This window comes from Phoca vitulina, unplaced genomic scaffold (assembly GCF_004348235.1).
Source record: "Phoca vitulina isolate PV1807 unplaced genomic scaffold, GSC_HSeal_1.0 scaffold1, whole genome shotgun sequence".
NCBI classification, from domain to species: Eukaryota; Metazoa; Chordata; class Mammalia; order Carnivora; family Phocidae; genus Phoca; species Phoca vitulina.
Genome location: NW_022589704.1, coordinates 32404322 through 32519485, shown reverse-complemented (window position 1 = coordinate 32519485; position 115164 = coordinate 32404322). Strand labels below are relative to the sequence as shown.

Here is a 115164-nt window from a genome sequence, read left to right as displayed (position 1 = left end):
CAGATCTTTCCTCACTCATGATAGGTTTGGCACCCCTCCTAAGGACATATTTCTACTCAACAAATGTAATTATTTTTCTGCCTGCCTTCCTCACTGGATGCTGAGCTCCTCCCAAGTAAACATTTATTCATTTCAGTAGCTTTATCTCTTGAACACAGTGCCTAATACATACTGCATTCTGAATGAGTTTATTCAATCAATAAGTGAACAGAAGCAAAGACAGCTAATTGACAACTGAAGGATACTGTATAAAATATCTAAAAAGAACTGAACACCTTTCTTCCCAAAGAATAAATGATTCTAATATGGTAAGAAAATGACTTTCAGAATGTTACCATGCACACGTTAAGTTTCTTGGGGTATTTTAGAAAATGCTTCTTCCAACAGGATGAAGTTTTTTTTTTTTCAAAGATTTTATTTGTCCATTTGACAGAGCACAAGCAGGGTGAGCTGCAGAGGGAGAGAGAGAGAGAGAAGCAGGCTCCCTAGTGAGCAGGGAGCCCGATGAGGGGCTCCATGCGGGGCTTGATCCCAGGACCATGGGATCACGACGCAAGCCAAAGGCAGAGGCCCAACCGAGCCACCCAGGTGCCCCCCAACACGATGAAGTTTAACTCAAGAGGATATTAAACATCAGCTCAATCTGAAGCAGAGAAAGGTCCTCCAAGAAATATACCAGAAAGTCGGAGTGACTGTGGGCAAGGCCTGTTGGTTTTGTTCACTTAACTGGGGAAAATTACTGGAGATACACAATGTCTCCAAGCCACCATAAAATGTAGCATTTATACATAACCACATTTCCTTCACAGGTGACTAAGAAAGGTGGGCAAATGGTGGCAAGGTATAAAAATGGTTTCAGCAAACAAGGTCGAGCTACTGACACTCCTGGGCAGGAATCAGGTTTTCTTAATCAGGTATTTGATATATGTTTGTAGAATGAATCAATGACCTTGTTAGCTGTTGGATTGATAAGAAAATACTTCAATGCCTTGTACTAGTCCCTTAACAGATAAATGAGGCACCCAGAGTAGTTAAAATGTCGTGTTTCATAAATAAGCTTTTTTTAGGAAACAAGAATTTAACACTATTAAAATGCTTTTATATGGGAGGATATAATTTCATCTAGAAGTGCAAATATTTATAGAAGTGTTATTTAATTTTCTATCAACAGGTTTATCCTAATATAAAGTGTTTTCCTCCACTGTAAGCTTCTACAAGTGAACTAGAAAAGACAATTAGATGACTTGGAATGTGGGGCTCCACAAATCTGGGACCCAGAGCAATAAACAGCAATGATCTTTTGTACTATCAAGCAAACCTCTTGTTAATCTAAATAAAACTTCAATTGATATTAAAAAACATACTAAGAATTCTACACTTTTTGTGTTATTTTACTCTTATTAAAGATTAGGGATCTACTGAACCTGATGTCATGGAAATAGCTCCATTTCTTCAAGGTGTTCCACCTTCCTTGTAATCTGTTTGATCTTACCAAGGAAGTCAGAAGGAACAGGTCAGTGGCAGTTAGTAAGGGTATGGAGAGCTATCTTCCCAGATGCCTACACTAGGACTTACATATGGCAAGCCAAACATGCTCTCTACCATACTGCATTTTTGTTGATTCTAGTAAGGCTAGAATTAGAGACGGTATTATTAGGATGATTCTTTTAAAACGAAATGTTATAGACCTATAAAAAAAATACTTCCTCCCCCTGAAACCACTGAACTGAATTTGGTATTAATAGTTCCCCAGCATGTGTCTGTACTCTTACTGTCCATACAGACTATTTGGCACAGATTGGACCTAACAAGATCATTTCTCTGTATCTCTAATCACTGATGAATGTATCCTATCTCCATCATTAATTGGCTGTACACCTTCACACAAGGTACTTAAGCTGTCTGGGTTGTGGTTTCCTTTAATAACATGAATAATGTGATAATTCAAATGATATGAATGGGTAACAGGATAATTTCTAAAGTCACCTTTTGCTCATATACAATTCCTATATGAAAAGAAATGGGTCTTTAAAAAAGAAGACTATATATTATTATGCTAATACACTTAGTATACTAAAATTGAAATTAATTTTAAGGCAAAAACATGCAAAGCTGAACGTAACATTATGGTAATTTGGTAACAATGAATGCCACTTAAATTTATATACAACCTTTCTTTTATGTAGGTGAAGACATCTTCAAACTTACTCTTCACATTTATAAAAATATCATTCTTATGAATGACTTAAGAATTGGCAGAATATATATGTAGTAAAGAGCTTGAGCTCTAGACTCAGATACATCCAAATTCAAATCCTGACCCTGCTATTTACTGGCTACATGAAATCTAGTCAAATAACTTGACTCCTCTAACACATATATTCCTCCTTTAAAATAAAGGTCATTAGGCATCTGCCTTGGGCTCAGGGTCATGATCCCAGGGTCTTGGGATTGAGCCCCACATCAGGCTCTCTGCTCCACAGGAAGCCTGCTTCTCCCTCTCCCACTCCCCCTGCTTGTGTTCCCTCTCTCGCTGTGTCTCTGAAAAAATAAGTAAATAATAAAATAAAGATCACTTAGTCATTTTATTTATTTATTTATTTATTTTTAAAGATTTATTTATTTAATTTATTTATTTGAGAGAGAGAGAATGAGAGACAGAGAGCATGAGAGGGAGGAGGGTCAGAGGGAGAAGCAGACTCCCCGCTGAGCAGGGAGCCCGATGTGGGACTCGATCCCGGGACTCCAGGATCATGACCTGAGCCAAAGGCAGTCGCCCAACCAACTGAGCCACCCAGGCGCCCTCACTTAGTCATTTTAATGTCAAAGGATTGCTACGGCAGCATACCAGGTGGATTTTTTTTTTTCTTTTTTGCCATTTAAGTAAACACTGCCAGAAAATAATTTACTTTGGGGAGCCTGGGTTGCTCAGTCGTTGGGCGTCTGCCTTTGGCTCAGGTCATGATCCCAGTGTCCTGGGATTGAGCCCCGTGTCGGGCTCCCTGCTCCGCAGGAAGCCTGCTTCTCCCTCTCCCACTCCCCCTGCTTGTTCCCTCTCTCGCTGTATTTCTGTCAAATAAATAAATAAAATCTTAAAAAAAAAAAATTTACTTCTTCAGATCTGTGAATATCAGTGGATACTGTAACAAAGATAGCCTATCTAACCCTATGAACTCCCCCCAAAATTCTAAGTTACGTTAAAGACATTATCTAGTTTAAAATCAGGACCACAAGAAACTGGGACTCCTGGGTGGCTCAGTTGGTTAAGTGTCTGCCTTCGACTCAGGTCGTATCACGACCTGCATCGGGCTCCCTGCTCAGTGGGGAGCCTGCTTCACCCTCTGCCTGCCGCTCTCCCTGCTTGTGCTCTCTCTCTCTCTCTCTCTGACAAATAAATAAAATCTTAAAAAAACCCACAAGAAACAGCAAGTGTTGGCGAGGATGCGGAGAAAAAGGAACCCTCTTGCACTGTTGGTGGGAATGCAAACTTGTGCAGTCACTGTGGAAAATGGTATGGAGGTCCCTCAAAAAGTTAAAAAGAGAACTACCCTAAAATTCAGTAATTGCACTACTGGCATTTACCCCTAAAATACAAAAACCCTAATTCAAAGGGATACATGCAACCCCTATGTTTGTTGCAGCATTATTTACAATATCCAAACTATGGAAACAGCCCAAGTGTCCATCAATAAATGAATGGATAAAGAAGATATGGTATATATATATACACAATGGAATATTATTCGGCCATAAAAAAATGAAATCTTGCCATTTGCAATGACATGGATGGAACTAGAGAATAATGCTTAGTGAAGTAAGTCAGAGAAAGACAAACACCATATGATTTCACTCATGTGGAATTTAAGAAACAAAACAAAGGAAAAAGACAAACCAAGAAACAGCCTCTTAACTAGACAGAACAAACTGATGGTTACCAGAGGGGAGGTGGATGGGGGGAATGAGTGAAATAGGTGAGATGGGGATTAAGGGGTGCACTTGCTGTGATGAGCACTGGGTGATGTATGGAATTGCTGAATCACTATATTGTATAACTGAAACTAATATCACACATCATGTTAACTCTATCAGCAATTAAAATGAAAATCTTAAAAAAAAAAAGGTAAATTTAGCTTATATAACAAAATATTAATTAACATAGTGGTTTTTTTTTTTTTTTTTTACAGCTCACACCCCCATCCTCTACCTCTTATTAGTATGTTTGATACTAGAAGTCTATGATAGTCTAAAACTCTCAGTATTAAAGTAAATAAAAATTCCTTTTATTAGCAGTTTCTCATTAGCAAAATTTGGATTTCACTTGCCTTTTGAAACCTGATTCCAATTAGTGGCTTTTTAAATAGAAGAAATAACTGAATATTGCTTACATATGCAGAGTCTCAAATGTCATTTTTTTCCTTTTAGAAGTTACAGTAGTATAAAGATTATTTCTCCTTATATTTGCTTTATATAAGCAAATGACTTTTCAAGATTAGAATACAGAAGAATTTTTGTGAAAAGATTTCAATGTTATTATCAGAAATTCCCAGATAGTATTTGGTTTGCTGGGTTGTTTGTTCAATTATGCAATTATGTGTATTTTATATCAATTTAAACTTTCATTTGTTCTTTTCCCCAATAATGCTAGGAAGCATTTTGATATATTATTATGCATCGATGACAATAGTTCCAAAATGGCCAATCGAAATTCAAAGGACAAAGCAAAGTCATCTATTCATAGAAAATCTATTATGTTTTTCTGCATTCTATGCAGAATTAAAAATCTTACGTAACTCAAGTTTCTACCCTAATAATCTCTAGGTAATTGTCACAGCCAGGTTTTGTTTTCATGGTTTCCAATATAAAAAGATCATCATGTCTTAGATAAGACCCGGAGGCAGCTTTATCTAAGAGGAAAACAAAACTGAGCTACTTAGCGTATGAAGAAATATGCTTTCTTCCTTCCTCATGGTATTTCTGAACTATCATTTCTGCCAGAGGTAACAGCTCCACCTTTCCCAATCTGTATCTGTCCAGATCTGGCTAAAGTATCACTCTACTACAACGCTTTTCTTGACATCCAACTTGCTTCCCACAAAGCTAATTGGTTCCTTCTCTATGCCACCTTTCTATCTTACATTTACATCTTTTATGCATTTAAGTCACTGTTATAACTAATTCTTAAATGAGTGTTTCTATGCAAGCTTATCTTTTTGGAGGTAGTGTCCATGTCATACATTTTTCTGCATTTTTTCCCCTTTCCTTCCATCTCCAAAGAGACGCTGGTACATGGTAGAAGTTCAGCCTTTGTTCTTGAACTGACAATTAGGTATACTTTGAGTCTAATTTTTAATATTAGCAAGATTATCGTTAAACGGTAAAAAAGGAATTTCTTAAAACTTTGTTTGATGAGGTAAAAGCAAGTATCAACATGGTTAGGAACGTCATAATTTGTATCTTCTAGGCTTTGGTTGGCCTCTCATATTTTTCCTGTTTGAGGAGTAATCTAACCACCTGAGTTACACAGAGAGAAATTTGGCAGAGATTGATTCCAGAAACTTGATCACTAATGTTACACCCATCCCAAAGGAGAATGCCTGAAGCATGAATGTATCCTCCTTGGAACCAGGGTTGAGAATAAGTGAGGGACCAATACTTGATGCTACTTCCTTCTTTGTCCACTACATCTAATAAATAAGCCTCTTTACCTTTGCTTCAACTACCTAGTGTATGCATACTACAACTGAGCCCAGACTGGGTGAGTTAAGAAAAACATTTAGATAACTCTGACAAAGGCTCATTCAGAGAACATTTAAAACAAGAAATTCTTCTTTGTCCTATAAAAGTTAGACTTCCAGACACTACAGATATGATGAAATTTATACCAGTCTACACTAAATGGTAAAAACAGACTGGTATATTTTCTAGCTAACTTGATATTCACTTTTTTTTAAAAGATTTTATTTACTGGAAAGAGAGCAAGAGAGGGAGAGAAAGCACCAAGGGAGAGGGAGAAGCAGACTCTGCTGAGCAGAGCCGGATGCGAGGCTTTATCCCAGGACCCCTAGATCATGACCTGACACTTAACTGACTGAGCTATCCAGGCACCCCTGTTTTTTTGGCATTAAAATACACTTTCTTTTAAGAAATTATATAATAACTGTAGCTCTAGCTCTTTGTGAAGATGAGGACCATATCCTAGGGATAGACGAAGCCTGGGTCCCTAAGAGTGTGGAACAAAACCACTCTCTTAGCCCTGGACTGCCTCGATTTCAACTTGTAAGAGAACTAAACTCCTAACTGGCTTAATCCACTGTTAACTTGGCTCTCAATTGCAGCCAGGTATACATATTACTTCCTAGACCTCTGTGATAGGAACATTTTTTGACATATACTGCATTACAGTCTAGTGATGAGACCAATCTTATTTTCCATATATTAGAGGCTGAAGTGCTCTGCTTGAGGAATACCAATCCATTAAAGATGGAAGTCACACTTTAAGAAGACATTTACTTTAAATATTTGGTATATAACATATGCAGTAAGATAAATGCTAATGATATAAAATTTATAGAATGTTTACTATCTAATACTGACTGAAAGGTTTTGTCTAAAGATTCTATTCTATACAAGGATAGGATGGGGAAAAAGATTCCTGGTTACCATGAAATCTGTATGCAATTTCTAAAGGATTCTAACATAGCTTTAATACAAAGTACTTCACTTAAAATATTTCAACAAACTCTTAATTGGCAGCATCTACATGTTTTAATGTTCTGAATACCCACAAAGTCTTATTATAGTTAGACATCACTATTTTACCTAAAGCAAATTGTATTTCTAATTTTTTCTCTATTAGAATTTATTACTTTCCTTAAGATACTTTTTTTAAACAGCTAACATTGGAAAAATTAAGTTTCCCCATCAGAAATAAAAATCTGGACAATTACTATATTTTTAATATATGCTTTTACAGCATTTCAAAAGCAAATCTTAATTCAAACCAATACCTATAAAAGGAAATAAAAAAACTCAGTACTTTCAAGAGTTTGCATATGGCAGAGAGAGCAGGTCACATTTAAATTTTAACAACATAAACTATTGTATAATAAATATAAAATAAAGAAATAGACAGTGATAACTATTATCAAGGGTGAAAACATTATATAAACTTAAAGAGGCTGCTTTCTGAACCGTCACTGATGTAATCTGAGGCTTCTTTATCAATTTCATTTACAGAAAATCTCTGGAGTCAAATTTATCATTCACTTTCATGCCCCCACATGAGAAGTAGTAGGTGAGTATCTGTAGGAATACAATTTATTGTCTGCTCCTCCACTCAGAAGTAACTGTGTAAAGGGAGAGGAAAAAAAAAACATTTAAGTAAACATAATTATAAACATAAATACTGACTGATTACAGAAGGAATTATGGATGAGCCGTTAACTCGCATTTAGAGCTAATACTTAAATGGACCAATTACATCAATTTTCACTACCATATTATAATACACTATATTAATACTTTAAAAGTGATCATTTAAATTTGGTTGAGCCATGATATGCTATTGTACTTTCTATGAAGTATTTGTTAAGAAATATAATAAAATTTAAAAGTCTAAGGGGTGATATAGTTTTACCTATTTAAGAAAATTAAGTTTTACAGGAGAGTATCTTAACTGTTTGCAGGTAAATGTATATTACAAATTATTCAAGTAGCCCTAGGACCTGTATTTGGAAAGAATTCTTTAGCAATAACAGCTAATATACACAAAAATAAGTAAATTGTAATTCTTTAAGCACATTTATAGTCTAGACTTATTCTGCAAGATTTTTTTAAGGGGGAAATACTTAGAACTAACTGGACTAGTGGAGCAAATTTATGGATTTAAAACATTTCATTAAAATACTTGAGGAAAAAACCGCTTCAAAATTTTCAAATTTTACTACTCCTAAAGAACAAATTTGTTTCTTCTTTGAAAGCAATGTGAGATTTTTATGACTAATATTAAGGGAAACTTAGAATACAGAATTATAATTATCAGCCACATTGAAACTAGTAACTCCCTAACTACACACACATTTATTCTCTATTTTTCCTCTTTACCAAATAACTAATAAATTCTTACCCCTGTGTCTGTCCAGTCTACACTCAGAACTTTGTCTTCATGAGCAGCCAGATCATAGAGAGGAGCTTTACAACTAAAAGATCAAAGTATTACCATGTTATATGCATTTCACAATATTAAAAAAACATTTATGACTAATCATATTTTTCTGAAAACTTTACAGACTTTTACCATCCTTGCCCCAATAACCAGTTAATCTTAAGATTCTGAGTATTTACTTAACCATCTCTCCTGATATTCCCCTATCATTAGCAGAATACAGAGATTTACTACAACAAATATTCAGGAAAAATGCTATTTATTTATAAATATTTATTCATAATTAGGCCCATTTTCACTCTTCCTTGACCCTCAAATCATAGCTTTATATATCCTTTGTCCATCCATGTATATGCTGATAACTCTCAAGTTTATATCTTTAGTCCAAACTTCTTCCCTGATTTTGATATGCATATTCAATTGCCCATCATCTGGATGTCTCATGGCCCTACAAATTTAAAACAACCCAAACAAAACTCTTGATGTTCCCTCATAAATCTGTTTCTCTACTCTTTTCCATCATAGTAAATTGTACCAGTAATGGTGCAATTGCTCAGGCAGAAAATAATGGGCATTATCCTTTGATTTCTATCTCCATATTCTGTCCATGAGCTAATAGAGCTGTCTTCAAAATATACCTAGAATCCAACCTAGAACCTCCCTGCTTCCATTCTTCCTACCCTCTTTAGAGCCTGCACAAAGCCTTCCCCATTATACTTAGAATGGAACCCAAATTCCTTACCATGGTCCATAGGGCCCTACTCAATATAACTACTACCTGCTTCATCTCCAGCCACTCTTTTCCTTGCTTACTCCATTCCATCAACACGGGCCCTCTTGCCATTTTGCCAAGATTTTCGCCACCTTATCTGTTGTTCCCTCTAACCATGATTTGTGCATGGCTAATACCTTCCCATTGTTCAATTCACTGGGAAATCACTTTCAAAGAAGAGCCCATTCCTAAAGAAGTATCCCTTTTACTCTGCTTTACTTTCTTCACATCACTTACTACTATTAGCAGAAACTATACGCTAATTGCTACATAAAGTATCCAACTAAAATGTAAACAAACTTCTAGATATTAACAAATCATGCATCATAAGGATGTCAGAATACAGATTTAGGTAAACAACAAACAGGTATTTGGTTAATGCTTCTCCATTCTACTTGTAAAAATATTTAAGTAAGTTGTGTATGAAATTCATTGGGGGTACTCTGTATATACTAGTAACAAAAAAGAAAACTTTAATATCTAGTTAGCTTTTAAAATACGTATTTTATTTATTTATTTATTTTTCTATTAACATATAATTTATTATTTGATTACAGTTCCATTTATTTAGAGACCATTGGCCTTCTATATCATATTTATATTAAGGTTCAAGATAATAAGATAATTTTTTTCAGAATGCAAAAAATAACCTATTAACATGAAGAAAATCCCTTTGACCCTGGCTTTTCTTTCTGACACCAATATTTATCATCTCAGGTCATATAACCAAAAACTTTTCTTTTACCCTTCTGCTTCTGGATAATCTTTTTAGCATTCATTTCATTTTCTCTGTATATGATAAGTAATCGATGTATTTTCTTTGTAGATTATAAATAGGATATACCTTCTTGTATCCCACAGTTTGACGATATTATCTAAAGAACCTGAAATCAGCTGCTGCTCATGGGTAGGAGACCACTTTAATGATGTGACCCAGCCTGTATGTGAGGTTAGGGACAGCGACACCAAAGAACCATCTGAACAAAATAAAAAAGATAATTAATTGAATTTTAGAAGAGAAGTAGGCAGAACCCAAAACAATGTTTGTAGAAAATTGTCTTTTTATACACATCTCTAGTGAGAGGAGAAACTGATGTTATTTACACATATTTCTCCTCCAGTGATTTACACAACTCACCTTTAGTTCGGGGATCCCACAGTCTGATATGCCTATCTGTGCTGCCAGATGCTAAACGTTTACAAAGTGGAGAATAGGAGATACAATTAAACACCTTATTTCCTGTCTGAAAAACAAACAGGAAAGAACATTTAACCATGGTGGGCAGGAAATAACCATCTTTAGATGGCTCAAAGTTAAACAGAGAATCACTGAATTTATGTCTTACCAAAGTTGACTTAAGACTGCCAGACTCTACATCCCACATCCTAATTGTGTGGTCCCAAGACGCACTGCAGATTTCTTCAGCATCTGACCATAGAACTGAAGAAATTGCTTCCTTGTGGCCAGAGAGGGTCACTATGGGAGTCTAGAAATGAAAGATACCCAAAAGGAAAAGCGAAAAGCATTTTCAGTTTAGAATAACTGAAACAATAACAGTAGTTATTTACTTCTGAAGCCCACATGCCAGATGCTTTAGCTTTCATATCCTGCCTTATTTCTTCTTTACAACAATCCTCCAAAACAGATATGTATTTTTATTTTATAGATGAAGACTTAAGAGAACTTGCTCAAGGTCATACAGCTTACACATGACAGATTTAAGTTTGAACACAAATATTACTCCAAAGTTTGTAGTCTTTCCTCTATAGCCTGCTGCTTTCCCATTTGTTCTACTTTTTATTTTTAAAAGTATTAATATTAACCCTAACTTGGGGCGCCTGAATGGCTCAGTCGTTAGGCGTCTGCCTTCGGCTCAGGTCATGATCTCAGGGTCCTGGGATCAAGCCCCGCATCGGGCTCCCTGCTCAGCGGGAAGCCTGCTTCTCCCTCTCCCACTCCCCCTGCTTGTGTTCCCTCTCTCGTTGTGTCTCTCTCTGTCAAATAAATAAATAAAAATCTTTTAAAAAAAAATATTAACCCTAACTTAACTCTCTCATAAGTACATGTTATATGCAGAAGTTAGCTGAAAAAGTGCTGGGGTCAGGGAGATCTAGGTTTGAGTCAAGGTGCTGCCTTTTTCTTCCTCTTTTTTTTTAAAGATTTTATTTATTTATTTGAGAGAGAGAGAATGAGAGACAGAGAGCATGAGAAGGAGGAGGGTCAGAGGGAGAAGCAGACTCCCTGCCGAGCAGGGAGCCCGATGCGGGACTCGATCCCGGGACACCAGGATCATGACCTGAGCCGAAGGCAGTCGCTTAACCAACTGAGCCACCCAGGCGCCCTTCTTCCTAACTCTTCCGGGTAAATGAATCTCAACAGGTTACTCTCACCCTTTCTTCAACATCTTTTAAGTTCTATTATCCAGTCTTTAAATAATGCCCATGGTTCATTTATTAGTACTCCAAAATCTCTAATGTTTTTCTCAAAATTAAAATCCCCAAATTAGGTGTAATGTCTATCTTAAATATAAAGAACACATGAAAGAGAGAGGAAAAGAGTCCTGAAATGGGAGACATTAATCTACTTTTATTAACTTTGTTATATTTAACCTCCTTAAATATTATCACCTCATCTGTAACGTGAGGGGCTTATATCAGATCGTAGATCAGCAAAGGTTCTCATAAAGGTCCAGAAAGTATTTTAGCCTCTCTAGTCTCTGTTGTTCATCGTTTTTTAAACCCCTTAAAAATCATGCTCTCTGTAGTACAAAAATATTTACCCTTGTTAGTCCCAACTGCTCTGTTTTCTGTTTCTTTCTTGGTCGATTTGTGGATTCCTCCATTTCATCTTCTTCATCTGTAGGAACTGTATCACAAAAAATTAGATTTGATATGTTAAAAATTTATGATAAATATTAATTGCAAACGATTATTTATTTATTCATTTAAAGTAATCCCTACACTCAACATGGGGCTTGAACTCATGACCCCAAGATCAGGAGTTAGATGCACTACCAAGCCAGCCAGGCGCCCCCTGATTGCAAATAGTCTTAAAAGAATTCTTATTTTTCTGGGTGTATGTTTTCTCCATGTTATCTCAACTGGTTAGGGAATGGATATTCTTCCTTATTCTGGTTAACAGAAATTTATATATAAAAACTATACCTGGGTTAGCAATCTTCCAAAAGGAGAAAGCAAAAACCAGAGTACACTAAAATCCTAAAGTCTAACCAGTTTGATATTTTGCTATATCTTTAAGAGCATCATTATGAATATTCATCACCTTACCATATCTATGAAAAACTGCTTACTCTTAGTTGTAGGAGAGTTCGCCCACATTGCATTTGTATTATAAAGGAATGACAAGGTTAAACAAACACATTAAAAGAAGATACAATCCAGTCATGTTTATTTTTCTTGACTACTTCACTTTTCTGACAATGAATTAAAAGTATTTCATACAATAAAATATTCCACAAAAGGAAAATTATCCAAATAAACCAGAAACTTTCTGCCTCAAAACTGTTTGCTTTAAGGGGCGCCTGCATGGCTCAGTCAGTTAAGTGTCCAACTCCTGATTTCGGCTCAGGTCATGATCTCAGGGTCATGAGGTCAAGCCCCGAGCTTCAGGCTCCACACGTGGCAGGAAGTCTGCCTGAGATTCTTTCTCTCTCCCCCTCTGCCTTGCACTCTCTCTCTCTAAAATAAACCTTAAAAAACAAAACAAAACAAAACTATTTGCTTTAAGCATTACTGGGAAATCTACTGGGTTGACTTCTATATTTCTCGCCATCTGACACTGCTCAGGCTTTTCTTGATCTCCCCAACTCTACTTTGTGAACTGTATTTAGGGTATTATACTGTAATACAGCAATTCCCTCAAGTAACAGGGATTCTGCTCTGTTTACCTGTTTAAATAATTCTAGACTACCAGTTCTTTTTAATTTAAATATCTGTGGGTCTTCCCCCTCTTTTCTCCTATTATCAAGGCACCTTCCTCTAAGAGTCCTCCCTCCTCCAACTCTTTCTCTTCTAATTGTTCCTTCTATGTTTTCAAAGTAAAAAAATTAAGTTTGGTAAAACTGCATTAAAAAATTTTTTTTAAGTAAATCAACTTAAGAAATTTCTCTAACAGTGGAGTATATCAAAATGACTCAGAAAGTATTTTTATTTCCAGGTTCCGGAATAAGAGAACTCCGAGAACTAAGGCAGTTATGTCCTATTACATCAATCATGTTATTGGTTACTTGCAGCAATTCAGTGACATGGTTCAATAAATAAGAAGGTGGTAGATAGAAACACATTTTTAAACACAAAGAAGTATATTAATTTTTCTCTATATGCTCCTTTGTTTGTGTCCTCAAAAGCTCTGGTTCATTTTTATGGAAAAATGTGTGTTAAATAGTCTTTCAATGAAATTCTTGAAACACCACTAATAAGTCAAAGTACAACAAATATTTAATTTACCTGTAGACCAGATCTTTAGCATCTTATCCCAGGAGCCACTGCAAAACTAAAAAGATATACATAAAGAGAAAAAGAGTATGTAATATAACCTACCATATTATTTGCCTTGTTTTTTCTATTATAACTTTTAAAACCTTTACTTTGTTCTGAAATCCTTTACTACTATGGTATCTGCATGGCTTCCTAGTTTCCTAGAAGTTTTATCCTCAATCTCAAGGCAACTAAAGGAGCTTCCATTCTTATATGGCCCCGTGCCCTGGCTATGGTTGCTTAGATCGAGGTGGACAACGGTCTACACTGTGCACACAGGTCCCTTCCTCCTTCAGGACCTTTTTTTGAAAACTTGTGTTCCAGAGAGTTGAAGTTAGTCTTTTTCAGGGACTGATGGTATAGGATGTAAAACCTAGGAATACTGAAAGCCAGACTGCTTTTTTTACTGCCATGTGGAAAAAGCCAGTTTGAGGTAAAAGAGAATAAAGTCAATTTAGGGAGATGAGTGGCGGAGGGGGGGTGTTGGCCACATTCAAGCTCAATTCCTTTGGTTCCTGAGACCCAAATGCTGGTGATGTGATTGTTCACTCCTTCCTGGATCTCACAATCTTTTAAGCTGAAAAAAGTTCAAGATGAGTTTCTGTCTCTTACGGCCAAAGGACAGGGTATGATTAATTCATTTAAGTTTTGACTTGACAATAGGAAAACCTTATTTATGGCTCAATATGAATAATTATAAATCTTTACCTCTGAATGCATGAAATATTCTCTGTTATGCTAACTGGCAAAGAAATGCTGAAGAAACACTCTTAAATCCAGAATTTTCAATGTGCTTTTAGGGAACTTTCAAATGGCAAGAGAATTTGTAATCCCTCATAAATCAACAAAGTATTGTACTCAGGTTTGTTTCCTTTTAACTAACTTGGACCATTTTGTCATGATAGAGTAAATCAGCAATACTAGTAAAACAACCTCTATTAACACTAACCATAGTGTATGCTAAGGCTTAGATGATCAACTAGACATTTTCAATTGATGACAGCACTGAGAAGCTCGAAGATTGACAATGTCAATCACGATGATTAAAGAATGTTACACTGCTTGTTTACCTGATTTCATAAAATTTCTGCAGTTTAATATAAAGTCTAAACCAGAGAAACCCAGACTGAGGAGGTGAATCTTTCTCTTATTTTAAGACTATTTACTTTGGGTTCAAAATCATATTCTTTAATTATCAACTGTTATGAAAGTAGGACAATCACAATGAATAAATGAAGAAAAAATTGTTTGCATAAGAAGCTCAAACTCTAATTCAACAGTACTAGTACTAGTACAACTAGTACAACACACCAGCTACTTACTTTAGTTCCCGTGCTATCAACAGCTATAGAATCCACACTTCCGGCATGGCCTCTGCAGCAGTGCAGGGCTTTCACTTTGTTTCTCTCCACATTCCACTCCCATAAGAGAATCGTCTGATCCATAGAAGCACTCAGTAGTAGGCAAGACAAACTATCTGAAGAAAGGAGAACAGAAGAATAAGAACAAATTAGTATAAAAATTTAAAATACATTGTGTTCTGAAACTGAAGAATTGAATTTTTTGTTGTTGAGAAAGACATTAGCCAGCTTTGAAAAAGAAGTAACTTATGGTATAAAAGGATGATTCTTCAAAAATACTGTAAAATAGGAGTTTGACCCAGTATTAACTTGAAAGTATATTTTATCTGTTATAACTTAGTAAGGATTTAACTCTACCACTTACAGATTTTCTTACTTAGTCTTTTTCTTCTTGAACACTATATGTTTGAAAGACCTCACAAAAACTGAGGTATGAGGCCCTTCCTACACTGTCCCCATTCTGCCCCAGCAGTGAAAATGGCTTATTTCCAATTGCCTATGCAGGATTCCTTTCAGTTTAGGCAAAGAGTCCTAACCTTTTTTCACCCAGGCCACATCTTTTACAACGTCTGTATGTCCCACAATTGTCATTATTGACTTTCCTTCCAAGGACCAGATCCGAGAAGTCTTATCATAAGAACCAGTCAAGATCCTATGAAGAGAAAAAAAAACCGTATGAAATAGAAAAAGCAGCTTTTTCAAAACCTGAAATCAATTATATTTCTAAAGCAATGACAAAGTAAACCTTCAGGATTATACTTAAAAAAATTTTTTTAACATGAAGACTAAGATTTCAAAACACACTAGAATAGATCAGAAGAGGTTATATTTGACTTTTCCTGACCTCCTAAAAATGAAAATGTACTGAAAAACCCTAGATTTCATTTTTACTACTGTTGTAAACATTACAACTCTCAGGGAATTTGCTTGTAAGGCTTAATAGTCCTTTGTACTGAACTAGTTAAAACCTTTTAATAGAAAAACAGTAAAATCATCTAAAGTAAAAGTAAAACAAGTAAAAACATCACTTGGGTAACAACTCCAGGAAGATATTCTTTGAAAGAAGTAAGCCTGTACTATGATCCACTCTCAAAGGGCTTTTCTACAAGTAAGGCCAGTGAGGGTTTGCTCTGGACCATCCATACCTGCTCGAATCTAGTCTGCCCTTTTTAGTCCTAAAATAGCATGATCTGCATCTTCATGGTAGTAGGCTAGGAGATCTGTGGCTATAAAAGGTTTTTTTTCCCCTCTATGAAACAAATTTATCTTTGGTCTTATAAGCAACACACAAATGCCCTAAGACACTTATCTTATCCAACAGACAAATGCCACTACAACATCTTGAGACAGAAAAGAAAACCTATTAATAGATATGTTTCTTCTTAAATAAACTGAAGAGAAAGATCTTTGGTATGGTCACCGATACATACAAAATTACTTTTACAAAGAACACAGTCAATCAGAAAAATATTCACATAGTACACTTAAAAAAGACTGTAATACAATGGATAGAAGAACATTCATATGGCAATACCATTCCTCTGCCCCTCGGACAGAACTGATCCAGTCATCATGGAACATGCATTGCTCTGGCTGAGGGGCAGTGTACTTCTCCACATATTCCAATTCCACAACCTCTTCCTAGTCAAAGAGAAAAACCAGAAATCAATCAGGCGGGACAGTTTTAAAATAGTACACTATGAAAATAAAGGACTCCCAGTTTAATAGGTCTCCTTCATGTCAGTCCCCTCCATAACTCAGAAAATTTGGAGCCATGCAAAAGGTGAAAAACTTTATCTGACCTAAAAGTAGTATTAAGAAACACTAATGACCTTGGAAAATTTATGCCAAAAGTGGGGGAGAGGGGAGAAAATAAAAGAAACTTTAAAAAATAAAATCATAAAAGCATTCTGTTTAATGAGGATGATGAAAAAGTTCTGGATATGGACAGTAGTGATGCATGCATAATATTGTGAATGTACTTATTGCCACTGAATTATACACTTAAAGATGGTTAAAGTGATAAATTGCAGTACATTTTATCACAGTTCTAAAACCTGCCTAAAAGTATAAAAGCAATTATAAATTTTATTTTAAATTATAAAAGCAATATTAAAGAAATTAAATATTAGAGGAAAGGGGAACCACTATAAATCACAATAATCTAACCCATAAGTTTTTTATGTGCATAATCCTTTTGTACACCTTTATTAGTAAACATATATTTGTTATTCCCTTTCTTGACAATTCTTCCACAAATACGAAAATTCCTTCCCATATCCTTCATCTGCATTTCTTAATACACCTTCAGAAGAGGGGATTTCAAAATTTAATACACAAAAACTGAAGTTCAAATTTCTAGAAAAAAAAACAATAATAAAAAAAATCTTGGTTGCTAAAGATTCAGGTGATTCTAAAAGTTTTCCACATTATCTGAGAACACTGGACATAAAACAGAACAGGTAAACATTTGAACTTACTGATGAGATGTTTTCCAGTTCCATGTGTTTGAGCAAGGGCATTCGCAGAAACTGGCCCTTGATAAGGAAATCGAACTCCACATGTTTGTGGAACTCTAAAGAAAATGCATAATAAAATAATCACAATAGCAAAGGTATATGAGAAACCCCCAAACCTATTTTCCCTATTATTCCCAGTGTGGCCTCTGAGTTTCTCCAGAATTTCTTCGTGGTATAATCAGGCCATGTATTCCAATACACTATGTGATTTTTAAGAACAGAGTACTTTCTTCTGTTGGTATAATTTTTTATTGGTGGTACTGGTATTTAAACAAACTTTTTATTCAATGGATAATTCCAAATATATATAAAAGTAGAAATAACATTATGAATCCCCACCTCCATCACATATTATGACAATTACCAACTTATGGGCAATCATCTATACACCTCACTCCACGCCTCTGCTGGTTTATTTTATTTTATTTTATTATTTTTTTTTTTTAAAGAATTTTTTTTTTTTTTTTAAAGATTTTATTTATTTGACAGAGAGAGAGAGAGCACAAGTAGGCAGAACAGCAGGGAGAGGGAGAGGAAGAAGCAGGCTCCCCACCGAGCAGGGAGCCTGACGTGGGGCTCGATCCCAGGACCCGGGGATCATGACCTGAGCCGAAGGCAGACGCTTAACCGACTGAGCCACCCAGGCGCCCTCTGCTGGTTTATTTTAAATCAAACCCTAGAAATGCTATCATTTTATCTGTAAATGCTTTAGTAAGTATTTCTAAAATATAAAGACTTAAAAAAATAGTGGCGATGATAAAAAATTTAATCATTATTCCTTTTAATATCGAATAGCCAATGTTCATATTTCCTTGTTTTATAAATGTCTTTTCACAGTGAGTTTTTTAGAATTAGCATCCAAAGTCCATACATATTTGATTAATATGTCTTATTTAATCTTTAACAGTTCCCCCTCCTCCTTTTTCTCCCTTGCCATTTATTTGTAAAAGACACTGGGTCATCTGTCTTCTAAATATTTCTTACATTCTGGATTTGATTACATCTCCAAGGTGTCCCTTAACATGTTTCCTCTACCACCTACATGTCCTGTATACTAGGCAGACCTAAACACTTGATTAGAGTTCAGGTTTGCTTTTTTTTTTTTTTTGGTAAGAATATTTACACACAGTATTATGTGTTTCCTATTGCATCACATCAGGAAGTGCATTATCTTGTTGTATCTCTTTCTGTGACGTGAAAATCTGTATCTGGGCTCTGATGATGTCAGTCTTATCCCATCCATCATAATATTCTGTCAGCCTTTTAACTAATTAATAGTTTTATCAGCTATTGATAATTACTACTTAACCCCATTATTTCACTTGGAGTTACAAAACGCTAAAAATTCTTCATTCTTTCTGCATTTATTAGCCAGGATATTTCTGACAGAACTCTCATTGGATTATTTGGATTGTTAATTTTTAAAAATCTGAATCATTTCTATCTTTAACTCAAGAGCAATGACTTTATTATTTAATTTATAAAAAAGAAACCAATGTTCATTCTACAAATTTAGAAAACTATGCAACTGTTTGGGCAACAACAAACATCCATATACTGGTAATGCAAAACATCTATTTCAAGAATAATTATTTTTTTTTAAGAGCGAAAGAGTGCAATTGGGGGTGGGGGAGAGGCAGAGGGAGAGAGAATCCCAAGCAGGTTCCACACCCAGCAAGGAGCCCAACGCGGGGCTCAATCTCACGACCCCTGAGATCATGACCCTAGCTGAAATCAAGAATTGGAGGCTTAATGGACTGAGTCACCCAGGCGCCCCTATTATGTATTTGAATAATTCTTATTCCAGTTCAGAGACTTTTTTTTTCTTTTTTAAAAGATTTTATTTATTTATTTCTGAGAGAGAGAGAGAGAGCCCAAGCAGAGGGAGCGGCAGGCAGACCAGGCAGAACAGGCAGAGGGAGAAGCAGGCTCCCCGCTGAGCACAGAGCCCAATGTGGGACTTGATCCCAGGACTCTGGGATCATTACCTGAGCCGAAGGAGTCGCTTAACCAACTGAGCCACCCAGGGGTCCCTCCCAGAGACTTTTTCAATAAGAAGAATATATGATAGTCTGGTAATTTAGAAGTAACTATGTATCAAAATCTCTATACATCAACAGATGAAGTAAAGATAAGGACCTATGAGAAATGCTTTGTGAATATCTCTGAATGAAGAACAATAGCTTGTTAGTAATGAAAAAATTGCAAACCCTGCCACCCACCCCACCAAAAAAAAAAAAAAAAAATTGTTCAAAAATATCTCAGGGGCGCCTAGCTCGTTCAGGTGGAAAACCATGAGACTCTTGTTCTTGGGGTCATGAATTCAAGTCCCACAATGGGTGTACAGATTACTAAAAAAAAAAACAAAAAACAAAACAAAACATCATCTCAAACTTAACAAAAAAAATTATGCAATTATTTGAAGATGGAGAAGGGGAAAATATTAGGCATTAGTTTATAACTCTCACCTCTCCATTCCTCCAACTAGGGTAGAATCAAAAGAACTCTGAAGCATCAGAAACATCTGTTTAAAAATATGCTTGCTTTGGGGTGCCTGGGTGGCTCAGTAGGTTAAGTGTCTGCCTTCGGCTCAGGACAATCCTGGAGTTCCCAGGATCGAGCCCCGCATCAGGTCCCCCCCTTCATCGGGGAGTCTGGTTCTCCCTCTCCCTCCCTCTCTCTCCCTCAAATAAATAAAATCTTTTAAAAAATAAAATAAAATAAAAACAAAACTTGTCAATGACATCACCATTTGGAAGCAAGCATATTTTAATTTTTTTAAAATTTATTTTATCTTTTTAAAAGATTTTATTTACTTATTTGACAGAGAGAGATTGAGAGAGAGGGAGAGAGCGAGCATGCACAAGCAGGGGGAGTGGGAGAGGGAGAAGCAGGGTCCCTGCTGAGCAGGGTGCCTGAGGCGGAGCTCGATCCTAGGACCCTGGGATCATGACCCGAGCCGAGGCAGACATTCAACCAACTAAGCCACCCAGGTGTCCCAACAAGTTTTGTTTTTAGAGATCATGCTTTATGTTATTCTCAATGTTTCTGTTTAAATCTTCTATTTTTTGTATGGTTTCATTAATTTTTAAAAAAAGTCTTATTACAGAAAATGTCAAACATAAGCAAAAGTGGAGAATAACATAATAAACCTTCATATACCTCTCACCCAATTTCAACAACTATCAACTCATGGGCAATCTTGTTTCAGTATTTTTGCATACTCTGTTCATATTAATTTTAGGGGCTAATAACTTATTTTCATACAACAGCATATGTTTTAATATTTATATCTTTTAAGTGTTTTACTTGATACCCTTTATAAACCTTTATCCATTAATTTTTCAATGAATTCTAAATACTTAAAAAAATACCAGTAATAATACTGGCATCTGTTATTACACAAAATAAATACTCAAATAGTGACACTGTCATTTTGCTTTGTAGAAGTGTAGCAAGTAAGACCCAAGCACCTAGATGCCTGTTCTATGCCTACCCATCCCAGCCCTCCCTAGCACAATCACAATGTCATAACTATTACACTAAAATATTATTCCTAAATCTCAACCACCTTACCTCCATATTGCCTTAAAAGCAGATTAAACTGAAATAATTTTTTCTGAAAACTTCTATTTCAAAGCACTTAAAAAAGTATCATGCAGCAGGGAAACCCATGTTACAGTTTATAAATTTTACTATTACAAAATGCATACCGTATCATTAAAATAAGGCCAAAAGATGGGGAAATTAAATACAAATGTGATGTATTTTAGTGTAGTTAGTGGCACTGCACCCTCTCCTAACTTCTCAAAGCCTTTATACCCACCATTTTTGGCCTCCAGCAATTTATTGATGATGTTACTAAGGTCAGCAATTTCAGAGGCTGCAGGAATTGAGAAGGGAACATCATCTACCGCGTATCTGTAAAAAGGAAATGATACGTCAAAGTCAAGTCTACAGATATTTTAACAAATGTGCATTTATTCATTCAACAAGTATTTACTGGGTATTTAATATATGCCAGACATTTTGCTATGTCGGGTTAACAAAAATCAATTAGCACACGATCTCTGTTCTCAGAAAGGGTCAGATGATCAAAATACAATAAAAGTATATAAGAACAATCTTTTTTTTTTATTATGTTATGTTAATCCCCATACATTACATCATTAGTTTTTGATGTAGTGTTCCATGATTCATTGTTTGCGTATAACCCCCAGTGCTCCATTCAATACGTGCCCTCTTTAATACCCATCACCAGGCTAACCCATCCCCCCACCCCTCTCCCCTCTAGAACCCTCAGTTTGTTTCACAGAGTCCATAGTCTCTCATGGTTCGTCTCCCACCTCCGATTTCCCCGCCTTCATTTTTCCCTTCCTGCTATCTTCTTCTTTTTTTCTTTTTTTGACATATAATGTATTATTTGTTTCAGAGGTACAGGTCTGTGATTCAACAGTCTTACACAATTCATAGCAATGTCTTAAGTGATATATAGAATGGGAGAACAAAGAAGCTGTAGATCATTTCAACCAAAGGATAGAAAAACGGGGTGTAAAAGAATGCACAAGAAAGATCATTCTTAAGTTTTATCTGGAAAGTGACTTTGTCAGGTAACGGGGGTAGACAGAAGGGGGGCAGAAAAGCAAGAAGAGCAGCAACCAATAGCTCAGAATTATTAAACTGCCCACTCAGCCTATTCCACAAAGTGTGATTTTGCTCTAGACAGTGACCAAAGGTAAGGTTAAGGAGATGTGCACAGAGTGGTTAATCTACTACGTGAAGTAATTTTTACTTCTTTCCCTAGGCAATGAGGTACCACTGTAGTAGTCCTAATTAAAGAATAATATCATCGGAATTTTGTTTCATTAGATCTTCTTGGCAGCACTGTTGAGATCGGATTAGAGGAACACACAAGGGTCAAATTAGAAAACTCTTGTAAGAGAGAATGGGAGAAAATATGTGCAAATCACATTTCTGATAAAGAACTTGTATCTAGAATATACAAAGTACACTTACAACTCAATAATAAAAAGACAACTTAATTTAAAAAATGGGCAAAGAATTAAAAGACATTTCTCCAAAGAAGATATACAAATGACCAACAGGCACATGAAAAAGATGCTCCAAATCATTATTTACTGAGGAAACGTAAATCAAACCACACAAGATCAGCTTGCAGTCACTATAACGACTATAATAAAAAAGAACGAAATGTTGGTGAGGAAGTAGAGAAATTCGAACCCTTATTCATTACTGATGGGAATGTAAAATGGTGCAGTTGCTTTGGGAAAACCTGGCAGTTTTTCAAAAAGTTAAACATGGAACTACCATTTGACCCAGCAACTCCACTTCTAAGTATATACCCAAGAGAAATGAAAATACATGTCCACACAAAACCTTGTACACAGGGGCGCCTGGGTGGCTCAGATGGTTAAGCTACAGACTCTTGGTTTCAGCTCAGGTCATGATCTCAGGGTCATGAGATCGAGCCCCACGTCAGGTTCCAGGCTTAGCTCGGAGTCTGCTAGGGACTCTCTCCCCTCCTTCTGCCCCTCTCCCCTGCTCACTCTCTGTCTCCCCCCTCTAAAATAAATAAATCTTTAAAACAAGAACAACAATAAAACCTTGTAAAAAGTTCACATCACCACAACTCATAATAGCCAAAGTGGAAACAATCCAAATATCCATCAACTTAAAAATTGGAAACAAAATTTGGTATCCCATATATCCATATAATGGAATATTATTTAGCCATAAAAAAGAATGAGTACTGATATGTATTACAATATGGATGAACATTGTAAACATCATCCTAAGTGAAAGAAGCCAGTCACAAAAGACTACATATTATATAATTACATTTATTTTTTTAAGATTTTATTTATTTGAGAGAGAGTGAAAGCTAGAGAGAGAGAGAGAGAGAGAAGCAGACTCCCCACTGAACAGGGAGCCCGACGTGGGGCTCCATCCCAGGACTCCAGGACCCTGACCTGAGCTGAAGGCAGTTGCTTAACCAGCTGAGCCACCCAGGCGCCCCTATATAATTACACTTATACGAAATGTCCATAACAGACAAATCCACAGAGACAGAAAGTAGATTAGTGGTTGTCAAGGGCTGGGGTTGGAAGGATTAGGGGGTAATAGCTAAACGGTGGTGGAAAATGTTCTAAAACTATAGTGATGGTTGTACAATTTTGCAAAAACTGGACACTTTATTTCTATTTTATTTTATTTTATTTATTTATTTATCTTAAAGATTTTATTTATTTATTCATGAGAGACAGAGAGAGAGAGGCAGAGGGAGAAGCAGGCTCCCAAGGAGCAGGGAGCCCGATGTGGGACTCGATCCCAGGACCCTGAGTTCATGACCTGAGCCGAAGGCAGACGCTTAACCATCTGAGCCACCCAGGCGCCCTCTATTTTATTTTTTTAATTAAAAGATTTTATTTATTTATTTGACAAAGAGACAGACAGCACAAGCTCAGGGAGCAGGAGAGGGAGAGGGAGAAGGACCCTGGGATCATGACCTGAGCCAAAGGCAGATGCTTAACTGACTGAGCCACTCAGGTACCCCAATATTGCACACTTTAATGTGTGAATTCTGTTGTATGTGAATTATATTTCAAGAAAGTTGTTACTACAAAAAAAAAAAGTCTAAAGCCTGATTTAAAGCCCTAGCTGTGGGGAATGGAAAAGTTTCAAAAGATGTTAAGGCAGAATCCAGGGGCTCTAAGGTAGAATCCAGGGGCTCATCAAGACATGATACAATAAATCTCTCTTTGCCACAATGAGGGAGGGGGCTTCAGATCTTGTTAAAATGTAGATTTTCAGGGCGCCTGGGTGGCTCAGTTGTTGAGCAACTGCCTTCAGCTCAGGTCATGGTCCCAGGGTCCTGGGATCGAGTCCCATATCAGGCTCTCTGCTCCGCGGGAGGCCTGCTTCTCCCTCTCCCACTCCCCCTGCTTGTGTTCCCTCTCTCACTGTGTCTCTCTCTGTCAAATAAATAAATAAAATCTTAAAAAAAAAAAAAAAATGTATATTTTCAATCAGTAGGTCTGAGGTGGAGTCTGAGATTCTGCTTTTTCTAATAAGCTCCCAAGTGATGCTGATTCTGCTGATCTTCAAACTACACTTTTAGTAAGGCTATAGTTATATTTATATGTGTCAAACCTAAAAAAAAAAAAAAAGCAATAATTTAGGTTCTCCAAAAGGTAACAAAACCTAGGTTTTTCTGGGGGCGCCTGGGTGGCTCATTTGGTTGAGTGTTCAACTCTTGGTTTTGGCTTAAGTCCTGATATCATGGGTGGTGAGATCGAACCCTGTGTTGGGCTCAACACTCAGTGGGGAGTCCACTTGGAATTCTCTCTCTCTCTCTCTTGCTCCCCCTGCCCCTCCCCCCACTTGCACATAGGTGCTCTCTCTCTCCAAAATAAATAAATAAATCTTACAAAAACCCAAAACACTCCCCAAAAGTTTTTGGCTTTTCCTTTCGCTTACTATTTGGTCAGTAAAATGAGGGGGAGACAGCATAATTCATATACATGTATATGTAATTTATATACATATATGTGAAAAAAACTAGTCACCCCCCATTTTACTCACCAGAACATATTATGTATAAGAAGCAAAAACTTAATTTTTAGGTTTTGTTACCTTTTTGAAGAATTTAAACACACACACACACACATATATAATGTTTATCCATTTATCTCAGGGGTTAAAACATAGTGGTCTATTATTTCTTAAAAATTCATGTGAATCAACAATTATCTCAATAAAAATTTCAATTAGAAAAAATACAGTGGTCATGTTATTGTACCACATTCCTTGAAAAGTATCTAGACCAAGTATAAATACTCATGTGCACTGATAATACAATTTATGTATCCTGTAAGCAACAAGAGGAGTGAATATGATTTACCCCGTCAACTCATAAAACTACAGAGAATCAAAGACATCATCTTAATTGAGGTGGGAGTTTTCTAGTTTACCACTGACATTAGCTTGTTAATACAACAAATATTCATTATATATTATCAGTACAGGAAGAACTTGACAAACATTTGTTGACTCAGTCAACCCAAGAACTGTAATACACAGTCCCCTACCATCAAAAGACTTACACTATACCTGAAGAGACACTAAGAAAAATTAATAGTGTAATATACACCGCAAGACTGAATACAATTAGGTTTCAAATGAATGCTACTGACCTAGGGACCATTAGTAAAAGTGCTTATATATACATATACACACGCATATATATACACATACATGTGTAAGCTGAATTGACTTTATCAAAATAGTCCTAAATACTCTTTATCAAAAACCAGTTCTACCAACCCCCTATTCAGAGTTCCACTATCTAGCCTGGTTTAGAAAAACATCGCCTATCACCTACTTAAAAAGAAAGTAAACCTGTGTTTTCAGAAACTGTTAAACACCACTAGCAGGCAGCCTGCAACGACTAGGTCCATTGTTCACTTTTTAAAATTACGTATGTGCTTCATTCAGGAAGCAAACTTGAAGCCCTTCAGATCCCTCTACACTCGCAATTCAAATTATACACAGCCTAGGAAGCTAGGCAAATAGGATCTGTGATCTCAGAGGTCGATCCCGGAGAAATCCTGGCAAGGTATAGCTTCCGATTGAGCGGAAAACTCGCTCAAGCCAGGAGTACGGGGGGTGGGGGGTGGGGGGTGGGGGGTGGGGAAGAGGGGAGAAATTGAGAGCAAAGACAACCGAGGCTCCACAAAGTCATACGGAAGGAGTTCTTGGGAAGGATCCTAGGGAGGCGAGAGGAAAGGAAAGAAAAAGACGCTTACTTACTTCTTGTTGTCAGTGAAGAAGCGTGTCTGGAGCTGAGCCATGGCTAGGAGTACACACAAAGCTTGTCTACAGAAACGTTAAGGGGTAATAGTCAGACAACAGGCTCTCTGGTCTCTTAAGACTACAAAAAGAGGCAGCTCAAAATTAGCTTGCACAGATACGCGAGAAGATGCAGTCTTCTGGGCTTCCGCTTTCCTTCCTCCGGCCTCCACAGCAACGAGACAACCACGAGGCTGGTCTTACACAGAGACCCAGCCCACAAACATCAACTACCTATTCCTAGATTTAGGAATCATCGATTAGTGAAGCATAGTTTTAAAGGCGGAGTGTCCCTAATTTTTTAAATTTCTTTTAATATATTTAGGCCTGTGGTCGATTATGAAGATACGGAAAGGCCCAATTCAAACTGTTTCTATCTCTTTTTAATTTTAAGAGGTTGTCTTCCGAACCGATACTTCAAACACAGTTCCTAGACACTACCACTCCCAGAAAGCAGCGCTTCTCAGACGCTGTAACCACTGGGAATCGTAGTCTTTTTTGCCATGCTGCCCTCAGGATATCTTATTTGCTCCAGTCAGATATCTATTATATTTCCTCTGCCTTCACCTTTAATTTACTAAAGGCTTTTCGGCTTTATTTTCTTACGCATACTCCCAATCATAACCTCACTCTACCGAGACTTTCGGAGGGCTCCCACCTCTAGCTTCAGGCTTTAGATCCAAGTGAGAGTCAGGGATACGAAAAAAAAAAAAAAAAAAACGAATCAAAAAGGAAACGGACGACGGTGGCCGATAGTGGTCTAGTCTCACAGTACTGCGCTGCGCGCTCTCAGAAGGATGCGCCTGCGCAATGTGCTGGTCTCCATGGCAGGGCCTCGGAGCCAAGACGAGGTTGAGTAGACTCGTTTTGAATTTTCTCCCCTCTGCTCCGGCACCTTGTGAACTTCCCTCCTCGCCCTGTAGGGCTCTCGGAAGCGGCGGGACTAGGGGAGTTGGGGGTATGACCGAGTTGTCGGCGCCCACGAACGGGACACTACCTCCCAACCCCCATTTCTTTCCTCCTGCCTCCTCCTCCCGTCACCTCCTGACCAGCCTGCTCCCTGAGCAACCGCTGGCCCCCGCCCCCATCTGCAGTCGGGTCCGGGTGGTGCCTTCCGCGCCCAGCCTCGGGGCCTTTTCGGGGCCCCACACGATGAGGCCCGCTACTCCCCTCCCGGGGCCGCGCTGGGGCCGGGGGGGGGGGCGGCGGGGAGGCGCTCGGGAAGGCAGGCTGGAGAAGGTGGAGATTAAGTGTCTGGAGGAGGGTTACTGAGCTTCAGGACGCGCCACCGCCGCGGAGAAGGACCCGGACCCCCTTGGGCGGGAGCGCCTAGTGTGTGGTCCTTCGCGCAGCCAAGAGCCCCGCTTTTTAGATTTTGTGTTTTTTGTTTTGTTTTCTCCTTATGAGCCCATTTATATCTTCTGGTTAGAAGGGGAAAGGCGTCTTCCCCCACATTCTCCTACAATTTTTGACTTTTTTTTTGTTTGTTTGGTCTTGAAGTTACCTAAAGGCCTATGCCTTAATCTGAATGGTCCGGAGAGTTATTCTAGTTGAATTTAGTTATTTCTCTGTGGGAGGATGGATGGAGAGATACTATCTAGATCTCAAAGTCACATTTTAAGTCGTTCGCCAAAACTGCAAGAGGAGGACTTCAAGAGACAGCAGTTTAGAATCAGGCTAAACTGGATTGCAGAATTTGTGGGCAGAGCGGTATGTGTGCAGGTGAAAACAACTAAAGCTTTCCTTTACGTTGTTTAAAGATGCGCTGCAATTAAGTGGGCACCTGGTATTTAAATAAACCATAGCCTATGAGAAAGTATTTAAACAATTGTAAGCGGAAAAATAATCTTTTATTGGAAAGCAATGATAATGAAAGTAGGACTATTTTAAATTCACTCACCTTTCTAGAATGCGGGCTCTTGAACTTGAATGCCTCAACTACTTATTAACCGCTCTGTGCCACACTTGGGTCACTGAGAATTAAATGCCACAAGTAAATGTTAAATTTATCACCATCATTATCATTTAGATGTCTGTTGGCTAGAACCTTTGCCAACCTGAACAAATAAGAGAGAATAGCTTCATGGATAGAGGAATAAAAAGAAAATCTCTCTGCTGAAGTCCTAGGAAAGGAAGGACTGGGCTTGCAAATAGAACCTGTGGTCATTTAACCATGTGACTCATTGTAATGGTCAGAATTGTATGCCTTAGACCACCTGAAGCTTGAAACACTTTCTTAACTGAAGTCTTGCTATTTAATCCATATTTTCTGAATTTGGTAGTCGTGGAAAGAAATTTAACAGTTTTAAACATTTTCCTTTAATCATAAGTGATTTTTTAGTTACAGCAGTAAAATTGCCTGAATTAACATTCATAGAGCTGGAAATAATCTTCAAATAATTAGGTTCTTTTTCAGATTATTTTTTTACTATTGATAAAATATTATTGGTTAAAATATCTTTTAAAAATTTATAGTTAGAGGGGTGCCTGGCTGGCTCAGTCAGTGGACCATGCATCTCTTGATCTCTGGGTAAATTCAAGACCAAAACTGGGGGGGTGGGGTGGAGATTACTTAAAAATAAAATCTTAAAAATAACAAAAAAGGTATGGTTAGTTTAATAAGTTTTAGCGATCATTAATTTGACATTTAAGAAAGTACAATACCTGATAGTCACTATAGGTTGATCTTAATTTGAATTGAGAAGTATGACCAGTAAGATACAGAACCTAAATATATACTTAATAAGATAAAACTTCAATTTGCAAAGCAGAAATGTTGAATTCACTAAAGTACATTTTTCATTTGAGACCTTTTATTTTTTTTATTTTTTTTTTAAGATTTTATTTATTTATTTGAGACAGAGAGAATGAGAGAGAGAGAGCACATGAGAGGGGGGAGGGTCAGAGGGAGAAGCAGGCTCCCTGCCGAGCAGGGAGCCCGATGCAGGACTCGATCCAGGGACTCCAGGATCATGACCTGAGCCGAAGGCAGTCGCTTAACCAACTGAGCCACCCAGGCGCCCCATTTGAGACCTTTTAGTTAAGGAAAATTGTAAGTGTTCTAGAGTAACTGAACACCCACTATGATGGCTTTGGTGTTTTTTTAGTAGTGACTCGTGTCATATTTGGTGTTCCCTCCATGCAGTACTTAGGGTAGTACTTTTGAGTGTTTTTCTTAGAACATTAACTTCAAGCTTTTTGTTCTTGATTTCGTACGTGATTCATTTACTGTGGTCTTCATGAAGACACATTGTTATCTGGAAAATCACAGCTTGGAAGATATGTGTCTCTATTAAAGGTTTCTTTTTTTCTGCATGTAATGGCATGGTATGGTATGATCTGAAGACTATGCATGGGCTTCAGAGTTCTGTTGTTTTGGGTTTTTTTTTTTCCAGCTTAGTTTTGAATCTGAGCTCTAATGCTCTCTCTGATCTTAGGCAAGTTACTTGACAGCTTTGGTTTTCTTATCTACAGAGATAAGATCCAACTCAGTGAATGTGAGGATTAAATGAAATAATCTGTATAGCTCTCAAAGAGCAAAGAGGTAAAATGAGGTATGTATTTACAGGGTAAGAAATGGATAGAAACCAAGATTATAGGGAAGTTTATAGAGAGGGCAAACCTTAGATTAAAGAGACATTGTGAACACCAGCCTTAAATTTTTTTCAATGAAAAGTTAAAATAAGTTATTATTTATATATATTTGCATACATTTAAAATTTTGATGTTGACTTAACACATAACTTTCCAAACCCGTCTTTAAAAAAAAATAGTTTTGTTTTTTTTTTAAAGATTTTATTTATTTATTTGACAGAGAGAGACACAGCGAGAGAGGGAACACAAGCAGGGGGGAGAGGGAGAGGGAGAAGCAGGCCTCCCACCGAGCAGGGAGCCTGATGTAGGGCTCGATCCCAGGACCCCGGGACCATGACCTGAGCCGAAGGCAGACCCTTAACGACTGAGCCACCCAGGCGCCCCAAAAAATAAATTGTTCTATCGAATACTTGTGAACTAGGAGTCTTGATTTAATTTTTGACACCACTGATTGATAGTAATTTTGTATACATCATAAAAGGAATATTGTGTCATTTACCTACCCTAAAAGATGAGAGAAATTTTATTTTCTAAAGTACTTTTGAGCAACATTTTTTTAATGTTAATAAGTTAAAATATCTGGCCCTGATATTTAATATATTTCAAGATCCTTTAAATCTTAGGACACTAACAAGGACCTAGAATTAGGAGAAATCTCTAAGACTAAACTGAAAGTGGCTTCATCATTCAGTTACCCTGTTTGGGGATTTATTCTCAGGTAATTGGTTTTAACAGATACATTTTACCACACAAAAGTCTGTAGAGGAAATTCAACAAAATAATCAGATGTTAAGAGAATTACATGTAAAGTTTTGAACAAATAAAATTTGCTATTGAACAAAAGCAAAACAGCAGTAGCCCAAATATGGTCCACAGAGATATGAGTGAATACAGCCTGAATAGTCAGTCTTTTCCTTTCTGCCATGCATTAAATATGTATAAACAATAAAAAGCCCTTTTTCCCTATAAAACATGAAACTTCTATTTTAACAGTTTCTTCCTAATCTTTGCTTTTGATATAAGGTAAAATCCACTTTTTTAAGTGATGTGAAATATTCTAGAAAGCAATTTGACAGCAAAATGTAATGCTTTAGTGTGTGTTGTGAACTCTAATCATTAGCTGTCTATACATGTAATATATTCTTCTTTCTTTCTGTTTTCTTTATGTAATCCCAATATGATTTGCTTAAAAACTAACCTTGTCAAACCAGTTCCAGGATTTTTTACAGGGTGTACAGGTTTAGGGAGGGCAGTCTTTGTTCTCAAGCTTCTATGGTTCCAAAAAAAATGCCCTGTTAGTAAATATTTCATGAGAGATGCAATTTACTGGGGAGGTCTTTGTTTCAGTAGTAGTTAAAGAATGTGAGTTGCAACAAAACCATAGTCCAAACACCTAATTTTAGATAAGGAAACTGACACAGAGAGATTAAGTCACCTACTCCTGGACACATGCAGTTATCTATAAAGTCAGTCCTAATCTTTAGTTTTCTTCAGCTGAGTTAGTTGATGGTTCTACTGTACCGGGATGGTAATGGCTATTTTATAATAAAACCTGGGTAACAAAATCTAGTAGTTTTCTTTATGTGTAGGAAAAGAAAATATACATTGAATACCTTCTCATTACAGAAAAAATGCTGCTGTGAAGACATAATTATAGCTCTCACACAAATGAAGCCACAACTATCATGATTTAGTGCCCCCCAAAGGAACAACTTAAGTGGACAAGAGAGGGCATTTCTGGGAATGATAGAATGCTTGAGGCCTGAATTGAAATTTGAGCTACTACCTGAAGGTAATACTTTTATTTTTAACTAATTGAAAGTAACAGCTCTATAAAAGTTAACTATTACCTATTATATATTAATGAAAAACCAAATTACACTTTGTATATAGGTACTTTGTTCTGTTTATGTTTACCAGTTGGAAGAAAATACCTAGATACTTAATATCTTCATTCTTAAAAATTTCACTTTGACATAGTTAATTGAAAGTTAGGGGGCGCCTGGGTGGCTCAGTGATTAAGCATCTGCCTTCGGCTCAGGTCATGATCCGAGGGTCCTGGGGTTGAGTCCCGCATCATGCTCCTTGCTCAGCGGGGAGCCTGCTTCTCCCTCTGCCTGCCACTCTCCCTGTTTGTGCTTTCTCTCTCTCTCTCTCAATCTCTCTCTTTCTCTGACAAAAAAATAAAATCTTTAAAAAAAAAATGTTAGATATAATAATTTCTAGCATGTACTGACATTGAGGTTAGATGGGAAAATTGGATATTTTAAGTCACCCTGCATTTGTCAGGATTGAAAAGCATAATGCAAATTGATGGGGGAATTAAGGGAGGAAGGAGTAATGCTTTTCTTTTCGCTTCATTCAAATTTTTTTTTTAAAGGATGTCTGTAACATAGGAATGTACTTTGAACTTCCAGTTAAACAATGGGTTAGTCAATAGATATCGAAACCCATTTTTCCATATAGAAACTAAGTAGTATTTACCCAGTGTAACCATAAAAAACTTCTTTAACCTGTAGTATAGATGTACATACTGAAAAGAAAATTTTGAGTTTTCAGTTCCCAAAAGACAGCAGAAAAAGAAATTATCTTTGAGTGGTGAAATCCCAGTCTGAACAAAGTCCTGAAGTAGGTGTTTTTCTGTAAACAGCATCCTCACCATCTTTGCTGGTACAATTCCCTGGGGCATCCATCCTGTCCTCTTCATTGCAACATAGCTCAGGCCTCTGCTGAAGCCCTTTTAAGTGTTCTGAGCTTCAAGTGTACTTGCTTTCTCACCTCCAAATTAAACTTCCCAGGGTAGCTATTCTGAACTCTTCTTAAATGAAGAAAGTGATTTAAATTTACACAAATTTGTTAATGACTGATACTCTGTCCAGAGTTTTTTCTTTTTTAAGAGAAAATGCTTATTATCTCCAATGAAAATTTCAGCTAGGGTAAGAGAAAGTAAATAAAATGAAAAAGATTTAGGCCAGTAGGGATAATTTGTAATGGGATCAGGGCAGCTATTAGGAAACTGGGAGTAAGATTTTAGAATTCTTTCCCCTAAGCTATTTGCACTTTTCACTTCTCCTTCTCAAGCTCCACTTTTGAATCTATTTGCAGAATGTTTTCTCAATGACTACAGTGCCTGCAAGATTAGAACTCTAGCTTTTTCAAGAGATCAGAGATGTTTAGATTGTTTGCAGGAGGGCTTTGGTGCTTTAGGGACTGCCTCTAACTGAATTTGAACTAGGAGAAGTGGAGAACAAAAATGAACGAAGAATTTTCTTTTAGCATCTATAATTTGTTAACCTATCAAAAAAAAAAAAAATTAAAGCCATGACTAATGAAGGAAGGAGGGAGTTTTTTTCTGTTACTTTGAAAGAGTTCCTATTGTAATAATAAAGAGTAGGCTTTGGGATCAGTACATGTACCTTGCTCAGCCACTTAGTATATTTGTAATCTTGAGAAAGTTACTTAATTGCCTGAGTCTTATTTCCTTACACGTAAATTGGAGCAAGTAACTGAATCACAGGGTTGTTGAAAGGATTATATAAAATGACATATATAAAACACTTTTAGGGGCACCTGGGTGGCTCAGTTGGTTAAACCTCCGACTCCTGATTTCAGCTTTCATCATGATCTCAGGGTTGTGAGATCCAGCCCTGTGCTGTGCTCCATATTCACTGGGGAGTCTGTTTCTCTCCCTCTCCCTCTGCCCTAACCCCCACTCACACTCTCTTTCTCTCTCAAATAAACAAATAAATCTTAAAAAAAAAAAAAAACCTTTTAGCATAGTGCTTTACCGTAGTACTCAATAATTGATAACCTTATAACCTTGAGCAATGAGCCTCAGTTTCCTTTTCTGTAAAATGGTGGTAATAGGTTCTATATCACAGAATATAGAGTGATTATTAATAATTCTAGCTAATATTAAGTATAATAAATATTAAATTATATAGCTATGACAAATTCATAATCTTCATCTATTTTGTCATAATAGTGTTTATATTTAAAACTCAAAGGGCTCTCAAAAATATATATATATATTTTTAGAGATTTATTCATTTTAGAGAGAGGGAGAGTGAGGGGGGGGCAGGGAGGAGCAGAGGGAGAGAGAGTCCTAAGCAGACCTCACACTGAGCATGGAGCTGGACGTGGGACTTGATCTCACAATGCTGAGAACGCAACATGAGCCAAAACCAAGAATCGGAGGCTTAAACAACTGCCCTACCCAGGTGCCCCTCAAAAATATTTCTTAATCTTGGGGTGCCTGGGTGGCTCAGTTGGTTAAGCGGCTGCCTTCGGCTCAGGTCATGATCCTGGAGTCCCTGGATCGAGTCCCATATCGGGCTCCCTGCTTGGCGGGGAGTCTGCTTCTCCCTCTGACCCTCCCCCCTCTCATGTGCTCTCTCTCATCCTCTCTCTCTCAAATAAATAAATAAAATCTTAAAAAAAAAATTTCTTAATCTTGATGTCATCATGTTTAGACAGTGAACATTTCAGTATAATTAATTTACTTTAAAAAATTGAATTGTAGGGATGCCTGGGTGGTTCAGTTGGTTAAGCAACTGCCTTCGGCTCAGGTCATGATCCTGGAGTCCCGGGATCGAGTCCCACATTGGGCTCCCTGCTCGGCAGGAAGTCTGCTTCTCCCTCTGACCCTTCCCCCTCTCATGCTCTCTCTCTCTCATTCTCTCTCTCAAATAAATAAATAAAAATATTAAAAAAAAAAATTGAATTGTATTCTTGACAGCAATTATTTCAGTTTTAATACATCCCTCAGTAGTTGAATCTAACTTTGTAAGACTTTTCTTTTTGAATAGTGTTCTTTTATTTTTCTACTCTGGACATTGGAAGATTTACAGAAAAATCAATAGATTTACAGAAAAATCGAGCAGGGGCACCTAGGTGGTGCAGTCAATTAAGCGTCCCAACTTGGTTTCAGCTTGGGGTGTGGTCTGGGGGTGGTGGAATCAAGCTCTGCCTCCAGCTCCACACACAGCACGGAGTTGGCTTGAGATTCTCTCTCCTTCTTCCTGCCCCTCCCACTGTGCGCGCTCTCTCTCTAAAATAAATCTTAAAAAAAAGAAGAATCAAACAGGGAATACAAAGATTTCCATATTCCCCCACACACACATTTCTTCCTCTATCTGCTAGCACACAGTTTTCCCTTTATTAACATTTTGCATTAGTGTGGTATGTTTCTTTTTTTTTTTAAATATTTATTTATTTAGTAAGCTCTATGCCCAGCACAGGACTAGAACTCACAATCCTAAGATTAAGAGCTGCATGCTCCACAGACTGAGCCAGCCAGGTGTGGCATATTTCTTAAAGTTAATGAACCAATATTGATAGATTATTGTGAACAAAAGTCTATAGTTTGCATTAAGGTTCACTATTTGTGTTGTATAATTATATGGATTTTCACAAAACCCATATCAAAATGTCATGTATCCACCATTATGGTATCAGAAAGAATTGTTTCATCACAATAAAAATCTCTCAACCTGGGGCAACTATTGATCTTGTTACTGAGTCTATAGTTTTGCCTTTTTAAGAATGTCATATATTTGAAATTATATAGTATGTAGCCTTTTCAGAGTGACTTCTTTCACTTATCAGTACGCACTTAAGGTTTCCCTTGTCTTTTCTGGCTTAATAGCCTTTTTCTAAAAATTGAAGTTCACAGGGGTGCCTGGGTGGCTCAGTCGTTAAGTGTCTGCCTTCGGCTCAGGTCATGATCCCAGGGTCCTGGGATCGAGTCCCACATCAGGCTCCCTGCTCCGTGGGAAGCCTGCTTCTCCCTCTCCCACTCCCCCTGCTTGTGTTCCCTCTCTCGCTGTGTCTCTTTCTGTCAAATAAATAAATAAAATCTTTAAAAAAAATAAAAATAAAAAAAATAAAAATTGAAGTTCACATATAATAGCAATTTCAGGTGTACAACATAGTGATTTGACAATTATAAACATTATGAAATGCTTACCGTGATAAGTGTAGGTGCCATCTGTCGTCAAAAAGTTATTACCATACTATTGACTATATTCTATGTGCTGTGCTTTTTATCTTTGTGACTTATTATTTTTTTGAGAGAGAGCGAGCAAGCAGGGAGGAGGGGCAGGGGGAGAGAATCTTTTTTTTTTTTTAAAGATTTATTTATTTACTATTTTAGAGAGAGAGAGGGGGTAGAGGGATAGAGGAAGAGGGAGAGAATCTCAAATAGACTCTGCACTGAGCACAGAACCTGACATGGGGCTCAATCTCAAGACCCTGAGACCGTGTCCTGAACTGAAACCAAGAGTTGGACACTTAACTGATAGAGCCACCCAGGCACCACATGACTTGCTTATTTTATAACTGGAAGTTTGTATCTCAGTTCCACATGTAAGAGATCATGTGGTATTTACCTTTCTCTAGCTGGCTGCATATCTTCTTTAGTAAAGTGTTTGTTCAAGTATTTTGCCCACTTTTTGTTTGGTTGTTGTCTTATAATTGAGTTGAAACAGTTCTTTACAGAGCTGGGATACAAACTCCTTTATCAGGAATATGTTTTGCAAATATTTTCTCCCAAACTGTAATGAATAAAAGTTTTTAATTTTGATGATGTCCATTTTATAGACTTATATTTTCGTGCTTTTTGCGTCATGTTTAAGATATTTTTTGCCAAACCCACAGTCACAAAGATTTTCTCCTATGATTTCTTCTAGAAGTTTTATAGTTTTACAGGCCATGATCTGTTTCAAGTTAATTTTTTTTTATGGTTTGAGGTAAGGGTCATTTACTGTTTTGCATATAGCTATTGTTTCAGCTCCATTTGTTGAAAAGACTGTCCCTTTTTTCTTAATTGCCTTGGCACCTTTATCGAAAAGCAGTTGACAAGGGGTGCCTAATCTCGCTTGAGATTCTCTCTCTCCCTCTGCCCCTCCCCCTGCTCACTGTCTCTCTCTCTCTCTCTCTCAAATAAATAAATCTTTTTTTTGTTTGTTTTATTTTATTATGTTATGTTAATCACCATATATTACATCATTAGTTTTTGATGTAGTGTTCCATGATTCATTGTTTGCCTATAACACCCAGTGCTCCATTCAATACGTGCCTTCTTTTTGTGTGTGTGTGTGTGTGTTTTCATCTATTCATTTTTTATTATTATGTTATGTTAATCACCATACATACATCATTAGTTTTTGATGTAGTGTTCCATGATTTGTGCCTTCTTTAATACCCATCACCAGGTTAACCCATCCCCCTACCCCCCACCCCTCTAGAAGCCTCAGTTTGTTTCTCAGAGTCCATAGTCTCTCATGGTTCATCTCCCCCTCTGATTCCCCCCCTTCATTTTTCCCTTCCTACTTTTTTTTTTTTTTAACATATATAATGTATTATGTGTTTCAGAGGTACAGGTCTGTGATTCATCAGTCTTACACAATTCACAGCGCTCGCCATAGCACATACCCTCCCCAATGTCTATCACCTAGCCACCCCATTCCTCCCACCCCCCACCGCTCTAGCAACCCTCAGTTTGTTTCCTGAGATTAAGAATTCCTGGTATCAGTGAGATCATATGGTACATGTCTTTCTCTGATTGACTTATTTCACTTAGCATAATACCCTCTAGTTCCATCCACATCGTTGCAAATGGCAAGATTTCTTTTTTTTTTTTGATGACTGCATAATATTCCATTGTATATATATAAACCACAACTTCTTTATCCATTCATCTGTTGATGGACTCTTGGCTCTTTCCATAGTGTGGCTATTGTGGACGTTGCTGCTATAAACATTGGGGTGCACGTACCCCTTCGGATCACTATATTTGTATCTTTGGGATAAATATCCAGTAGTGCAATTGCTGGGTCGTACGGTAGCTCTATTTTCAACTTTTTGAGGAACCTCCATACTTCTTTCCAGAGTGGCTGCACCAGCTTGCATTCCCACCAACAGTGTAGGAGGGTTCCCCTTTCTCCGCATCCTCGCCAACATCTGTCGTTTCCTGACTTGTTAATTTTAGCCCTTCTGACTGGTGTGAGGTGGTATCTCATTGAGGTTTTGATTTGGATTTCCCTGATGCCAAGCAATGTTGAGCACTTTTTCATGTGTCTGTTCGCCATTTGGATGTCTTCTTTGGAAAAATGTCTGTTCATGTCTTCTGCCCATTTCTTGATTGGATTAGTTGTTCTTTGGGTGTTGAGTTTGATAAGTTCTTTATAGATTTTGGATACTAGCCCTTTATCTGATATGTCATTTGCAGATATCTTCTCCCATTCTGTCAGTTGTCTTTTGGTTTTGTTGACTGTTTCCTTTGCTGTGCAAAAGCTTTTTATCTTGATCAAGTCCCAGTAGTTCATTTTTGCCCTTGCTTCCCTTGCCTTTGGTGATGTTTCTAGGAAGAAGTTGCTATGGCTGAGGTCGAAGAGGTTGCTGCCTGTGTTCTCCTCTAGGATTTTGATGGACTCCTGTCTCACATTGAGGTCTTTCAACCATTTTGAGTCTATTTTTGTGTGTGGTGTAAGGAAATGATCCAGTTTCATTCTTTTGCAAGTGGCTGTCCAATTTTCCCAACACCATTTGTTGAAGAGACTGTCTCTTTTCCATTGAACATTCTTTACTGCTTTGTCGAAGATGAGTTGACCATAGAGTTGAGGGTCCATTTCTGGGCTCTCTATTCTGTTCCATTGATCTATGTGTCGGTTTTTGTGCCAGTACCATACTGTCTTGATGATTACAGCTTTGTAATAGAGCTTTTGAGTATTGTAGCTTTGTAGTAAGTTTTGAAATTGCAAAGAATGAGTCCTCCAACTTTGTTCTTTTTCAAGATTGTTTTGGCTATTCAGGTTCCTTGTAATTCGATATGAATTTGGCTTTTCCATGACTAAAAAAAAGGCATTGGGATTTTGATAAGGATTGCATTGAATCTATACATTGCTTTGGGTAGTATTACCATATTCATGTCTTCCAATTCCAGGAGCACAGTTTATCCATTTATTTAGATCTTTAATTTTATTCAGCAATATTTTGTAGTTTTAATGTACAAGTCTTATACTTCTTTGCTTAAATTTATTCATCAGTATTTTATTCCTGTTGATAAAATTGTAAATGAATCATTTTCTTAATTTCATTTTTGGTTTGTTCATTGCTAGTATATAGAAATACAATGGAATTTTGCATATTGATCTTATATCCTGTAACTTTGTTGAATTTATTAACTCTGATGGTGTTTTTGGGAATTCTTCAGGATTTTCTATATATAAGACCATATGCAAATAGAGATAGTTGTACCTTTGTTCTTAGTATTTTCTCATTATCCTTTTAGTTTCTGTAATATTTTATACTCATGTCCCACTTTGATTTCTGATTTTAGTTGTGTCTTTCTTCTTTTTTTATTGTCAGTCTAGATAAAGGTTTGTCAATTTTGTCAATCTTTTTGAAGAACCAACTTTTAGATTCATAAATTCTTTTGTTTTTCTATTCCTGATTTTGCTTATCTCTTCTCTAATCTGTATTATTTTCTTCCTTCCGCAAGATTTCAGTTTAGTTGGCTCTTAAATTTGTTTTTGAGGAATAAAGTCAAGTTATTGTTTTGAGATTTTTTTTTTTAATATAGGCATTTTTGCTCTATATTTCCCTCTGAGCACCACTTTCCCTGCATTCCATAAGTTTTGATATACTGTGTTCATCTGTCATTACCCCCTCCTGAGTTATGTGTATTTTTAGTTCTTCAGTATTTTACTTCTATTCTTAAAACACACATACACAAAATTATAATAGCATTATTGTTATTTATACAGACAGTGTTTATTTAGATTTTTCATAGAGTTATTAACTTACTAGCTTACCATTTTGCTAGTATCTCGGGACTTCCTTCTGGTATCATTTTTATTTGATGTATTCTTTAGAAATGTCTTTCATGTAGGATCTGTTCATTGTAAACTCTGAGTTTTTTATTTTTATTTTTATTTTTACTTTTTTTTAAAGATTTTATTTATTTGACAGAGAGACAGTGAGAGAGGAAACACAAGCAGGGGGAGTGGGAGAGGGAGAAGCAGGCTTCCCGCTGAGCAGGTAGCCTGATGCGGGCTCGATCCCAGGACGCTGGGATCATGACCTGAGCCGAAGGCAGATGCTTAACGACTGAGTCACCCAGGCGCCCCTAAACTCTGAGTTTTTTAACATCTTAAAGTATCTTTCTCTCACCCTGTTTTGTGAAAAAAATGGTCTTGAGCATATGTAATCATATACTGATAATTACTTTTTTTTTATTCCCATGACTTCTGCCATTGTTGCTATTGAGTAGACTGCTATGTATCTAATGTCAGTACCCCATGGGTGATCTTATCTCTCTGGCTACATTTTTAGATTTTCCTTTCTCTTTAGAATTTTGTACTTCTACTACACTGGGTATGGATTTCTTTTGATTTATTTTGGTATATTTTGTACTTTATCTGTGGATTCAGTTTTGAAAAATTGTTAGCCATTATCTCCTCAAATACTGTCTCTCATCCATTTTCTCTTTTCTTCTGAGATTCCAGTTATAAGTATGTTGTACTTACTGTATTTTTCCTACTTTTAAGTCTCCTTATATTTTTTTATCTTCTGTTTTTCATATGGTGCATTCTGAGTAATTTTTTAAAAATCTGACTTTTAATTTAGTAGTTCTTTCTTCTGCATTTATTGTATTTAATGCATCCATTGACTTACAGTTTTTATTTCTGAAAGTTCTGTTTGGTTTTCTTTCAGATTAAACTTTTCAGTCTTGTTGCTTGCTTATTCCTGTGATTCATTCATGTTTATTTCTTTGAGTTTTAAATGATTTTTATATTCACTGTTAGATGGTTCCAATATTTGAAGTCTGTAGGAGGTGTCTAAATTTGCTGGCTCTTTCTTTTGGTGGTTTATTTCCTTGTGTTTTTGACACTCTGATTATAAGCTTATATTTAATCTTACATGTAAGGTAACTAATGCCTTAATTGGGTTTGTGTTCCTCCAAATAATAGCTCCATTTTTTCTTACTAAACTATTGTCTCAGGATCTTTCAGGTTCCTAGTCTTGGGAACTTTAAGTTCCCCTCCCCTGAGAACTGCTTATCCAAGCCGTGGTTTCCCAGCCATAAAATTTGTGTATTAGTAATGCTCTTGCAGAAATTTTCCTCTTTGCTTGTGCTTATCACTTGGGTTTTGGCTCACATCTTTTGCTTTTCTTTTGTGGTGGGGAGGGGATATGGAGGGCAGGGAATGGCCTTTGATTTTTGTTACTTCCTGTAGCAACTCCCAGTCACAAAATATTTTTGTTTTAGATAAACTTTCTGGTTTTGTTTTGTTTTGTTTTGTTTTCTAGCAAGAGAGCCTTCTATATTATCTAATCTGCCATATTTCCATTAGTGGAACTTTCTTTTTATTTTTTAAACCATATATAAAACATTATTCCTAAGTTTTATATGTAAATTAATTTAGAATACAAGTGGTAATTTAAAATCTTAAAAGAGAAGCAATTTTAAGATATTTTAAAGCTATATATTAAAAATAAGATTGATTTTAACTTATTATAATTTATATTTGAGTAGAAGTATTTATAATATTTTGGAGATATGAAGTGGCAAACCTTGTAGATTTTCTGAAATGGTTAATTTTACAAATGTATGTGTGGATGCTATCACAGAAAAATAAGTTTTCAGTGTGTTCTTTTTTTTTTTTTTTATAGATTTTATTTATTTATTTGACAGAGAGATAGAGAGAGAGTACAAGTAGGCAGAGAGGCAGGCAGAAGGAGAGGGAGAAGCAGGCTCTCCGCTGAGCAGGGAGCCCCGTGCGGGGCTCGATCCCAGGACCCTGGGATCATGACCCGAGCTGAAGGCAGCCACTTAACCGACTGAGGCACCCAGGCACCCCCAGTGTGTTCAAATATATATAGCAACTGAGTACAAGGTATAAATTTAATTTAGGGCATAGGATGATTTCATTATTGTATATCCTGACTGTGATGTGGTTACATGTGTTAAAATCCATAGAACTATACAGCAAAAACAAAAAAAGGAAGTTCAATTTAATACATGTTAATTTAAAGATAAAATTTTCAGGATTTTTAAAAAACAATTATGCTGTCTTATGAAAAATAAAATGTGTGGGTTCTATGAAGTTTATATTATAAATTTTTCAGTGGTATTCTTCAACAGTTTTGTTTTGACTTTACTCCAATTTTGAGACTTAAATCATCATTCCTTTCAGATAATGCAGAATCCAGTATTCACTATAATATATTAGGCCAGGGTTTCTGAACCTCAGTACCACTGACATCTTTGTTTTGGGGGCTGCTGTGAGCATTCCAAAATACTTAGCAGCACCCCTAGCTTCTCCCCATTAGATTCTAGTAGCACTTCCCTCTCAGTTCTGACAACCAAAAATATTTCCAGACATTGCCAAATATCCCCAGGGGGCAGTGTGCGTGTGTGTGTGTGTGTGTGTGTGTGTGTGCATGCACGTGTGTGTGTAAAGACAAAATCACCACAAAAGCTAATCACTTTACTAGGCCTAAGTGGCTCAAACTTTTTGGAATACATATTTCTTCATTTTCAAAGTTTGTCAACCCAGTATGAGTGGTATGATGTGTATTATGATAAGAGCTATGTGTATATAATCTCTGTCTACACCAAAATATCTTTTCTTAAATTATCTAATGCTACAATAGTGCATGCCCAACTCATAAAATTAAGAACCTTTATTTGCATTAAATCTTTGTAAAATAAGAATTTTAGAAGTATTTGAAAGGGTGAAAAGTACCTGTCCCATAACAACAATCTTAATTAACCAGTACAGGAGTGTAATTAAGGGTAGGATGAGGGAACTACATAATGGTAATCTCTGTTTTGCTTTGAATGTATTCTGGTGCCTTGGCAAGTCATTTTAAAAAAATGTTTATTTTCTTAATCTGTAGAATGGAAATGATTTAACCTGAATTGTATTGGGTAACACAGTAGGGGAAATGTGAGATTTGTTTAAGACAAACATTCCATAAAAATGTTAAGTGCTTTAATCAGATACTTAAATTTTTTTTCAGCTATTAAATAATAGAAGAAAATGGAATTGAATATACCAGCATGGAACAATCTAATGATTCACTAAGAGTCAACCATAATGATTCTGAAGAATCAAAAACAGATTCTCAGGTATTTGAGGTAGGAATTCAACTGGGAACTTTTTTCCATTCCATTTAACAACTTTTTTTTTTTTTTTTAAGATTTTATTTATTTATTTGACAGAGAAAGAGCATAAGCAGGGGGAGTGGCAGGCAGAAGGAGAGGGAGAAATAAGCTCCCTGCTGAGCAGGGAGACCAATGTGGGGCTCAATCCTCGGACCCTGGGATCATGACCTGAGCCAAAGGCAGACGCTTAACCAACTGAGCCACCCAGGCACCCCCATTTAATAACTTTTTAACATATAAGAAATAGTATTATATTTAATGTATTTAAGACTATTACAATTTGTCCACAATTCTATCATATATTTAATTTTATAATATAGAGCTTTACTTTTAATTAATATAGAGCTTTATTTTTAATTAAAGCTCTATATTATAAAATTCTATATTCATAAAAATCTATATATAAAGAAAAATCTGTATTTTGAATTACATATCATGATTTCATGTTATGTTCCCATGGACAACTTTATTTCAATAAAATTGAAATAAAATATAAAAAATCAACAATTTCACTTAAGAACTGCTTTTTGTCTATATCAGTCTGTGTGAATTGACAACTCTTACAAAAAGTGAAGTGAATAATTAACTGAAAAATGAATCTTTCCCTTTTTATTATAGAATTCTATATATTTTATTTTAAATTCCAGTATAGTTAACAAATTATATTAGTTTCAGGTGTATAATATATGGATTCAACAGTTTCATACATCACCTGGTGTTCATCAAAAGTGCACTCCTGGGGCGCCTGGATGACTCAGTCTAAGGTTAGGCATCTGACTGTTGATCTCAGCTCAGGTCTTGATCTCAGAGTTGTTAGTTTGGGCCCTGGATTGGGCATGGAGCCTACTTTAAAAAATTGTAAAAACAAAACAAAAAAACAAAAACAAACCCAAAAACAAGTGCATTCCTTAATCCCCATCTCCTATTTAACCCATCTGCCCATGGTCCTCCCCTCCCCCAACCTCCCTCCTCACACTGCTCTGGTAACCATCAGTATATTCTCTATTATCAAGAGTCTATTTCTTGGTTTCTCTCTTTCCCTCTCTTTTTCCCTTTGCTCATTTGTTTTGTTTCTTCCATATATGAGTGAAATCATGGTATTTGTCTTTCTCTGACTGACTTCACTTAGTATTATACTCTCTAGCTCCATCCATGTTGTTGCAAATGGCAAGATTTCATTCTTTTTTTATGGCTGAGTAATATTCCATTGTGTCTTATACCACATCTTTATCCATTCATCAATCAATGGTCACTTGGGCTGTTTCCATAATTTGGCTATTGTAAATAATGCCGCTATAAACATAGAGGTTCGTGTATCCCTTTGAATTAGTGTTTTTGTATTTTTGGGTAAATACCCAGTAGCGTGATTACTGGATCATAGGGTAGTTCTATTTTTAATTTTTTGAGGAACCTCCATACTGTTTCCCACAGTGGCTGATAAACATTCTTTTTTTTTTTTTTAATTGTAACATTAAGGGCACCAGGCTGGTTTAGTTGGTAGAGCATGCTACTCTTGATCTTGAGGTTGTGAGTTCGAGCCCCATTGGGGTGTAGAGATTACTTAAAAATAAAATCTTTTGAGGGGGACAAGATGGCGGAGAAGTAGGGGACCCTGTTTCAACCGGTCCCCTGAATTTAGCTGGATACCTACCAAACCATTCTGAACACCCACGAAATCAGCCTGAGATGTAAGAATATATATCTGGATCTCTACAAGCAGAAAAATGCTGCCTCTCGCAAGGTAGGAAGGGCAGAGTCATGAATAGGCAGGCAAAAGTGTCTTGTGCCGGAGCCGGCAAAACCTCACAGAGTGGTAATGGCTGGGAAAGGGCTTTAGAGCAGCACTCAGACAGAATCCAGGCGCTGCGGGTGCACACGCATGGACCTGGGACCGCTTGTGGTTTTAGAAGCGCAAAGGGCAGAGACAAGCCCAGGCCCCTGGGTCGACCACTAAGAAGGTTGCTGTGGGTGCGCACCCCTTATGGGAAGCTGCAGTTTTCAGCAGCACCTACAGAAAGGAAGACTGTGTATTCGGAGGGTTCAGAGGAGAGCAGACTATGATTTCTCTGCTCTGGGACAGAGATCTGGGTGTGGCCATTTTTGCTCTGACCCTCAGAAGAGGCACAGAAAGCTGCCAGAGAACAAAAGCTTAAAAAACGAGTTTCTACGGAGCCTAGCTGCCCCCCCCCCCCGCCCTGACAAGGGGCAGGGCAACTCTGCCCAAGCAGGGTTCCTGAGAAACAGTGTCAGGCCCCTCCCCCAGAAGACAGGCTGGAAGAACAAGAGGAGACAACCCTAGGGCCCCCATAAAACTGTAAAACCCCCATAAAACTGTAAAACCCCAACATCAGGGGAAAATAGTATATTGAGCTCCAGGCGTTGCCTCACAGCTTGTGTATTTTTCAGATACAGCTCCCTTTTTCTTTTTATTCTTTCTCTTATGCTTCTTCTCTGTTTTTTCTTTTTACCTTTTTCTCATTTCAACCAGATTTTCAGTATATCAACTTATAATTCATAGTAGCTTTTTAGCTTATATTTTTTCACACCTATATATTTTAATACAGATATATGCTTTAATGTAGTCTTTTTTTCCCTATTCAATATTACCTTTATATATATACCAGTTTTACTTTCCCTGTAATTTTGGGAAGTAGTGCCCTTTAGCAAACAACAAAATACACCCAGGAAGAACTGAAACACCCTACTTTGTCCACACTGAGGGATTATATCCCCCTTTCCTTCACTCCCCCCTTTTTTAAATTTTTAATTAAAAAAAATTTTTTTTTTAATTCTATAAATTTTATTCTTCGGTTTCATTTTGGCTTTGTTTTTTCGGTGGTGGCTTCCGACTGCTCCAGATTTTCCTAGGCTGCATCTTGCTTGGGTTGTGGTTGATTTTTTGGACTCTGTACATTCCCTGAACCATCCCTCAACAGAATGACTAGGAGGAGGAACTCCCAACAAAGAAAAGAACCAGAGACAATGGCGTCTGCTGCAGACCTAATGGATATGGATATAAGCAAGGTGTCAGAGATAGACTTCAGGGTAGCAGTTTTGAAGGCAATAGCTAGTCTTGAGAAAACCATTAGCAACAATATAGAATCTCTTAGGGCAGAAATGAAATTTAATCAGGCCAAACTTAAAAATGCTATGAATGAGATGCAGTCTAAACTGGATATTCTAATGGCCAGGGTAAATGAGGCAGAAGGACAAATTAGTGATCTAGAAGATAAGCTGATAGAAAGGAAGGAAGCCAAGGAAGACTGGGATAAACAACTGGAAGCCCATGAGAACAGATTTAGAGAGATCAATGATGCCATGAAATGTTCCATTGTCAGAATTATTGGGATCCCTGAGGGGGTGGAGAGAGAGAGGACTAGAAGATATATTTGAGCAAATCATAGCTGAGAACTTCCCTAATCTGGGGAAGGAAACAAGCATTCATGTCCAAGAGGCAGAGAGGACCCCTCCCAAGATCAATAAAAATAGACCAACACCCCGGCACGTAATAGTAAAACTTGCTAATCTTAGAGCCAAGGAAGCTATCCTGAGAGCAGCTTGGGGGAAGAGATTTCTTACGTATGGAGGGAGGAACATCAGAATAATGTCACACCTATCCACAGAGACCTAGAAAACCAGAGAGGGCTGGCAAGAGATATTCAAGGTCCTAAATGAGAAGAACATGCAGCCAAGAATACGTTATCCAGCAAGGCTGTCATTCATTCAGAGCGGACGGAGAGACAAAGAACTTCCAGGACCAGCAGAAATTGAAAGAATATGTGACCACCAAGCCAGCCCTGCAAGAAATATTAAGGGGGATTCTATAAAAGAAGAAAGACCCCAAGAGTAATATAGACCAGACATCTACAGAGGCAATCTATAGAAACAGGGACTGTACAGGCAATATGATGGCACTAAATTCATACCTTTCAATAGTTACTCTCAACATGAGCAGCCTAAATACTCCCATGAAACGGCACAGGGTTGCAGATTGGATACAAAGACAGGACCCATCCACATGCTGTCTATAAGAGACTCATTTTGAACTTAAAGACACCTCCAGATTGAAAGTGAGGGGATGGAGAACCATTTATCATGCCAACGGACCTCAAAAGAAAGCTGGGGTAACAATTCTCATATCAGACAAAATAGATTTTAAACCAAAGACTATAGTAAGAGATGTAGAGGGGCACTATATCATACTTAAAGGATCTATCCAACAAGAAAATCTAACAATTGTAAATATCTATGCCCTCAACATAGGAGCAGCCAACTACATAATCCAGCTGTTAACCAAAATAAAGAATCATATTGATAATAATACATTAATAGTAGGAGACCTTAACACTCCACTCTGAGCAATGGACAGATCACCTAAGCAGAAAATCAACAAAGAAACAAGAGCTTTGAATGACACATTGGACCAGATGGACTTCGTAGATATATATAAAACATTCCACTCTAAAACAACAGAATACTCATTCTTCTCAAATGCACATGGAACTTTCTCCAGAATAGACAACATGCTGGGTCACAAATCAGGTCTCAACCAATACCAAAAGATTGAGATTATTCCCTGCATGTTATCAGACCACAGTGCTTTGAAACTGGAACTCAATCACAAGAAAAAATTTGGAAGGAATTCAAACACTTAGAAGTTAAAGAGCATCTTGCTAAAGAATGACTGGATCAATCAGGAAATTAAAGAAGAACTTAAACAATTCATGGAAACTAATGAGAACGAAAACACATCTCCAAAACCTGTGGGATACTACAAAGGTGGTCCTAAAGGGAAATACCTAGCCATCCAAGCCTCTCTCAAAAAAGTAGAAAAATCCCAATTGCACAAACTAACCTTATACCTAAAGGAGCTGAAGAGAGAACAGCAAATAAAACCTAAACCAAGTAGGAGAAGAGAAGTAATAAAGATTAGAGCAGAGATCAATGAAATAGAAAACAGAAAAACAGTAGAACAGATCAACGAAACTAGAAGCTGGCTCTTTGAAAGAATTAATAAGATCGATAAACTTCTCGCCAGACTTATCCAAAAGAAAAGAGAAAGGACCCAAATTAATAAAATCATGAATGAAAGGGGAGAGATCATGACTAACACCAAGGAAATAGAAACAATTATTAGAAATTATTACCAGCAACTATATGCCAAAAAATTAAGCAACATGGAAGAAATGGATGCCTTCCTGGAAACTTATAAACTACCAAGACTGAGGGGTGCCTGGGTGGCTCAGTCGTTAAGCGTCTGCCTTCGGCTCGGGTCATGATCCCAGGGTCCTGGGATCGAGCCCTGCATCAGGTCCCCTGCTCAGTGGGAAGCCTGCTTCTCCCTTTCCCACTCCTTCTCCTTGTGTTCCTGCTCTCGCTGTCTCTCTCTCTCTGTCAAATAAATAAAATCTTAAAAAAAAAAAAAACTACCAAGACTGAAACAGGAAGAAATAGACAATCTCAATAGACCAATAATCAGTAATGAAATTGAAGCAGTAATCTAAACCCTCCCAAAAAACAAGAGTCCAGGGCCAGATGGATTCCCAGGGGAATTCTACCAAACATTTAAAGAAGTAATAATACCTATTTTACTGATGCTGTCTCAAAAAATAAAAACAGAAGGAAAACTTCCAAATTCATTCTATGAAGCCAGCATTACCCTGATCCCAAAACACTCCACTCCCAAAACCAGGCAAAGACCCCATCAAAAAGGAGAATTATAGACCAATATCCCTGATGAACTTGGATGCCAAAATTCTCAACAGGATCCTAGCCAATAGGATCCAACAGTACATTAAAAGGATTATTCACCATGACCAAGTGGGATTTATTCCTAGTGGGATTTATACCTGGGATACAAAGGTGGCTCAACATTCGCAAATCAATCAATGTGATAGAGCACATTAATAAAAGAAAAGACAAGAACCATGTGATCCTCTCAATTTTTGCAGAAAAAGAATTTGACAAAATACAGCATCCTTTCCTGATTAAAACTCTTCAAAATATAGTGATAGAGGGAACATATCTCAATATCATAAAAGCCATCTATGAAAAGCCCACAGCGAATATCATTCTCAGTGGGGAAAAAACTAAGAGCTTTTCCCTTAAGGTCAGGAACACTACATCAAAAGCTAATGATGTACTATACAGTAGCTAACTGAACATAATGACAGGGATGCCCACTCTCACCACCTTTGTTCAACATAGTACTAGAAGGCTTGGCCTCAGCAATCAGACAACAAAAGGAAATAGAAGGCATTCAAATTGGCAAGGAAGAAATGAAACTCTCTTCGCAGATGACATGATACTTTATGTGGAAACCTAAAAGACTCCGCCCCCAAATTACTAGAACTCATACTGAAATTCAGCAACATGGCAGGATACAGAAATCAGTTGCATTTCTATACACTAACCGTGTGACTGAAGAAAGAGAAATTAAGGAATTGATTCCATTTACAATAGCACCAAACCCCATAAGATACTTAGGAATAAACCTAATCAAAGAGGTAAAGGATCTGTAGTCTAGAAATTACAGAACACTTATGAAAGAAATTGAGGAAGACACAAAGAGATGGAAAAACATTCCATGCTCATGGATTGGAAGAATAAACATTGTGAAAATGTCTATGCTGCCCAGAGTAATCTACATTTTCAATGCAATCCCTTTCAAAATACCATCGACATTTTTCACAGAGCTGGAACAAACAATTCTAAAATTTGTATGGAACCAGAAAAGACCCCGAATCACCAGGGGATTGTTGAAAAAGAAAGCCAAGCTGGGGGCATCACAATGCCTGACTTCAAGCTATATGATCATCAAGACAGCATGGTATAGGCACAAAAACAGACACATAGACCAGTAGAACAGAATAGAGACCCCAGAAATGGACCCTCAACTCTGTGGTCAACTAATCTTCGACAAATCAGGAAAGAATATCCAATGGAAAAAAGACAGTCTCTTCGATAAATGATGCTGGGAAAATCGGACAGCCACATGCAGAAGAATGAAACTCTTATACCTTACACAAAGATAAACTCAAAATGGATGAAAGACCTAAATGTGAGACAAGAATCCATCAAAATCCTAGAGGAGAACACAGACAGTAACCTCTTCGACACTGGCCACAGCAACTTCTTTCAAGACACGTCTCCAAAGGCAAGGGAAACAAAAGCAAAAATGAACTTTTGAGACTTCATCAAGATAAAAAGCTTCTGCACAGCAAAGGAAACAATCAACAAAACTAAGAGGCAACCCACGGAACGGGAGAAGATATTTGCAAATGACATTATGGATAAAGGGCTTGTATCCAAGATCTATAAAGAACTTCTCAAACTCAACATCCAAAAACCAAATAATCCAGTCAAAAAATGGGCAGAAGACATGAACAGACACTTCTCCAAAGAAGACATACAAATGGCTAACAAACACATGAGAAAATGTTCAACATCACTAGCCATCAGGGAAATATAAATCAAAACCACAATATGATACCACCTTACACCAATTAGAATGGCAAAAATTAACAAAACAAGCAACAACAAATGTTAGTGAGGATGTGGAGAAAGGGGAACCCTCCTACACTGTTGGTGGGCAAGCTGGTACAGCCACTCTGGAAAACAGTATGGAGGCTCCTCAAGATGTTAAAAATAGAGCTACCCTACGACCCAGCAATTGTACTACTAGGTATTTACCCCAAAGATACAGATGTAGTGAAAAGAAGGGGCACATGCACCCCAATGTTCATAGCAGCAATGTCCACAATAGCCAAACTGTGGAAGGAGCTGAGATGCCCTTCAACAGATGAATGGATAAAGAAGATATGGTACATATATACAATGGAATATTACTCAGCTATCAGAAAGGATGAATACCCACCATTTGCATCAACATGGATGGAACTGGAGGGGATTATATAAGTGAAATAAGTCAAGCAGAGAAAGACAATTATCATATGGTTTCACTCATATGTGCAATATAAGGAATAGCATGGAGGACCATAGGGGAAGGGAGGGAAAACTGCAGGGGAAGAAATCAGAGAGGGAGACGAACCATGAGAGACTATGGACTTGGGGAAACAATCTGAGGGTTTCAGAGAGGAGGGGGATAGGGGGATGAGGTAGCTGGGTGATGGGTATTAAGGAGGGCACCTGTTGTGATGAGCCCGGGTGTTATATGCAACTAATGAATCATTGAACACTACATCAAAAGCTAATGATGTACTATACAGTAGCTAACTGAACATAATAAAAATAAAAAATCTTTTAAAAAATTTTTTTAAAAATTTAAAAAATACAAATTGTGACATATTTTACAAACACCCAAGTGCTTTTTTTTTTTTTTCTTTGCAAAAGCATCTAACCTGTATGGACTCCAGGGATCCTTCCTTTGGACAGAATGGTTCTCCTAGAGTTTTACCCATCACCTCTCATGAAGCAGATAATTCACTCACATCACAGAATATACCAGGGGCCCTGACTCAGACACAGACTCTTTCTGCAGAACAGTTCCATCTAGTGGACCAAAATGAGCAGCCTATTCAATATGAACTCCAGTCATTGGGGGATTCTAATGCACAAATGGTGAGTGTATTTTATAAATAACCAGTTTTATGCTGTTTAGCAAAATATATTAACCTTACTAGACCTTAATTTCTTGAAACTGTTGACTTGCATTGCTTTGAAAATACTGTTTCCGTGACGTTCATTTTGTTATGTGAAGATTTCAAAAGATTTTCTTTCAGGACTACTAATAGAACGTTAAACCACTGCTTACCAGTCACTTCGTCTAGGTATACTGTCACTTCAAGATCAATTGGAAATGTATCATAATCCATACTAGTGCCAGAGTTTACATGTAACTTATGTTTATTTTTGTTTATACTTTTGACTGGACTCAAAGTTATTGCTTTATCTACCTCTCAGTCACTCGCTTGCTTGCCACAGGCTGGTACGCCTTCTTGAAGCAAAAGAAACCAGTGGAGTGCCAGAGGTACACTGGCAGTTAGACATACTTGCTGACGGGTGGATATGTATGTGTCACGTATGTGTCATGCATGTAAAGGTATATGCGTCTGTCACGTATGTGTCATGCATATAAAGGTATATGTATGTGTCACGTATGTGTCATGCATATAGAGGTATATGTATGTGTCACGTATGTGTCATGCATATAAAGGTATATGTATGTGTCATGCATATAAAGGTATATGTATGTGTCACGTATGTGTCGTGCATATAAAGGTATATGTGTATGTCACGTATGTGTCGTGCATATAAAGGTGAGAATGCTACTTTAAACTGTTAGCTGAAGTATTCATGGCCAAGTTTATAGTTTGAATAGAAGAAATGAAAGATGGTTTGGATTGAAATTAAAGAGAATTACTGAGAAAAACTTCTAAGTTTCTCTCTGGTTGATAAGAGTATCCTTACATTAATAATATGAAGAATAATGTATCTTTTGTTTACCTGTTTTCCAAATTTTCTACAATGGATATTCATTAACTACATAATAAAAATTATTTTAAAAATTATAATTTCAGTTATAAATTATAACACAAGTGAGCAATCATTTTACCTAAAATTAATCCCTCTTTTGTTTCTAGTCTAGAGCATTCTAGAGTTAATCTATATGCTATTGTATGAAGGATTATCATTTTACACATGGTAGCTTTCTTAAAAAGCACATTAAAGTCATTTATTTGTTTGAGTCTAAAAAATGTTTGAGTTCCCATTCTCTTTGCAATTTTATTAAACTTTCTTTACAAAGTGGTCATAACGGTGATTTTACATTGTCTGGGGTAAGAGATGATACAGAGGGTTATCTGAAGCTATGAAATAGAAAACCTATGGCATGAAGCATGGAATAAGTGTAAGAAACATAGAGTATAAGAAAGTATCTTCGGGGCACCTGGGTGGCTCAGTCGTTAAGCGGCAGCCTTTGGCTCAGGTCACGACCCCAGCGTCCTGGGATCAAGCCCGCATTGGGCTCCCTGCTCAGCAAGGAGCCTGCTTCTCCCTCTCCCACTCCCCCTGCTTGTGTTCCCTCTCTCGCTGTGTCTCTCTCTTTGAAATAAATAAATAAAATCTTAAAAAAAAAAAAACGAAAGTATTTTCTTCAAAGAACCAATGATCAGAAAGTGGTGATGTTTTGGGAAACTTAGTGGAACTTTTCAGGGTTTTTGTTTGTTTTAATAGACTTTATTTTATAGAGCAGTTTTAGGTTCAGAGCAAAACTGAATGGAAGATACAGAAATTTCTCATAAAACCCCTGCCCCTATATATGCATGGTCTTTCCCATTTTCAACATCTTCCACCAAATGGAGCTCTTTTTAAAGAAATGGTTTTTTTAATATGTTTTTTTAATGTAGAAGTTATCAAGGAAGTAGTAAAGATTCAGTACTGAGTGAATCTGCAACAGATGAAGAAGTTATAAAGCAAAGCAGGGATGGTATTTTGGATTTATTAGATATATTGTACAGTACACAAAGAGCCCAGTAAATATGACTACTTATTAGCCAAGGTTTTCTTTTTTTTTTTTTTTTTCAAGGTTTTCTGATAATGTTTATGGTCTGCCTCAAATAGAATGCATTGCAACAGATGACTTTTCAAAACTCTGTTTTCATAGCAAAGATTAAAGATAATTAACTTTTTTTAAATAGGAAAAGTAATATTATTGTCACCATTATCAAATTACATGAACTGAAAATGGTTTTTTAGGTATCAGGTAGAATTAGCTAAGAAAGAGAAAATGGAGGAAACTCTTCTCCACTATACATAGGAAACATTTTCAAAATTAAGAGGATATTCCACAGATCATTCTTAATTATGAAATTTTCATATGATTGAATAAATTGTAAATATATGTGTTTTATTTGCATTTAGTAGTAACCACAGCAGTCTTATTTTCTAAGAATGAATGGAATATTTTTCACAAACATTTAATCTTAAGGAGAAAAGAATTTAAAATCATGTTATTACTGTTGCCTTTTAAAGTCCAGCAGTATTTTTTGTCTTTTTTTTTTAGGTTAAATAACATCATCAGATAATGGGAAGCAGTACAGAGCAGTTGTTTGAATTTGGGTTTGAATTTCAACTCACCACTGTATAACTCTGTGTTATCTGCATGAGTTGTATAACCTCTTATGACAATATTCTCAAGTATAAAATGTATATGCTTCATATACATGTGATAAGGATTAAATACAGTAACGCATATAAAGTCTTGTCACTTAGTATGCACTCAACAAATGTAAAGCAATTATCATCATCAGAGTTTACAGTTGCTTTTTCATGATGAAGTGATAAGAGGTAGGCAAGATATTTTTATCTCAAGAAACTTGATAAGCATTGGGGGAGGGAAACAATTCCTACTCTTAATTTCTGGGAATGTTTACAGTTATACTTAAAGCATCTACTTTGTTGAAGTTTTTTTTCAAATTTAATTTTTTTTTTCAAATTAAAATTTTCTCAAATGACCCTCTTTTTTTTTTTTTTTTTAAAGATTTTATTTATTTATTTGACAGAGAGAGACACAGCGAGAACAGGAACACAAGCAGGGGGAGTGGGAGAGGGAGAAGCAGGCTTCTTGCCGAGCAGGGAGCCCGATGTGGGACTCGATCCCAGGACCCTGGGATCATGACCTGAGCTGAAGGCAGACGCTTAACGACTGAGCCACCCAGGCGCCCTCAAATGACCCTCTTAAAACTAGGACTGCAGTCTCTGTCAGGCATCAGTAATGTTTTCATGTTTCACATAGCAAAAAGGCGGTCTTGGAAAGTGGGTTGGAAGGATTGCAAAAAATTATTTGAGGGAGAACTGAGGCTAGCCGACTTTGGGTAAAACAGTAACACTGTGTCAATAGAAGAGTAGTATATTAGGTAATAAAGTTTACAGGGTGTCTGAAAAGTCTGGAAATTTAGGATAAATTTATTTTCAAATAATACATTAGTTTTATTTTTCAAATGATAGGCTTAAAATTGTTTTTCTTCAGCTTCAGACACCTTTTTAATTGACAGTTCTCTAAATTTAAGGTAATGGATTCAATTGTTAAACTGAAGGAAAAAAAGGAAATAATAAACAAATGATTTTTCTTATATTTTCAGACTCTTTGGGCATTCTGTGGTATTCCTTATGTACCAAGACAGGAAATATATAAATTCAGAGATATAAAAATAAATTCTGTTTAATTAGACATCTAACAAGGTACTGTTTTTAAACTAATGAAAGTGACTTAAAATATGGAACAAATGATTACCGCACAAATAATTCAAACACATAGGGATATAATATAGTAAGTAGAAGAAAGTAAATATATTAAGTCCAGTCAGAGCCTTGTTCACATTATTAAGTAATTAGACCTCATACATGTGTAATGATTAAGACCATAGGTGGTTAAGATCATAGGACATAGGGTCAAACTGCTTTTTTTGAATCCTAGCTTTACCACTTACCAGTTCCGAAACTTTGGAAAAAAATTTTTAAGTACCTCAGTGTTTTCATCTACAAAATGAGGGAAATGATAGTATCTACCGTACAGATAGGCATGTCTTTAATCATCTATTTAAGTAATAATTCTGTTAAATCATTGTTGGCTTATGCATTTGATTTCTTTTTTAATGCTTCCAAGATGATTGTTGCTAACCCGTCAGAAAATGGACAGGTGCTGCGTGTAATTCCATCTACCCAGACAGGAATGGCACAAGTGATTATACCTCAAGGGCAGCTTGTGGATGTGAATAGTCCTCGGGGTGAGTAATCATGGCATATAGGGGATTTGAGAATGTTTTAAAGAACAAATGTATATTTCAGAAAATCACCTCATGAAAGTCAGTGCTAAAATTGATCTCTTTGGGTAAGATTGTGAACTGAATAATTAGAAAAAGTTTCTTAGCCCAAATAAATTTCAAGTTCATTTTTCAACTCCTGTCTAGGTTAGCTGTCTATTTCATTTTGGAATTCTATGAAGCTGGTTGACTCTTGCTTCCTCCCAAATGACCAGTGAGCATAAAATAAATTCTTCTTTATTACAATAACAGTAATAATAACAGCAACAATAACAAGAATATATTGCTAATAGCTTTGGAGAAATTTTTACATTTATATTTTTATCAATATTGTTAGCCATGTGACTCATTACTCTTTTATTTAACTATTCTTTTCATCCTCTTTGCTCTTTTCCTCTTTTCTTTTTCCTTCAGATTCAGAAAGGAGAATTATGCTCCCCATTTTTTTACTCTTTCTTAACCTATTAGATAATATCCCTGCTAGTTCTCTTCTTTTACTTCCCTTCCTTTTCCATCTGTTTCAATCTCTTTTCTAACACCATAGCTACACTGTTTCATCGTTCATTCATAGCTAATGATTTAGAGTAGATATTTTTACCTTAGTTATATGATTCTTTGCCTTTGTTAATAGTTAAAACTTAAGAAGTTTGCAGACAAAATGATAAACATGGTATAGAAATGAAAAAGAGTCTGAAACTAATGATGTATTATATGTTGGCTAATTGAATTTAAATTAAAAAAATTAAAAAAAGAAATGAAAAAGTTTTACATTTACATTATATATTATGAAACTATTAACATAATTCTACCACTTTTATATCCTAGCTGTTCAATATAAGCTTCAAAAATTTACAAAATTTCAGTAGTCAGTATTATAATTTGAAACTAAACAAGTGTATTAGGGAAATTCTCAAAGCATTATAAGTTTTACTATCTTTAGAATATATCTTGCCTTTCCTATTTCAAATGTATGAGTCCTAGTTAGTTACATTCTCATGGTCTTATTCAAGATACTGATGTCGCTTTGTTTTTGTTACTGCTGTTAAGATGTCTCTGAAGAGAAACCCAGTGATAGAAATTTACCAACTGTAAGAGTGGATGTTCTAGCGGATAATACCAGTAATTACACTGTTCATCCACAAGCATCTGTCACATTACCCAAAAAGACAGTGGCCAGGTGAGTCAGTGAGAAAGAGGAGTTCATGTTTTGAAATTATTGTGGAAATCTTTTTTTTAATTATCATATCTAAAGTGGGCTGACTATAGAAAAGATCAGAAATTCAGGAAATAGAATAAACTCATCAAATTATCAAATAGCTTTAATTATTTTAATGGCATCTTGGCAACTAGGAGACTATCCTAGAAGCCCTAATGTCTAAAGTGCTACTTTTCCTCAGTGACACTTGCCTGTTATCTTTTTTTTTATATATATTTTTATTTATTTATTTGAGAGAGAGAGCATAAGCAGGGGGAGCAGCAGAGGGAGAAGGAGAAGCAGGCTCCCCACTGGGCAGGGAGCCCAATGCAGGGTTAGATCCCAGGACCCCAGGATCATGACCGGAGCTGAAGGCAGACGCTTAACCAACTGAGCCACCAGGCACCCCTTGCCTGTTATCTTTTGAAGCAATTTGAAAACATCTAACACTAATAGGGTTTTTATTTTATTTTTTTTATTTTTTATTTTTTTAAAGATTTGTATTTATTTATTTGACAGAGAGAGACACAGCAAGAGAGGGAACACAAGCAGGGGGAGTGGGAGAGGGAGAAGCAGGTTTCCCACGGAGCAGGGAGCCCAACGCTGGGCTCGATCCCAGAACACTGGGATCATGACCTGAGCTGAAGGCAGATGCTTAACTACTGAGCCACCCAGGCGCCCCACTAATAGGGTTTTTAGAATAAAGAAATATCCATTCTAGTTCCTAAAATGTTTAATGGTTCATCATCTTTTTATGCATTTAATTCCTCTGTGGTAAAGTATTTAAGTGTTTTTTGTTAACATGTTTCAGCTTTTATTTTTGCCTTAACATTGTTTATAATAATTTAGGCAAATATAGACATAGGTTTTGAATTATTTATATTCTTTTAACTGTTTAAGAAAATATTTAAAAATTAACACAGTATTTATGACATTTAGTCTTAGAGTTTGACATAATATGTTAACAAGTCACCTGAAGATGTTTTATTGGCTCATTTTTTTTTTTTTTTTAAAGATTTTATTTATTTATTTGAGACAGAATGAGAGAGAGAGAGAGAGTCATTTTTTTGTTAAATGAAAAACAATTATATAATGAGAAGACTACAAAATAAGCTTTGAGGGAGATATATAAAACACTTAAATTTGTTGGGGCTACAGATATTTGGAAGAAGAAACTTAGGCCTTTGCTTTAGCAGTTAATAAAAGAGTGATGTTTAAAGAAAATTATAATTAATACACCCACCAACTCTATTATTATTATTACAATTAAGATTTCATTTATTTATGGGGCACCTGGGTGGCTCAGTTATTAAGCATCTGCGTTTGGCTCAGGTCATGATCCCAGGGTCCTGGGATCGAGCCCCGCATCAGGCTTCCTGCTCAGCGGGAAACCTGCTTCTCCCTCTCCCGCTCCCCCTGCTTGTGTTCCCTCTCTCTCTGTCTCTCTCTCTGTCAAATAAATAAAATCTTAAAAAAAAAAGATTTTATTTATTTATTTTTTTAAGTAAACTCTACACCCAGCTTGGGGCTTGAACTCATGACTCCAAGATCAAGAGTCGCACGCTATACTATTTGAGCCAGCTAGGTGCCCCTGTTATTACAGTTTCTTATTGATGACTTCAATATCTTGTCTGTAACACTGGCTAAGGGATAAAACAGTTGAATGTTGTATGTGTGTTTGTGTGTGTGTAACTTATAATATATATTTATATTTATTCCTCCCTTGTCCCAGAATGCTTGAAGAACCCTTTCTGGCTCCTCTCCAGCCACTTTCTTCTAATACACCTATGTGGGCCTGCCGTCTTAGGAGCTGTGAGGTGAGTTAAAAATAATCCTTACCTAGAATCACTAAATTGATTATCACTATAATGCATCCCAATATGTCCACTTTTGAGTACAACTAATATAGACTGTATCTGTAATACTTTATGTTTGTGCTAACTCTGATCTCATCTATTATTTTATTCCTTAGAGATTGTAAGCTTTGTTAAAGCAGAGATCATATAAATCCCTTCATACTTCACTGTCATTTCTTCTCTTACAGCTCTTTTCTATTGTCTTCCATGAAACTTCATTATCATGTTTTTCTACTTTTTATTTTTTGACCATTACTTCTCTTTCTTTACTTGTACTTATTTCTTTTCATATTCTCAATGGAAACTCTTTAAGTTTTGCTGTTTGACCTTGTCTTATTTCTCTACATTTTATCCCTTGGAGAGCTGATCAACTTTGTTAACTTTCACCTCTCACTTTTATAAAAATGATTTCCAAATCAATATCACTGGTTCTTTAATTATGCCCTTGTCTTGCCCCAGATCTCAAGCTACTTACTTGAAGCTTTACTTGAATTTCACCTCAAATTCACCATGTGCTAAACAGAAATTACCATGTCACAACTAGCTCTACTTCCTAAATTCCTTGTCTGTTTAATGACAAATACCTTTTCCTTAGACATTCAGGCACAGTGTTTTATTTTTTAAAGTTTTTTTTTTTATTGAGAGAGAATGATAGAGAGAGAACATGAGAGGGAGGAGGGTCAAAGGGAGAAGCAGACTCCCTGCTGAGCAGGGAACCCGATGCGGGACTCGATCCTGGGACTCGATCCTGGGACTCCAGGATCATGACCTGAGCTGAAGGCAGTCGCCCAACCAACTGAGCCACCCAGGCACCCCATGACACAGTGTTTCAGATTAATTTCTTCCTTTTCCATACTAAGGTAGTCACCTGATTCTTTTAGTTTTTCATTTAAAGTATCTCTCTTTTTTTGTGAGGTGGTTGGGCTACCTCTTCCACAGACTTGTGTTACCTTGAACTTTTTTTTTTTTTAACAGTTTATTTATTTGACAGAGAGAGAGAGACAGCAAGAGGGAATGCAAGCGCGGGTGGGGGGGTGGGAGAGGGAGAAGCAGGCTTCCCACTGATCAGGGAGCCCGATGCCAGGCTCGATCCCAGGACCCTGGGATCATGACCTGAGCTGAAGGCAGCCACTTAACAAGTGAGCCACCCAGGCGCTCCATCTTGAACTTAATTATAGTGACAACCTTCCCTCTAATCTCTTTGACTCTTCTGTTTCTGGGCCCTACTATCTAGTTTTCTAAAACTACTTGTCTTTAAATATTGCTTTCATTATTTTTTTCTCATTGCCCAGTAAGTTCAGTGTTATTTTTTCCATATCATTTACCACTATACATAGCTTTCAAGGTCTTGCATAATCTGGTATTACTTTATCCTATTTTATTTACTACTTTTCTCCAGCTCATCATTCATTCTTGTTAGCCTTATCTTCCTACTTTGTACAAACACTTCAGAATCTTCTCTTATCTCTGCCTTGACTTGTTTTTATTTCCATTTCCTAATATGTTTTATTTTCTTCTGCTTACCTTTCTAACTATTCTTTAAATCCTAATGCAAGTCCTATATATCTTTTCTGTAAATAATGATTATTTTAGCTTTTACCTATTTATCTCTTTAAGTTCTTTGGTATTTACTGTCATTACTGTTGTAAATTATTTGCTTAATTTTTTGTTCATCATTACATAGCATTTAGACTATACAGTTTTTGAGGGAAGGGACCATGCTCCTGTACATGTAAACCATACGTGATGATGACTAATTATTAAATGCCTCATTGTTTTAAACAAATTTTCAAAATAGAAAGGGAAAACATTATTTCAGTTTTAATATTTTGTGAAAAGTTCTAATAATAAAGTCTAATGATGTGATGTATTGCACTGAGTAGGACATTTTTACTATTGTTGCTTTTCTAAGTCATATTTATGAAAGTCTGTATGTATAGGTAGGTAGATAGATTTTTTCCCTCACACTTTTTGTTACAGTTTTTCACTGGTTTCCAAAAGGAACTATTATTGTTGTTTGATAAAGGTTTTTTTTTTTTTTAAAGATTTATTTATTATTTTAAAGAAAGAGAGAGAGCGTGAGCAGGGTGAGGGGTAGAGGGAAAGAGAATCTCAAGCCGACTCCCTGCTGAACACAGAGCTGTTGCAGGGCTCAATCCCAGGACCCTGAGATCATGACCTGAGCTGAAATCAAGAGTCAGATGCTGAACCTACTGAGCCACCCAGGTGTCCCTGATGAGGGTTTTTATTTATTTATTTATTTATTTTTTAAGATTTTATTTCTTTATTTGACAAAGAGAGACACAGCGAGAGAGGGAACACAAACAGGGGGAGTGGGCGAGGGAGAAGCAGGCTCCCCGCTGAGCAGGGAGCCCGATATGGGGCTCGATCCCAGGACCCTGGGATCACGACCCTGAGTCGAAGGCAGACGCTTAACAACTGAGCCATCCAGGCGCCCCTGATGAGGGTTTTTAAAATTGTTATTATAAACTTTACAGAATGCTATAGACATTAAAGCATTAGCAATTATGTAGTCAAATCACTTTATTTTACAACCATTTGCATTGTGTGGCTTACCTCATGTCATACATCTTATAAGAAACTAATAGTTAAAATCTCTTCTAGTTTCATTCTGTCCAACAGAATGAATATCTCCATCAGTGAAGGAGTCTTTCTTCTCTCCTAAGCTGTATCAGTAGTGAAAAACAATTTTGGTTAATGGCTGAAGAAATGTTTTCTGCATTTTGCTTCAAAATATTGTTTAATAGGGACACCTGGGTGGCTCAGTCTGTTGAGCATCTGACTTCAGCTCAAGTCATGATCTCAAGGTCCTGGGATTAAGCCCTGCATTGGGCTCCACACTCAGTGGGGAGTCTGCTTGTCCCTATTCCTCTTCCTCTGCCCCTTCCCTCCACTCATGCTCTCTCTCTTAAATAAGTAAAGTCTTTAAAATATATATGTGTATTTAATAATCCTTTTTACTTTTTGACTTTTCATTTAATTATGTTTTTCCATAAGCATTTTTTGGGTTTGACCAAAATGCACTAGTTGAATAAATTTCAAAACTGTGTTAAACTTAAAAAAAACAAAAAAAACAAAAAAACTGTGTTAAACTTTTTATCTTCTGATAGAGACCTGGTTATATTGTACTAATTCTGAATTTTTCGTTTCATTGACAACGTTATAAACTCTGTTCATTTTATTTGTTAAAAATTGTTAATAAGCTGGACTTTATGTTTCTACTTTTATTTGCAGTCGATATTTTTTTTTTTAAAGATTTTATTTATTTATTTGACAGAGACAGAGATAGCGAGAGCAGGAACACAAGCAGCGGGAGTGGGAGAGGGAGAAGCAGGCTTCCCGCCGAGCAGGGAACCCGATGTGGGACTCGATCCCAGGACTCTGGGATCATGACCTGAGCCAAAGGCAGCCGTTTAATGACTGAGCCGTTTAATGACCCAGGAGCCCCTGTAGTCGATATTTTGATGCAGAAATATCTGGGCTAGAAAAATATTTGTAAGCCTAGGCATTTTTGTTATTTTTAGGGGAAATTGGAGATAATGTATTGCTTGGCATCAGATTATCTCTTCTTATTATGACCCAAAGTACAGCCACAACAGTATTTTGATACCTTCCTTTCTTAATTAATTAATTAATTAATTATTTTTAAGACTTTATTTATTTGAGAGAGAGAGTGTGAGAGAGAGCACAAGCCAGGGGAGGGGCAGAAGGAGAGGGAGAGGGAGGAGCAGACTCCCTGCTGAGCAGGGAGCCCGATGTGGGACTCAATCCCAGGACCCTGGGATCATGACCTGAGCTGAAGGCAGACCCTTAACCAACTGAGCCACCCAGGCGGCCCTATACCTTCTTCTTTTTAAATGTATTCCTGCAGGGTGAAAAATTTAGTCTAGTAAAAAGATTCCTAGTCCCACATCTCTGCTCTTGTTCCCTTTAATGGAGAAACATACATGGAGTCAGTTCTAGGTCTGTATGCATTTAGTGTAGGAGATCACAGTTAATAGATTTTTCTCTATTGGTATAGAAAAAGCTTCTACTTTTGTTGAGGGTTACTTACATGCTTATGGGTAGATAATATCAATTTATTTACACGATTTATTTACACCTTCCTTGTTTCAGGAAGAATGAAGACAGCTTACAAAAATACATAAAATATATTAGCAAGGTGGAAATTAAAATGGGAACTAAAGAATAAAGAAAAACAAGAATGTAACCATAAAATGGAAGTACAAAATGTATATCTTAATGAACTGTATGTACACACACACACACACATATATGTGCACACATACACATACACTTGTCTATAATTTAAGCATCTACATTTCAAAAAGGGAAAACACAGTCTGTTTCCATTAGATAAAAGTAATTAAGTTAATTTCCATAAAATAAAACGATTAACTATTTTTGGTACTAGGTTCAGACAGGTTTTCTCTCAGAGAAGGATCTTCTTAAAAAGAATCTTGATATAATGAGCAAATTCTTTGATACCATTTAGGAGATACCATCACAATTTTCATAGGCTTTCAAAAAGATTCATGTCCTATCAAAATTAATTTTAGCAAAAGAAGCCCCATAGGGAACCAGTACTTTATGGCTAGTTTTATGCTGATCTGGTTGGATCTAGGGGTAGAATTTTAAATATATGGAGGAATAGATACACAATATATTCTTCAAACCACCTCCCTAAGTATTATTTCTCTCAAGCAAGATTTTGATACTGATGGTGTGGCCATGAGTTTGACATTATCTTCTCTTAACAAATATTTGGAGAATATCTATTTGATAATGCTGGTTGAAAGCAAATCAGATACACTGGTTGTACAAGATCATTGATCTGAGGGGAGAATGACATTCTCTTTTGAAAACTGATGAGTCTTTTATCTTGGACAACCACTTCATTAAATTTTTTGTACAATGAAACATACTTGCTAATGATTTTGTTATTTAATTTCTACTACATGCAGAAAATTGGAGATTCATACCGTGGCTACTGTGTAAGTGAGACTGAATTAGAAAGTGTCCTAACATTTCATAAGCAGCAAACACAGAGTGTTTGGGGGACCCGCCAATCTCCAAGCCCAGCCAAGCCAGCTACACGCTTGATGTGGAAATCTCAGTATGTCCCATATGATGGAATCCCATTTGTCAATGCAGGTACTTTTTAAAAGAATTATTTTAAAAGGTTCAGCACAGCCATGATCCATTGTGAAAATGTGTTTTCATAAAAATTTCCTACCAAAATTTTCATTTTTGTGGATGGCAACTGAATATTAATTGATGAAAGTGCATATTAAATTAAAAAGAAAACTTGAAGTAAATATGACCAATTATTTTATGAAATTGTATTTTAATACATTAGAATAAATAAATAATACTTCCTTAGATATTATGCTGATAAATAGAAAATAAAAATATTAATAGAGCAATTTTATTATTCTAAATATGTATATCTGTTGGATTTTTTTTTTTATCCAGTCCAGATATTCTCTTCTCTCTTGATTCATCTTGTGGGACAAATTTGTATTCATTTTATATAGCTTATAGCTTATAACTCTGGAGTTACTGTGTAGAATTTGTATGCAATCTGGAGTTATAGCATACAGAATTCCAATATTAGGATTCTCAAGCATCAAATGTGTTACATATACTATTCTCAAATATTGGGCTAGTGTGTATTAAAATGGTAGAGTTTTGTGTGTGTGTTTTTTAAAGATTTTATTTTTAAGTAATCTGTATTCCCAACATGGGGTTCAAACTCACAACCCTGAGATCAAGAGTCACATGCTCCACTGACTGAGCCAGCCAGATGCCCCTAAAGTGGTGGAGTTTCAAACAATTTCCAGAGATTCACCCTAGGGCTAGTCAAATCCCTAAGAACATAAAGAAAAGTGATTTATTTTAGGACTATGGAAATACTGATTCAGCTGGAAGAGTTGCAGTCTCATCCTGGACCTCTGAAGGTAAAATAAGATATGTGGAGGAAGATGAGATAAATGTAACCTCTTCTACCCAGGTTTCATCAGGATTCTATAAAAGATGGAACATTTTTCCCCTCCATAGTTCTAATCCCCATGTTAACCCTCCACAGGCAGCCACTACTTAAATTTGCTGTGTATCTTTCCAGTCTATATTTTTATACTTTACCACACATATTTGTATTTATAATAATGTATTTTATTGTTTTGAATAGTTTGAAATATTCATAAATAGTAAACTATGGACATTGTTATGTAAATTTTCACTCACCCTTATTTCTTGAAATCCATCCATATTGATACTTACAGATCTTAATGTAACCAGTATGTAACATTCCAGCATATGACCAAACCACAATTATTTTTCTACTAATGATCATTTAGGATGTTTCTAATTTTCAGTATTACAAAGAATGCTGTAGTCAAACCTTGACAATATACATTTTCTGTTGAAAAGATGTAAATAAGTTAATAGTGCATGCGTTAAAGTGGAATTGGTAAGTTGTGAAGTATGCCCATTTCATCTTTACAAGATTATCTCAAGTTGCTCTCTAAAGTGGTTGTACAAGAGCCATCCTCCCCCTCAAAAAAAGAAATCTTGCCATTTGCAAAGACGTGGATGAAACTAGAGGGTATTATGCTAAGTGAAATAAGTCAATCAGAGAAAGACAATTATCATATGATCTCACTCATATGTGGAATTTAAGAAACAAAACAGGAGCATAGAGGAAGGGAGGTAAAAATAAAACAAGACAAAATCAGAGAGGGAGACAAACCAGAAGAGACTCTTAATCATAGGAAATAAACTGAGGGTTGCTGGAGGGGAGGGGGGTTGGGGGATGGAGTAGTTGTGTGATGGACATTAAGGAGGGCACTTGATGTAATGAGCACTGGGTATTATATAAGACTGATGAATCACTGACCTCTACCTCTGACACTAATAATACACTATATGTTTTTTTTTTTTTAAGATTTTATTTATTTATTTGAGAGAGAATGAGAGACAGATAGCAAGAGAGGGAAGAGGGTCAGAGGGAGAAGCAGACCCCCGCTGAGCAGGGAGCCCGATGTGGGACTCGATCCCAGGACTCCAGGATCCTGACCTGAGCCGAAGGCAGTCGCTTAACCAACTGAGCCACCCAGGCGCCCAATAATACACTATATGTTAATTAATTGAATTTAAATTTTAAAAAAGACCACCTAATAAAAGAATTAAAAAAAAATAAAGTGGTGCAAAATCTCTTCTCTAAATTTTTTTGGCCACATGTATTTCAGAATTTTTGGAATGTAATATGATAATATTACAGAATATTCCCAGCAAGTATTCTGTTGACCATATCACATAATCAAATACAGTAATATTTTATGGATAGTAACACTAAGAGGAATAAAGATTATAAATAGCCACATAAAGTTCAGGTCGGGTTTTGCAGTCAAATGGGTTCCAAAAAATTTTGTTTTCTGAACTTTTTCAGTTTCAGAATTGTATATGAGGAATTGATGACCTATACCAATTTTTACTTGTTTCAGCAATGTATGAAAATTTCCCTTTCCTTCATTTACCTTATGACTTAGCATTGTCAGACTTTAAAAATCTTTGTATTCTGGAAATTTTCGTATATATATGACACACATATATACATGTATATACATATATATATACATATATTAAAGGTAATATATATAATAATATGTATTATATGTGTGTGTATATATATATCTCAAAGTAAAGGTAATAATATATGAAATCCCATGACTGTCCTGTATCCATCATCCAGCTTCAACAAATATTAGCATATGGTCATTCTTGTCTCATTTATATCCCTACCCACTTCTTCATTCCCCACCTCCAAGATGATTTTATAGCAAATTCCAGATTCCAGTTGCTTTATCTGTAATTACTAAAGTATATATTATATACTAAAGTATATATCTCTAAAAGATAAGGATTCTTTATGTACATACATATATACAATGGCAATCACATTATCATACTTTAAAAGAATTAACAGTAATTTCTTAATGTCATAAAATGTCCAATGTTCACATTTCTTTACTTATCTAATAATTCTTTTTCCATAGGTTTGTTCAAATTCACATCCAAACAGATTACATTTGGTTTTATCTCTTAATTTCTTTTCATCTAAAAATTTCTCTCCTCTTTTCCCCCAGGTAGTTTATCCTGTAGTTTTCTATATTCTGAGTTTTGTTGATTCCATCTCTGTGCTGTAGTTTAACATGTTTTTTAAAAATCTCCTATATTTCCTGTGAACTGTTAGATCTAGAGGCTTAATTAAATGAATATTTAATCTCCATTAAAGTATTTTGCAAGAATACTTCATAGGTGTGCTGTGTACTTCTTATTGCTACCTATGTGCAACACCTTTTTGTGATGTTAAAATTCATAAGTGGATACAGTTATTTTAGTATATGTGCTGCCGAAGCGAGCACTGGATTCAGTTATTTTAGAGTATTGTCAAATTTTTTATTTTGCCAATATGAAGAGTGTGAGATAGTATTTTACTATTGCTTGAATTTGCATTTCCATATTTACTAGTAAAGTTGAACATCTTTTTATTTGTTCATTTAATATCTTTTTTTTTCTTTCTGAATTGCCTATTCATAGTCTTTACCCATTCTTCTGTTTGGTTCTTTATTTTTAAAAATTACTTGTAACTCTTTACATTCTGCGTATTAATTCTTATTATCTCTATATTAATATAAATTCTTAAATTTATATTTAAATTTTTAAAGTTTTAAATTTTAATGTTGGCTTTATCAACACTTTCACTTACGACGTTTTTTTTATTTTATATTTGAAAAATTTGCTGTACTCTACCTAGAATAGGATATTCTACTTAAAGCCATGAACTTTTCACATCCATTTATTTATATTCTATTGCTATGTAACAAATTACCCCAAACTTGATGGGTGAAAACAGCAAACATTTATCTCCTGGTTTCTCTGAGTCCAGAATCCAAGAGTGGCTTAGCACGGTGGTTCTGCCTCAGGTTCTGTCACAAGACTGCAATTCGGGTGTTGGCTGGAGCTGCAGGCATCTCACTGCTTGGCTGGGGGAGGATCTGCTTCCAAGCTCACTCATGTGGCTTATTCCTTGCCACATGGGCCTCACCACAGAGCTGCCTCACCTCAGACAGCTGATTTCGCCCAGACAGACCAATCCAAGCAAGAGCAAGAGCGTACCCAGGATGGAAGTCACAGTCTTTTTATAACCTTATATCAAAAATAACATCTTGTCACTTCTGCCATATTCATTAGAAGTAACTTAGTAAGTCTAGCCCATGCTAAAGGGGAGGGAATTACACAAGGACGTGAGTACTAGGAAGCAGGGATCACTGGGGACCATCTCAGAGGCTGGTTATTACGTTATTGTAGTCCCCCCTTATCCGCAGTTTCACTTTCCAAGGTTTCAGTTGCCTGTTCTCAACCACAGTCTGGAAGCAGATGATCCTCCTTCTGACGTATTGTCAGAAGGTCAGTAGTAGCCTAATGCTACATCACAATGCCTTCATCATTCCCCTCACTTCATCTCATCATGTAGGCATTTTATCATCTCACATCATCACCAGAAGGAGGGTGAGTACAGTACCATAAGATATTTTGAGAGAGACCCCATTCATATAACTTTTATGACAATATATTGTTATAATTGTTCTAGTTTATAAGTTATTGTAGTTAATCTCTTACTGTGCCTAATTTATTAATTAAACTTTATCATAGGTATATATGGATAGGAAAAAACATAGTTTATATAGGGTTTAGTATTATCCATCCTTTCAGGCATTCACTGTGGGTCTTGGAACGTATCCCCCGTGAATAAGGGGGAACTATATTTTAACAGTACAAATAGAAATAAGGAAATAACTATAAAAGGAAATAAAACTTTACATGACAATATTTACTAACAAATGTAGCTTTTGCTAATTTCTACTTATAAAGTGGTGAAATTTTATTATTAAGAACCGTATGTATGTAAATATCAGTTAACATTCAGTAAATGTGGTATTTGCAAATTTCTTTACCATAATGTACATTTGGTAAATATTATAATAAACTTTTAAACTTATGTGTTTGTACAACTTAGTAAGACTTACTGATGTTTTCTTTCCTTAAAGTTGTGTAATTGAAAGTGTAAATTTTGACATTGCCACCACCAAGTTATTTTTATTCTAGTGTCCAGAACAGATGGATACTTGAATTAATATCAATAGTTGGTTTTGGCCCACAGGGAGTAGAGCCGTGGTAATGGAGTGTCAGTATGGGCCAAGGAGAAAAGGTTTCCAGTTAAAAAAAATCAGTGAGCAGGAGAGCAGGTCTTGTCAGCTCTACAAAGCCACTTGTCCAGCCCGGTAAGCTTTATTTTCTTTAATTTCCTTTTTATTATAAAAAGTATTTATTTTCTAATATCTAATATGCACATTTTTATTAAGTTTAAACAGTGCCGGTAAATATACAGTACACTGTAAGTTTCCTTTTACTTCTACTCCCTATGTCCCTTTTTATTATTTATTTATTTATTATGTTTAGTTAGCCAGCATATAGTAGATCATTAGTTTTTGATGTAGTGTTCAACGATTCATTAGTCCTATGTCCCTCTTTAAGGCAACAACTCTTACCAGCTTCCTGAGCAACCCTCCAAAGATATTCTGTGTATGTGCATGCATATATATATATATCCTCCTTTACACTCATAAATGTTGAAATCTCAGTAAAACTTACTAATATTTTCTTTCCTTAAGGTTAGGTAATAGTATACCTTCTTTCCTGCTGTGAATTCACATTGCTTTATTTCTATTTTGAATGCCTGTTGTGGTTATTTACTGCACAACTATTGCTTCACACTAATGTGAATGTAATGACATATACCACTCTATGCTTTGTTTTTATTTTTGTTATTTCATTCCCAGTGTATCTCAAAATTGTCTCCATATCTGCATATAAAAGGAAGGGTTCCTTCTTTGCATTTAGTTATTTTAAAAATTGAAATATAATTGACATATTAGTTTCATGGTTCCTTCTTTTCAATAGCCATACAATATTACATTTATGGATGGGTTGTCATTTACTGAATTAGTCCTCTAGTGATGGACATGTAGGATCTGAAAAGTATTCTTTGTTATTATATACAAAGCTGCAGTTAATAGCATTATACCTATTTGTATACTTGTGCAAGTATATCAGTAGAATAAATTTGTTGAAATGAAATTGCTAGGGCAAAGGTTATATTATTTTAAATGTTTACAGGTATTATAAAGATGATTGCTCTTTAGAGAGATTTTATCAATGTATGAGATCAACACAATAAGTTTTAGATAGACTAGGACTACAGATTGGTCATTGCTTTGGGAGAGAATGAAGAATTTGAAGCAATAAAAGATTTTTGTAATGTTCTTTCTAATATTTTTTTAGACATTGAAAGTGTTAAATTCTCAGATAAAATTTAAAAAGATAACATATAAAGGTTGGGTATAGTTGATCTTTGAAACATTTTATTTCAGCATCATATCTTATATGACAAACCTGCACATTCTCAAGTTTTTCAAATTAGTTCAGAAGACTTTGCATGTTTAATCTGATAATATTAACTTTAGGCAATATTTAAACCTGACTGTGAAGCAAAACTTTTAACTGCTTTTAAATATAAGCAATATAAAACTTTAGATATAACTTAGGAGAAAGTCTCTATGTGTAAAGAAATAATTTTATTCCCTATGTCATTCTACAAGTACTTTTTGAGTATCTGTTGTGCCCAGCAATACTTTGGGTGCCATGGACTGAAAGAGGTACAAGATTTTACTTAATCACTGGGAACTTAAAATATTGTTGAGGTAGATCAGAAAACAAAAAACTGTTGGAAAACATAATGGTATAGTATATAGTACCAAATGTGTCAATTAGCTAACTCATCAGAGAAGGAACATATCCATGCAAATTCTTTAACAGGAAAGTGCAACTTAACCTGAATGCTAAAGTTTAGATTGAATTTGGGTAGATAAGGAATTATAGGGGGGAAATACCGTAGGCCAGGAAATTATATGAATAAAGATATGGTGTGATTGTATTTTTGGTATCAGAGGAGGAAGGAACATTGAAATGATAAACTTCACCGAAAAAGCAATTTTACATTTGAAGTAATTGAAAGTAAGATTAGGTAAATAAGCTAGAATCATATGGGATGGCTTGAATGCTGCCAAGAAATTTGTACTTGATTAAAGAGCAGGTAGATTCTTCAACAGAAAAGTACAAATGTGAAGAATTATTGTAGCATTACTATATCAAGTGGATTTAAGGAACGAGGCCCAGAGGCCCAGAAGGAGGCTATTAAAGTAATCCAGGCATGAGTTTTTTTGTTCTTTTTTGTTTTTATGTTTAAGATCTATTTATAATTTATTTTTACAAGTAGCAAAGTCCCTCCATTTTTTTCCGGCTTAATGTATATGAATATAAAGAAGTATTGATTTCACACTGCCTCCCACCCTGACAGAATGGGGTAACAGGAAGTTGTGAACTGAGAGCAGCCTCCTGACACCAAGATGGTTTCCTCTGTATCTGGGACTTGAACTCTGGTGCTCTCATCAGTCATCCTCTTGCCGATTTCTTCTCAGTTTATGAAAATCTATGAGTTTATAAGCATCCTCCCCAGTAGATGGGTCTACAAAGTCCTTGGGAAGTCAGTAACTCAGGGACAGGGTTGAACTGTCACTTCACAGTTTGTGTAATGGAAAGCTGAAGAGTTAATTCATACCATTTTCAAAGAACAAGCTCTTATTCTATACAAGGATGTGGAGAATCATCAGTACAATGAAAAAATGGTTGAGTAAAGTCATGAGTGATGAAATCAGAACTCTTGAACAATAGAAAGACTGCACTGAGGGTTTTACATTTCAGAGAACTGTTTATTGCTATCCAGTATGTATCCCTTGGGTCACTCCAATTAAGCTTAGGAAATACACTGCCCCCCAGGGAATCGATAGCTTCTTGACCTTTAGTGGTGACTTCGGGAAATTCTGGTGCCATAAGGGTAGCCGTGTTCTCATCATCCGACCACTGTATTTCTTCTGCCTTATTATCACTGTTTGGCTGAGAACGTGTTGGCGGAGCTTCTCTTCCTGAAACCACCAGAGTTCCATCATCAAGTAAATAATCCTTCACATTCTGAGGAGTGGAAGAATGACACTCTTGATGGTAAGGCTTCCGAACAGTGGCTACCACACAGAGAACTGACAGTGCAGCACATGCTCCTTCTTCATCCTCCAGCTACCGCAGCTGCTGCCCATCCCCCTCCTGCCAGCACCCTTCTGGAACCCCCAGGCATGCGTTTTTTATGGCTTCCAGGAGAATTGGGAAGAGGCAAATCCAGAAACAAAAGTTAATATCCATAAATATTCAGATATTTTTACTGATGTCATGATTATTGTTAATTTGCTAAATATTACGCACTGAGAATATGGCTTATTTTTCAACGTAATCCTCTGAATGCTTTCTAGTTTAATTGATTTTTCTCTAAACTTTAATGCTCAAACTTCTGCTTGGTAAGTTTGATTTTCTTGATATTATAATATTATGAAAGAAATTCTACTTTTACTTATAAACAGGATTTACATTAAAAAAGTACAGAAGTTTCCTGAATATAGAGTTCCCACAGACCCCAAAATTGACAAGAAAATAATCCGAATGGAGCAGGAAAAAGCCTTTAACATGCTAAAGAAGAACTTGGTAGATGCTGGCGGTGTTCTTAGGTATGACATTTATATTATTATTTTATTTTTTACAAATTAATTAGCTCCATTTACAAGATTTTTTTCTTGTAAGAGAAATTATAATTATGTTTTCTAATTATTTCATTAAGAATGATTTTTATAAGGGAGGTGTCTCATTAGTGGTTCCCTAGGTATTAAAATTTGCCACTGTGTAAGCCATTGAGTTTATCAACCAAATGTTCTGATAATGCCTACCAAAGAATTCTGTATACCATATGGAAGTTTTTCCCCAAAATGACAAATAATGTGTTTAGCAACCTATATAATTATATATTTCATACTTTGTTTCTGATACTTCTTAAGAGCCAAACTTGCAGTCACCTGTATATCTTTTTAACCCATCTTTGATTACCTATAGCAGCTAGAAATTAATTCTAAGCCCTACATAAAATTCCATTTTTATATATTTTTTGTGCTTCAGATTTTACATAAGAAGACATATTAGCTTGCTTTCTTACTTTTCTTTATGTGTTAGTCCAGGTGAAGAATTTACAGTAATACCAGGGGATTAAGTGCACAGAATATAGTTTTTGTAAAAACAAAACAAAACAAAACTTTTGGCTATGGGCGCCTGGGTGGCTCAGTCGGTTGGGTGTCCAACTCTTGGTTTCAGCTCAGGTCATGATCTTGACCTTGGGGTTGGGGGATCAAGCCCTGTGTCCGGCTCCATGCTCAGCGGAGAGTCTGCTCCTTTCCCTCTCCCTCTGCCCATCCCCCTGCTCGTGCGCTCTCTCTCGCAAAAAGATAAATAAATCTTTAAAAAAATAAATACATAAAATAAACTTTTGGATATATGGAAAATGAGTAGCCAATAATTAGATCATTCAGTTTGGAGAACATTGCATATAATTTTTAAATAAGCCACCATTTCATGAGTATCAGTCATTGCAAGCACTTTGTATAAAAGTATCCATTAAAACAGTATCCTACCAGATCATTTCATTTTCCTAGCATCTGTTTTTTTGCACTCAATATGAAAGACCTATATTCATCTTTTAGTTGATTCTCTTGCTCATTGGGGCAATAGGAGCTGTGTGCAATAGAGGGGCTATGGGGCAATAGAGGTAGTGTATTGAGCTCCTGTCAGATAAGATTCTCCCACTCAGCTCAGTCTTGGTAGACTGTGATTTATAGCCAACCTTTGGAAGGATTATAGGATTTACTTAACATGAAATTTAAAATACCATTTTCATATATACTTAACTCCTGTACCCTCCTTAACTATAGGGCCATAGTGAAAGTCTATAAAGGTTTATAAAGATTTTTATTTAATTGAGTATAAAGCCAACTTAGAGGAGTCAAGCAGAGAGGGTGCCTGGGTGGCTCTGTTGGTTGGCTGTCCAGCTCTTAGTTTTGGCTCAGGGTGGTGAGATGAGCCCCAAATCGGGCCCCAAGCTCAGTGTAGAGTCTGCTTGAGATTCTTTGCCTCTCCCCCTCTCTCCCTCCCCTCTCCCTCTACTTGCCCCCATGCATGCACATGCTCTCTCTTTCCCTCTCTCTCTCAAATAAATAAATAAATAAATAAAATCTTTCTAAAAAAAATCAAGCAGAGGACATTTTAAATTTTATTTATATCATTTTAAAATTTTTATTATATTTACTTACTGATATAATCATATCTTAAAAGATTATTCTTTTTCTTGATGAGTTTTAACCTAAGTAACTATGATTCTTGCCTTTGTCTAGTAACATAATTTAACATTTTTCTTCTTGTCAGGTGGTATGTCCAGTTACCTACAAAGCAAGCTCATCAGTATCATGAATTAGAGACTTCCTGCCTCCCTTTGCCACCTTCTCCTTTTCCTATGTCTTCTCTTGAAGAAGAGGAAACTGCAGTTAGGGATGAGAATTGTGCATTACCCTCACGTCTACATCCTCAAGTAGCACATAAGATTCAAGAATTAGTGTCACAGGGAATAGAACAAGTATATGCAGTAAGAAAACAGCTAAGGTACAGTAAAAACAAATTGTTCTTTTACATTTTTCATTTTTGTTTGTTGGTTTAAATAATTTATCATCATAGACATTTTCCAAGATATATGCTATCAGAGGAGATAAGGAATATAATTTATTAATTTATTAAAATCTTATTTATGAACTGATCATTTTCTAGCAGATACTTGGCAAGCCATTAGTAATGATTCAGCTTACTCATTTGAAATATTCCATATTCAAACTTAGCTAATTGGACTATTTCTGAATTATATATAAATTGAATTATATAATAAATGCCTTTACAGAAAAAAAAAGCCTTTGTAGAATCAAAGATTTTAAAACCTAGGCCAGGATGCTTATTTAAGCTATTTGAAATGCAATTAAATTGTATTATAACAAAAGAACCTGGATAGTTCTTTGTATGATGGAAGTTTACATGTAGCATTCTGGTCCAATGTTACTGATTCTCAGGATACAATAATCATGATCTCATTTATTCTTGCAAGTCTATAAAATTGGTATTTTCCCATACTGCGCATGAGAAAACGGACACTATGAGTGGTTAAATAACTGGCTTAAGAGGTAGAGGCAGAACTGAAATCTAGATCTAATTCTACAGCCTGTGCTCTTTCACCGTGATTTCTGGTACTTAACTGGCCTTATTCCTACTGGTTACTGTGTAGTCCCATCTGAACAACACAGTGAGTATTTCCTAGGTTAATATCTTAATTAATACGTGATTTTCCCATTTAGCAGCTTTCTCAGACATTTTATATTCATTTTCATTGGGACATTGTTAGAACAGAGCCAAAATTTGGTAAAGTTCATACATTATTTACTAAACTTGAACCTTAAGAACAGAAGTATGATTCAGCTCTGCAGTATGGTCTATAGAATGTAATGCGCAAACCATATGAATATTGGACTTTATAATTTTTTGTGTATTTTTGTATATTGATGTGTCAATGCTGCCTTCTATTTCTATATTTCTCTTTTGTCTACTTAAAAAATTCAAGCAGGGCGCCTGGGTGGCTCAGTTGTTAAGCATCTGCCTTCGGCTCAGGTCATGATCCCAGAATCCTGGGATCGAGTCCCGCATCGGGCTCCCTGCTCAGCGGGAAGCCTGCTTCTCCCTCTCCCACTCCCCCTGCTTGTGTTCCTGCTCTTGCTGTCTCTGTCTCTGTCAAATAAATAAAATCTTAAAAAAAAAAAAAAATTCAAGCGGGTCATATTTTATATAGTAAGTGATGCCTTTTGGCAGCAGTGTAACTTGATGTTTATACAATAACCTGGGTGTAGGCCCAACCTCTCTTACTTACGGGCTAGATGTATAACTTTGGCAAATTATGAAACTTCAGCAGCCCTCAGTTCCCTGGAATGATAATTGGGAGTAAAGTGGGAATGATCATTGCACTTACCTCACAGGATTATAGTAAGCATTAAAGGAGATCCTTGATGTGAAGTGTTCAAGTACACTGCCTGACATAGTTAGCATTCAAAACATATTATGCTTAAACTGACAATAATGATTCCTATAAAAATGTCAAAGCTTATTCTAGATACAGAGTTATTTAACCAATGAAAGTATTATATTGCTTTTAATCTGCATGATTTCTTTGATTTAATGTACGGAAAAAATTAAAAGTGGAAAAATATAAATTATAAAACTGTAAACCATGCTTTACAGAAGTTTATGCTAAAAAGGAACATTTTCTCATTTGATCTGAAGTATATTACTATTTATGTTTTTATTCTATTTTTTGCTCTCCACAGAAAATTTGTAGAAAGAGAACTATTTAAACCTGATGAGGTGCCTGAGAGACATAATTTATCCTTTTTTCCAACTGTAAATGATATTAAAAATCACATCCATGAGGTACAGAAATCCTTGAGAAATGGAGATAATGTGTATAACTCAGAGATTATTCCAGCAACGGTATGATTACAATTATAATTCTTTGTTTTATTATAGAATCTTTCTCAACTTCTCTTACTATTTGGCCTAATGGGGTGGTTGTTATTAGGCCATATAAATAACTGTGATGAAAGAAAAAATAGTAGTTTTGGGGGCGCCTTGGTGACGCAGCCGGTTAAGCATCCAACTCTTGGTTTCAGCTCAGGTCTGATCTGAAACGGAGCCCTGCGTCAGGCTCCGTCCTCAGTGTGCAGTCTGCTTGAGTTTCTCTCTCCCTCTTCTTGTGCCCCTCCTGCCCTGAGCTCTGCCTCTCACTGAAATAAATAAATCTTAAAAAAAAGGGGGGGGGGGCTCCTGGGTGGCTCAGTCGGTTAAGCATCTGCCTTCAGGTCAGGTCATGATCCTGGGGTCCTGGAATCAAGCCCTGTGTCAGGTTCCCTGCTCAGTGTAGAGTCTCCACTTCTCCTTCTGCCTCTGCTCCCATTCCTCATTCTCTCTCCCGCTCGCTCTCTCAAATAAATAAAAACTTTTTTAAAAAAGAAGAAGTAGTAGTTTCTTTTTCTTAAAATGTAAACATTGTGAACCCTCAGGTGACGATTTGACTAAAATTTTTTTTATTACTCTCACAAGAAGAAATATCAATTTCCAACTCTGACTATAATAACAATAGTAATCTTCATTTAAAAATCAACATATTTTATTTCTGTAAAAGTATATCTTATTCATCTAACAAATATTTATTGGGTATATACTGTGTATACCTTCCTCTCTTTTTAAAAATAGATAGACAGGCGGTGCCTGGGTGGCTCAGTAGGTCAAACACCTGACTCTTGATATCTGCTCAGGTCATGATCTCCAGGTCATGAGATCAAGCCCCACATCCCATCAGGCTCCACCTCAGCAGGGAATCTGCTTGAGAGTCTTTCCCTCCTCCTTAGCCCCTCTCCCTGCTCGCTTACTCTTTCTCTAATAAATAAATAAATCTTTTAAAAAATGGGGCACCTGCGGGGCTCAGTCAGTTAAGTGTCTTGACTCTTGACTTCGGTTCAGGTCATGATCTCAGGGTCATGAGATCAAGCCCTGCCTTGGGCTCCGTGCTCAGTGGGGATTCTGCTTAGGATTTTCTGCCTCTTACTCTCTCCCTCCAACGCTTGCATGTGCTCCTTCTCACTCTCTAAAATAAATAAATAAATCTTAAAAAAAAAATCTCAGTAGCAATACCCTTTGCTCTCCAAATTTTTACTGCCCAAATTATGCCTTCTGAACTAAATAGATTCAGATTTTAAGCTAGTGCTACTATTCTTTTCCAACCCAAACTCCCTTATTTATTCACTATCCAAAGTTCAGGAAGTAAAATGGATTTGGTTAGCACTGATCTTTGCCATCTATACTTGCTATCCAAATTCTTGCTATCTGAACTTGGGAAGCTAATGTATTTGGATAGTGGACTATACTCATATTTTGAGAATGTAAACAAGTGAAGAGAGTAATTACTGAATGAAACACAATTATACTATCACTGAATAAAATATGACAGTTGTATTGATATTTTAAAACATTTTTTACTATAAATGCTTTATTGTTTTTACTGAAATAAATGTTCCCATTTCAGCTTCAGTGGACTACAGATAATGGGCATATTCTCAGAGAGACTGTGACAGTTACATTTGCAGAAGGTAAGTTATCTTGAATATATTTAATATATAAAATCAGTGTTAAAACTGGAAGACATTGGGGGCGCCTGGGTGGCTCAGTCATTAAGAGTCTGCCTTCAGCTCAGGTCATGATCCTGGGGTCCTGGGATCGAGCCCCGCATCGGGCTCCCTGCTCAGCGGGAAGCCTGCTTCTCCCTCTCCCACTCCCCCTGCTTGTGTTCCCTCTCTCGCTGTGTCTCTCTCTATCAAATAAATAAATAAAATATTTAAAACAACAACAACAAAAAACTGGAAGACATTGAAGATCTTATGTATAAACAAAAGGATACCATGTTAAATGCAGAGGTAAGTATAAAAGAATGAATGTCTAACTTTATATAGGGGGTGAAGTTAAGAGAGCACTTAAAGATTGATATGAGTAGTGAGAGGAGTTAGCCATACAGAAGCAGAGAAAACACATTTCCAGAAGAGAAAAAAAAAAAAAGGGTAAAATAAGCTTGGAATAGTAAGAGAACACAAGAGTAAGAGCATATGAAAAAGCGCAAATCATATAAAATGGACAAAGTTTCCTGATCAAGGTATCTTAAGGTTATCACTACTGGAATTAGCCTAGCTTTATAGTAAGCTGTACTAGCAGTTGGCCTCAAAATTTTAATCATAAAGCATAAAAGCTTATTATATGAGGAAATTTATTTTTTTTAAGTTTATTTATTTATTTTTGGTAATCTCTACACCTACTGTGGGGCTTGAACTCACAAACCCAACATCAAGAGTCATATGCTCTTGTTATGGCCCAAAGAGACAGGAACAACTATGTTAGGATTTGTCAAAATAATTATAGCTGTTTAAACATATATACTTATATGTTACTCATATATACTTTCTCATATGTTATTTAGCTATAAGAAAGGATGAGATGTTGCCTTTTATAATGACATGAATGGACCTAGAGAGTGTTATGCTAAGTAAAATAAATCAAACTTCTCATGAGAAAAACAAATACCATATGATTTCACTCATATGTGGAATCTGATAAACAAAACACATGAATAAACAAAAAGCAGAATCAGACCTATAAATACAGAGAACAAACTGATGGTTGCCAGAGGGGAGAGGTGGGGTGGGATGGGCAAAATGGGTGAAGGGGAGTGGGAGAAGGCTTCCAGTAATGGAATGAGTAAGTCATGGGAATAAAAGGCATAGGGCTGCCTGGGTGGCTTAGTCGGTTGAGCATCTGGCTTTGGTTTCAGTTCAGGTCATGAGATTGGGCTCCATGCTCAGTGGGGAGTCTGCTTGAAGATTCTGTCCCACCACCCCTCCCTCCCCTCTCAAATAAATAAATAAATCTTAAAAAAAAAAAAAGGCACAGCATAGGGAATATAGTCAATGATATTATAATCACAATGTTTGGTGACAGATGGTAGCTACACTTGTGGTGAGCATAGCGTAATATACAGAGAAGTTGAATCACTGTGTTACTCACTTGGAACTAATGTAACATTGTGTGTCAACTATATTCAAACAAAAATTAAAAATAAGGGGTGCCTGGCTGGCTTAGTTGGAAGAGCATATGACTCTTGATGTTGGGTTTGTGAGTTCAAGCCCCATAGTAGGTGTAGAGATTACCAAAAATAAATAAACTTAAAAAAAATAAATTTCCTCATATAATAAGCTTTTATGCTTTATGATTAAAATTTTGAGGCCAACTGCTAGTACAGCTTACTATAAAGCTAGGCTAATTCCAGTAGTGATAACCTTAAGATACCTTGATCAGGAAACTTTGTCCATTTTATATGGTTTGCTTTTTTCATATGCTCTTACTCTTATGTTTTCTTACTATTCCAAGCTTATTTTACCCTTTTTTTTTTTTTTCTCTTCTGGAAATGTGTTTTCTCTGCTTTTGTATGGCTAACTCCTCTCACTACTCAAATCAATCTATTTGGCTTTAAGTGCTCTCTTAACTTCACCCCCTATATAAAGTTAGACATTCATTCTTTTATACTTACCTCTGCATTTAACATGGTATCCTTTTGTTTATATATCTGTATCTTTCATTATGATTTGAGCTACTCAGGGGCAAGGGTTATATTTTATTCAAATTAACATAACTAGTGCCTAGCATAATCCCTGCTACAAAGTTAACATCTAAATAAATGCTTTAGAATAAATTAATGAATAACTGTATACAGTACAATTATTTCTTTATTCTTTGGCTGTTTAACCTTTAAAAGTCACTGTGCATAGAGAATAACTTTCAAATTCTTTATCATTATTCATCTGTTCTGCACATATTTTACTCACTGTGATAAATGCTGGACATAAAAAAGAATAAGTTTCTTGCTTCATTGAATTTCAAATTTAGCAAGAGAAAAAGACACTAAGCACATATATTCTAATTACTGTTATGAATAGTGCCATAAAAGAGTTGTGCAAAATTGCATGAGAATAGTGACAGACATATAACTTAATCTAGGGAGTAGGGAACTAACATTTGAGAAAGTGGCTTTTAAACTGACAACTGAAGAATGGATAGGAATTTGTCAATCAAAAGGATACCATGTTTGAAAACTAAGCAAGAAAGAGCTTGTCATGTTCAAGGAACTTAAGAAAGTTGATATGGTTTTAAGCATAGACAATGCTTGGAGATAAAACTGGATATGCAAAATGGGCTTAGGAGGCCCTTAGAGCTGTCCAAATGAAAGGTGTGATAGTGGTTTAGTCTACAGTGAGTGGCATTTATACTAGAATTGGACAGATGGGGCGCCTGGGTGGCTCTGATGGTTAAATGTCTGTCTTCGGCTCAGGTCATGATCCCAGGGTCCTGGGATCAAGCCCCGCATCGTGCTCCCTGCTTGGCAGGGAACCTACTTCTCCTTCTCTCTCTCAACTGTTCCCCCTGCTTGTGCTTTCTCGCTCTCTCTGTCAAATAAATAAATAAAATCTTAAAAAAAAAAAAAGTTGTTTTCAAAGGTTTTGGTTATTGATTGAATAGGTGTGGGAGGTAAAAGAATGGGAATGATCTGGGATGACTCCTGGGTTTCTTCCATGAGCAACTGACTGATAGTGGCATTTACTGAGGTAGGCAACACTGGTGTAAGAATAGGATTTGGTAATGGCAAGGGGAAAGAAAAAAGTTCATGAAATCAGGTTTGGAAAGCTTAGATACATATCAGAGCCATTTCAGTGGAGTGGATTGGGAATAAGCCACATTGGGATGGTTGAAGAGTGAATGATGAATGAAGACGTAGAGACAATGTGCTATGAGGGGAAAAAGGGTTGAGAGAAGGTATTTTCAGATAGGAGAGATCTGAAGAGAGAGATGAAGATGAAGGTATTTGATAGCTTTGATGATGGGAAGCTGAGGAAATTTCTGATAGTTTCTCTTTTCTCTTTAAGAGTGCTGAGAGTGAAAAAGATCTTAGGAAGTATGGCCAAGATTGGACAATTGATATCTTCTAAAATATAGAAACCTTGTGAGGTTGTCAGATACAGGTGAAAGTCCTGTTGAAGTTGATGATCATGAATTGGTATTAGTAGTAGCAGCAAGTTTCTCTTTCACTCGCATTCAGCTTCACATATATGGGCCATTTTCATTCAGTGTTAGGATTTTACCAGGGGTTGTAACAAAAGTACAAAGAAGCAAGGGAGGTTAGGGGATTTGCAAGAGTGACGGAAACTATAACCGTAGGATTCGACTAAGCTGGATAGGGAGAGAATTTTAATAAGAAAGAAGTCGATAGGGGCGCCTGGGTAGCTCAGATGGTTAAGCGTCTGCCTTCAGCTCAGGTCACGATCCCAGGGTCCTGGGATCGAGCCCCACATCAGGCTCCTGGCTCAGCAGGGAGCCTGCTTCTCCCTCTCCCTCTGCCTCTCCCCCTGCTTCTCCCCCTGCTCATGCTCTCTGTCTCTCTCTGTATCTCTGTGTCTCTAATGAATAAATAAAATCTTTAAAAAAAAAAGTTGATATATCTGAAGAAAACTGAGGAATCAATGGACTGGAGGTTCACATGAGGTTGAATAATTGTAGTGAAGTACTTACGCAGAATCCCTGGAAAAATAAGAGGTTGTGATCAAAGAATGGGATGTTTGAATTAGAGATTTTTAGATGTAAAAGAGTCGAGGGTATGACAGCAGTAGTGGGTGACTATAGCAGAGTGACGTACAAGGACAATTAGAAATGAAGAAGCCAAAAGGTGAAAGAGGTCAGGCAGAGAAAGACATATACCATGTGATTTCTTTTATATGTGGAATCTGAAAACCAAAACAAATAAGCAAATGAAGAGCAGAAACAGACCCATAAATACAGAGAATAAACTGATGCTTCTCAGAGGGGAAGAGTGGTGGGAGATGGGCAAAATGGGTGAAGGGGAGTGGAAGATACAGGCTTCCAATCCTGGAATGAACAAGTCACAGGGATAAAAGGGAACATAGTCAGTGGTACTGTCATGGCATTGTATGGTGGCAGCTGGTAGCTACACTTGGGATGAGTATAGCACAACATACAAACTTGTGGAGTCCCTGTATCGTACACCTGAAACTAATTTAACAATGTGTGTCAACTATACTTTAATTAAAAAAAAAAAACTAAAGAAGCCAAGAAATGTGAGAGTGCTGTTTAATCCTCTCAACAACCCTTTGAGGAAGATTCTCTTACTATCCTGATTTTACAGATGAAAAAACTGAAGTTTAAAAACCAAGTTAAGTAGCATGTTGAAGGTTACAGAGAAAAGCTAGCTAGTGCTTAAATTCATCCTTGTCTGACACCAGGGCCATTTTGAAAAATTACTTAGTTACAGTATGGAAGCAATAAACGGTTGTTGATAATTGGTTTTTGATTGACTTAAAGAGATGAATATATTTGGGTTAAAACATAGAAATTACATGAGAGGAACTATATTCCCTAAGAACAATTACTTTAGCAAATGAGATTTTAAGAAAACAGATTTTTACTCTTAGTCATTTATTCCAAAATGAGTTATTGAAAGAAATTTAATGCTGTTATTATTGAGGACCAGCTTTATGCCAGGCATTATCCTAAGCATTAGGGCTACCAAAGATGAATTGAGTTTGGTCTTTTTAATTGAGAGGTTCAATAGGTTTCACACATCCAGAGAAGTTTAGATGTAGTGCAGCATCATAGCATAGAAAATGGACTAGATTTGAGTTACAAATACATAATCTTTCAAGGAAAAAAATACTGTTTCCAACATCACATCCTAGATATACTGAATTAAAATTAATGGAGGTTGAACCTAGGAATTTATATTTTTAAAAACTTCCTGAGTGATTCTGATTCTACCAGTTCTGGAAATAGTGGACAAAATAACTTCTTAAAGTCCTTTTCAAACCTTTGAATTTATTTCCTATTCTAATTATGATAGTAAGTGTTGTAATAAAATACAGTGTCACATAGCATAGAAACCATAAACATTATTTTGTTTTGATAGCTGATTTTTTTTATATAACTTAGGAAATTCATCAGGGGAATCAATTAACACCAAAGTGGAAACAAATCAGACAACGGGTTCTTTGTCTCCAGAGCCAGCCCATTTGCTTTCTTCACTTTCCTCATTTCAACCAAAAATATTTACACAACTACAGGTAGGTATCCAGTGAAATAGACAAAATTGAAGCCCTTCCCTTTCTTCCTTAATCTCTCTTCTTCTTCTAGGGATTTTATAGAATTATTATAGAATTATGGTAATGATCACAGATGTTTTTTTTTTTTTTTACAGATGTTTTTATTATTAATTTCCTGACTTTTTTGTATCTTGATATAAGATCATTTAAACAATACATTTTGAAAAAGTTGGAGTTGACTATGCATGCAATAAAGTTTAGTTGTACTACTTTTCCTTTGATTCTTGTTTCTGTCCTCGATATTTGTTAGTAATTATACACCTGTATTTTATTCCAATTATGTGTCAAAAGAATAATATATCCTATGAGAAAATTATACTTAGTAAATTTAAACATTTTGATGTGACTCTTTTTGGTTTAAAAGGGTTTGCAGTTGCAACCAAGATTCACTTCTCCTGATGGATCAACGGCTCCAATATCAGTAAATAACCACCCTTCCTCCAGTCCTTCAAGACTCCTGGATTCATTAGAAAGTACTGTAATGAGTAATAATTCTCTACTGCTTGGTCAAAGTCATAGTCTTCAAACAGATACATGCCTTACCCCAAACAGTAGCATTATTGCCTCTACCATGGGTAGCCTTCCGGGACCAGATCAAAATCTGGCTGCAATGGACCAGCTGGTGGAAGTTGGAGATGTTGAGGATACAGAGAATATGGAAGGAAGTGTTCATCGGATTCTGCTGGGAAATGTGCAGACCATCCCAATACAGATTATAGATAGCCACCCAGCTATTAGTAAGTTAAAAGCAACTTGTGATTTTATTTTTTTAGCCTTTATGGACTATCATTACTGTTACACTACAGAAAAAAAACAATCATTTCTACTCAGGGGTTTATAAAATATAAATAAATAAAGTAAAATTACTAGAAAAAGGGAGAAATATCAAGAGCATAATAACTTTTAAACTTTTTTATTTTTTCTTCTCCATCAAAATTATTCATTCCCTAATTACCTCAGTTTACATAGAAAATCTATGGTGATATGAAATCAGAGAGTCATTTTAGAATGCATGAAAAAAATGAGAAACTTTTTTTTTTAAGATTATGTATTTATTTATTTATTAGAAAGAGGGCATGAACGGGGGGAGGAGCAGAGGGAAAGGAAGAAGTAGACTCCCCACTGAGCAGGGAGCCCGAAGTGGGGCTTGATCCCAGGACCCTGAAATCATGACCTGAGCTGAAAGCAGATGCTTAACTGACTGAGCCACCCAGGTGCCCCATAAAATGAGAAACTTTAAAAGGAAAACATTTAGTGTAAATGTTACTATGGAAAAAGTGTTACAAGGAAAAATGGAATGAAGTAGGCAGATATAAATGTTAAAGATTTTGAGATATAAACTTAGATGTTGAGTTCTATGGAAATTGAAAGGGAATTAGTTAAGCCTTGGGGACTTGGGTTTAATCCAAGACCTTGTTATCTTCACTTTGTAACAAACCCAGTCAACCTAGTGATAAATTCTAACTGCTACTTAATGTATGTCGCTCCCTTCCACATAGAATGTTTCGGATTGGGCACTTTTGTGCAGAAAGATTTGCAGTTTGCTTTGAAGAACAAAAATCTTCATAGAAATTATCCTTAGAACATACAAAGTATTTACCCTCCATTCTTAGTCATCATTCTTCTGGGTAAGGAAAAGTGTAAGGTAGTTCCTTCCAGAAAGGAATCATTATCTTTTAAATTTATTGGAAGTGTTACTTTTAAGAAAATTTATCCAGAGAGCTGTGGCAGTTGTCACTACTGAATAAGTTTAGTAGAAAAGAGGGAAAAGGAATATATGTGAATTAATCCTCAGAACTTCATGAAATAGTTGATGGTGTGCCCATTCTACAGATAGGTAAATCAAGGCTCAGGGAGGTTAAGAGATTACCTAAAAGTGATAGAGCAGGGATTTAAACCCAGATCTATCTGCCTCCAAAGTTCTTTCCATTCTAACATGCTTCCTCCCTCTATGTTGTACCAAGGTATTTCTGGGAGCTCTAATTCAGATTGTTTTAAAGGAGACCCTCTTTGTATCTGAACTTGCATGATTTATCAAGTTAGATCATGATCTGAGGGACTACTTTACCTGAATATGAATTCTCAGGGTCACTCAAATCCATCTTCTACTGGTTTTCTTTATGGTGTGGGCTAAACTCCTAATATACCCATATGTGACAAGCATTAGGGGTATTCAACATACTTTCCTGAGTAAATATTGGTCCCCTTAATCTTGGTTCCCTATAGCAACTGAAAAACTGATATCCCTGAGAAAGAGAAAGATTTTATCTTAGACATCCCACCTGCCAATTCAAGATAGTGTTGCTGGTATCCTGCAATCAGATTAATTTGGTCGTAAGTACTTTAAAATCAGAATAGTAAGTGCATTGTACAGTGTTTCAAATAAGCAAACATACAGCTTGTAGAGCTAAGTCAGAACTATCCTTTAAGATGTGGCATATTTTTTTCTAAAGTACTTATGTAGTTGAGTTTCTTTAGGGAGGGAATATTTTCCTTATATATGGCCACATATGGAAACCATATGGGATTGGTAACAAATTTGTAAATTTGTAATACATATACCTACTGTTTGCAAAACATCATTTTCAAATAATAGACTTCCTGACTTTTATTTACACATATTTTTAAAGGCAGTTAAGTTTAAATATGAGATAGTCCTCATAATTTTATCAAATTATGGACTGCTTTTTTGTCAAAGTATCTGTAGAGGAGAATAACTATGGTTTTCTTAGTCTCTTCTTGTTTTTATTACCAGAAACATACTGAAGGAATTTTTTTTTAACTTCTCAACATTTAATTTTTTATTATTTTTCTTTTTCTTTCCTTTTTTTATTGAAGTTTAGTTGACACACAATGTTTCATTAGCTTCAGGTGTACACATCCTGAGAGAATTTATTATGAATGACTATTAAGATGTCAGAAATACTGAGTTCTCAAATACACTGTTTTTTGCTTCTAAATTCATATAATTATTAAGATTCCAGTGTTATAAGTTACATTAACCTTTAGGGTTTTTCTTTTATGTTTGGTTTTAAAGTTGAAGAAAATCCAGAAGGTACCATTTCTGTGAGCCAAGTTAAGCAAGAACCCAAAGAACCAGCATTGTCTATGGAAGCAAAAAAAAATTTGGACTGTAAGAAATTATCTGCCACATAAATTATTGAAGCTTTTCAGAATTTACAACTTGGGTAACTTCTGATGTCATAACAAAGAAGGTGAATATTGTCAAAGTGCAGCAATGTGATAAATGGACTGAAGACTAGTTCAATGAGCAACTTTGATTTAAAACTGATATGTTTGTTGCCAAGTCCATATTTTTGGAAGCTATTTTACTGCTCTCATTTTGTATAATTCTTATGCTTTTTGATTATCTGATAAGGCCAGTATTTCAAAAGATCATCTGAATTTATTCATGACAATATAGTCTGAACACAAATAGTTACCTAACTCATCCCTTGGAAATATCCAATTTGGGTTCTGAAAAGACAAAAACAACAACAAAAAATAGTGTGTGAGTGTGTGTGTGTGACTGTATGTGTGTGTGTGACTGTATGTATGTGTGTTGACTTTTTTAAAAGTTATAAAAGAACTTATTTCCTCTTTAAAGTTGTGAAGAAATTCTTTACATTAGCAGACAGGTGAGAGATTATTTGTAGTCTGTCGCATTAGGAAAGATAAAACAGTAGTAGATTTGAATCATAACATGAAGCCCAGCATTCACATCTGTGGAAACTGTAGTTGCAATTTGGCTTCTTCCATTATAGTTTTTTATACCTGAAACTACAAACCAATAGCATACTAATGGTCATCTAATAGAAATTTAAAGTGTCTTGGTAAGTACTCAGAATTTTAATTTGAATTAATCAGATAAGCAACAGAAATAAATGTATATTGCATGGGTTTATATAGTATTGTAGGTAAAGCACTACTTATGGATAGGAAAATGTAGAAATTGAGAGAATTCAGAAAGAATAATAGACTTCCCCTGGTGTTTACAGATGGTTTGGGGGACTTTTTGATATCAGCAGAGGATTTTTTTTTTCCTATTTTGTATTGAAGATTCAGCTCTGGATGGAAAAGAATTTGAGTTGTATTTATTTTTCTATGCCAGAGTTCTTACTGAATTGGTGGTATTAGAATTTATAGTATTTCAAGGTAAGTATTTGTAGTTAAAAAATTAGTTCATATTTAAAACTTTAAAACAACTATGTGTACATATGTTTGCTTGTTGAGTAAGTATATTTACTCCAAATACTGAATAGGTACTAATCACTATATTCATTGTAAGCTTCTGTTTTCTGGAAGGTTGGTAAACTAGAAATGTCAATTATAAATGGTCAAGAAATCAACGTAAAGGCTTTTTTCACCCCAGGAACCATGTGTGGGTATATTTAAAATTTTATTTTAAAGTAATAAGGATTTCAAATGGATATTAATGTTTAATATTCAACGCATATGAAATATATGAAATTTAACCTTAATATTTTACATGAATATGAGTCATTTTTGGCTTTTCTAAGTCCAGTCTCCCATTCTTAATTCACTTTGTTGCAGGTACACAGCATGTATCTAAGTATAAAGCATTGTTATATTAGAAGTCAGTGGAACTCTAGTAAAAAGACCTTGCTCTTTAGATTTATACCCTATTTAATATAAAATGTATTATTTATACCCCTATTAATACAAAGTTAATATTCAATTACATATATGCTTTTTAGTTAGAATGGCTAACTATTCTAAGATTTGAAAATATTTGATGTCAGCATTTTCACACAAGCTGCCAAATCTGATTATGTTACTCTAAGTTAAACACAGCTCTTAGTTACCTCAAACCCAGATTTCTCTTAGTCTGTGTGTACTTAAAGGGTATAAGTCTAAATTTATAGTTTAGTATTACATTTTAGGTAATATTCTTTTCATTTGTTATTTCTAATTTTTATGGAAATTGTTTTCAAGATTTTAAGTAATCTTCACTTTTCATTAATGGCAATAGCTTATTAAATATTTTACCAATTGAACTATATTCCTTTGGAGACATTCTTTTCTTTTTTGATGTTGAGTTGTTAAGGAGAAATGCTTGTTAAGATACAAACTCTAGTGAGTTACCTAGGATGTAACTAGATGTTAGAGGATTCAGACTTTGGCACTTGATCAAGAACAAAACATAGTTAAAAAATATTTCTCTCACTTCATTCTATGTGAATGTCTCTTTCTGGTACTGATTTTTGGTTTTGTTTTTTGTTTTTATTTTTGTTTTTTATGAGGACAGAAAGTCACAGTGCATCCTCACAAACAAAAAGCAAAATTAAAAAAGAGCATTGAAGGAAGGTTTAAGTCCCTAATTGTATACTCTTTTGGTTTTTAGGTAGAAACTGGAACTATCAATATTTTCATGTAAGTATTTCAATGAGTAGCTCTTTAAAAATAGTTTCTAAATTTTTAAAAATTCATTTGTCCTCTAAATGCATGTTCAGTCACAATATACCAGTATTGTATTTTAAAGGTGCTTAGCATCGCTTTTTAAAAAGTATGTTTACATATTTTAAATATTCAGTTATTTTTTAAATGCACAGGGTATTAAATACAAGTGCATAAAATTTTCAGTATCTGTATTTGGCATTCTCCTAACAGCTCTACAGCAAACTTTGACATGTGCTCTTTTGTGTCATGTATTACAAGGTGTAATATCTGTAGTAGTGAGTTGGACATTCAAAATAAGCCGTTAGAAATTCATAATTACAGCTGAGCTTTTTTCATCATTGTGGTTTTCATGTTCCAAAGCCGCCCAGTGAATTTTATATATACTACAGTGAATTAAAGATAAACACCATCATGGTGGGCTTTTTCCTCAATATTGATTTTCTCCATAAGCAGTTAACATGCTTAAAAGAAAAAGCTTTTTATACAAAGTACCTTATCTTATCCAAGGTAAATGTTTTCTAAAAGTCACAAAATGATAGAAAACAGACTTTAGAAGCTGGTCCTGCTTCTGAGTTTCTGATTTTGAGGCCCACCAGCTTGTGTTTCATTTTTACATCCTGTCAAAATACATACTTAATCATGTGAGTATGTGAAAGATGTCATTTAATTTGTACCAGGTTTTTTAAAAAGTTTTAAAATGTGTGTATATATATATATATTGTAACTTAATGTATAGTGTCCTTGTTATAATGTAATTTTTTTCATTAAAAATCCTATGTTATTTTTTTCTTAAACTTGTTAGTTTTCTTTTTATACTTTTCTGGGGATAGTGGTAGTTTTGTTCATCTTAAAGATGTTGAATAAACACTTTAATTACATGAGAACTTAGGCTAGAAATTTATGTTCAATTTGGGACCTGGAAGTTTTACAGCATAACTACCAGTAACTCCTGTTATCATTACATTTAGGGACATATATGCATTTAGTACTCTCAGCTCAGCCAACCATCAACATTTTAAAACAATGCAGGTAATAAGGTATTAGTAATTTTTTTTCTCACATCTTGGCATTGTGATATCTTTAAGTACAGCTTTTTATTTTTTTGGCATAATGAAAGAAGTATGTGGGTTTTTTTAAAAGAGGAGGGATCATCAGTGTTTTTCCTCTTGGGTTTTTTTTTTTTTCCCTTTATTCCACCTTGCCTGTTTTATAGGACCATAGAACATCTTACTCTCTCCAGAAGGGGTACTGTATTAACTATTCCCCATCAGTTGATTTAGCTTTAGACATCTTAAATGGTGTATTACTTTGGTATCTAAATATCTGTAATTCTACTTAATTAACCTAGTTGTAATGGCAAAGCCTTAGTGTACTTTTGCCACATACACATTAACTATGAAAACTATTGTTAAATAATACAAATATTCATTGCTGATTGAATTCTTAAAACTTCAGGAATAAAATCAGAATCTTAAAAAAACTCACTAATGGATTCTAAATTTGATTCATGAGAAAAATAAATAAATTGTATGGTTAATATTGAAAACCTTTGAAAATGTGATATGGGTATAATTGTGCAGAGGAAATGTTTAAGGGTAAAACTTGCAATTAGTAAATAAGTCCTGGAATTCTAAGGTACGGCATAGTAATTATAGTCAATAATACTGCATTATAAAATTCAAAGTTGCTCAGAGACTACATCTAAAAGGAAAGAATGAGGGAGGTAATAAAAAAGGGAAAGAATAATTGTGTGGCATGATAGTGGTTATTAGCTAACTCTCTGGTGGTAATCATATTGCAAAATATAAATTACCAAATCAACACATTGTATACCTTAAATTTAATGTTATGTGTCAGTCATATCTCAGTTAGAAAAAAAAAAAAAAGAATTCTGAAACCAGAGGACAGAGGGGGAGTCAGATATTGGCAGTTTCTAAAAATATTTTTATTGAGGTATAATTGACATAAAATAAATTGCACATATTTAAAGTGCACAATTTAGTAAGTTTTGATATATGTATATATCTATGAAACTATCACCACAATCAAGATAATGAACATATCCATCACCTCCAAAGATCCTAGTGCCTCTTTGTAATCCATCCCTTCTTCCTGCCTCCCATCCCTACCTCACCATCCCCAAACTACTGATTTGCTTTCTGTCACTAGAGATCAATTTTGTCTACAATTTTATAAAAATTATATAGTATAAACATTTCTTTTTCTGACTTTTGTCACTCAGCATAGTTATTTTCAGATTCATCTATGTCAGAGTATATGAATAGTCCATTCCTTTTTACTGCTGAGTAGTATTACATTGTATGGATATACCATAATTTGTTTATCCATTCACCTGTTGATGGACAGCTGGGTTGTTTACAGTTCTTGGCTATTACAAATAAAGCTGCTATGAACATTTGTATAAAAGTCTTTGTATGAATATATGCTTTCATTGCTCTTAAGTAAATAGTGGAATGGCTGGGTCATATGGTAGGTATATATTTAACATTTTAGGAAACTCAAGTGATTGTTTCCAAAGTGGTCATACCATCTTACATTCCTGTCAGCCATATATGAGAGTTCCAACACTTGGTATGGACAGGCTTTTATATTGTAGGCATTGTAACAGGTGTGTAGTAGTATCGCATTGTGGTTTTAATTTCCATTTCTATAGTGACCAGTGCTGTTGAACATCTTTTCATGTGTTATGTACCGTCTGTATATCTTCTTTAGTGGAGTGTCTGTTTGAATCTTTACCTCATTTTTAAATGGAATTGTTGTTTTCTTATTATAGAGGTTTAGAAAGTATATTCTAGATACAAATCTATTTTTTTAAAGATTTTATTTATTTATTTGACAGAGAGGAGCACAGCAGGGGGAGAGGGAGAAGCAGGCTTCCCGCTGAGCAGGGAGCCCGATGCGGGGCTCGATCCCAGGACCCTGGGATCATGACCTGAGCTGAAGGCAGCCACTTAAGACTGAGACACTCAGGCACCCCCAAGTCCATTTTTTAGAAATGTTATTGACAAGTATTTTCACCTGATCTATAGCTTATCTTTTCACTTTCTTAACATAATCTTTCAAAGAACAGTTCTTTTTTTTTTTTTTTTTTTAAGATTTTATTTATTTATTAGAAAGAGAGAACACACAAGCAGGCGGAGGGAGAGGGAGAGGCAGGCTCCCTGGCTGAGCAGAGAGCTCGATGTGAGGCTCCATCCCGGGACCCCGGGATCATGACCTGAGCCGAAGGCAGATGCTTAACCAACTGAGCCACCCAGGCACCCCTCAAAGAGCAGTTCTTAATTGTGATTAAGTCCAGTGTATCTTTTTTTTCCTTTGTGGATCATGCTTTTGTGTAAGAGATCTAAGAGATCTTTGCCTAGCCCAAGGTTAGATTTTCTCCAGGTTTTCTTCTCAGAAGTTTTATAACTCTGAGTTTACATTTAGGTGTATGATCTATTTTGAGTTAATTTTTATATACATAGTACACAACCCTTTTTGCTTATGAATACCCAATTGTTTCAGTACCATCTTATGAAAAGACTATTTCTTTTTTTTTTTTTAGATTTTGTTTATTTATTAGAGAGAGAGAGACAGCGAGAGAGGGAACACAAACAGGGGGAGTGGGAGAGGGAGAAGCAGGCTTCCCACGGAGCAGGGAGCCCGATGTGGGGCTTGATCCCAGGACCCTGGGATCATGACCTGAGCTGAAAGCAGACGCTTAACGACTGAGCCACCCAGGCACCCCAAGACTGTATTTCTTTATTGAATTAAATTTATACCCTTGATGAAAAATTCATTAATCACATGTATTTGGGTGACTTTCTGGACTCTCTTCTTTTTCACTGATAGATTGTCTATCTCAGTGGTCTCAAGCAGGACAATTTTGCCTCTAGGGGACATTGCACAAAGTCTGGAGATAGTTTTAATAGTCATAGCTAGGGAGATACTACTTGTTTCTGATAGATAGAAGTCAGAGCTTCTGCTCAATATCATACAATGCATAGGACAGTGCCCACAACAAAGAATTATCTGACTCAAAATGTCTGTAGTACCAAGATTGAGAAACTCTGGTCCATACTGATGCTAGTACCACGTTGTCTTGATTACTATAGCTTTATGGTAAGTCTTGAAGTCAGGTAATACAGTCTTTGAAACTTATTCTTCCTTTCAAATTTCTTTTGTCTATTCTAAGTTCTTTGTTTTTCCATGTGAATTTTAGAGTCACCTTGTCAATTTCTTTTTTTGAAAATGCCTGATGGGATTTTGACTGGGATTATATAGAATATATAGATCAATTTGGGGATAATTGAAATCTTAATATTGACACTTTATTTTTTCCTCTGCAATGTCTTAGAGTTTTCAGTGTATAGGTCTCACATATCTTGTCAGATTTATCACGAAGAACTTCTAAATGGCATTGTTTTTTAATTTCAGTTTCTTATTTTTTGCATTAATATGGATATACAATTGATTTGTTATATGGATCTTATATCTTGCAACCTTGTTAAACTCACCTATTCTCATAGCTTTTTGATACATTCTATTGGATTTTCTACATAGACAATTATGCTGTTTTACATCTTTTCCAATCTGGATGCCATGTATTTCTTTTTCACAGGTGTTACACTGACTAAAACCTAAACTACAGTTTTGATTAGAACTCGTTAGACTGGCCATCCTTGCCTTGTTTCCGATCTTAGGGGAAAAGCATTTAGTCTTTTCACTATTACGAGGTTAACCATAGTTTTTTCATATGTCCTTTATCAATTGAATGAGAGTCATCCTGTTCTTAGCATGCTGAGAATTTTTGTTAGGAATGGATATTTGATTTTGTCAAGTGCTTTTTCTGCATAGATTGAGATGATCATTTGGTTTTTCTTTTTTTAGTCTCAACAATGTGATAAAAGACTTTGACTGAATTTCAAAGGGTAAAACAGTCTTGCATCCTTACATTCCTGGAATAAATCATACTTGTTCATCAGGATGCATTATGCTGTTTTATATATTGTTGGGTTTCAGTTGCATTTAATGTTACTATTGATATGGTTATGTTTGAGTCTTCCTTTCCATCTTGCTATTTGTTCCATCTGTACTTTGTTCCTTTTTCTGCCTTTTGGTGCAATTGCCCTTTTTTTATGATTCAACTTTACCTCCTTTATTGACTTATTAGCTGTAACTCTTGTTATTTTAATGATTGCTTTAATGTTTATACTGTACTATCCCAGGCTGCCTTCAAATACTATTCCATCATTTCACATATAGTATAAGAATCTTACAATAATATACTTGTTTTTCCCCTTCTTTGTGCTATTGTGGTCACACATTTATTTCTATATATCTTATAACCTAACAGTACATTGTTACTATTTACACTTTAAAGAATCCATTATCTTGTATATATTATTTTTATATATTTTCCTGCTTTTTTGCATTTCTGGTAACTTGATTGGATGTCAGATATAACTTTTACCTTTTTGGGTGCTGGATATTTTTGTATTCCTGTAAATATTCTTGAGTTTTGTTGTAGGATACAGTTAACTTTCTTGGAAACAATTTGTTTCTTTAATGTCTTGCTTTCAAGCTTTATTAGGTAGGACCAGAGCAGCATTTAATCTAGTGTTAATTTTGTCTCACTGTTGAAGCAAATCCCCTCTGACTACTCTATACTGCTTTTGAATTAATGAGGTTTTCTACTCTGGCTGGTGGGAATAGGCACTCTTTTGGACCCTGCGAGCCTCAGAGGGTTGTTCTCCCCCTAGTCTCAAGTAATTTTCTTATACGCATGCATTGATCATTAAATACTCTGTTGAATGTTAGACAGTGATCTTCCGCAGATCTCCGGAGTTTTCTGTGTAGCTCTCTCTTCTCCAGTACTTTATCCTACAACTCTAGTTGCTTTGGCCTTCCTCGATTCCAAGTTTCGTCTCTCCCACTCTGAAGGCTCTGCCTAGTTTTCCACTCCGTGTGCCACAGCCTGGAAGCTCTTCAGACGCAATCTTGGGTGACATAGGCCTCCTCTCATTTGTTTTCCATCTCTCAGCGATCACTGTCCTCTCTTGCATGATGTCCAATGTTTTGAGAATCGTTGTTTCATATATTTTATTCAGTTATATGGTTGTTTCAGCCAGGAGGGTAAATCTGGTCACTTGTACTCCATCCTGACTAGATATGGAAATTCTCCAGACATGTTGATATCATGGCACATTTGGGTTTCTGCAAGCAGTCGAACTGGGAGATGATGTAGAGGTTGTAAGGGAAGCATAAGGATAGATTATGAGATGGAGTAAGGTACAACAAATCTGAGTGAGACAAGTAGGTATATCATGGTGGGATTTAGGGTATAGGATTGGTCCAAAGTAATTCTCCAGAACAGCCTGATTGTATAGGGACCACCTTCGATGGTATAGTTTCCAATCTCCAGCGGCCGGGGTTCCACTAGTCATAGTGACTCAGCCTTCTGTGTACCTGACAGAGTTAGGCCATGCAGGATACCAAAATGAATGATATGAAAGTTTGCCTTAAAGGAACTTAGTGTCTATTACAGGCGATATATAACTTTTTACAAGATAGAAAATGGTAAATTTGATAATAGGAATATGAATAAAATCATATAAGAATTAAGAAGAAGAAGACATTACTTACAACGGACATTTTAGTAAGCACCAGGCATTGTACTTGGTGCTTTATATTGTTTGGTTAAAGCACTTGGCATTTTGCCTGGCAAAAAGTAAGTAGTTTCTTATTATTATAGCTAAGACTGGTGGTTAAGAGCATGTGCTCTGAAGTTGGACAGTTTTGAATTTGAATCCCACTTCCTCTTAATTAGCTGTGTAACTTTGGATAAATTAATTAAACTTTCAGTTCTTCATATTTTTCTTTCTTCTGAAGAAATAGTAGTAGCTACCTAATTGAACTACTATGAGGATTTAATGAGGTAACCTATGTTGAAATCTTAGAATCTGTAACATACCAATCAATATATGTTCATTTTTATAATTAATATTAATAAAATTTTAAATCCTGAAAGGTAAGCATGATCCTTATTTATTTATTTTTTTAAATAAGCTCTACATCCAGTGTGGAGCCCAACATGGGGCTTGAATTCATGACCCTGAGATCAAGATCTGGGCTGAAATCAGGAGTTGGATGCTCAGCCAACTGAGCTACCCAGGTGCCCCATCCTTATTTTCAAGATGATGTATCTGTTAGGGAGTGTCTTTGGCTGCATGCAACAGAGACATGATTATGGTGGCTTAACCAAATAAAGGGGTCTTATTTTTTTATGGAACCAAATCTGAAGGCAGTCTTACCAGGGCTGGTATGGTGGTTCCATGTGACCACCAGGAACCCAGTCTCCCTTAATCTTTTCATATAACCATTTCTAACATGTGGCTATCATCTATGTACTTGTTGCTTTTTGGTCCATGATGGTTGCTCCACTTCCAGCGTTGATCAGAGTTCAGACAGGAAGAATGGAGTAAGCAAAAGCCCTGTGCTGGGAGAGTGAGCCAAAGGTCTTTTTTAGAAGACCCATCAGCAACTTCCACTTTTATCTAATTGGTTAGAAGTGTTATGTGACCACCCTACTTATAAGGGCTACTAGGAAATGTAGTTCTTTTAAAATCTGGACACCATCCCGAGAAAAATTATATTTTAGTAAGACAGAATTCATTGACTATCATTTAGGCCACTAATGGTGTCTCCCACAAATGGGAGAACTGAAATTCAGAAATTCAATTACTTGCTTGAGGTTGTTAAACAACTATTAAGTGATAAAGTTAATATTGGTAGCAAGGTCTGCTCAATACCATTCCACATTCCTTTTGCCACACAGTCCAGAAAACAAGTGATCTTTCATTTTAGGATCTTTGAGTTGGATCTTTCATGACAGAATATGGACATGAGATTAAAATGCAGATGTATAGAATTCAAGGAGCAAGTAGAAGTAATTATATGGCTTATTTGGGGATACAAATATACAGTTCATTTTGATGAGAACTTTAGGATTCAATGAAGGAAAGAAGCTGGGGAAAAGACTGGAAAGATGAGAGAAAACTTGAGTGGTAGAAATTCTAGAAGGCCAGACTAAGAATTTTATATTTTGCTTAGTATGTGTTACATTTAAAGTCTTATTGAAATGATCCATTAAAGGAGCCCATTGAATCAAAAAGCTTTCCTAGGGGCACCTGGGTGGCTGAGTCGGTTGGGTGTCTGCCTTCGGCTCAGGTCATGATCCCAAGGTCCTGGGATGGAGCAGCCCTGCATCTGGCTGACTGCTCAGTGAGGAGCCTGCTTCTCCCTCTCCCTCTGCCTGCCGCTCGCCCTGCTTGGGTGCTCTCTCTCTCTCAAATAAATAAATAAAATCTTTTTAAAAAAAAGCTTTTCTAAAATCTGGATGAAACTTTAAATTTCACAGATTTCTGAAGGTAGGTATAATGACCAAATGGAAGTGATAATTTTTTGATTACCACAATAAAATTGTATAACAAATTTCTGGCCTTGACTACTGTATCTATAATTGCTTTATAGAAACTGTTGGGTTGGGGCACCTGGGTGGCTCAGTTGTTAAGCGTCTGCCTTCGGCTCAGGTCTGATCCCAGGGTCCTGGGATCGAGCCCCTCATCGGGCTACCTGCTCGGCGAGAAGCCTGCTTCTCCCTTTCCCATTCCCCCTGCTTGTGTTCCCTCTCTCGCTGTGTCTCTCTGTCAAATAAATAAATAAAATCTTAAAAAAAAAAAAAAAAAAAGAAACTTGGGTTTTTACATTTATGTTCTACAAAGACACTCTAAAATCTTAAAGATGGACATTTATTCAACAAAACAGACATATTTCCTGCCCTTTTGGAGCTTACATTCCATGAGAGGGAGATAGATAAATAATAAACATAGTAAAAAAGTATATATAAACATAAGCACATTATATATGTTTATATTAAATATATGTACTTAAATGTATTATTGTATGTATACTATATACTTATACATTAGGTTGGCAAGTGATATAGCATAAAAATGGAGCAGAGAAAGAGGGACATATAGAGTTAGTATGGTAAGAGTTGCAATTTTTAAATAGGGCAGCCAGAATGGGCCTCATTGAGAAGGTACATGCAAGCAAATTCTTAAAGACAGTAAGAGGGTCATTCAGATACCATGCAGAGCAGTGCAAATAAGAGGGAACTGCAGGATTGGGCAGTATTCACTATGCCTGAAGGTCAGCAACAAGACTAATGTGGCTGGAGTGGAGTGAGCAAGTGAGAGAATACTGGGAAATGAGATCAGAAAGATAATAGGGAGTCCGATCATGTAGGGTCTTATAATCCATCATAAAGATTTTGGCTTTTACTCTGAGCAGAAATGGGAAGCCATTGCCAAGTTTTGAGCAGAAGAGTGAGAACATAATATGACTTACCCTTTAAAAGGATCATTTTGGGGATGCCTGGGTGGCTCAGTCAATTGAGCATCCAACTCTTGATTTCAGCTCAGGTCGTGATCTCAGAATCATTAGATCAAGCCCCACATGGAGCTCCATGCTCAGAGTGGAGTCTGCTCGAGATTTTCTCTCTCCCTCTACCTCTGTTCCTCCCCCACTCTTTCTCTCTCTCTCTCTCTCTCTCATAAATAAATAAATAAATAAATAGGTCATTTTGGCCATTATGTTAAGAACAAACTTTATAGTTTATCTGTCTCTCCCTACTAGATTAAAACTGCAGGGGCAGGGATCTTTGTCTTTTTTTGTTGTTGTTCATTGACAGTGGCAGATGCTTAGAAAATATTTTTGAATGAATGACCATCCAGATTTTAGATTTTAGAGTGTCCTTATAAAAAATAAATGGAAAACAACCTAAAGAGAGAAGGGAAAGTTGTTGAGGAAATTGCTGAAGAAATATTTTTTTAAATTATGTTAATCACCATATATTACATCATGAGTTTTTGATGTAGTGTTCCATGATTCATTGTTTGTGTATAACACCCAGTGATCCATTCAGTACGTGCCCTCTTTTTGAGTAGGAGAAAGGGGATCTAGTGTCTAAGTAAAGGGCTTGACTTTAGATAGGACCATGGATACCTTATCTATGGATAGATGACAAGGCAGACTACATGGGTAAAGATGCTGGTAGGGGGGTACAAATGAGAGTGGAAATCCTCTTGATTGCTTCAGTTTTCTCAGTGAAATAAGAGGCAAGGCCCTTAGGTAACTGTGAAGATGGGTGTGTGGGGGAAGCATGTGGAGGAGAAAAGCTAGTATGAGAGTAATTAGGCAAGGGAAATATAATATTAATGGGTCTACTTGATTAAGGGTTCATTTAAGGTTCATGTTCATAAATTGAAAATCAGATTAGTCAGCATGTTTGTGTGTTTTTGTCCAATCATGATCAACAGTGGCTGAGTGTTTATTGAGAACCAGACACTGTGTTACCTGCTGGCTATATGAAAGATTAATAAAACCTAATCCTAGCCCTATAGGGACTCACGGTGTAGTGGCAGGCAGGTTTTTTTAAGATTTATTTATTTCAGAGAACACACATGCAAGGGAAGGGGCAGAGGGAGAGAATCTCAAGCAGACTCCCTGCTGAGCTGGGAACCCTATGTGGGGCTTGATCTCACTACCCTGAGATCATGACCTGAGCTGAAATCAAGAGCTGGCCGCTTAACCAATTGAGCCACCTAGGCACCCCATGGCAGACAGTTTTTTGATCAACTAGTTATAAAATAGTGTGATAAGTACTTTCAATTCAAACAGAGGAAAAAGCATTGTAAATCAAAGAAGTTCCAGGCTAGTGAACAATTCAGGTTATGGAGGGAACAATGGATTAGTCTAAGAAGGCAAAAGATTGTGAATCACTTCCAAACTCTTACCTCCCAGTGTCCAATCAAAAAGGTATTATGTATGAACTTTGTATAATTCCAATCAGATCCTCTGCCTTGCAACTCATCTTAAAATAGATCCCAGAACTCATAAATATTGCACGTCTGACTTCCCCTGTGAGATACTAAGACTATCCAGATAGTATTCTCCCGTACTGCAGTAAGCAAAAACCTCAGTTTTGCTTTATCAACAGGTTATTTTGGAGGTATTTTAAAGGAGCCAGCATTTGACGGTCTTGGAGGTCTTATCAAAATCTGGTCACCTTGGAAACAGCATGCTTTTCTGAGGCCTTTTGAGCCTCCTGCACAGGGTCTCTCCAATGACAGTGGTGAGGTAAGTTCATATTGGGTTTGAGCTCTGATTTCTAATTTTTTCATCAAATACCCCAAATGCTAGTTTTGTTTAGTTTGAGAGTGGTATCTAGGAATAAACTCTTTTTAAAAATCCATTGATTGATCAGGTTTGAAAAACTTTTATTTGGTAGAAATCTGCATTATTACTGTCAATACTACTGTTTGTTTGTCCTTGTCATTTCTTCGTTGTGCATCTATAGGAGGAAGTTCATAGGGATGAAAATGGTTGTAAATTTGTAGGTTCAGAAGGTTTCTCTTCAGACTGCCATCCTTTGGAAAAATTGTCTCAAGTCATTTATGAAAGTTTTATGAGAATTTTTCCCACTCTTGTTTTGTCCATGAAAGTCTGGTTTTCTTTAGGAGGGGGCCCCAAGATTCAAGGTTCACATTTGGCTAAGTGTTGTCAGACTCATAGGTTTATCTTTAGTTTGGTTCTGTAGCCATTCTGGACTGGACTCCCACATGTTAAATGTATTTATGCTAGAATCAAAATGTGTCTTGTTTGCTTTATAAATGATAAAAGAATTATTTGGAATTATTGTTTTTGGGGGGAACTTCTGATATAAGCAAAACTGTTCATTTGGGGAGGTACTTCGAAGCAAAAAGGAAGCAATATCCCAAACATACAGTTGTCTACATTTTAAGGCAAGAGGAAAATTCCAAAATATATTGAGGGATTATGAAATTGCCTCCTTAAAAGATTCTTTGGCAAAGGCAAGAAAAAAATATGAAAAATTTAGAACTGTCTTTTCTAAATCCTTTCAAATCACAAGTTGAACATGATCCCTTTATTCTTCTATTCCACTTCCTCCTCCCATGTTCCTGTATTCCCCTCTGTTCTGTCTCTCCTTCTGACTTTTTCTCCTTCCCTTCAAAATGCCCCATAAAGAGATAGTTTTATTCCTCTAAAAGAGAAAGATCACTTTAATATAAGAAATACCCTCTCATTTTTATACTTAAAGTATTAACAATTACTGATGTTTTTATCGTATAAAATCAAATTGTCAAGGTGCCTAAATTAATGTTTAAACCAGCTGTAATGATGGACGCCCCCCCTCTCTCCCTCATCCTCTTTTGTGTGCATGTATGTCAAAATAGGTTTCCCTGCATCTAAACTTTCCCCTCTCTTTAATTAAGGAGAGATAATTAGTCTTTTACAATGATAATTTTGTCTTTGACTAAAGCTGGCTCCCTCTCATTTTTAATTTCTATTCTTCTTTTCCCTCCTTAGGGAAACATTAAAGATTAATTGATGAAAACAATTATTCTGTCATTATGTGCTCATTCTAGTCTAATGAAGAATTTCTAAAATAGAAAAATCATTAAAGTGTGTTGTGTTTCTTTTTCTTCAAAATTGCTTTTAAGAGATATTTCTGGTTAAAACTACAAGAAAAGGGGCACCTGGGTGGCTCTTTTGGTTGAGCGTCAACTCTTAATTTTGGCTCAGGTCATGATCTTAGGGTTATGAAATAGCGCCCCACCTTGGACTCCGTGTTCAACGCAGAGTATGCTTGTCCCTTTCCCTTTGCTCCTCCCCATGCTCGCTCACGCTCTCTCTCTGTCTCTTGCTCAAATAAAAAAATAAATAAATAAAATCTTAAAAAAACTGCAAGAAAAGAAAAAATCTTGGTTCCAAGATGAAGGGCTTTGAAACAGGATTTAAAGAGTTTTTATAATTTCATTTATGAATACAAAGTTTATATGTCATGCAGAAAATGTTCATAAAATATTCCTGATAGAGGAATCATTGGACAAATTAGAATGAGTTAATCATACTGGTTTAAAGGATTAAAAAACAATTATCTTCCTGACTTTAATATATTACATTAATACCAACACAATATGTTAGTTTATACAAGAAGATTGAACATCTTATAATTTAAACTTTATATATTTCTTGCATTGGTTTTATGGACACAATATTATCATTATTTCTACAAATTATGCTACAAAAATTTAGAGTCATGATTAACTAGATAAAATTGTAATGATAGATATCTTTTAAAAGTTTATAGTCTTATTTCTATAATATCAAAAATCTTAAGAACTTTATATTAGGGGCACCTGGGTTGCTCAGTAGGTTAAGTGTCTGCCTTCGGCTCAGGTCATGATCCTAGGGTCCTGAAATTGAGCCCCGTGTTGGGGCTCCCTGCTCAGTGGGGAGTGTGCTTCTCCATCTCCCATTGCCCCCCCGCTTGTGTGCTCGCTCTCTCTCAAATAAATCTTTTTAAAAAAAGAACTTTATATTTAACTAAAATGGTAATTTCTAGTTCCTGAGCTAACTTAAAGACCTTAGACAAAGGTTAAACTGAGTTAATTGATACATAATTTTTGAATACTTGGACAAAATCTAAAGAAAAAAATGAGTGACATTGGCCACAAAGCAGTTTTATTTTACTGTTATTCTTATATATTTAAAAATAGATACAGATTAGGGCTCCTGGCTGGCTTAGTTGGTAGAGCATGTGACTCTTGATCTCAGAGTTGTGAGTTTAAGCCCCACATTGGGCCTAGAGCTTACTTGAAAAAAAAAATAAAATAAAAATAGGTAGATTTATAGGATGTGAAAATGCTTTTGGAATTTTTTTTTTAAGTAGGCTCCATACCCAGCATGGAGCCCAAAGTGGGGCTTGAACTCATGACTCTGAGATCAAGACCTGAGCTGAGATCAAGAGTCGGACACTTAACCAACTGAACCACTCAGGCATCCCTGGATTTTTTTTATGTATATAATCTCCTTAAAATTTATAAGGACAATATGACAAACATGCTCATTAGAAAAATAACTAAACAATTCCTTATTTTCTGTTTTCTAGTTGAGCCTAGGGAGAAATAAGGTTAAATGGAGCAAGTAAGACTATATTCTGTATAATTACAGAGAGATAGGAATATGTATGCAAAACCATGTGTATGGTTTGTTTCTTAAATTTTTGCACTTTGTATGATACGTTGATAGAATGCTGAAGTGCGCTTCTAAAAGCAGAGCACCAGCATTAACTCAGAGGCAGCATTCTGAAAGGATGGGTACCATCCTTGAAGATGTAATATACGCCTTATTTCAGAGAACTCTGTATGTTGCTGTGTTCCTGACAGGAAGAATACACGGGTCCAGTCACCAAGGACAGAAGCAGGAGTAGCCCCGATGACATTCCCCGATGACATGACTGGGAGATTTTCTGCTTCCCATCCTTTTAATTCTGGGCTCTGTAGGTCCTGGTCCCTAAAGGGAGCATTCTCTTGCCAGGGGGAACACAAAGTTTTTATTCAACTATAAGACAGCAGCTTTATCTTATAGAGCTGCTGTCAGTGCACTTTGATGTCCCTGTATCCAGGCACCAACAGGTAAGAAGAAGCATCAATATACTGGCAGGGGTGATCAACCCAGATCAGCAGGAGGACGTACAACAGGGAGACTGCAGGTGGAACCCAGATGATTCATTTGGGCACCTTTTGGTATTTCCATGCCCCATTGTAACTGTGAATGGATGCATGCAGCAGTGTCAGCGTAAGAACAATATGATTGCTCGATTTGAGTCATACTGATGTGGGAAACAAAGGCAAAAGAAAAATTAAATTTCCTTACTACCTACAGCCCATTGACAAGTCCTTGAAACAAGTGGAGTGACATTCCTCTAGGAACTCAGCTACCTCAATATTACACTTTGCTAAGGGCAAAAGGCAATCTTAGCCTGACCCCCAGGATCCTGTAAGTCTCCTCTAACATATAAAAATTCCTTTGGAAACTTCATCTCTACACCCCAAGATATATGTTGGCAGTCAGATATACATCTGAAGGGTCTCATGACTAAGGTGTTATTAGACAGTAATAGATGACCTTTTCCTAATAATAGCTTGCCCCCTCAAGGTTCTGGAAACCTTGCTTCCAAAATTTCTTAGAGACTTACACTATCCCTAACCCCCTCCCAACTTGAAAGTATATAATCGCCACTCCTCATGACCCCAGTGTACCTCTTTCTGCCCACGGGTCCTGTCCCTGTGCATTCATAAAACCACCTTTTTGCACCAAAGACATCTCAAGAGTTCTTTCTTGGCCGTCGGCCCCGAACCCTAACGTCTTTCCTACATTAGTACCACCAGTAAACCTCCAAGACCTGGTGAGGTAATAGCTGAGGGTGAGGGAAATTAGAATAACTACTGGAAGTGGGAGAGCATGAACACCAGTTGTAACTCTAAAGATCAACTCCAGTGTCAGAGGTTCCTTCTGAGTTTCATCTCAGGAAGACAGACCCAGAAGAACCATGGAACACTGGCACTCTGACCTGTGGGAACAGAGAAATCTGTTCAAGGCAAGAGGTAGGCCACAGCAGCTATGAAAATGAGCCGCTCAGAGCTCCTGCTGCAGATGGAGTAATTGAGAAATGGTCCCAGCTGCTGTGCTCTGGATCTACCATGGTGCTTGTGCAGAAGCTGTGCTTCCCACAGGCTGCTCCCAGACAATGGCTGAGATGGCAGAAGTACAAAGATGGTCCCATTTCTGTGAGAAGGAGGACTTTTTGACTTGAGGTTTCCCCATCAGCCTTGCAGACTTTACTCAATACTAATGAGGCCCTTGCGTTGAAGAACTGAAGTTAGAACCTCCAAACCTCATAAATATCTCACCTTTGCCCTTCCTCCTCAGAGACACTGCTAAGATCTGTCAAGGTAGTATTCTCCTTACTGCAATAAGCAAAAAACTTAAGTTTTGCTTTATCAACAGGTTATTGTAGTGGTATTTTTAGGGAGATAGCACTCAATAGATAAAAAGGAACCATCATTCAAAAAGCAGAGGGAAGAGCTTCACAGGTAGGAGGAACAGTAAATGCAAAGGCCTTGAGGTGGAAAAAAGGTATTAAAGGACAGAAAGGCCAATGTGGTTTTAGCTTAGAAGCAATAGAAAAGGTGGTATGAGATGAGGTCAGAAAAGTGCAGAAGGCCTTGGAGTCCATGGTAATTATAGTATCAATTTCATTCTCAGTAAAACAAAACCCATTAGAGGATTTTTAGTGGAGGAGTGATATACCTGGGTGTATATGTTGTAGAAGAATGTATTTTGGGGGACATGAATGGAAACGGGGACAACAATTAGGAGGTTATTGGAATGGCACAGGTGAGAGCTTAGGTGATTTGGATCTAGAGTGATAGTGATACAGGAAGCAAAGAGAAATGGACAAATTAAGGATATATTTTGGAGATAGAATCATAAGGATTTGCTGATTGGTTGGCTGATGGAGAGGACATGTGGGGATGCATGTGAAGGGAAGGAATGAAGAATGACTCCTGCCAAGTTTTTAGCCTTGAGCAACTGTGTGAATGGTAGTGAATTCTACTGAGTTGAGGAAAACTGAGGGGAGGAATAGATTCAGAAAAGAAAAGCAAGAGCTCTTTTTTGGGCCTGGTTGGTTTTGACTTCCAAATGGAAATGTTAAGTAGGCACTTAGAGTTATAAGTATAGAGGTCAGGATTGGAGATAAATATTTTTGTGATCTCTCAACATATGGATGGTAATGAAAAACTAGAGAACAGAGAGATCACCTGAGGAAAAAAATGCAGATAAAGAAGAGAAGAAAAACTGAGGGTTCTAGAGGGGAGGGGGGTGGGGGGATGGGTTAGCCTGGTGATGGGTATTAAAGAGGGCACGTACTGAATGGAGCACTGGGTGTTATATGCAAACAATGAATCATGGAACACTACACCAAAAACTAATGATGTAATGTATGGTAATTAACATAACATAAAAAAAGAAAAGAAGAATGCACAGGATCTAGCCCTGAGGCCCTCCAACATTTAGGTTAGTTAGAGAAGGAAATACATCTAAGAAGTTAAAAGGAACACCAAGAATGCTTAAAACAGGTAAATTGAGTCCACTTTGGAATCTGTGAGGAAATGTCGAGGCAGGAAGCATCTCAGATTAGATTAGTTGCTAATTAAAGCAATCTCTTCAACCCCTTAGTTAACAAATACATATTCAGTATATACAATGTATTATAACAGAGGTGTCCAAGAGACATTACAATATAAGGTGGTAAGTCCCGTCTGAATGGCCCTTAATAAACCATGTTTATATATAACACTCCCCTACAAGTGAGGCATATCAGATTTTTAGACTTGATTATAAAAATATTTCAGAAAAGTCTGTCTTTCTGCTCTCTAGTCTTTTTTTTTTTTTAAAGATTTTATTTATGAGTGAGAGAGTGCACAAGGCGGGGAGGGGCAGAGGGAGAGGGAGAGGCAGGCTCCCTGCTGACCCCAAGATCATGACCATGACCAGAGCAGAAGGCAGACACTCAACAACTGAGCCACCCAGGTGCTCCTGTTTTCTAGTCTTTTTTAAACCAACTACCTTAAGCTTTCAATTTTTATCTTCTTTATACATTAGTCAATTTTTAATTTAATAAACATTAAACTTTTTTACTTATTTTGCTTTTACCTAAAATATGGTTAGGTGGCAGTAATAAATTCTGCCTTTAAAAAGATGATTAGAATTATATAAATATATTAACTATCTTAAGAAGACCCTTCCTGTCTTTTCAGGTTTGATTAATATTTGAAAATACATTGTAATGCATTGATATTCTTCAAAAATAATTTAACCAAAGGATATAGGAAAGAACAAAACAAAACAACAACATCTAGCTTGTAGTAGCTATAAAACAATTTGTGGCTTTCAGAGTAACAGACTTCTGTATCAGTTGCATAATAGTGATTATTTATTCATGGAGTCTTTTTATTTCCATGGAAACACTGAGATCATTTTAATTTTTAATTACACTAGAGTTTACAGTTCCATAGATTTTAACTCTGTAGTAGCAAGTACAGAAGCTAGAGCTTTACCCATTTCCACTTTAAAAAATATAAAGGAGGAAGAGAGGGTTTAAAATGATCATGAATTTCATTTAGTTACAACCTTTAGCTGTATAATTTCTCCTAAACCTGCCCTGCAATTTTATGTCCAATTAATTCTTCGATTTTTGTCTCTACCCTTTGACTAAAAGTGTTTTCACGGGAAATAACTGCAGTGCGAAATTCAGCAATGGGTGCTGTTAAGTAGTTTGTGAGATATCTAAAGTTGTTGTGAAGTAGTAGAAGCAGAGGACTAGATCTGCCACTTAGCTGAATTATCTTAGGTGAATCACTTTATTTCTCTGGCCCTCGATTTCTTCCTCTGCAACCTGAGGACTGAGGTTGAATGATAGAATTCAATGGTTCTCTGAAATAGCTTGGCTATGTGGTGCCCAGGGCCTGTGGCAACTATCCACATGGGCCCTACAAATATGTTGATAATATTTCTCATGATAGGAGTATTTGTCAACAGGGACTGGAAGCAGAACAGTAATAAAAAGCTATTAAGTGGAATAATTTGTACACGAAGTAGGTCTGATGAAGATTTTATAGATATGAAATCTTTTTTTTTTACCCCCTCTCTAAATCATTAAATTTCCTGATACATAAGTTTTACAGGTTTGTTTCCTATTTGATCAAAGTGATTTTCAGAGTGGAAACGATGTTATTGTAGTCGTTCTAATTTATTACCATTTTTAAATTTTTTGTTGAGATCTTTAAATCATTTGATTTATTAAATCAATGAAAAACATTTAGGGAAAAACAGTAGGAAAGAGATGGCGAAAGTTAACTCCCTTAGGATAGGGTGTAAATCAGTGGAAGAACTGCCCGATGTGAATCCTGTGTTATGTAATGTTTGTAAATCCTACCTTTCTCTCTGCAGTCCTTTGTCTATTTTTTAAAAACATGTTTATGGGATCATTGTTTTTCTTTTATTACTCGAGTAGATCTCTAGTTGTAAAAGATTCAAATATGGAAGCATACATAGGAAATTACTTCCTCCCTGACACACCTCCTTATAGATAACCATTATCAACAGCATTTTAGAATATAGTATTCCTATTCTTATTCTACTAATATGTACATATCTCCATATTCTTTAAATATGTATATGTAAATATACATGGATATATATATAAATGTAAATGGATCATATAATACCTACTATTCAGAATCTTAGTTTCTTTACCTAATAGTATGTCGTCAAGAGCTTCCTTTTTCTCCCTACAATGTAGGAAGCATCCTTTCCCTCATTATATACATGACACATGACACATGATCATAATAAAAAATTTGATTAAGATATGAAAGATGTTTTTAAAATAGTAAAAATCACCTGAAATCAGTCCAGAGATAACCACCATTAATATTTTGGCAATCATTCTTTCATGCATCTCTTAATAGATCTTAAGTAATTAATGTTTATTCTGACACCAACTGGTATACTGCAATTCAGTTCTGGCATTAACCACCCAAAGTTAGCACAGACCACACAAATTTAAAGACATGGTCTCCAACAAGACTGCCCCTACTTCAGATACCAGTCAAAAGTGGAGTCCCCAGGCCACCTGCATGTCCAGCTGCCTACAAATCTGGGACAATCCCATGACCCCTGAAGGTTTGATAATTTGCTGGAATGACTGAGAACTATACTTAACAGGGCGCCTGGGTGGCTCAGTTGGTTAGGTGACTGCCTTCGGCTCAGGTCATGATCCTGGAGTCCCGGGATCAAGTCCCGCATCGGGCTCCCTGCTCAGCAGGGAGTCTGCTTCTCCCTCTGATCCTCCCCCCTTTCATGCTGTCTCTATCTCATTCTCTCTCTCAAATAAATAAAATCTTTAAAAAAAAATAACTATACTTAACAATTACAGTTTATTAGAAGAATACAAGACAGAAACAGCCTAATAAGAGACATTTAAGGTGAGGTCTGGGAGAGTCCTGAATGCAGAGGTTCCCATACTTTTTTCCTCATGGAATCAGGGCACTTCACCCTCCCATCATATCAATGTGCTCACTGACCAGGAAGGACCACTGAGCTTCATGACTTTAGCTTTTATTGGAGTTTCATTACATAGACACAACTGATTAAATCATTGGCCTGTGATGGAACTCATTCTCCAGCCCCCTCCTTTTCCCAGAGGTCAGGAGGTTGAGTTGATATCATATGACTCAAAGCCCCAAACTTCTAATCACATGGTTGGTCTTTCAGGCATAACCAGCTATCCTGAACTATCCTGAAGGTATCTAGGGCCCACCGTGAGTAACCTCATTTGCATAAATTCAGATGTGATCCAAAGGGCTCATGAATAACAGAGACATTCCTTTTACTTGGGAAATTCTAGGAACTTAGTTTACTCCCAGGAACCAAAGACAAAGGTGAGTTAAATTCTTTATTACACAGAAGTGTCATATATAGTTTGTTTTTTATTGTAGATGCCTATTTTTGTCTCTGATTTCTTACTGTGTCTGTATATTAGTTCTATCTCATCTTTTCCCCAAGGCTACAGTATGAAACTTAACATGTTTTATATTTTAATGTATTAACTCTGTCTATAAATAGTTCTTTTTCCCATTTTCTAGTTTGCCCTTTAATTTGGTAATTAAAATGCTTAGTCCTATGCCTAGTCCTTCTCCTTTAGACCATAAATAAATATCTTACAGCTTTTAAGTCTTTTTCCCCCCATATATTGAACTTATTTCGGTACAGAGTGCAGGTAAAATTTAAATGGAGTTTTGTTTTGTTTTGTTTTGTTTTTAAGTAACCAATTGTCCCAACACAATGAATTTTCATTTTTCAGATTCACCCTTGCCAGGAGTGGGTGAGTTGTAAGGAATTAGGGGTTTGATATGTTGTGAGGAAGGTATTATTATCCCCATTTTTTAGATGAAGACACTGAGATTCAAAGTGGTTAAATAATTTTCCCCAGTTTATCTGGAAAGGACAGAATTGTCTATCTGAATCTGAAGCCTAAAAAACACATTTGTTAAATAATTTTTTTGAAAAGGGCATTTAATAGCCAACATTGGAGTCACACGTAAGTACCAAATGACTTAGTGGGTACGTAAGATTATAAAATAATTTGTTCTGATATGAAGATTGAAAATTGAGCAGAACATAGGTGAAAATCTAGTCATGACAGTGGAAAATTACATTAAGCATAAATCTGGATCTCCAAACACAAAATAAATTTCCATTGTGTGGATCAATTTAAATTAATACTCTACTTGTTACTGAGTCATACAGAAATGACTAAAAATGTTCACCAAATTTTGGGAGTATGTTCATAATGGTTCAACTGGTAAGTTTTGTGATGCACATACTAAGAAAATTCGTGTGAAGAAGTCCAAAGAGGCATATTAAAGAAATAGCAATCTTCCTGAGCCGCTCAAATTCAGAGACTCCTGCATTATAGAGGACCATTCAAAGACACATGCTGTACATTGAGACAGAAAGTGATTAAGTCCCAAATTGAAGGTCACAAGAGATGTTGAAGAAAATGATTAAGTCCCAAATTGAAGGTCACAAGAGATGTTGATTTGTGATCAAGTTACTTCACAAAAGCAACTCCTTGTACTGTACTTTAGGGTGAACAGCACAGACTCATTTGCTTAATGATGGTAATGATGGGTGATAAATTTCAGGAGGGCCAGCTAGTTGGTAAAAACAGTTTAGTGGGAAAGTATCCCTTCTTTTTTTCTCTTCGCAAGTCTGTGTTGGGGCACACTGAGAAACATTTATACTTAAAAACTAGAATGTTAAAATGAAAAGAAGGAGCAAAATAATTCAGATCGCTGCAGATAAACCAAGTAATTAAAATTTCATAGATACAAAGCAAGTGGAGAAGATGCCATTTTGTGAAATATTGCATCAGCCTTCACTATATTTATATAGTAATACATTTACTTTTATTTTTAAAGTAGGCTCCATGCCCACAGTGGGACTTAAACTTATGATCCTGAGATCAAGAGTCACATGCTCTATGGACTGAGCCAGCCAGGCACCCCATAATATATTTACTATTAAATATATTACTACATATATTATAAAAAGTGACTACTACTGCATGCATTATAAAAATCTGTAGACTCTGACTTCCTACAGTAATCTTCCCTTTAGATACTATTGTATTGGGTTAATGGCTTTATAGTAATAATAATATTAACAACAATAAAAATAACACTTTGAGAAATGTATAGTTTGTAGAAAAATCTGTAATATATACAATATCTCATTTGCTCTTTATATTTCCCTCATGGGATAGGATTTGTTATTCACTTTATTTCTAAGTATTTGCACATATTGCCTAACGTCACAAAATTTCTGTGCTAGAACTAAGTAGTCTTTTCTTATTTTATAGCTGAGGACACCAAATAATAGGGAATAAGTGACATGTTCATTACATGCGAAATCATTTGGAGCTGAAATTATTTAGACATAATCATTTGGAAGTAGTCTTCTTGTACTTAGCTGAGTAATTTTAAAATTTGAGATTAGATAAGCCACAACTACTAAATCTTAGAATAAATATCCTATTTTCTTTAGCTTTGCAATAATTCTGCTCACAATGCAGGACTGAAGCATTTATTTTATAGAGAAAATGAGCAGAAATTAACTAAGTCACTTGTCATGAAACAGGAATTATATTCATTTATGAAGAATTGTGTGGACCTTGTATGTAGATATAAAATTAAATGCGCAGCAAATGACAATATGTTTAATCATTTGTTCTTTCAGTAATGTATATTGAACTTACAATGCAAGCCCTAATGTTTCAAAGGTCATTTAAAAGGAAAAATATTGGGGCACCTGGGTGGCTCAGTTGGTTAAGCGTCTGACTCTTGGTTTTGCTCAGGTCATGATCTCAGGGTCCATGCTTGGAGTCTGCTGAAGATTCTCTCCCTCTTCCCCTCCCTCCCCCTCTGTCCCCCCCACTCCCCCTCTTGCATTCTCCTCCTCCCTCTCTCTCTAAAATAAATAAAATCTTTTTTTAAAAAAGAAAATCCTTTAAAAAGAGAAATAAAAGGAAAAATATTATGATTTGCTACCTAGCATCATGCACTTTCTTTTTAACTTGCTTGCCCTATCCTTCCCCAAGTTATACAGCATTCAGATTATAAGTAATGGTGGATCATAAAGCCATTGTTTATTTTGTTAGAGTAGGCAATTAGGTTCTAGCAGGAGGCCTAGAGGCCACCAAAGAAGAAGTCATAGCCAGCTATCTGGAAAGTCAGAGCCTGTCCTAGCAGCACTCCACAAGAAGCCGGATCAGATGAGACAGATCCAAGATGACAGGGGCCATGACAGGAAACCCCTGACCAACTAAGGAGGAAAAGGCTACAAACCCTGCTTCTAAGAAATCCTTGCCTTGAGTAATGAGTATGCCCCCCCCCCCCCCCCCCCGTCAACAACTGTCACTAAAAGATAGAAACCCAAACTCAAGAATCACAGCTCCCATGCTTGCTCTTTCTTTTTCACTCTCACTCTTGCTCTCTTTTTTAATTCCAGTATAATTGACATACAGGGTTATATTATTTTCAGGTGTACAATGTAGTGATTCAAAAATTGTATACATTACTCAGTGCTCATCATGATAAGTGTACTCTTAATCCTCCTCACCTATTTCACCCATCCCCCCACCTCCCTCCCCTCTGGTAACCACCATTTTCTTCTCTATAGTTAACAGTCTGTTTCTTGGTTTGTCTCTCTCTTTTTTCCCCTTTGTTTGTTTGATTTATTTCTTAAATTTTACGTATGAGTGAAATCATATGGTATTTGTCTTTCTTTGACTTATTTTGCTTAGCATTATATTCTTTAGCTCTATCCATGTTGTTGCAAATGGCAAGATTTCATTCTTTTTGATGACTTATATATATATATTTCCCTTATTTTTCCATTCATCTGTTGATGGACATCTGGGCTGTTTCCATAATTTGGCTATTGTTGATAATGCTGTTATAAACATCAGGGTGCATGTATGCCTTTGAATCAGCATTTTTGTATCCTTTGGGTAAATACCTAGTAGTGTGATTGCTGGATCATAGGATAGTTCTATTTTTAGCTTTTTGAGGAATCTCCATACTGTTCTCCAGAATGTCTGTACCAGTTTGCATTCCCTCCACAGTGCAAGAGGGTTTCCCTTTCTCTGCATCCTTGCCAACACCTGTTGTTTCTTGTGTTGTTGATTTTAGCCCTTCTGACAGGTGTGAAGTGATATCTCATTGTAGTTTTGATTTGCATTTTCCTGATGATGAGTGATGTTGAGCATCTCTTCATGTGTCTTTTGTCCATTTGTATATCTTCTTTGGAGAAATGTCTGTTCATGTCTTCTACCCATTTTTAATTGGGTTATTTTTTTTAGGTGTTGAGTTGTATAAGTTCTTTATATATTTTGGACACTAACCCTTTATTTGATAGGTCATTTGCTAATATCTTCTCCCATTCTATAGGTTTCCTTTTGGTGACTGTTTCCTTTGCTGTGCAAAAAGAAGCTCTTTATTTTGATGTAGTCCCAACAGTTTTGTTTTGTTTTGTTTGCTTTTGTTTCCCTTGTCTCAGGAGATGTATGTAGAAAGATATTGCTATGGTTGATGTCAGAGAAATTACTGACTGTGCTCTTTCTTCTAGGATTTTTATGGTTTCAGGTCTCACATTTAGGTCTTTACTCCATTTTGAGTTTATTTTTGTCTATGATGTAAGGAAGTGGTCCTGTTTCTTTCTTTTGCATGTAGCTGTCCAGTTTTCCCAATACCATTTGTTGAAGAGATTGTCCTTTTACCATTGGATATCCTTTCCTACTTTGTCAAAGATTAATTGACCATATAGTTGTGGGTTCATTTCTGGGTTTTCTATTCCATTCCATTGATCTATGTGTCTATTTGTGTGCCAGTACCATGCTGTTTTGATTACTACAGCTTTGTAATATAACTTGAAATCCAGAATTGTGATGCTTCGAGCTTTGGTTTTCTTTTCCAAAATTGCTTGGGCTATTCAGGATCTTTTGTGGTTCCATACAAATTTTAGGATTGTTCATTCTAGTTCTGTGAAAAATACTGTTGTTATTTTGATAGGAATGTTTAAATCTGTAGATTGCCTTGGGTAGTAATGACATTTTAACAATATTTGTTCTTCCAATCCATGAGCATGGATTGTCTTTCCATTTCTTTGTGTTATCTTCAATTTCTTTCATCAGTGTTTTATAGTTTTCAGAGTACAGGTCTTTCACCTTTTTGGTTAGGTTTATTCTTAGGTATCTTATTATTTTTGGTGCAATTGTAAATGGGATTGTTTTCTTAATTTCTCTTTCTGCTGCTTCATTATTGGTGTATAGAAATGCAACAGATTTCTGTACATTGATTTTATTTCTTGCAATTTTACTGAATTCATTTATCAGTTCTTATAGTTCTTTTGGTGGAGTCTTTGAGTTTTCTATATATAGTATCATGTCATCTGCAATAGTGAATGTTTTGCATCTTCCTTAATGATTTGGGGCCTTTTATTTCTTTCTGTTGTCTGATGGCTGTGGCTAGGATTTCCAGTACTATGTTGAATAAAATGATGAGAGTGGACTTCTTTGTCTTGTTCCTAACCATAGGGGAAAAGTTCTCAGTTTTTCCCCATTGAATTTGATGTTAGCTGTGGGTTTTTCATACAAGGCCTTTATTATGTTGAGGTATATTCCTTTTACACCTACTTTGTCGAAGATTTTTATCATGAATGGAAGTTGTACTTTGTCAGATGCTTTTTCTGCATCTATTGAAGTGATCATATGGTTTTTATCCTTTTTCTTATTGACGTACTATATCTCACTGATTTATTTGGGAATATTGAACCACAGTTGCATCCCAGGAATAAATCCCATGTGATCATGGTGAATGATTATTTTAATGTTTTGTTGGACTTGGTTTGCTAGTACTTTGTTGAGGATTTTTATATATATGTTCATCAGAGATACTGCCCTGTAGGTCTCTTTTTTTGT

General features: G+C 36.1%; 2 protein-coding genes and 1 pseudogene across 13 annotated transcripts; 1 reads left to right on the top strand and 2 right to left on the bottom strand.

Annotated features, from left to right (window-relative positions):
* Positions 1-6085: 6085 nt before the first annotated feature.
* WDR12 (WD repeat domain 12) lies at positions 6086-26888 on the bottom strand. 3 transcript variants are annotated; one of them, XM_032404440.1, is made up of 14 exons: positions 26840-26888; positions 26143-26208; positions 21140-21234; positions 17275-17369; positions 16329-16435; positions 15331-15446; positions 14756-14910; positions 13404-13449; positions 11717-11802; positions 10283-10423; positions 10075-10180; positions 9781-9913; positions 8126-8198; positions 6086-7346 (listed from the first exon to the last, which is right to left on the bottom strand). In XM_032404440.1, the coding sequence occupies exons 2-14, from the start codon at positions 26181-26183 to the stop codon at positions 7269-7271; spliced, it is 1272 nt and encodes a 423-aa protein (XP_032260331.1). In that variant the 5' UTR covers positions 26184-26208; positions 26840-26888; the 3' UTR covers positions 6086-7268. The 3 variants fall into 3 exon arrangements, with proteins under 3 accessions (XP_032260331.1, XP_032260312.1, XP_032260321.1); XM_032404421.1 differs by having other exon boundaries at positions 26143-26421; positions 26840-26855; XM_032404430.1 differs by lacking the exon at positions 26840-26888 and adding an exon at positions 26304-26832.
* A 45-nt stretch (positions 26889-26933) lies between these two features.
* Positions 26934-100277, top strand: CARF (calcium responsive transcription factor). Of its 10 annotated transcripts, none has more exons than XM_032404389.1 (17): positions 26934-27032; positions 31402-31567; positions 42805-42922; positions 51302-51529; positions 55575-55695; positions 56779-56908; positions 58659-58743; positions 63768-63957; positions 69029-69149; positions 72396-72539; positions 74278-74511; positions 76269-76431; positions 78023-78086; positions 83536-83666; positions 84070-84442; positions 89071-89099; positions 100189-100277. In XM_032404389.1, the coding sequence occupies exons 3-17, from the start codon at positions 42845-42847 to the stop codon at positions 100207-100209; spliced, it is 2112 nt and encodes a 703-aa protein (XP_032260280.1). In that variant the 5' UTR covers positions 26934-27032; positions 31402-31567; positions 42805-42844; the 3' UTR covers positions 100210-100277. The 10 variants fall into 10 exon arrangements, 9 of the variants coding, with proteins under 9 accessions (XP_032260280.1, XP_032260272.1, XP_032260243.1 ...); XM_032404352.1 differs by lacking the exons at positions 89071-89099; positions 100189-100277 and adding exons at positions 27682-27891; positions 86743-86869 and having other exon boundaries at positions 26935-27032; XM_032404381.1 differs by lacking the exons at positions 89071-89099; positions 100189-100277 and adding an exon at positions 86743-86869 and having other exon boundaries at positions 42805-42913.
* On the bottom strand, positions 71500-72260 carry LOC116632450 (annotated as a pseudogene).
* Positions 100278-115164: the final 14887 nt, after the last annotated feature.

What these genes read in the sequence shown, in the direction of transcription:
- WDR12 (XM_032404440.1), bottom strand. Translation starts at nt 26,183, where the DNA reads ATGGCTCAGCTCCAGACACGCTTCTTCACTGACAACAAGAA. An exon ending in ATTGCTGGAGGCCAAAAATG is followed by an intron (nt 17,370 to 21,139) that starts GTGGGTATAAAG and finishes CATTTTCTTTAG; the next exon opens with AGTTCCACAAACATGTGGAG. An exon ending in AAACTGTGGGATACAAGAAG is followed by an intron (nt 8,199 to 9,780) that starts GTATATCCTATT and finishes TTGATCTTTTAG; the next exon opens with TTGTAAAGCTCCTCTCTATG.
- CARF (XM_032404343.1), top strand. Translation starts at nt 42,845, where the DNA reads ATGGAACAATCTAATGATTCACTAAGAGTCAACCATAATGATTCTGAA. An exon ending in GGGATTCTAATGCACAAATG is followed by an intron (nt 51,530 to 55,574) that starts GTGAGTGTATTT and finishes AATGCTTCCAAG; the next exon opens with ATGATTGTTGCTAACCCGTC. An exon ending in CAGAGATTATTCCAGCAACG is followed by an intron (nt 76,432 to 78,022) that starts GTATGATTACAA and finishes TTCCCATTTCAG; the next exon opens with CTTCAGTGGACTACAGATAA.